The sequence below is a fragment of the Zeus faber genome (assembly GCF_960531495.2).
Source record: "Zeus faber genome assembly, chromosome: 1".
NCBI lineage: Eukaryota > Metazoa > Chordata > Actinopteri > Zeiformes > Zeidae > Zeus > Zeus faber.
Genome location: NC_137193.1, coordinates 33276988 through 33416987, shown reverse-complemented (window position 1 = coordinate 33416987; position 140000 = coordinate 33276988). Strand labels below are relative to the sequence as shown.

The 140000-nt window shown below is 44.4% G+C and overlaps 6 protein-coding genes and 1 pseudogene across 8 annotated transcripts in view; 3 read left to right on the top strand and 4 right to left on the bottom strand.

Moving 5' to 3' along the window:
• Positions 1-29269: 29269 nt before the first annotated feature.
• arid1ab (AT-rich interactive domain 1Ab) lies at positions 29270-94483 on the top strand (the record flags this gene model as incomplete). Its single annotated transcript, XM_079998595.1, has 20 exons — positions 29270-30163; positions 54224-54514; positions 56399-57079; positions 57201-57317; positions 76652-76892; positions 76983-77072; positions 79502-79672; positions 80962-81262; positions 82025-82170; positions 82289-82386; positions 83283-83492; positions 84093-84297; positions 86883-87015; positions 87220-87395; positions 87787-87928; positions 90455-90571; positions 90687-90783; positions 90933-91755; positions 91845-91975; positions 92078-94483. The coding sequence occupies 20 exons, from the start codon at positions 29270-29272 to the stop codon at positions 93980-93982; spliced, it is 6969 nt and encodes a 2322-aa protein (XP_079854721.1). The 3' UTR covers positions 93983-94483.
• Positions 94484-99283: 4800 nt separating this feature from the next.
• Positions 99284-106479, top strand: LOC307235164 (palmitoyltransferase ZDHHC18-B-like). Its single transcript, XM_080007163.1, has 9 exons — positions 99284-99798; positions 100943-101103; positions 101379-101528; positions 101791-101928; positions 102235-102306; positions 102514-102611; positions 102731-102843; positions 103256-103349; positions 105385-106479. The coding sequence occupies exons 1-9, from the start codon at positions 99542-99544 to the stop codon at positions 105616-105618; spliced, it is 1317 nt and encodes a 438-aa protein (XP_079863289.1). The 5' UTR covers positions 99284-99541; the 3' UTR covers positions 105619-106479.
• Positions 106480-107139: 660 nt separating this feature from the next.
• Positions 107140-108804, bottom strand: LOC307247741 (fat storage-inducing transmembrane protein 1-like; annotated as a pseudogene). The gene is made up of 3 exons: positions 108794-108804; positions 108052-108262; positions 107140-107656 (listed from the first exon to the last, which is right to left on the bottom strand). The product of its transcript is annotated as a fat storage-inducing transmembrane protein 1-like (transcript).
• Positions 108805-110981: 2177 nt separating this feature from the next.
• rpl15 (ribosomal protein L15) lies at positions 110982-114802 on the bottom strand. The gene is made up of 4 exons (XM_080007118.1): positions 114740-114802; positions 113631-113812; positions 113402-113538; positions 110982-111330 (listed from the first exon to the last, which is right to left on the bottom strand). The coding sequence occupies exons 2-4, from the start codon at positions 113800-113802 to the stop codon at positions 111025-111027; spliced, it is 615 nt and encodes a 204-aa protein (XP_079863244.1). The 5' UTR covers positions 113803-113812; positions 114740-114802; the 3' UTR covers positions 110982-111024.
• A 296-nt stretch (positions 114803-115098) lies between these two features.
• Positions 115099-116962, top strand: nkiras1 (NFKB inhibitor interacting Ras-like 1). Its single transcript, XM_080007150.1, has 3 exons — positions 115099-115718; positions 115837-116078; positions 116196-116962. Exons 1-3 carry the CDS (start codon positions 115625-115627, stop codon positions 116436-116438), a joined length of 579 nt encoding a protein of 192 aa, XP_079863276.1. The 5' UTR covers positions 115099-115624; the 3' UTR covers positions 116439-116962.
• A 240-nt stretch (positions 116963-117202) lies between these two features.
• LOC307235140 (ubiquitin-conjugating enzyme E2 E1-like) lies at positions 117203-134621 on the bottom strand. 2 transcript variants are annotated; one of them, XM_080007130.1, is made up of 6 exons: positions 134349-134621; positions 133037-133201; positions 131857-131907; positions 120527-120659; positions 119418-119565; positions 117203-117718 (listed from the first exon to the last, which is right to left on the bottom strand). In XM_080007130.1, the coding sequence occupies exons 2-6, from the start codon at positions 133192-133194 to the stop codon at positions 117621-117623; spliced, it is 588 nt and encodes a 195-aa protein (XP_079863256.1). In that variant the 5' UTR covers positions 133195-133201; positions 134349-134621; the 3' UTR covers positions 117203-117620. The 2 variants fall into 2 exon arrangements, with proteins under 2 accessions (XP_079863256.1, XP_079863257.1); XM_080007131.1 differs by lacking the exon at positions 134349-134621 and adding an exon at positions 133705-133830.
• A 3291-nt stretch (positions 134622-137912) lies between these two features.
• The window catches only part of LOC307235119 (ubiquitin-conjugating enzyme E2 E2-like), a 57851-nt gene continuing 55763 nt past the window's right edge, over positions 137913-140000 (bottom strand). Inside the window, exon 6 of the mRNA XM_080007106.1 lies at positions 137913-139091. Within this exon, the coding sequence (XP_079863232.1) occupies positions 138994-139091 (98 nt within the window). The 3' untranslated portion in view covers positions 137913-138993. The remainder of the gene's footprint in view (positions 139092-140000) is intronic.

Sequence of the window (140000 nt, the reverse complement as noted above, 5' to 3'; positions counted from 1 at the left end):
CGTCCTCTCTCACCTTCTCTCTCTCTCTCTTCGTTCCCTCTATTTTCTTTTTCTGCCTCTCGGGGGTCTCTCCCCCTCTATCGCTTACTGGCTACTGTTCCGTCACGGGGGATTTTGCCATGATACCATGAATGTTTACCGTTCATGCTCAAGTGTGCGAGGCTCTGCCTGGGTTTGATGAGATTCACACCGATTAAAACGAGCTAATCGGGATTTAAACAGCTCAAACTGGGCCTAGAATGATTATGAAACTCTTTTTTTTTTGCAAGAGGATGCACTATCTTACAATATTTCCATTGTCCGATCAGTTCAGAGTACATTATGACTTTGATAATACAGTGTACCAAAGACAGTACCATCAATATACACTGATTAGCCGCAACATTAAAACCACAACTAATAACCACAAATATTGTGTAGCTCCCCCTTGTGCCGCCAAAACAGCTCTGAACCATCAAGGCATGGACTGCACAAGACCTCTGAAGGTGTCTATGGTATCTGGCACCAAGACGTTATCATAGCCAGCATTAACTTTTTCAGCGATCGGTGCTACAGTAGCTCTTCTGTGGGATTGCACCAGACGGGCTAGACTGGCCCGAGGGCCAAGAGAGCCCAAGGGCCTCCACGACCCTGTCGCCGGTTCACTGGTTGTCCTTCCTTGGACCACCTCTGATAGGTAACCACTGAATACTGGGAATACCCCACAAGACCTGCCGTTTTGGAGATGCTCTGATCCACTTGTCTAGCCATCACAATTTGGTCCTTGTCAAAGCGGCTCAGATCTTTACACTTGCCCATTTTTCCTGCAGAATCAGAATCAGAATTAGAATCAGAATCAGAATCAGAATCAGAATCAGAATCAGAATCAGAATCAGAATCAGAATCAGAATAGTCTTTATTGCCAAGTAAGTTTACACGAACAAGGAATTTGTCTTGGTGTTCCGTGCATACATGAAACATGAATGTAAAACAATAAGTAAAATATTGGTGAAATATATAAGCATATGTAAACTAAGGCTGTTTTTTTTTTTTTAATAAGCTGTACAGAATGTGCACTTTCTCAACTCCTTGGACAGCGGTGATGGTCACAAAAAAAGCAACTTTTTCAGCAACTTGAAGGGCCAAAACAAATCTTGACTCGACTTGAATTGAATGCAATTGCTTACAAAGGTGGCCTTGAGATACTTGAGTTCTTTTCACTTGTCAGATATATGACAATACTTGTCACGCAGAAATCCCACAAAATTAGGGGACGACTGAAAATACGAGGCACTGTTTTTAGGTGAATGTTTATCAGTGATGTAATTGACCCCCCCCCAATCCGCTACCCTTCCCTCGACCCGCTTTGAACTTTGGAGGTGACAAGAGAGGGACGCAGGGGAAACACATTTAATCTATGAGGAGCGAACGTGGGCAATCCCATCAAGGACATGCAGCGATACAAGCAAACACCCTGAGCTCAAACGTGTCCTTTCACCCCCTCTTGGATGGCTGGGGGTGTCCCGCTGTTTGGGTAAATAAGGTATGGTGCCCACCACTTAACTCAAACCACACCTTATCCATAGGATGTGAAATGTATTTAGTTATCTGGCATTGAGAGATCAGCGTTGGGCGACACCGACGCTATTCCCCCTCGTGACTCCTCTGTTTCCTGAGCCGCTGCTGGGACATCCTGGAGGTTGGGTCTCGGGTCTCGGGCAGAGAAGGAGGTTTCGGGTAGCCCCCCCTCCCACCGGTGAGCTGATCTGTTTTGGCCGTGGCCCCATGTGGACCGGGACAAAGGAGCCAGGTTGGAATCACTGTCTGCCCCATTGTCGCAGGGGGAGCCACGGAGGCTGGCCACAGGCTTTGGCTCAAGAAGGTACCGTCTCCTGGTCCCATCACCACAGTAGGCCCCCCGTTTATTTGCTTTGGAGATTGCCTCATCCCAGGTGACAGCAAAGGTACCAGCTCTCAGGGTTGATATATTACACTGTAATCATTTCGACCTCCATCAATAAACTACAGACATACATGGGGGGAGGGGGGTGTACTGTGGTCATCCAATCGGAGCCAGTGTTGGCTTTGTGTTGGAAATAACTGCAAAACAACCAAACAAATAAAAAACTCAGGAGAGAAAATGGCCTTGATGATGTTCACTAATGGGTTTTAGAATATTTTTCCCCTCACAAAATAATAGAGAATATTGCCACAATGGGAAATGCAAAGATTGCCGAAACTTGGGAAAACAGACATGGCCATTTCAATAAACAGAGGATTTTCATCTCCCCTCATTTTGTCTTTTGATTATGTCTCACTACTGTCCTGCCTTAATGACTCAACCACATAGTCGTACATACGCACACTACGCTCGGTGCTATACAATTCTGATATTCTGATACGTAACCTAATCGATCAATAGCTCTGTGGCAACAGATTGCATTGAAGGACAACTGCACTCCAGGACCGAGCTTTCAGGTTTCCCTAAACTAATGAAGAGTGGCGGCTGTTAGGATTTTGGAGGAATTTGGCCTGCAGGGGGGCTGAATTAAATGGTGCACGGTCGCCATCTGAAGGCCAATGTATGCACTGCAAATGATTCAAAGATTCAAAAGATGTATTTGTCACATACATATTGCACGGTGTACAGTGTGTATTGAAAAGTTTTTAGGCAAACTCCAGAGGCCGTCCAGGGCAGAGTATCAAAAACAGAAAAAATTGAAAAAGAAACAGGAACAAAAAAAATAAAAAGTAGCATTTAAATTATACTACTTCTAACAATCAACCACATAAACAATGTATATGTGTGTGTTTATGTACATAGGGCAATGTTTGCTGTGCAATGTAAACTGAGAAAATGCATTCCAAGGAATACCAGGGAATACTGTAATGATGTGCGAGATACACCAACAACCTACCAACAAGAGAAACTACGTACATTGTGCAAAGTTTTCTGTGCAATGTTTGGAACTGAGAATAATGTATCAAATAATTAAACTCGAGGGATATAAAATAAAATGTGGACAGGTGTTACAGCAATGAGGTGAGTCCTAGTTTGTGACAGGGTTCAGTGTCCTTACGGCTGGGGGGAGGAAACTCTTTCTCTCTGTCTCTCTGTTCTGTCTGGTGGCTGCGGAAGCGTCTGCCTGACCGCAGCCACTGGAACAGTCCACCGCTGGGATGGTGGGGATCCTTAATAATCCAGTTGGGCCTGGTGTATAATGTATGTATAATGTATAAGTGTGTAGGTGGGTGTGTCGTCCTGGTGGTACGCTCGGCCGAGCCTACCACTCTCTGCCGGGCTTTGGTGATGCACCCTGACAGGATTCTCTCGGTGGAACCAGAGTAGGAGGTTTTCCGGATCTTTGGAGAGACTTCTTCAGCTGTCTGAGGTGATCAAGGCGCTGCCTCGCCTTTTTCACCAGAGGGACTGTCTGTAATGTCCACGTCAGGTCCTCGGTGATGCTTGCACCGAGGACCTGTAGCTGCTCACCCTCTCAACTGGGGCCCCGTTGATGGTGAGGGGGTGTGTAGATCCTCTGCGGCGTCCTTCTGAAGACCACGGCCAGCTCTTTGGTTTTGCTGACGTTCAGGTAGAGGCCGCTGGCTTGGCACCACCGTGCCAGGTCCTCCACCTCTCCCAGGTAGGCCTTTCTCATCGCTGTCATAGATCAGGCCCACCGCAACTGTGTCGTCAGCAAACTTTATGATGGTGGTGGAGCTGCTCTTGGCCATGTAGTTTCTTTCCAAGACACCTCAGCCACACAATCATGTGAGTACAGAGCGTACATTAGAGAACTCAGTCTTGGAGGGCTCCTGTGCTGAGGATGAAGGGGTTTGAGGTGTGGCAGCCTGGCATGCATGTATTGAATTGGGGCATTTGTGAATTGGCTTTCTTATCTCCCTTCATTTCAGGTGTCGGGTCTGCACATTATTGTATTATTTATTATGTGGGATACAATAATGTAATATGTTCTGAATTTAAGGCCCAAACAACACAATGTTTTTAAAATGTACTACAATGATTTTTTTTTCTTCTTTTTTTTTTTTTTGAACCAATATGAACACAAGATTAATGACATAAACCACAAATCACATTGAGGGTGTATGGAAAATGCTGATGCCTCCATGGTTTTACTGTCCTGAGCTGCTTTATTGTTGTGAATATTATGCTGAAAATCAAATCAGGGGCGCAGGAGCTGTGAATGATGGATATAACACAGCGGCACGCCAGCAAAAATGACTGTGGAATGTTTTATTCACGAGTGTTAGACAAACAATAAACTCAGCAGAAAATGCTGCAAGTGTAATGTAGGCACTGACTCGGTACGCATTGTATGCTTTTTTGTTTGACCTATGACCTATAATGACCGATGTTGATTGGGATTTGCCCTGACATTTACTTTGGTATTTAAAGAACAGTTCAACACACGACACCTTCATATTGCAGCATTGTTTTTCTATTTTTTTAAGAGTGCGATAATGGCTCGGCCTCTTTCTCTTCTATCCTTCAGACGGCCGCCTCCCCCCCGGCTCACTCTGTACACACCGTGACAAACAGAAGCATTAGCGAACCTAATTGCCGAGATTACCAACGAGATGCCTTATGAGTTACCAGGGTTGCCTTCTCGAAAATGGAAGCTCGGCCAATTTGCATTGGGAAATAATTGAATGGCCTGCAGTGAGGGAGACAAGGGGTGTGCCACGCATGAAGGCCTATTGGATTTTTCTGAGAGTGTTCTTGAAGAACAGGAGCTGAATGTTTCAGGAGCTGAATGTGAATGGGTGCGCGCCCTCATTCACACAGGGTTATTTTCCACCCATTCAAGTATGGCCCCTCGTCAGCTGTGGGTCTCCCGATCGATGTCAGTTTTTCCGTACAGGGCTGTGGTAAAGTGGTGCAGTCTCGCTCCACAGAAAGGTACAGCGGAGATGGAGTTGTGAAATCGTCATTACGGTGACACCAATAGGGCGGTGTCAGAGAGAGCACCACGTTGAAGGCTGTATGAAATAATAGAAGTGAATCAGACTCCCTGTAATGCGGAGGATTGCTGAATACTGCCGATCCACCTGAGATCGGCAGAGCATCGTGGCTAACCGCTTTCTTCCTGAAGGTCCGTCACAGCTAACTAGCTGAGCTACCTAACAGAACTGACTGACTCTTCTCTCCCTACGGCTACTCATACAGCTCAAAATGGAGGAAAGTGAATTAATGAGTAAACGGGGGCCGCCCATTATTCCAACGGCCCAACAGTCTCAAACCCAAATAGTCTGAAAAATGTCCGTTTAGAAATTGTTTAGGTTTAGTTAAGGTGTAAGGTTTGAGAAGGTTAGGGTTAGGGTGTCGTCCATGTCCAATGGGACATTTTTCGGACCATTGAGTAATAATTTGGAATAATAGGGCAGTCGGAACAATGGCATGGCGCCAAGTAAACTAGTGGCTGGTTTAGACGGTCTAAAGCCAGCTTTACACTGCATCCGAAAACTCGGCTTTCCTGAAAGATCTGCCACAAAACTGTATCTCTTCTTGCAACATCCCTTCTTACTGTGTTGTTCTAAAACATGCCGTTGCTATTTTCACTGAATGAAATGAAAGGGCACTGAAAACACCCTTTATACAGTGTTTGAAATGAGCGCTAAAATTGTATTATTTTTATAGGCAAACTTTATTCATAAAATATCTGTTTATAGATGGTGAATATTGCAACATCCAACACTGATTTTATATATATATATTTCATATTTATATATAAATATATATATATATATATATATATAGCAACGTGTAGCAGTTGCTTAGCAACAGTGGCTTCCAATTGTACTATCAGACCAAAACTTGCTGCAACTTGTTTATAATTCTCATCGATCCTGTGTCTGTTCTTTACCTACAATCTTGATCACTATAGAACGTGGTTGTACGTATTGCAGCTCGGCGCAGGGTCATCTGCTGAAGCTATTCTGCAGTATTGTTACACTAATCTCTGTCGCAATGTAGCTGAATGTTATTCTCCCTTGTAAGTCGCTTTGGATAAAAGCGTCTGCCAAATGACTAAATGTAAATGTAAATTCTCTTAATAATGGATCCATTTAAAAGATTCTGATGTCACTCGGGTTGAGTGGCAATGAAATAAGAGTTTTGAGAGTTTTCCTTTAATACATTCATGTAGAGTTATTCTCCTCATTTACTAACTTTGTCATTATCGGCCTAGATGCTGTACCTTCTGTATATTTCTGGCTGCCGGTTCTGTATACTGGCAATTTGTGGTTCTGAATTTCAATAATTTCAATTTTTCCTTGGGCCCCTGTGGTGTTTACCCTGTAATGGACCCCGCACCTTAAACCCTTGATTCAGGCCTGTACGTGCTTTTGTGCTTTACAATCTGTTCATCTTATCTGGCATTTTAATAAACTCGAGGTGTAATAAAGAGAAATTTATTGCGAAGAGAGAGAGAGAGAGAGAGAGAGAGAGAGAGAGAGAGAGAGAAATAGAACGAGAAAGACTGGTTGCTATTGTTGAGGTTGATTTTCACATGATTGTGTTGTGGGCAGGTTTAAGCTCACAAAAGAGGCATTTAAAAGCAAGTGTTTAAAAACATCTAAATGGCCAGTGTAAAGGCTCTTTAACGATGAGGACAGACAGTACCTGTGTGATACTGCTTCAGGCGAGCAGGTTATGTGTTTTGCTCTGTGTTGTTTTTTTTGGGGGGGGCGGGAGGGGTTATGAGTTTATGGAAGCCCATTTCCGCCAGGTACAAAAATAATATCCAGAAAATTTAAAAACAAAAATCTTAACAGTAAGTAGAAATTCCGACTTAGTATCTCATAATAGATCTTATAATCTTATATCTATCTATCTATCTATCTATCTATCTATCTATCTATCTATCTATCTATCTATCTATCTATCTATCTATCTATCTATCTATCCATCTATCCATCTATCTATCTATCTATCTATCTATCTATCTATCTATCTATCCATCTATCCATCTATCTATCTATCTATCTATCTATCTATCTATCTATCTATCATAAAATCTATTTACAAAATAAAGCTAGTCTACTAACAGAGTGCTGCCATTAGGAGCTGGTTATTCAATGGATTTGGAAAATGGATCACAATGAACACTATTTCAAATGTGGCTTTACAAACGACTTAGTGAGACTTAATTATGAGTATCTCATAAATTTGACTTAGTATTTCATAATTATGAGAGACTCGCAAGATTATTTATTTAATTTTTTAATTTTTCCGGATTTCCCTTTGTCCCTGGGCAAATGGGTTTCCCTAAATCTCCAGATTGTTTCCCAGCAGTTGCGTGACCAAAAGTGGGCTGATGGAATGGAGGAGGACGGAATGGAGCAGTAACTTTGCATGGCGTGGGATGTTTAATGCTATTTTACATGAAAGGTATCTTTGCAGCATTAATCGGTTTAGGCCTCGAACACCACAAACCATGCAAAGAAACTTCTGTGCACCGTCTCCACATGCAATTAAAACGGTAAAACAGTAAAACAAAGCAACGTCTTTATACAGATGTTTTGTGTTTTCAATCTCGACACATTGTTTGTCATCTTTTTTTTTTTTTTTTTGGTAAAGATTACAAACACCTCAGTTTACCCCAACAGCATCTCAACCGCCATTTTTACCCAACACAACACAACATCCCACCCCAAAAGTAATATCACAATAATTTTTATTCACCGGTTACATTTGCATATATTGTACTCAGAATACAATAGTTGCACCAAACCTCACAGTTGTTCTGGTGAGGTTTGGTGCGTTGCATTACATAAGCATTTAAAAATAATTTAAAAAAAATTGCTTAACTGTCTGATAAAAAAATATTATATTTATTTTTAATAGATTAAAAAAGTAAAATTAAGAAATTAATTCATATATTGAATTACAATTGTCAAATATACACAAATAGCAAAAAAAATCAAAAAAAATACAAAACAGAAATAGCCAGATATATAATGATATACAAATATACAAAATACAATACAGTGCACAGGATGAATTATTGTTGGTATATAGGGTATCAAATATAAATATGAATTATTACTAACTAGCTTATTATGTGCTAACTAGCTTATTACAATACATACAGTGTAATACCAGTGTTGTGTATACCAGTGCACGTATTTTATTGAACAAGTTGTGTGATTGTGTGTGAGTTTCGTGTGTGACTGAAAGGAGTTGTGTACGAGAGCGGGGAGTCAGTGGGGTGACAGCTAACTAAACAATTCATGGAATCTGTGCAGATGGGGATCATATATAGTTTGCATCATTGGGAAAAAAAAGTTTGAAAACAACACACTCACCAAAACCTGAGTAAATAAGAAGGGTTCCTCGCCACCCTTCAAGGGTTTAAAACAGAAATGCCTTAACAGTGTGTTTCTTTATTCTTCCATCGGACAGAAGCTTTAAAAGGAATTCTGAGTCCTAACCCTGAGTAAGAATGAGGCCGATTACACTCCCAAAATTGACAATTTTATGCTGCCAAATTAAAAGAGCCCCTTGAATTAGCGGGATAATTGTATGCAATCTCCCTTTAATGGGCCTGTCAGTGATTACCGCCTCACCTCGACATCCCTATCACAAGCCCAGGGTGCCGAAATGAAATGTCAATCATATCAACATAAATGAGTGAATTAGTATGAGCAGCTCATTGTCGGAGAGAATCAGCCTTGACGTGTCACCCTCAACCGACCTGTGGTATCAAGAATGACACCGTGACAATGGATGGAGCGCGACAAATAGGCTAGATTGATGGAGAGACGGAGGGTGTGGATTTCGGAGGGATATAGAGGCACAGAAACGGGGAGGGACACAAAGAAAGACAAAGACAATTGACATGACTGAAACACACACGCAGGAGGCATATGTTCCAATGACGACGACCAGGGAAGCTTCTCCATCGGTCCTCAGAAGAAATCCCCTTCTGTTTTCTGGGAGGGATAGTCAATGCATGGCTGCGGGGCCAATCAACTAGCCTAGCTCGTGTGAATGTAGGCAAATACACCCTCCAGCGCCTCCTACAGTTACTTAAGTAAAAAATAAGAAACACATTCCTAGCACTGGACACACAGGGGTGAAGTTGCTTCATTGACCCTCTCATCTGACTCTGCATAAGACAGACAAAAAGCGAAAAACAAAATAAAAAATAAAAAAAAACTTGAGTACCTCTAAACACCCACTCCTCCATTTTGGAGAAAGAAGTGACCTCTTGCAAACACAACGGGCGTGCACACAGCCCCTGTCAGTACAGTCACCGACTCTAAATCAAGCCCCCCCCCCCAAAAAAAAAAGTCCTACAGCTCGACAATCCATTTGTCCACAGGCTTGCAAGCAGGAAGAGTGAGGCGAGGGAATGGGTGTCAATAAATCATCCGACGCCCTCGCTATATTTATGCCCTCGGCAATGAGTTTAACAAGGGGGAGCAGTTTCTTGAAGCAATATCCTAAGTGCCACTTCATTTCTGCCTCCTTCCACACCCCCACACCCACCCGCCCCACCCACCCCTCCGGAGGCCTCTGATTGTCAAGTGGGGAGAAAAGAAAGATGCTTCAGCAGGCGCACGGAGACACACACAAAATGATCCAGAGAGATGTCGATTTTGGATAACTTATCATTTCCTTTGTTCATAATTAAAACTCTTCAACACTAATATGACCCAAGTGCTTCTTGTGGAGCCTGCAGCGCTTATTGAGTCCCGCTGCTTATTATGGATCAGAACCCATCCTCCACTTCAACTGTGCCAACTGTGGGTCAGCATGTTTAATTATGTTTTGCCATTCATGATATTCTAGATATGGATCCTGAAGATCATGCTGGTCTACTTTTTTTTTTTTTTTTTTTTCAATGAAAGTGTTCCAACTGAGATCTTTCAATAAGGGGTCAATTGATATAGACAGAATCCTGAGGAGTGTCAATAGTAACAGTGGTTTCTTTCACTCTCTATACTTACAATACATGACCAACAGTCCCAAGATAATAACATAAAGAAAATAATTATTATAAAAAAAGATTACGTGTTTTTTTCTTTACATGCCAAACAACAGCTCCAAAGATAATGGCATAAGTATGAAAACAATAACATAAATATAATAATAATAACAATAATAATAAGAAGAATAAGAAGAAGAAGAAGAAGAAGAAGAAGAAGAAGAAGAAGAAGAAGAAATAGTGATTAAAATTATTATATTATTAAACTAATTATTAGAATAGATTATCATCAGATTATCAACTTGTGTGTCAATCCATAGGTCATCTGCGTTGGGTGGATTATACTACGCCCTGTTCTATACTATATTATACTATTATTATACTATTATTATACTATATACTATACTATACTATATTTCTTTACTATATAATATACAATACGATATTATTATACTATACAGTATTATACTATTATTATACAGAAGTTATTGGAGGCAGATGATCTGCTGTGGCGACCCCTAACAGCAGCAGCCGAAAGAAGACTAAGATTATACTATATACTATACTATACTATATTAATATACTGTATGTCATTGTTATTATACTATAAACTATACAATACTATATTATTATACTATATACTATATACTATACAATACTCCAGTATTATACTATATTATGCTATATACTATACTATATTATACTATATACTATACAATACAATATTATTATACCATATTATACTATATACTGTACTATATTATACTATATACTATACTATATTATTATACTATATTATACAATTATTATACTATATACTATACTGTATTATATTATTGTACTATATTATACTATTATTATACTAGATACTATACTGTACTATATTATTGTACTATATTATACTATTATTATACTAGATACTATACTGTACTATGTTATTGTACTATATTATACTATTATTATACTATATACTATACTGTATTATTATACTATATTATACAGTAAACTCTACTATACTCTATTATTTTGCTAGATTATATAGTAGTCCCAGAATTCCCTTCCTAGTTCTAGGATGTGTTCACTTTCTTTTCTCGAAAGTCTGATTCTGATCGGATGGTTCGTTTGCTCACGGCGATAAAAAGCCAACAAGCGCCTCTCGTTGGGATTTGCCTGCCCGTGCTTCCCCCGTCGCTCCACTAGATGGCAGTCGTCAGCCGGCGCGCCACTGCGGTTGGAGTCACTGCTGATCCGATCCCCGCACGCGCCTCCATCCCTTCCCAGTTCCAGACGCACCTTCCCTTCCCTGTCGACTGACCTTACCCAAACGACGTGTGAATAACCACAAGAAAGACACACACAAATAAAAAAATATTGTAATCAAACAAACGATAAGGCCCGCTCGTCCCTTTCTCCTGTAGCCTTTGATTGCGACAGATCTCTATTTAAACTGAAAACTGCAGTTGGGGTCTCTCTGCTGGTTCTTCGCACTTTAGAGAAAAGACAAAACATTGAATCATCCCACAACTACTGTGCCCCGCTTCCCAAGGCCGGGCAGTGCCATTTCTCCCCCTATTAATGCTGGTCTAGTCCAACAGGCCTGAGCCGTCCGCCATAAATCATGACCGTCATCGGCGTGACACTTGGATGGCCGCTCTTACACTTTACGACCTGTATGTACAGTGCAAGACAACACCAGCGAATGGGGATAAAATATAGGTTATCGAGCAGTCTCACCCCGCCGTGACAGGAAGATGGCCCTAGATGTGTGTCCGACACCATCGGTGCATTAGCGGATTTGTCACTCTCAAACCCCGCTCCCCACGACCATGGTTCACACTGCTAATATCACGTTGAGCGAGAAGGAACAAAAAAAAAAAAAAAAAGAAAAAGCACAAGGGGGAACGAGCGTCCAGAAAGAATGAGCCGTGTTTCCATTGTTGAACCTCTTTCTTTCGCTGATTTACTTGCACGAGGCATGACGAGGCACGACGAGGCATGACCACACGGTCTTTAGTGAGGATGGAGAATGGGGACGTGCGCCACCCCTGCCTCAGGTTCCAGGGCCCAGGGTTTAGGGTCAAGGGTCTAGTGTCTAGGGTCCATTGTCCAGGGTCCAGGGTCCAGGATCCAGGGTCTAGATTCTAGCGTCTAGGGTCTAGAATCTAGGGTCCAGGGTCCAGTGTCCAGGGTCCAGGATCCAGGGTCCAGGGTTGGCGGCGTCCAGCTTCTGAACTCTGACCCTCTGGGCATTGTCTGCTGTCTCCAGGCCTGTGGGTTTAACAGGCATGAAGGAGTCGAGCCAAAGACGCACGGCAGGAAACGCGGGGGTCCCGGTCAAAGGCCTCACCCCTGCTCCCAACCAACACCCAGCCCCCATTTTCCCCAGCCCAACGGAGGTCAGGGAAATGGGTTGGGCTCTATGATCTCTCCGAGCGCAAAGGTCAACCCTTCGCCACCGGATTTACAATACAGCAAACGGGTTTGTGAGCGGGTGAGTCTGTTTCGGCGTCTTGTTTTCTTCCGCCTCTGAATAAAGTATTCCTTTCACAGCCCCTCCATGTTGGAAACAGCTTCTGTGAACGGCAAGGGATGGCCGGTGTTCAGCGTGTGATGGCCCAGGCGGAGGGATTAACATGCTATGACCCGCTTTACAGTCAACACAAAACAAAATCGCTTTTTTTTTTTTTTTTCCCGCCTCCCTAAAAGGTTCGCCATCTCTTAAGTTTCGATCGATTCAGTTCCGTCGGGCGAGAGCGGCGCCTTTCTTTGTGTCAAAACTGAATTTTCAGAAAACAAAAGGGTTGCATGCTTTTTAATATAACCGCCTTAATTCTTACGGAACCATCTCCGGCCGAATTCTAGGATTAGGCCCTGTGTCAAATACATTTTTACCAGGGTACGGGGACAGATGGCTCATTCAGGACTCTGGGAAGTTCTGTTGCTCGGCGGTCACTGCCCAAACCAAATCAGAGACCAAAAAACTCTCTGGTGGTGGGAATGGAATCTCCTTTTGCACACAATATCTGACGATGAAATAATTCATAAGAACATACGGCCCAACCTGATCAACTATGCTCAAGCACATCCTGCCCAATGTGTGTCAATACACCTGACGCTGTTTAATCCAGGTTGGATAATCCAGGTAGAATAAGGTTTCATGAAAAGCTGCTCTGTGTTCTATTCTACTCCATTCCTTCCTGATCTGTCGCTGTAATAATTGACGGCAATCTAAAATTGACTTAGTTCTGCAGACTTTGAGCATTTATTAATTAAACGTGTATTTTCAACATTCAATGAGATAGTGATCAGCAGGGTTAAACCCCATTTAATATCCCAGAAACCTATTTGATCAAAATGGGTCAGACTGTTATCAGTTACCTCTTTGGCCCTTAAAGAAAAAAACCAAACAATATCTCATAAAGTTAGACCCTTCTCGTGGATAGAGAAAAAAAAACTAAAATAATTAATACGTGACACAACATCATATTCTGTGATTAAAGTCATGTTGGTAATCCATAAATGACTGATAACAGATCAGCGTTGCGGGGTCGCTACTGGCGCGGAAAAGGCTCTCTGGTAATATGGGTTTATTAGTTTAGGAGGGCTTTTCGGTGCAGAGGAGCCCGCTAGTTTTAAAAAAGGGCTTTTCGGTGCAGAGGAGCCCGCTAGTTTTAAAAAAGGGCTTTTCGGTGCAGAGGAGCCCGCTAGTTTTAAAAAAGGGCTTTTCGGTGCAGAGGAGCCCGCTAGTTTTAAAAAAGGGCTTTTCGGTGCAGAGGAGCCTGCTAGTTTTAAAAGGGCTTTTCGGTGCAGAGGAGCCTGCTAGTTTTAAAAAAGGGCTTTTCGGTGCAGAGGAGCCCGCTAGTTTTAAAAGGGCTTTTCGGTGCAGAGGAGCCCGCTAGTTTTAAAAGGGCTTTTCGGTGCAGAGGAGCCCGCTAGTTTTAAAAAGGGCTTTTCGGTGCAGAGGAGCCCGCTAGTTTTAAAAAGGGCTTTTCGGTGCAGAGGAGCCCGCTAGTTTTAAAAGGGCTTTTCGGTGCAGAGGAGCCTGCTAGTTTTAAAAGGGCTTTTCGGTGCAGAGGAGCCTGCTAGTTTTAAAAGGGCTTTTCGGTGCAGAGGAGCCTGCTAGTTTTAAAAGGGCTTTTCCTCTCTTCTCTCTCAGGCGGGAGTTTACAGGAACAGCAGGCAGGCAGGCCCTATCACACGCGGAGCGACACAGGAATGTATTGTATGTGTTAGGGAGACGAGACAGCAGGGCAAATAGTGCCCAAGTTGATCAAACCCCTCCCGCGGGTGTTTTTACACGCAGCGTCCGGACGCCGGCGAAAGAGCCAGCGGACCGGCGAATTTGTGATCCGCTTTCTCTCGCCAACCGCCCGAATATCGTGCCGTTTTCATGCGGTGGAGCAGAGTCACATACACGCACACAAGTGAGGCGCGGAGGAATCCTTAAGGTTGTCAGTGAGTGCTGCGGCACTGAAAGCACACACACACACAGTAAATTGAAGGCTAGGATCCGCCGCAAAACCCGGAGTGGACTCTGATTATAATCTTAAATAAAACACAACAATAAACATTATAAAGTGCAAAGCGGGGGGGGCAAAGGGGAGCGGTCCTGTGATTTATCAAATGGGGCGACGTTGCAGCGTGTGACTATTAAGAATTCGGTATTTTTACGCTCCCTTAGCTGTGTATTCCGTGCTGTAATCACAGTGCACAGGAAGGGAGCGTTCGCTGTACTCTGACCTCTAGACTGGAAGAAAATCTCTGAGTGAACCGTGTGAAAGCCAGGCACAGGCTCGGCGGCGGGGGGAACGGTATTTGAGGCGGTGGACTCAACGGCGGCAACGCGGCTGTAGTAATATCTCTGATCCCGTGTGTTAAGGATCTGCGTCAAGGAGGGGCTCCACAACAACGCACCAAATACAATTATATAAATAGGGTTATTCAATTTAAATGACTCTTGACTACGAGAGAATGGAGGAAAAAAAAACAAAAAACTAGGACAGATGATTCGCTTAAGTATTTCTGGTGGCCTCATTTGTGTCTGTTGTATTATTGGTTGTATTTATATTTATTTAGGATATGGACAAATGACTTTGTTTGGGGGATCGGGGGCAGAAGTCTTTCTCTGTTTGGTTTTTTTCCCCCCTCCTGATAAAAATACAAAGCTGGTATGACGGTGAAGCGACCTTGAAGGCCGGGTCTATCTGACCACATGCGTGTTTGTTATCATCTATTTAGAGAGCGACCCTCATCTGCTGCAACCTCGACACAATCCCTCTGTCTGCCCTGGAATGCTGGCGCTGCCAGGGATTCCACCCTCAACCAACAGGGAATTATTTGGAAAGGGTGGCAAAATCAACAAGCCTCCTCCGGATCGTCACCGGCCCTCACGGGGGCGTTCGGAGCGTCAAAGGCCCAGCGGAGACGTCCACCCAAAGGGAGGGAATGCACTGTTGAATCAGACAATCAGGGTGCCGCTGTGCTCCCTGTCATCTGCCACCATTTGAAAGGAATGACATATTTAGGAGGGCAACGTCGAAAAAAAATCAGGGGTCTCACCTTAGTCTCACCGAAAACGATTCCCCCGCTCCGCATTTGGTCAATAAGTACTCGGCGTGCATGATCACAGTTTGGTTGAAATGAATCAGAGAAGGTTTTTTTTGTTTTTGTTTTTGGTCGGCCCTCAAAGAATGCCGCCATCACACGTAAGCACCGTCACATCTTGTTCTACAACATAAGCGATCGTGTTTTGGTTATCCTCCAAAAGTGTATTCACACGGGAGCACGGATGAGTGAGTAGAATAGATTTTTTTTTTGTTTTTTTGCCGTCGTTGTCGTTAGATTACCGTTATACCTCTGACGGCGAAGACCTTGATGTACTGTATCCCAAAGATATCCAACCGAGGGATCTAGAGGAAAGGTGAACAGTGCCTGTGCCAGTTGTTGTGATTTGGGACTCTCGCTGACATCACTCGGTGTATTCGATATTGGGACTGTACGCCTGCGCCTGGCTTGATAATAGCCTTTCTCTGCCCAGGCCTCTTTCTCGACTGTCACGTCTGGTTGCCACAAAGTGCTGCCACAGAAGCGGGGTTCACCACCCCCGCCCCCCTTTAGAAAGCCCAGCTGTCAGTGGTTACATAATAGCGGAGCCTTGTTGGTTTGCTCGACCGGACGGCTTTGTGCGCCTGTCACTGAATGGGATTGTGGCTCAGATTAAGCGGCTAGTGAGAAGCCGCAGTTTAAGAGGTTCATACCTGGCCTCCAGCAGAGAATACCGACCGAACGGGATCAGAGATTTGGGGTGTGCTTTAAAGTCGCTCCGGCAGAGCCATGCCCCCTTTTCACACTCTGCATTGTGTTGGCAAACACTGTTTTCTTGCTTACACGTGTGATGTTTTATGCATTGGCTGTGTGGAAGACCACCAGGGGAGCCTCTATCAGCCACGCTGGCTGCCTCAGAATCACACATCCCGAGTGTTATATACGATCAAGACCAAATGGGACACCATTACCCAAGTCAGGTTTTTTTGTTTTCATCAAAAAGGGAGACCATTCTGAGTGTGTATGACAGAAATGCTGCTGTATTGAATGTGTTGAAAGCGTCTTTTTTTTTAAATTAATAACACGTAAAAAATGGACAAGGCACAGGCTGCAGTTTTTTGTGGTTATTTCAGATAACAAATATGAAATATCATGAAACTTGTGAGCCCCCTCCACACCGCACACACACACACACATGCACACACACTCAGACAAGCACACGCGCTTGCGCACACACACACACACACAAACACACACCAAATTCATGGGGAAACAAGGACACCCGCCTGATTATAAACATGCTTTCTTATACTGATATTACCAATGATATTGATCTTGGAACCATAAAAAAAATATCTAGGGTAGAGGGTAAAGGGTGGGGATTCGGGGGGGGGGTGCCATTTTATTGCAGGTGGGACGTGATTTCCCCAGGGTCCGTGTTACTAATTCAATGCATTATAACCCTGTTTACCACCAGAGTTGTGTGTGTGCTTGAGAGAAGGAGAGGGGGAGAGAGAGAGAGAACAGGGGCTTCAATGGAGGGAACGTCCTCTCAGAGAAAGTCGCTACATAGAGGATGATCCAGCGGGGCCCCAGGCCAGCAATTTCTCAGATTGGACACAATCCCTTCCCAAAGCCCCACTGAGCAGTCCATCTGTGGGCTAACAGCCGTCCCCTGGGCGGCTGGATGAGACAGCCTCTCTTGTGACGCTTCCCTCTTGGTGTGTTCCCCCTCCTCACTTCCTGCCAGATCCAGACCAGCTTTTTCTACCCCCCCCCCCCAATCCCCTGCTTAAAACAGAAACCATGCCTTACATTAAAATCTGTGTTTCTGCACAACCGGCCTCATATGTGTGTACTGTATGTGTATACTTTTTTTTGTGCCTCTCCTTGTCTGCCGGGTCCCCTCTCTCTCTCTCTCTCTCTCTCTCTCTCTCTCTCTCTCTCTCTCTCTCTCTCTCTCGCTCTCCCTTCGCTCCTCTCTCGCCCCTATCGCCTTCTCTTCTTGCTCGCCCTCTCCCTCTCCCTCTCTCTTGCAGTGGAAACACAGCAGCACCAGTGTTGCCGCCCCGTCAGTGTTGCTCACATTCATGCTGAATTCATCCCCTACGAAACAGAGTGTGTACACTGTTTACAAGGGGACCGAATGTTAATTAAGAAAATCCGAGCATCCCCGGCTTTAGGTGTGTTGACGTATCTTCCCGTGACCGGTCGTCAATTTTAATCCGCCCGCTTTCTCCTCCCCTCTAATAATAAACTATTTTTAAAAAGTGACGTTTCTCCAACTCCTTTAACCGGTGTCTCGATTTTGGAGAGGCCCAGGCCAGACGCTGCTCTCCTTGGTGCCTGCGATTGAAACATTGCGCGTGTCCCTGAAACTCATTTTATTGTCACTGTGTTGGCGAGGACCGCGTATCCGGCACCTGCTGTTATCAAAAGTGGGATATCAAGACCTTTTTTGCGAAGCACTCAGCCAAAACCTCTGGCAAGTAGGTTTCAGAGAAATGCTCAGTTTTGTTATTGTTTTTTTGTATAAGTGGGTTAATACTACGTTTAGTATAATTTAGTGCTGTTGCTATTTAGACACATTGGCCCACCCCTCCCTACTGTTTGTGTGTAACCTATCAACATTGGTATTTGAAAATCAGGGAAATTTCCCGTCCCACCACCCCTACCACTGGGGGTTCAGAGTGATTGAGAATGTGTCCCCATTACGCACGGTTACGCATAGGGCTTTATTTGTTTCATACATCTACTTTAAAAACACACTGTTATTTTTGTTTGGAGAAACGGGAAATGGAGACACACAGCGGATCACACAGCAGAGTGGAGATCAGGGAGGTCGGTGGCGCCGTCACGGCCAACTTTTTTATTTTTATTTTATTTATTTTAGAAATGTTTAAAACACAGGATATTTATGGGGGAAATAAAACGGGATGACAGCGGGAGACAAGGGTAAAATACGGGATAATCCCGGGAAATAACGGGAGGGTTGACAGCTATGGTCTAATTATGTGTTGATTGATTGATCCCCGCTCACCAACCTCTTGACTCTTGCTCAGGCTAAACACGTTCCAATCGGGTTTAATGGCAGATACCGCTGCGACCTGCTACTAAAATGTGTTTAGGGCGGCCGTCTGGGGAAGGCAAACCCCCCAAACCCACCATTCCCCACCTCGGTTGGCTCTATGACGCGGGCATCATGCCTTTGCCAGCCTTCACGCTGTAAAAAGGGACTGTGCCAACCTTTTATAAATGCCCTATTTGGCAAGAGCTGTGCCCAGCAGTGTCTTTCAAGGTTCTGGTTCAAACGTGCGCTCTCCTCAAACATGAACCTGTTCCAAGTCCAAAATGATCCAATCATGCGTTCCAAATTGTAAGCCCTGGTATCATATTCAGAGGAAACCATGGATTATGTTTTATCAACTCGATTGGCAACAGATGGTGTGTGTGTCTGTGCATATGTGTGTGTGTGTCTGTGTGTGTGTGTGTGTGTGTGTGTGTGTGTTGTGTGTGTGTGTGGGTTGTGTGTGTGTGTGTGTGGGGGGGGGCCTAGGGGTAAAAATTCAAAAGTCATCTTTATTGCCTTGTTTTTACTGCACTGTCACCCAACTAAAGGAATTTTGTTCATTAATCCCATCTACCCAGCCCTTGGAAAAAGATGGCAGCTGCATCGTTACTGTTACAATACTTACTTACTTGTTACAATTCAAATAAAGCACAAATAGTGGTTTTTTTCATACATCATATCATACAAATATTTAAAAAATAATTTGTTTATGGGAAGAAGAAAAAAAAACCTTCAGAAAAATGATGAGTTCGATCTGAACGTCCAGTCTCAGAGACAGAGTATTTGTATGCCATTGCATCTAGTTAGTCTGAAAGTGGAGATCAACTTCTCAACCTGCAATGCAACTCTCTACTCATTCTTATAGTTAAAGTTTTTTGTTATACAGAGCTGCCACCTCTTTGGAGAACTATTTTTCCATGTTTGGGTCTATAAACAACTAATCACTACTCCAAGAGGTGGAGAATCACCAGGGGTGAGACAATTAGACAAAACATAGAACCGAACAACATGTACAGGGAAAATCATAAACATTGGACGACAACATGTATTGAAAAACAGACTTAATCAGGTCCAGGAAAATGGAACAGCAATTGTCATAGTTATGGTAGTAGATGAGGGAGTAAAGGAGAGGAATGCAACCAGGAGGGTGCTGGGTTGTGTGCAAAGCAGGTGTTGGTGGTGTGTAAGTGTGTGTGCGATGAGACCGCCTGTATGTGTGTGTGTGTGTGTGTGTGTGTGTGTGTGTGTGTGTGTGTGTGTGTGTGTGTGTGTGTGTGTGTGTGAGGTGTCCACCGTTTAGTGTACAGGACTTATCCCATTGGTTCTGGTGTATACGGTCTGTATTATGTCAAGGTGCCTCTAAGCAATGGAAAGAGCCCCGAGGCCACCCCCACTACCAAAGCATGAGGAGCATGAGGAGACCCCGCACCCCAGAGCGCACACATACAACCCACCCCCAAGTGCAGACACAAGACGCAGCTGTAGGCGCAGAACCTGGGCCGCGGGTACCAGGCATTAACCGCAGGCCCAGATCCAGGCCCTGCGACGACAGACTGACACCCGGCCCAAACAGCCGCCCGCAGGCGGGCTGGGGGCACCCCCATGCCCACTCGTGCCCCGCGCAAGGGCGAGGCCCGGCCCACCGCAGCCGACCAGGCGCCGCACCTGGCTGCGAGCCCCGACCTACCATCCACATAGCCGAGTGTGCACAGTGCAGGGCACCTGGACGTTAGCCTCCTGCCGATGCCAGCGGACCGCCAGATATATGGGCCCTCCACCACCCCAACCCACACCCACAACAGCAAGCGGCCCCCCAGGGCCCCCGGAAGACACCCGACGGCACTCTCCACAGCCTCGCCAGGTCGCAGAACACCATAAACCATCAGGCGCAAGCCGCCAGGACTCCAGACAAGCCAGCAGGGGGGCCCACCCGGCTGCCCCCCGGCCAACCACACCCCCACACCGACCCACCAGCGACCCGCAACACTGGAGAACCCCAGTGCTCAATTGCAGTTAAAATTGCGGGATGTGGGGGTACGAGTCCTCCAAGCAAGTCGAACCTGATTCAATCGCACCCCTCCTGTAGACGATGATATTAGACAGATATTAGATGTGATATTAGACACCTCTCACGCAAGCATGACATAATGTATCCGTGACAGTCATCCATGTGGGAACAGACTCCATGCAGAACGTTTCCGTAAAAGAGGCCAATGTGGGAATGACTACCTACTGCCTTTGCCAGATATTGTTTTATCCAGCAATGTTACAGATTCCGTGTGGGAAAGGGCTTTAATAGACCAGATTTTCCTCGAGGCCTTTCTTTGCTCATCGATCCCACAGATGACTGAATGAGCACAATACTTTATGATCGGCTAATTGATTCGGGCCTGACATAAAATGGTTAATGGGTATGTTGTTTAATTGTTATCTATATATTTCTATTAATATTGTAGGGGGTTTGTTTAGCAAAACCCCCCAGTACCTACCTGTACTGTTCTCTCCCCTCCTTGCCTTTTGCTCCTATCCTCCATCTCACTGCTGAGAACTGCTGACAAGATGCTCTTCGAGATTTTCGGGAATGGAAACATGCAGACACACACACACACACACACACACACAACACGCACACACACACACACTGTGGGCTCCGTGACCCACGATGAAGGAGCCTCCCTCCATGCTGGCCGCCGATGAGTTCCCTGACTACAGAGATGATTTTCTCTGCAAGGTTTCCCCTTCATCGGCGTTGAAAAGGAGCACACTTTTCCATGCTTGCCGGATGGACACCATCACTTTGAGTGCTCTCAACCTTGCCTGCCTTTGTTGAGATCGGTGGAGGTGCGCATCTATCTCCACACGGCTGCATGTGTCCATGGGGTGGCGTGAGGAAGTGGAGTGGGTGTGTGTTTATATTGTTTAAACGCACTGCGAGAAACACGAGCGTGTTTTGAAGTCCGTGGTGGCCGGTAGTTTACCAATTTGGGGGTTGTCGAGGTCACCCGGGAAAATGCCCTCTCGACAATTATCATACACATATAACACACATCACATATCATATCACAGACACACACATATACGCACACACAAATCACATCGCCCTCCTCAGATTAAAAAAAAGTGGTCCCCTGCAACCTGAATATGTCCTATTGGCTTTGGTTTGAAAGCCTGTCATGGGGCGTTGAGGTCTCCGCATCTATTTTCACCTGAGGAGGACCAAGGGGGTTTCATTCCTGGTTAGAGGGCGGTGGCGTAAGTACTGATGGTGCAAACGGTTTTGAATAGAATAGAATACAACACAATAAAATACAATACAATACAATATCTCTTTATTGTCATTGTACAGGTAGGATACAAGGAAATCCGTCCTCTGCATTTGACCCATCCTATAAGTAGGAGCAGTGGGCAGCCGCTGTATAGCGCCCGGGGACCAACTCCAGCTCTTTTGCCAGTGCTTTAGTCAGGGGCACCGGCAGGACTATAAACCCTAACATACATGTATTTTGATTTTAGATGTAGGCTATTTTATTGTACTCTGTTTCCTTATAGAATGGGACAAAAAAAGCACCGTGCCTGGCAAAATGGCTAGAGCCAGACCTGACAGTGTGGGTGTGTGTGTCCGGGGAGGAAGGGGGGTTCCAAAAGATTATTTGCACGGGGGCCTATCACCATCATGTTACGCTACTGGTAGAGAGTACTGCAAGAGGAAAGCATTATTGGATGCTTGATAGTAAAGCTACTGCTCTGGTTTCAAAAATAACTCCCAATGTATCCAATTTGATGTAATCAGGAATGACATCCCAAAGATTAGACAATCCTGTGACCTCAAACCAAGGAGATATAATATTGCAAGGAAGCCAAATTATCCTATTCATTGTATTTTAACCACCCGTTCGTTAGGGGACAGTTCTCTCACTCAACTCCCTAACAGTGAAGAAATTACCATACGGTGACTCACTTTAGGGTCCATATTTAAAACCTGTATGGATACATAATTCACAATAACACAGTGAATGTGTTATTGTCAGGTGTACAATTGGACAGCAGTTCCCTAAAGCGCACAGTGTCTGGGAGCAAGCCGGATGCTTATTGGACTTCTCAAAGTGGCACTTCCTTCCTTAGCACACTCCAGACTATGCGTTGAACGGCTGCCTGGCAACCGGCTGGACGCGACCCAAATGTTCTTATTGTAATGCATGGTGTTTAAGTGCGTGTGTGCCTGTGTGTGTGTGAGGCAGGGAGCCTGACATTCTCAGTATGCGCCTGTCACTGATATTTTGCGAGGGCACACGAGTTAAAGACACAGTCACATGACCGCAGATGACTATAAAGCGTCTGTGCCACATTATTGCGAGGTGGGCGCCACATTTTGCCACCCTGTGTGTGTAGCTGTGCGCTTGCATGGTTCTGTGGGTGTCTTCGAATGTGACTCTCACTCTCGTTAGGAAATTCCACCCCACGTTATTGGGTTGTCTTGGCGATTGCGTGGCTCCATTCCCAGACTGGATCCCAAGGGATTAAAAAGAAGGCCTTCTGAATGATCTGTCATCAATTAACTTGCTCAACAAGAGTGACACTTTTACTGTCTATGGGTGAGATGAATTGAATAAGTATGTGGAGAAAGCAAATCAAGCTAACAGGTTACAGGTTTACATAAACTTACATAACTATGGCATTTATGTTTTATTGTGTTACTTCACGATTCACACCTCCGGACAGTGAACGTAGGGTATTTTTTTCTTTATTTTGCTTGGATGCTGTTACTCGATGGCACTGATTGGTTTCACAATTCATACAGTTCATCGAATTGATTTCAACTTAAAGTGTTTTAACCCTATCAAAATGTTGGTTCCCGTCATATAGAACTGTTAAGAAACTTGCCGTTCTGCTGCAACTTCTCACTGTGTAGGTCAACGGGCAAATCCTTAAAATAAATCAAATTTTCAAAAACCAGAAATTCACACTCTTGTCACACTTGTTTTTTAAAATTTTTTAAACAAGAGTAATATGACATTTGATCTGACACTACTTTTTACCATTTCCGCAGTACTACCTTCAAAGCCGAACGTAGGCCACACTAGGTTGCCGACTGGAAGCAACTTCCCGCTTCTCGTACCTTACGTTAGCCAAAAAATATATATAAGAAATAAACTGTGAAACCGTCAACTAACTCCCGAATGGCGTATATTTTCCACGTGAAATATTCTTCACGTCAGGTGTGGATGATTCCTATTGTTTTCTTCCTTGCTCCCCCTCCTAATTCCTGGCTTTGCTCCCCTGGCCTGGTTCCAGGCTGCTGCCGTGGCGAGCGCGGGGAAGTCGCAAGGGGTGATGCATCATGGTCATCCTCGCTGGGAGGCGATGGTGGCACACAAGTAAACAATCATCGTTGTGAGACAGATGAGAGGTGGGGTGTGGGTTTTGGGGAGCCCCCCCCCCCCCCCCTCCTCACCCTCCTCCCCCACATTAATGCACACACACTATCATCTCTGCCGCCTCCACTTCCTCAAACACACAGTCACACACACACACACACACACACACACACACACGCACACGCACACGCACACACACACACACACACACACAACAGGTCAAACCACCCTGATTGACTGCAGGACTGTAGTTTTTCTGTTTTGTTTTACAGTTATTTTGTCCATTTCAAATTAAGTGGGATACATTGTATGAGTGTGTGGGAAGTGTGAATCTTACCCTACAGAGCAAAACAGGACTAGAACCGAGAAGTACAGCTAAGGTTTTCTTGCTTTCTGTCGACTCCCTCTTCTGTGTGTTGATATTTATAGTTGCTTCAATATAAAGGTTTGTCCTATTACCAGCACCAGGCTCTCTCACATTTAAACTAGGGTGTAAGACACACATATACTGTATAGAGAATTTGCCTGGAATTAGTCAATAGCTGACAGAACAATCACAGGTGTTTAGGTGTTTATGGCAGTTCCGACTGCCACACGCCACCTGCGTGGCATTTTCAGGGCCCTCCAACACAGAGACACAGGCAGACTTTGTTGATTGCTCTGATGAACAACAATCAATCAATGAATACAATCACACTGATCCAGGGCCCTATTACCTAGACCTAAGACGGGTGTAGCTGCTGAAATCACACCAATGGACAATGGGGACATTCTGGGTGCTGCTGTTGCCAGTCGGGAGAGGGCTGGTGCTGTGGCCGCCCTTTGACGTGTTGGTGGCTCCAATGCGTCTTTGGACGGCCCTTCTGTGTCCCTTCCATGTGCCAGACAGTCCCTGTGCAAGGGGCCACTGTTGGCAGTTTAGCCTGCCACACGCCATCAGAGTGGCGTTTTCAGGGCCCTACAACACACCCGTTTATTGGAGAGAGAGGCAAGATGTAACAAGCTGGCAGCAGATGGGCACATGTCATGACAGAGGCTCTCCCTGTGTGTGTGTGTGGGGGGGGGGGGGTGGATGGGTGATTTACCTGTTGCTCGTTGACTGCTCTGATGAGTAACAGGCGTACAGCCACCTCTGATCCCGGGCCCACTTCCCTAGACCCAAGACAGGTGTGGCTGCTTAAACCACATCCCAACACCACAGTGTTCATACACCATAAAGCCGGCCTTCTGACTTGCCACTTTAGGGTGTTCAGGCTATTTGATTGGATTTTTAGAGACTGCATCCCAGTAAATAGATGTATAACATTATTTGTTGCACATCTTCCGTCGAACTTGACATCCAGTATGATATGCGTCACGAGATGTTTCCATTTTAAGTCGCCTGGAGCAAATATCTCACAGCTTTTTTGGCAAACACTGGAAATGAACGCGTTAAGTGCAACAACCATCTGGTGCATTGCAAGGGCTAGGGCGAGTCTTGGAGGAGCGTAGACCGCTGCACGTCCACGATCGAGCAGTCTCTAGTGCCTGTTCAAGAAGAGGAGAAGGTAAAAAAAAAACAAAAAAAAAAACAAGGGGCCAAACCCCTGGATGATAAACACTAAGTTTATGCTAAAATTAAACAGATCCCCACCCCCTCCACTGACTGCCCGTCTGCGCTCTTTCCCTGAGTACACTCGGTCTCTCTCTCTCTCTCTCTCTCTTTCTGTCTGACACACACACACACACACACACACACACACACACATACACACACACACACACACACACACACACACCTCCCTCAGCCTATATAAGCAGGAAGAAACCGTTCCCCACCCCCATAGTCCTCTATTTCAACATACACAAGCTGTTCCCCTGGCTTTCTAATACATTTGGATTTTTGCTCTTTCAACTTCAAATGTGGGAATCCCTTTTTCACCTACGCCGAGTGAGAAATGTCAGCCTGGGATGCCGTATAGCTCGCTGCCAGAATGCCCTGCATTGTAGAGGAGGGGAGGGGGGGGGGCTGAGAGGCTGTGCTGTGCTGTGCTGTGCTGTGCTGTGCTGTGCTGTGCTGGGCTGGGCTGCCCATCCCCCACATTCAGATAGCAAAGTTCTGCTGCTTTTGCAAGCAGTGAGGCTGCTGCTGCTAGGAGAGCAGGCAGGCAGAGAGAATGAGAGGGGGTGGGTACACACAGAAAAAAAGGGAGGGAGAGAGAGAGAGAGAGAGAGAGAGAGAGAGAGCAGTAGAGTGGGGGAGAGTGTGTCTGTTCCCATTAATTGTATTGGCCACTTTATGCATTGGTGAGGAAGGAAATAAAACCTTCTTCTTCTTCTGCTTCTTCGTCTTCTATTGAGCCGCAAATACAGTATGTTTTAGCTTGAAATGACTTGATATCTTTTTCAAGATTCTCTGCCTAACACCGTCTCTCTTTATATCTTCACTTCCTGCTCCGACTGGCTCAGTCCATCCCCCATCCTTCTTCCTATCTTCCCTCCGCTCTTCTCTCTCTCTCTGTCTGTTGTACACATACACACAGTGCAGTGCAGGCGTACACAGGTTGTAATTATACACACACACACACACACACACACACACACACACTTTCTTTCCTTGCACTTACTATTTTTGTTTTGCTCATATCCACGTATTAGCTTATTTCAACAAGTTTAAGTGCGAAAATGGACATAAAATGGGAAACACAGCTACAATATACAGTGTATATATATATATATATATTTTTTTTTTTTCCTTTTTAGCATTAAAGACACACTGGTCTTCAACATATGTTTTACATTGCAGTACTAACATATCTTGGCCTTTGTTATGAAAAAATATTTGTTAATAAACAAGTTGAAATTCACATATTTGGACATTTTCCAGCTTGATCCATTTATCTTAGCTTGCCCTTTCAGAAACAGTCCCATCTGGTACACAAATTACAATCTGCGTATCAGCTTGGTTTTTCGACAAGGTTTGAACAATAAGGAAGGATTCATTCTGATGATTGTGAGAGTGGAACAAGATATCCCCTTATATATATATATATATATATATATATATATATATATTCAATATCCTGTATGCTGTGGTTCTTCACATGAAACTACTGTATATGTCAAAATAAAAGCGAATGCAAATGAAACTCGAATGAAAATTAAATGTTGTTTTTTTTATATCTCCATTCAATATCTCAAAAAAGTGACAAGGAATTTTTGATACCACTGAAATACAATCGAAAATACAATCAAATTATTGGCCAAACCTATATTTTCCACTCATTGCACTGTGTTCACCTTATATAGAAGCACTTTCCCAGTGGGAAATAACATTCATGTCAACCTCCGAGTGGGAAATGTGACCAGGAATTACAGTAACTTTCTGAAAGATCTGACATATCCAGCCAGGTGGTACAAATATGAACGTACCATATCTTAGCATACTTGTTCAGAGTAGCGAAATTCAAATTTAAGGTTGTATTCACTCTGCATGCTAATGTGTTTCCACACAACCAACACTCCCTATCATACATAAATGAAAGCAAATCATTTGTTGTTCAAGTTAATTTGCTAACGATACGTTTTGTGATTGAAGCACATGTAAAACAGATCGATTATTGCAATTAGATTGCCCAACAGGACCTGAATGGTTTCAAATCGAAGGAATGTGCGTCTTTCCCATTGCTCTGCTCCATCAGACATTATGGAAATGTGGCAAAGAACACAGAATTAATGCAGTAAGGATAATTTTGGAATGTTGGTGGGCCCTCAGGTTGTGAAATACGACTGTTAACTATTTGTTTAAGTGCAGCTGAAGTACTGCATCATTTGAGTTGGGGTTTGCCAGGTACAAACTGTAAAGCCCCATGCCAGAACATTATCGTCAAGAAAACCCAGCTGACTGAACTGGCAACCCCAGTTGATAATCACCGTGTCTAGTGGATGCATTGATGGTTATGCATCAAAAATGGTTCTGAATGAGGCTGCCTTTAGAATAAATTGGATCTAATGTTTATGTTAACTCACAAAGACGCTGGAAGGTGTATTTCCCTAAATTCACAGGAGCTGGGCTAGTTGTCTCCCTCTGTCTGCGTTGAGCTAACACAGGTGAAATTGGTATAGGGAATGTGAAGCCTACGTCACATTGCTGGAGCAAGCCGACAAGTTTGGGGGATCACTGGCATTGACTGTGACTGTCGGTCGGCATCTTTAAAAGATGTTTGGAGGTCTTGTTCGGTGAGAAAATGCCACAGAAACTCTGGCAACCGTCTTGTGTGAAACACCGACCCATCTGTTTCTCCCTTCCTCTCTCCATTTTCGTACATTTCATCGATTTTCTTTGCGATTTCTCTATGCACTTGAACGAAAGCAATCCAAAATGGCGACCGGAGTCCATAGCAACCCATAGCAACCGTCAAACTTCTTGGGGTTCATTTAGCCTAACTACTTCCCAATGATTGAATCATGCGTTGGCAAGCCACTGAATATATCCATCTTCAGCAGACCTTATATGCAATTCCTGGGATGAATAAAGTCTGTCCATCCATCCATCCATCCATCCATCCATCCATCCATCGCCTTTTCAACTGTAGCTGCAAAAGCAATAGAGTATCACATTACCTGTTACAACTCATTTACGGATAATTGCAAGTATGCCTCACTTTCTATGCCAGAACACTATACACGCACGCACACGCACACGCACGCACACGCACACACACACACACACACACACACACACACACACACGCACGCCCCCAAAGCGGTCGCGCTGCCCGCCTTGTGCCACTTTAACGCGTCTTTGCGCGTCCTGTGTAAACCTGCTACCGATGCTCGCGGCGATTCCAACTTCGATATTTCACACCAAAAAAAAAAAAAACAACAACAACAACAACAACAACAAAAAAAAAAACCCAAAACGAAGCGATCGCGCGCCGCTTTAACTGTGCGTCTCGGGGGCACGGCGATCCGGCTCCGTTCAGCCGCCCGATCCGCTCCGGGTTTCACTCCCCGCCCGGCGGCTCAGTAAAATGGCTGTGTCTGGTGGAGCCTCGTGCTGGTTCGGTTGCTTTCTCGCTCACTCTCTCGCGCTGTAACAGAAGCCCCCCCCCCCGCCCGCCCGCCCGCCGCCGCCGCCCCCCCCTCCTCAACATTTTGTGTCGGCGAATTTAATTCCCTGGCTCTCTTATTTATATTCTCTCCCACAAACTTTACGGTTTGAGCGGAGCCGCGGTGGGACGCCGGAGTCGGCCCGGAGGTACATGGGGGGGATGAACCGGGGAGCGGGTACGTGGTTCTAAGAGAATTGTATTTCCTTTCAATGCCAGTCGGAGTTTGATTGTGAGAGAGGGAGAGAGGGAGATATCATGGCCGCTCAGGTCGCCACTCTCAACACTAGCCCGCCGTCCGAACTCAAAAAGCCGGATCGGGACCCGCAGGAGGAGTCGGTACCGGGGGAGAAGCAGCATGAAAATAAGGAACCGGGATCCGAGAGCGGATCTCCCGGTCAGAAGGAGCTGCAGGACGGGACCGATGCGGGAGGAGGAGGGGATCCCGACATGAAGAACGGGAACGGGAATCTACCAAGGGTGAATAATAATAATAACAGCAACAACCAGAATGATACGGGGGGGCCCGACGGAAATGACCATCCCGGGATGGGACACCACCACCCGGGCCCCTTCCCTCCACCTCCCTACGGTTACAACCAGCACTACAGCCGGGCCCCTTTTCATCAACATGGCGGACAACAAAGCCCTAGCATGGCAGCTGCGGTGCAAGCGAGCGGCATGATGGACTCATACCCCGCTAATTCACAGGAACACGGCTACCCCAACCATTACAACAACTACAGCCCGTTCCCCAACAGGACTTCTTACCAGGGCCAAGGGTACGGGGCCATGAATTCCCCGCGTAACAACCAGCCTCCGGCGGCTGGGGGCCAGCCAGGCAAGCAGCAGCCAGCAGGAGGAACCACTGCTGCCATGGCTGCCTCTTACACAAACCAGAGGTATAACATGGGAAACCAACAACCCACATCCACGCCAACTTTAAACCAGCTCCTGACCTCTCCGAGTTCCACCAGGAGCTATCAGAATTACCCCCAAGGAGACTATAATAACCAGGAAGGGGCCGGCAAGGGCCCAGCAGAGATGGGGAGCAGCCAGTATGGTGGGGGCCATCCCAGTTGGCAACAAAGAAGCCACCATCAGCCTCCCATGAGCCCGGGAAACACCGGACAACCACTGAACAGAAACCAGGTAAACTTTACTTTACTGCCCTGACCCACTTTGACTAAGTTGGAGTAACTCAGCAGCTCTGAAAGGGGGACTGTAGACTTTCACATTGCAAAAGAACAGCCATTGTCTATGTAGCAAGATCTCTAAAATGGCTGCCTCTCTCTTTCTCCCAGCACCCACCCCTTGCAATCATGTTTAGGCGAGAAAGAAGCCCGTTCTAATCTGTCAGAAACAACTTTCTGGCCGCTGGGTCTCGCCTGTGAGTTTTAGCTTTGTCCAGGGGATGAAGCAGGGTTAGAGTTTGTCTGAAGAAATCGAGAGGCTGGGGTGTTATTTTCCTCTTGCCATGCTGTGCCTCTGCAGCCTAGATATGGTGGAGGTGGGGAAAAGCGCCGTGCTTCTCGTTTTCTGTCGGAATCGCTGCTAGGGATCGGTCTTGTGGAGGGTGCTCTCCGCGATCCGAAGTTTGGCCAAATCCGTGGCTCGCAAAGGCAATAAACAAGATGCAAACGATAACTGTGAACTAATATTTGCATATTCATTAGACACCGTCACGCCTTTAGGGGAAAAGACAGTTGTCCTTTAAAAGACACCGTGCTGTAATTTATGTCGCAGAGCCATCAGGTCGCAGTGACACTTGCTGCTGAGCTCTTTTACATGATATCAAAGTGTGATTGCGACGAGGATTGATCCCGGGAAGGAAGGGAGGTGACTCGGTGCGACCATTTCTCTCGCGCTTCTTTTCCCATGTGCCGCTCGGTAAACACGACCGCGGATTTGAGTTGGCAAAGTGCAGATTGCTTGGCTTTGGGATTTGAATTATGGAGGTAAAATCCTGCTGTCAGAGCCAGGAGACAGTTGGTCTTAGGTTGACATGCGAGCCGAGATCTGATTGGCTCCCCATCCTCCGCTCCTGGCCATTTATAATTGCATCTAATGTAGCGCTGCACACACACACACACACACACACACACACACACGCACACACCCACCCTCTGCCCACCTCGCGTTCTTTCACCGCGTCAAGATTATGTTGATCGAGCCTTTTATAATTGTTTTTAATGCGTGCGTTGTTAAGACCGTTGGATACATGCGTCTTGTCTGTATTTGCTTCATGAAATATTGGTTTTATGTTCAGTGATCTATCTTCTAATTAATCTAAAAACAAAACGGCATTGAATCGGAAGGATTTGTGTAGATATCATATCCTGGTTGCCCATAAGTTGTATTGACACAAATAAAAACAAAACATATTTTGTTTTCTTCTGTCCACTGCAGCAATTTGCATGATGGCAGTATTTATGAAGGCACTTATATTATTATTATTATTATTGTTGTTGTTGTTGTTGTTGTTGTCTAATATTATTGTTATTATATCCCCCTCCCCTAATTGTGTTTGTGTGTGCTGAAACACAATTTTCAGTGATGGATTCAAGCTTGTGCATTCGGTTCCACGAGTGACAACTGTGGGTGACTTGTTCAGTTTGCAGACCACAAAAAGAGCGCGCCGTTATGTGTGTTCCTTTCTAGAACTACATTTAGACTTCTGTGTCCTGATCAGGTTGGTCAAGTTGGCCACCGCTGACCTTCATGGAGCACATTGGTGCGTCCAGACTGGCAAAGGTTGTGATTATAAGCACAGTGCCAGACAAGTGTTACAGGTCATTCATTTCTTCCCCCCAAACCTCCTTGTGTTACAATGGCCTGATGCAGAGTGTGTAACCATGTCAACACTACTAACCTACATCTGTGACTGATATCCACTGATAACAGCAACATGCAGAGAGATTGTGTCTGCTGGTCCTCCTCTACAGTGACCACATGCACCACAGGTAGCATGGGTGTGGATTGCTTCATCAACCTCAGCATAAGTACAAGGCCCGAGTTTGGATACTTTTTGAAATGTGACGTTTTGAGATGCTTGAATTGACAGAAAAACAACAGGTGAGGGGGTAGAGCGTGCATGGAAGTGTGAAGCATGATTCATGATTTGTTGAAGATAAAAGCTTCAGTCATTGTGTGTATGTCACTGTCACTATCGGCGATGTATTGAGGTATTGCCCCATATCACCCCAGTTTGGTTTGGGAAATAATTATTTTTAAGCAGCGTTTTCAAGATCATTTAGGTCACGTGTCCATAGTAAACATTCAACTGCATCACCCACTATGGGAGGGATGAGAACGTAATATCTTGACCCCAGCCTCACTACATGTGACAACATGTAAATGGAATCCTAGAGCATAACATTGACACTCAGACTGTAATTTATTTTCAGGAAAATGGTGGACTTCCAAATCAAAGTTGGCCTGAAGTGCTATTACAATTACAATTACTACAATTCAAGGGGAGAACAATGCATGCATCATTTCTATCACTGGTCTTTTAACACTGTGGCATGAGTTATCTGGTAAAGGTAAAAATCACAATGCGTAAAATCGAATATCATAGAGTAGCGTGGCTCTACTGAATTCTGAAAAAGCAGTGAATAACTGTATGTAAGTATGTATGTATGACTGCAAATAAACAGGTCTTTAAAATCGGTGATTGCACTTTCATCGTAATTGAAAATGTCAGCAATTCTATCGTGCTCAGTATTGGGAAGTACGCAAGAGTTAGTAATCTGTACTCTTACTTGGTCTGAAGAAATGGTACCATTTCATCCCTATTCAATGATTGACAAACCTTTGAACATGTTTTTGTTTACAGTGTGGTTTGCTTATTTGACCCCTTAAGTAGTCTGCTATCATTCCTGATACCACTTATGTTTTCAGATCTGTTTAGCTAATACTTGTATAGAATTCGAGCATATATATGCCTTTGCTGAAGTATAAAGTATTGTCCTCAAGTATTTTTAATTTTTAATTTTTGGTAATTCTCTTCTGAGAAACTGCCCTGTCTGTGACCCATATTAAGTGTCACCCCATGGAAAAAGTTGTTTTGTAGTAACTTTTTTTTTTCCACTGCTTGTGGATGTGAATGTCCATTATGTTGAATAAGTGCCTCTTGTCAACTTCATACTGCTCTCCTGTTTGGTTTTGTATCTTCCATTGTCTTGAGGACAAATCAAAGCCTGAAATCTTTTGCCTTTTGTGGAACACACGTTTCTTTTTGATTAGTGGTTACATCGCTGATTTTGACTACCCTCTGCCTTGTATTATTTTCACTATTTTGATTTATTTGATGCTTTAGCTTCAACAAAATTTGATACTTCATGAAACTGTCAACCAGTTTCCAAAGTAGGTGGTGCTTTCAGTGTCCACTACGTCACATAAGTTTAAGTATCTCAGTTTATTTTTCGAGTACATGATTACTTGCTGTATTATGGCTGATAACGTCATCCGTCCATTAAATTGCTGTTGCTAAATTATAAAACAACCGTAAACGGACTATCCATAATTTTACCATTTGATTAATTTCACGCATACTTTGTTTTGATACTTTACAGCAAACTGTTTAATTTCTAGGTTGCCAACTGCTCATGTCATGTAGGTAAAGTTTGTGGGCCATTCCAAAAAGCTGTAATAGGGTGTTCTTGGCGAAGCATTTTCCATTGTGGGGAAAATTTCAAAATGGAATTAGTACCATTAGTTTCTTTGCACCAGCATTGTTTTTTACCTACTTATTTATTTATTTTACATTTTTTTTGTTTTTAAGACATACACATTGTATTGGACAACACGGGTGTGTGTCAGTTATTTGCATGAGCACCCAGTAGCACAACAATATGCATGGATAACAGGAAGCTAACTTTCAGGCTGAGTCAGTACCTCTTGTTGAATTCACCACTCACCACCCCCATCAAAAAGAACCACAAAGGTGGCATGTAGCGCCAGCACTATGGCAACAAATTATTCAATGAGAAACATGAATGTATAGTGTAGGGCTGTGTAATATGACTATGTATTGTAATGTCATAAGCGAAATTGTGTGTGTGTGTGTGTGTGTGTGTGTGTGTGTGTGTGTGTGTGTGTGTGTGTGTGTGTGTGTGTGTGTGTGTGTGTGTGTGTGTGTGTGCGTGCGTGCGTGCGTGCGTGCGTGCGTGCGTGCGTGCGTGCGTGCGTGCGTGCGTGCGTGCGTGCGTGCGTGCGTGCGTGCGTGCGTGCGTGCGTGCGCGCGCGCGTGTATTTTTATATACCATTTGCTCATCAATTTGAGAGCCCCAACAAGCGCCTTCCCATGCCACTTTACCATGGAGGCTTTACCATGTGTTTTTCTTTTTTAATAGAAACTATTTTTTTATTGAATATAGAGAAAATGTGCTATATTGCGATATATATTGTTATTGAGAAATAAAATTACCTTTATTGTGATAGAAGGTGTGTGTGTGTGTGTGTGTGTGTGTGTGTGTGTGTGTGTGTGTGTGTGTGTGTGTGTGTGAGACGGCTACTCAAGATTGACTCGCTGGTCTGATGTGGCAGCCAGTTGATCAAAGTTCAAACCTCAGTTTCACATGCTGTGGCTTGTTTTTCATTGCTTGGAAAACCGTCTGCTGTGGGTGCAGTTGTCTACGAGGCCGGTACTGCGCTGGTCGGTGGATGTTGTCGAAGGATCTATACTGTAGGTTAAACATTTGTAGTAGTGCTATCTTGAATTCGGCTACCTGCCAACTGGAGATATGTGGCAGCCCTTTGAGTGTGCTAATTGAGTGGCTGACAAATGCTTGTATTGTGGGGAATTGTCATGCTTCATGCACAAACGAGTGCTTTGATTGGTTGTTTCAGTTGTTAAAATTGCAGGTGTATTTTCAACGGTGAAACAAAGGCAGAGTGAGCCTTTGCGAATGCCCCGAGGCCTTTAATGTGGACTAATCCAAATGTACTTTGAATAAAGTTGTAATCAAAAAGCGATGATTTTAAAAAGAAACGACCCTGCAGTTATAAAGCACCAGCCCAAAAGCTGGAGAAATAAGTGGGAGAAATATAAGGTTAATTGGATAAACCTCGATGTACAGCATAGAGGAAAATGTTATTTTGATAATTCGATTTTATCCCACTTTACAATTTAGGTTTTACTGTGCACTTGGATATTATGAACACAATGCACTCATTATATGACTGTCCAAAACATTTTGTTTTTGCCATCAGTGCTTCCTCCACATTGTTCCATCATGTATGATGCTACTACTAGGGCTGCACCGGACTCTAACCGCTGTACCAGAGTCTAATTGGATTTGGCTGTTCAATGCGAATATTCGGTGGGGTGGGCCTCAGCGAGATAGGTGGCTGCCTTGGGCGCAATCCCGAGGGAGGACGCAGAGAGGGGACGCATTTTGCGCACCTGTCTCCCCCTCCAGTCTCCTTTATCCAGGAAAAACTGTAGCTCCCCCATTTACTTGTATTTGTTTACAGGTCAGTCTTGCAGCAACAGGCTGAGGCAGTGAATGCGGCATCTATGATTATGTCTATAATTGCACAACCAAAATAAATAAAATTGAACAAAAAGTGTGACATTTCTTCTGTTATTTCGTAAGTGGTGTTGATCATTTCCAGGGAGAGAGCCAGGGAAAATGTAAAGTTATCTGGTTGTCTTTGCGACAGCGGCGCAAACAATAATACTACTTGGAAACGCTAGGGGGGGAAAGTTGAAAAGTTGTCTATTTCCCCTTTTAAGGTACGCCATTGTATGGTAATGTTAAAGTTCAGGATTTGTAATTGGCTGGTACCGCAAGTCGGCTTAAAAAGAATCTGCGAGCGGCCACGTTTTGGTTTGTTCATTTTTGTTATCTACTGTTTTTGAGGCCAGCTTCTGGCTTAGTGCTGCGGCTGCTGAGAGGGAGTCCAGTGCACTCCCAAGTTCACTCTGCTCTTCAGTGCTGAGTAATGATTCCCCCGCACGGAGGACAGCCTGCTGCTGCGCGTGTGTGCGCGTGTGTGTGTGTGTGTGTGTGTGTGTGTGTGTGTGTGTGTGTGTGTGTGTGTGTGTGTGTGTGTGTGTGTGTGTGTGTGTGTGTGTGTGTGTGTGTGTGTGTGTGTGTGCATACCCTCTGACTGAATGGTGTGGTTGTGTGTGAGTGAGTACGTGTGAGAGGCAGAAAACGGTGTCAGTGATACCCAAGGGAGATGGGGGGTGGGTGCGTGGGAGAGTTGTTTTGTGAATGATCTTTGCATGCCCCCTCCCAACCACACACACAACCAGCTTCTCTGATAACTAGGTGTATTTGTGGATGCAGTGCGCTGCTTGTGTGTGTTTACATGTTAGTTGGCTGCCTCTGACCTGCCCATGCTCTTCATGCCACTCAGCTATCAATCTCTTTCTCTTTCTCTCTCCCTCTGTCTTTCTCTGTCATTGTTAATGTCTCAGGTGGATGCATTAGTGTTATTGCTAATCGTCCTATTGGAGTGGAATTTTGATGTCACCACAACTTGACACACACTTAGTGATAAGAAAAGACTTTAAATCACTCTATCGGGTCCAAAATCCCAAAAAGTCTTGATGTCACAATTTACAGAAGTTGGATTCCTCAGAATGAGATTCGCTATTTATGAGCGTATCCATATCGTTACAAATACCCAATGCTTATTTGTTTATTTGTCTTCCATATTGGCCCCCTCCACCTGATAACTTACACACTCACCAAACATATTTGAACCTTTTATAAACTGTCTTCTCCTGCACTATGTTTTGTAAAATACGTACTTAGTTATAGCTTTGGCTGTGGATTGTCAGTTGGTGTATTCTGTCAAGAGATCGAATGTGCTTCAGTGAACCAAAGACTCATAAAATCAAGTCACCATTCTTTCATAATTGACAGTTTGCAAAATGATTGAAAATCCTGCCCACGTCAATTATTGTAGAAGCCTACCAAATGACATTGCCTTCCTGAGGCTCGGGATAGTGTGTGTTGGTTATTACAAAACCATCAGCACCTTTAAGCCATCTAAGAATTTGGTATTTTATTAACCCCATGGGATTCCAGAAGATTTTCCTTGTATAGTTTATGATCAAATGCTGTTCTTTTCAGCTTGCTGTCGGAGAAGTTTGTTGGAGGAAATGGTGCAAAGCAACAATTTAAGCACTCATCGTTACTCGTCAATGGGGAAAATTAGCATTGAAGATGTTTTCAGAGACTGATTTAACCTAGTGTCCGGCCATATATCCAGTATGGAGTATCGGTTACCGAGTTTCTGCCATGAACCAACAATGGTGGCTGGTGAACTACATTTATTCCCCAGCCCTTCCGACGCAAGTCTGACATTATTGTAAAAAATCGAACACAAGGCCGGGTTTTGCACAAAAAAAATGAATGAGGAAATGCAAAATGCATTGGAGGAAACCAGTTCCGCAGACAAATGTCACACTCAGGCTCTTGCATTGGGGACGTGTTTGAACGTAAAGGTAATTCATTTCTTGTGACATTTACCTTTTTTAAAAATGCTCTAGATTAGCATAGTAGTATCCCTCTCCGAACGCTTTTCCAGACTACAGAGGCCATTTACATGTTGTTTGGCCTGTGTCTGTATATTTATATGTGCGGTGCATTTTTGTGAGCGTGAGAAAAAAGTGGTTAACCTTTAAATGGGTTCAAGTTGTTGATACTGGAAGGTAGCGGACGGTGCAGCCCCCCCCCCCCCCCCCCCCCCCCGCAGGTCTCAAACCAACCAAGGCCATACAAGCCGGTGAGAAAGACGGCATGTTGGCATGCAAAGTAGCTGGCTTTGTATGTATTTCTCCATTTACTCTTGTTTAAAAGCCATTTAGTGTATTCGAGGAGACTGTGTGGCTTTGACGAGCAGGTCGTCACAACGAAAGTAAAAGATTTTATAGCGATGCCCGACCCAATATATCCTTCTTGATGGTAGACGTTTTTTAAAGCACAACTAAAATGAGTAAAAGTCACAGACCCATGTCACAGAAGTATATTTTTTTACCTGTACATCTCTCAGAGCTTGATAATATTATGCAGTCATGGAATTGCTGTTTTTGCTGCTTTTATTGCTTGAACGACACTGTCAGAGTGTCATTAGAAATAGGCAGGACCAATGGGGCTGATGGGTAACTGTTGTCCTTTGTCGGTTATTGCCTTTGACCTGGACATTTGCATTGCTCAGGGTTAATTTATTAATTCATTAATTTTTAAATGGAGGTTGTGCAAATTAACATCACAAACTGTTTCACCAGTGGCATCGCTCAATAGATTTAAACCACCGATCTGCAAACGCTTGGAATACGACAGCAACTGAAGTGAAAAAGCACTATTTTCCATGTGTTTTAACACTTGATATCTGTGAGATTCTTCCAGTCTAAGTTAAAATTGGAAGTGAGTGATGCCACACCCCTGACGCAGTGGGGGAAAGGGGTGAGACAAGTCCAATTTCTGTTTGCATTTCATTCCTTGAAGATGGAAATGTTTGCTACGTGCTGAAAGGAAGTGGCATGGCTATATGACATATAGCCATGACAAGCCAGACAACTTTTTTACTTTTCCCCCCTCGTGTTTCCAAGTGGTATTCTTGTTTGTGCCGCTCGCAGAGACGACCAGATCGCTTTACGTTTTCTTCAGAGTGCTCTGTGGAAATGATCAACAGCTCTTTGGAAATAAGAGAAGAAAAAAGCAAGTTCACAATTGCGAATTTACAATTTTAGTAAAATTGTATTTCTTTTGGTTGCGCAGTCATAGACATGTATACATAGACGCCACATTGACTGCTTGGGCTCGTTGCTCAATCCGTCAACGTCACTGCCATATTGGAACGGGTAAGGCTGGCCTGTAAACGGGAGAGCTGCATTTTTTTTCTGGATGAAAAGCACTAACATTTACATTTCTCAACCCAATTCAATGAGTCTTTTTTTGTTTTTTTTTACTCCACCATCCGCCATTTCTGCAAATCGTTATTCATTGGTTGATGCACTTCCTGTGACGCCGTGCCGTAAATCTATCATTTTCCCGTGGACACGTACCCAGTGGCAGTCTGAATGCATAGTGATATGGAGGCTTATAGGAAACCTTGTGCTTGTGGTCAGGGCACGGATGCAATCACATGACACCCAACAAGCTAAATTGATTAGTCAATTAAAGTTGCTTACATTTTTTTATTAATGCAGGGAACTACTACATCTACTGACTTCAGTAGTGGGGGAACCCTCCCCCCCCCCCCACCCACACACACACACACACACACACACACACAAAAATGCACATGAGCCATATTCACTTTCTATGCCAGACAATTGTGGGTGAAGTTAAAGGAAAAGTTCCCACTGGCAGCACCAGCTAACATTAGCTCTTATATCTGGCTTGTAATTTGCCTTTGTTTGTTTTTGTTTTAACCTCAATGCTTCTTTGCAAGCCTTGATTCAGTAAAAAAAAATTCTCACTTTTTAAAAAACATCCTTTCTCCTTTTTTTTTTTTTTTTAATTTATTTTATTTTTTTCTCAGAGAGCCAACACAAAATTGACACTCCAAACTGACCGAATGGAAGCAATAAAGCAAGTTTCTCAGCTGTGTGTGCGAATTGGCTTGTGCCACCGCTTCCCCCTGTTAAATTTTTAGCATTCCTCCGAACAGCTGGGCGAACATCTGTGTGAGTAGTGCATGCGTGTGTGTGCGCTTGCCTCTACCTCACTCAGTCTAGAGAAGCACTGGAAGGGCTGCCTCCCCTCCCCACCCACCCAATTTCTGTTATTTTTTTTTTCCCTGAGTCATTCAGCGGTCAGCTTAAATTTAGAACCTGCTATGGCAGATATAGAAGAGAGGCCCTAATTGCCCTTATTGCAAACATGATTTGTGCCGCCTCTCTCTGTGCCAGATTATTTTTTTACATCATTATTTACTAGGGGTGTCACGATTTCAGATTCAAAATCGAACAAAATGAGCGACCGATCAACTTAGAAGTCACAAGCGAGTTTGTGATTCTCCCCGTATTTCTGTGGGTAATATTGTCCGACATGGTCGCCATATTGGGACGGTCAAGATCCGCTGGTAATAAATATAAAAATAAAAATAAAAATAAATGCAGGGTGCGCTGGGGGGGTGTCGACTGCTGCTCGCCCGGCTCCGAACCGACTTTCATGAAATTTTGTTCGGAGTTGGGCGAGATGGGGTCGTCTATGCAGAGGGGTCCGCTGCACCCCATCCCGCACAGACACTGCACCCCCGACCAGCGCATCTCGACCGCTCCAATATGGCGGACGCGCAGACGCATAAGTTGAGAGTTGACGACATGTTTTAGAACATGTCGAAGAAAAGACAACGGTAGTAGTTTGCATTTTACCACCAGTGTTCCCCTCTGGGAAAAAATAGCATCCGCTTTTCTGTACTTATTATGGTAAGTAACTTAAAAGTAGTGTCATAAGTAACTTACTGTTTATTATTCTAAAGTGTAGTTTTGATAAAGCTCTTTACTACTTAGGTGTGTTGTTTAAATATTCTCCTGTTTTTGTTCTTATTTATCATTTTTAATATTCAAATAAAAGTTACTTATTGAGAAACGAGTGTTTTTCTTCACAAATCAAGTCTCGATAATCTCACAATGGTGTAGCCGTGAGTGCCTAAAACAATATCTTTGTTTAAGGCGAATCGTGACCTTAAAATCAAACGTTAAATCAATTTGGCATGACCTGAAAATGCTCGACCCCTTGGCCACTTTAGGGAACAAACCTGTTTTTGTTTTTTGTTTAACCACGCTCTGTCCAATGTCGTTCTGTATTTAGAGTGCAATAAGGTCTACAATGAATATTACTGAGTTTGGATAAATGACTGTAAGCAATATGCCTTTATGTTTTGGGTTTTTTTTGTTTACAAAATTGGCAAAACGAAAGCCAAAACATCCCAAACTACTCAAAAGCAGAAAATTGCTGAGAATACCGTATTGGTAGAAATTGTTGTCTGTTTTCGAATCTCAAGCAATTTCAATATTTATTTAATTATTTGCCAGGTTTGAATCTTCAGTTGTGATATAGAAAACTTGCCATGCCAAGCTCCCATCCCCTTTGTGAGGCCTGCCATGGCCCAGATCGGCTAGAATGCGCCAACCCCTTGACATGGGATATACAAGACACGCTATCTGAGGGTGGCCTTTACCGTTGTGCGTGTGTGCGTAAGAGGAGTTTACGGCAGCAACAATGGCGTGTGTGCAGTGGCAAGGCCATGTGGCGGATTAAGTTAGCAGCAGTTGTTTATGGTCTGCCCTCCCCCGCCCCCAACGTCCATCTGCTTGACTCGGCCCAGTCGGCGCGATCTCTACTATCAGGCAGGGCTCCAAACCCTTGCGTCACTTCTTTATCTCTCTCACACACACACACACACACACACACACACACACACACACACACACACACACACACACACACAGTTTGAATACTTACGCATACAACGCACAAACCTGGATCAAAATCCGAACCCCCGTCCCTTTAAACCAACACATCCCAGTCGCGAGACAATGCACCCAGGGAAAGGGCTCTTGCCAAGAGCTCTCTGGCTTTTTCTCTATGCAGATTAGCCATGTGCTAATTGCATTTCTTTATTTATATATTTATTTAAGGGAACATGACTGTAGGAGGGTGGGAGGTAGGGGAGGAGTTTCCTCTGGCAATAGATCAGATGACTGGGCAGGAAGACAGAGCGAGGGGGGTGAGCAAGGGGAAAAACAAAAAAAGATTGAACGTTTGTGTACTCTGATACATGTGCAGGGGGTTTAACTTTTAGAAAACCTGAAACTCATCATTTTATCACATCAGCCTGCTTCCAAGGAACATTTTTTTTTTCTTGAAACCCATGTAACTGCAGAGGTCAATCATAGTTTTGAACAGCATTTAGTTTAAAGCATTTTATCATGGTGTCCAGCTTGATGTTCATCTTGTGGGCGTCGCATATTGATTGTTCCCTGCTTTGTTTTGTTTCTTTTTGTTTTTTATTCATTTATTGAATAAATCTTTTGGTCTGTGTGAGAACCGCAATTGCTCCACTGGTTTTGATGTCATATAAGGGAATCTCGCCAAATCTAATGGACTGAAGGACTCTCTGTAGATATTTGTATTTTTCTAGACAGACAGGTATTTCTGTCTCAATCGATGACATCAAGAGAGCATATCAGTGTTTTCCCTATAATTGTACAGGCCTGGTGGGCCACCGGGCAAAATATGATTTTTTTTTTTTACGCTAAAAATAATGGCACTATCCCCCCCCAAAAAAAACAAAAAACAAATTACAGTCTTTATTGGAATTTACACTCCATTTATGCTATTTTAACACATGTACAAACCAGGGACGTTTAAATGTGCTGACTAAACGACCGACTGTCACCTGGCACTGCCACCGCAGTCTGCGCTGCAGGTGTTTCGCTTTCTCACTTTGCATGATTGAAAATGGCAACTTCGCATAAGATTTGGAGGATCTCATGAAACCTAGCAGCTCAAGGAAAGTGATGAAATGATCCACCGCCCCCGCCCAGTCTGTCAGGCGTGTATTTACTCATATATTTAGATTTAGATTTATTTATATATTCATTGCCTTGTTTATTTATTTTCGGATTTATTTCATAGGCATATTCATTTTTATTTGCGGTGATGTTAATGAGCTCAGTACTGCGGTGACATCACGTGACCTCAGTACAGTGGTACCTCGACTTACGACTAATTCGTTCTATAAGAACGGTCGTATGTTAAAACAGTCGTATGTCGAAGCAGTTTTTTCCCATATAAATTATGAAATCATGAAGGATGAAAATAAACAAAATACACAGCACAAAGTAAATATGATAAAAAAAATATCGATAAGCCACGAACAACGTGCAAACATGATGTAGGTCGCCCGCTGACTGCCTGCTGACTGGCTGCCGACACGCCAACTGCAAATTTCCACGGTCGTATCTTGGAGCAGTCGGTTGCAAGTCGATACTAATTTTCCCGACTATCGCTACTCGTATCTTGGATTAGCCGTATGTAGATGCAGTTGTAAGTCGAGGTACCACTGTATCCCTAATCAGAGTAATTTCAAATGACTGCGCCCACTGTTCCTGTGGCCAGTGTAAACTGTGAACGTCATTTCTCCACCATGAAAAAGATACCTGGCAACAACTCACACAACTCATGGTTGTTTTGATAGAGATCTATCCTTTAAATTTAAGAATTTACCAAATAAAGACATCTTAACTTGTGGTAGGTGAAAACAGACGTTGAGAACCGGCTGCAGGGAGAGCACTTGGGGGCCTGCATGAAGATTACAATAAATAGGCCTCCTGTGGCAAAATCTATATCATGATGCCATGGTGAAACTTTTCTCCAAGCCAAGGGAGATATAGTGCAGCAATGATTCAAGCATACCGAGTTCATGATGTGCTAATGTTTTATAAAGGTCATTGTTATGCAGCTTATTTTTATGCAATAAACGCAGCTTGTTAAGTCATCCTCTGTTTGTGATCACCATGTTTTAAGTCATCTGGCTGAAACCATCCACGCCAATATGCGATCCCGCGCAAGGGCCTTGTCTGTTTAGGGCTTTTTCGGTGCGTACCACCGGGTCTGAAAAGAACTTTGAGGGGAAACACTGCATATGAGCATGAAAAAATGCTAAAAGCTTCGACAAGTTGATTCATCTTAAAGCCTACTTAGCCCCTTTCACACATAGTTCCAAGTAAATGAATGGGATAGCCTTTCTGGCACCGCTAGTGATTTTTACTATTCACACATGCAGCTACCTTACGCAACATTTCTGTCTTACGCCTTTTCCCTCATGCCATGATAAGGCTGAAATAGACGGGGCCAGCCAAGCGGCAGGCAGTTCATGTGTAGATGCGATCATTTGGACAATCTGAGTCGGCAATGGATGTACAATCTGAATCTTTTTCTTTTTTTCCTTTTTTTTTGTCTGGCTATTTGATTACAATAAATAAATCTACAATTTAAAAAAAATAAATAAATAAATGAAAATAATTATAATAATAATAAATAAATAAAACACAAACACACTTATTGGTTTTGTTCGGAGAAGCGGGGATGCACACTGGATCGAGCATTGGTCAGTGGAGTGGAGCTTGCCGTGACACCGCCAAGCATTATTATTATTATTATTATTATTATTATTATTATATTTTTTTGGAAGAGTTAAAAATACAGCATATTTACTGGGGGGGGGGGGGGGAGAACAAAAAACGCAGCCCTAACTCTAAAGGTCACGTGTCTGAGTGGCAATTTTAAGAAGAAAAATAATAAAATTGAAGAATATAGAGACCTTTCTCTGTAGAAACTGAATGTGTTCCATTTCTCATCTTTGCAGCTGAGCCCTGCGGTTTGGATTTGGCTTACCATTTTTCTGAATGATTTTTTTTTTTTTTTTTTTTCCCCCTTCCTGAAAATAAGTATTTTTTTTATATTTGGACAAAATAAATATGTAAAAGCCCTCTATTTGTGCTTTGCCAATACCGTGTCCAGATTCAGTTCCACCCCTTCACGTGCTTGTTCCTGCAATTTTCCCGGAAATGTTAATAGGTCTGGAGGTGGGAAATTGCTGGAACAGATTTCCCGGAATATCGATCCCTCCTCCTATTAGGGAACAGTACAGTGGGCTCACAGTTCGGTATGTATCACGGTTTTGGGTCCACGGTAACGGTACGGTTTTGGTATCTTCATAATTAAGAAAACAAAAAAAAAAGTAAATTAAAAAAAAAGTTAAGGTGTAAAAAAAAAAAAAAAAAATGTATTTAAAATTGTCTGTCACAAATAACCAGTGTAACACTCCGTGTGTATTATTGAGGGGGGAACAGGGTTCTTGTTCATTGGTGGGCTGTTGTAAGTTGCATAAGTTAATCTGATTGGAGGGGAGGTGTCCAGGATAGTGGATAACTCAATGCATATTTTTATATATAAACTTTCACAATAAATAAAACAGGTACTATATTTTATTTTTGTATAGAACAGGTATAAATAGTATATTTCACATAAATAATAATAGTAAAATAACATATTGAAATAAAACCTCACAGTCAGACCAGTGCATGTGTGCAGTGACTTTGTGAAGCTGACGAGACAGTGGGTGCGCAGAGAGACTTGGTTTCCTCCGTTCTTACAAAAGAGTCGCTCAAAATAATCGGATCGTTCGTGAACAACTTGACACTACCTGGTGCGAGTTGAGAACTTCGTAATAAAGAGGTGCACAATCCTTCACAGGGGGTTTATTTTCCAATTCCAATTCATTATGTAGTTTTATCTTGTTTCTATGGAAAAGGCTTGTGTAGCTGTGAGCAGTTGGGGAAAAATAAAGTGTGTGTGTGTGTGTGTGTGTGTGTGTGTGTGTGTGTGTGTGTGTGTGTGTGTGTGTGTGTGTGTGTGTGTGTGTGTGTGTGTGTGTGCACACACACAAACCCACACACACATATGTGTGTGTGTTTGTATGTATATATATATGTGTGTGTGTGTGTGTGTGTGTGTGGACCTCTTGCGCAAAAATAGAGAAATGCTACGCAGCTCCGTGCTGACCCTGTGCGGCTGATGTGGCCAGTGGAGCTGCAACAGTGGATTTAATAGGAAGGCACACAGGCCGCGCTGCGTCCGTTTGCTGCGCCAATGCGTCTGGTGGACTTGTTACCATGAAAGTACGGTTCATGTGTGCGTACCGAACGGATCGATAACATACCGTGTACCGCTGCATCCCTAATTCACACATGACCCCATGCAGGGACGGTTCTGGAACATTGCTGGGAAAGACTTGCTTGTGTGAAAGGGACTCTTGACTACTACTTGATATTTTAAAGCATTCCTAATGTGATGTATAGATAAACGTATGTAACATTTCAGAGATGGTCATATGTATTTAATTGTATTTTAACCAATTCAAGTTATTTCCCTCATTAACTAATTAACTATTTACAAGAAACTTCTTTTAACTTTGACAATTTATCAGTGTGTTTTTCTTCTTTGGTGTGCGCAGTGACCTTTGTCTACTTTTGAGAGGAAAATAATTGGTGCATAATACCAACTATTCAAAAATAAACTAGTTGGACAGAACCTTATTATTGTTTGAGGGAGCAATGCCTACAACAACAGGGAACTATTTTTACTAGGCATCAGAATCAGTTGTTTTGAATTCAGTGGGCATTTTTTTGTGATTTATTCTGTTCACTGCTATCCTTTTCAGATGTATACAAAAGTGCCGGTCGGCTGCCTGTTGAATAGCCTCCACTAGGAGTTAGTTTGTGCTTTTAAATATGTCTACCCCCTCCTCTCTCTTGTTCTCTCCATCTTTCTACCACACATGCTTATTTGCACGTGCTTATTTGTAAAACACTGCACGTCAGAGATTCGGACAACTCAGGAAATTTGAAATGGTAAGATAAATATTTTAAATGGCAAGTGAAATTTGAATTAGGAAGTGGAGGTCTACTTCAAACAAAGAAGGAACTGCTGCCAAACATGTTTCCAAACTCTTTTGTCTGTTTACCCGTTGCAAAGTGTTTTGGTGGGGAATTGCACACAACACAAACCAACACCTTGCTTTTTTTGTTCGTTTCTTGTTCTCCATGCATCTTAATGCTTAAAGTTGTGTTTAGCTGTAAGTTTACTGATGCAGTATTCCTTTTGGCAGCTATTTTAGTCAACTATTATTTAGTCTTTAGACGAAAATTCTTATCAGTTTTAGTCACATTTTAGTCATTTTTATCCTTCATAATTTCAGTCTAGTTTTAGTTGACGACAACTCAAAATGTTTAAGTCCAGTTTTAGTCGATGTTTATAGACGAATGTTTTAGTTAACTTTAAGTCTTTACTTTTTGTCAATGTTTTCTCTCTTTAGACTAATTAAATTAGGTTAATACACTGTCTGTCTGGCTTGGATTCTGGTAATCTGCTCCCAGAATGCAAATGGCCTGGAGGACCCTGTCATTTAGGGGAATTGTTTCTGGGAGGACCCCACTGCGCCGCCTCACGTTGCCAGCGCAGTTCTGTGATATAATTGAGAGCTTCTGCCACCCTCTTCTCGTAATCCATAACAACATGGAGGTGATATGTTTTCACAGAGAAGTGAAATTTCTTGCTTCTGGTGTTTATTTGTGGTCATTTCTTTGGCCATGTTTACGGAAGTGACGTCACCTCTTGCTGGTGTAGTCGTTTGAGTCGACACACTTTCTAACCCTATTTTGTCAAAATGGTTTCACATTCTGACTTTGCATCACACAGAATATGGAAGGATTATCTTGATCTGCATGTGTGCATCAAAGGAACCGTAAGATTGCGGTTGGAGCTGTTGTTCTGAGTTCAACAATGGGGGGGTAACTCAAAAACTCAATTTTGAAAATAGGTTGAGAGAGAAATTTGAGGTGCATACGCACAATTGGGGGGAAATATCATGAATGTCTGATAACCCACCATTAACATTTTAGTCCCGCCTCGTCAATGAAAACAAGACGTACATTTCGTCATAGTTTTATTATCAAAGATATATTTTTAGCTTGTCAGCATCTCCTCTTAGTCGTGGACAAAAGGTAGTTGACAAACATCTTTCGCCATAGTTTCCGTTAACGGAATTAACCCTGGACTGATGTCCAGCCGTGATTTCTGAGGCCCAGATTGTGGCCTCATGAGGGGATCAACTTCTTGGTATAAAATTAGAATTCAACAAACACAGGGGCAGACTCAGGTTAAAAGAGCATTAGAGGTCACAGCAGACCGTCTCCTGCAGCCCCCCCAACCCCCGTGTGGATGGTAATGACCCTGGGGAGTATAGTGACACCTCTCTCGCCACTGCCCCGTGGGGGTGCGCAGCTGGAGGGAAAACACGGAGTGGAATGAAAAGTCGGTCTCAGACAATGCGTCCCCAACTGCATCCCCGCCCCCTACAACTCCGTATCCCATCCCAATTACTGGCACACACATACACCGGCAGACAAAGGCTCGGTGCTGAGTAAGTATGTGTTCCCATTATATCATAGGGATATGTTTGTATTTATATGGGGTGTTACCATTCTCCAAACCCACGATTTGATTTGGCTTTTGATTTAAAGGCCACGATTCTATTCGCTATTTTAAAAAAAATATAGAAATAATAAATAAATTAAAAAAAAAAAAAAAAAAAAAAAAAAAATTCTGCACTATACCATTGTTACACTATAGAGTCTTGATTTGTAAAGAAAAACACTTGTTTCTCAATAAGTAACTGTTATTTGAATAATAAAAATTATAATTAATGACGAAACATTTACCACGCTATTAACAACTTATACATTGGTTTCATGTCCTGACAACTGTCATTTACATTTTCAAATTCTTCTCCAAGAAGATGAGTATGTTCATTGTCCGGACTACTTTTAAATTCCTCACCAAAATAAGCGTCAGGGAAACGGATGTTATTTTTGGCAGAGGGGAATGCTGGTAGTAAAAGGCAAATGGAGTTGTGTTCACGCTACCTGTGTCTTCTACATGTACTAAAACATGATCGGCTTGGTCGTCAACTCTCACCTTATGTTGTCGCCGCGCGGAAGCAGACCTGCAAAGTTGTAATAATCCATGATCCATCCAATGAGTTATTTCCAAAGTGCCACGTCCCTCCCTCCATCCATCCATCCGTTTGTTTACACTCAATCCTACGGCAATACGTTATCTGCCAGACAATGTAAAATATTGCCGTAAAGCAGTTCTGAGTTCTGATTTGCAACGTAGCTTAGGGTAGCCACTATGCGTCTACGCATCCGCCATATTGGAGCGGTCAAGATCCGCTGGTGGGCGGGTGCAGTGTGTGTTGAGGGATGCGGTCTTCTCTGCGGAGCTGACTGTAACTCGCTTAATTCTGAACAAATTTTCATTCCATTTTTATTTATTTGTTTTTTTTTTTTTAAACGTGAGGAATTTATCATAATAGTAGTTACTTATTGGAATTAAATTCAGTTCCTGGGGGTTGATCTAAATCATATTTGTTCTTTCACTGCCATGTTTACAGGAAGAAAATATCATGCGGGTGTCATATTGCACTTTAATTTAACAATTGAGTATTTCATATTTTATATATTTTAAGATTTTATTTAAAAATGGGACATCTTGAATGTTGTTAAGACTATGGGCAAAAGTTCCTTGCTTTGGGTTGGGGTTACAGAATAAATGAAAAGCAAAGTTATATTTCTCTCTCTTAAAAAAAAGACCTTTTTATTATTATTTTTTTTGCTGATCTGAAAATTGGCGATCCGTGACTCAAAACTGTGATAGGATCCGAAATGTGAGTTTTGTGATCCGTTGCATCCGTAGACCATATGTGAATCTGTCCTATCATGTGAGCGTGATCAGATCACACAATGTATTTGTCATGACGTACCAATGAGACCATCATTTCTACGATCCGGGATGTAACCCCAAAATGTCAGACTATATTACCCACAAAAATACTGGGAGAATCACGAAACCTGCTTGTGATTTCGGAATTCAGAATCGAACACTTAGTTTGATCGATTTATATGACAATCAATTTATGATCCCAATCTGATTGATTGCTATGTTGAAGTATCCAGCTGAATCCAAGTCATTACTTTATGCTCTGCAGTCATTTAAACTACATCAAAATAAAGCTAAAAATAAACTCTCCCTAAAACATTTTCCCAAAATTTTAGGCAATATGTCCTTCATCGTCAATTTATCTTATATCATGGTGTATGTTGTCATTTCAAAAACAAATGATATTGTAGTCTAGGGGCACACAAATACGACACCCTTATGTAGCATGTCCCTGTGTTCATGTACTCACAATGATAGTGACGTAGGGTCCTTTTTTGTTTTACTTTTGGAAGTCTGACTATATCATATTCTTTATTCAAATGTAATTGCTAAATAGCATAACCTTAAAGCATCTTCCAACTTGCGTGTAGTAAATGGTGTTTACATGTGCAAACACATAATGCGATTGCTGAAAAAACTGAGTTTACATGGTTAGTGGCATAGTCTGGTTAATGACAGGAAGTACTTGGTCTACCGTCCGGGAAAAACCTCCATCTACAATCCGTTTGGGCACTTTCTTGAATATGTCACCATTTCAGTTCTTGTGCCCATCCAAATATCTCACTATGTTTAGCTCCCCCATCAAACTCAACATAAAAACGGTCTCCCTTTCCGACCAAAAGTGCGTATTTGTTTACTGGCTGTTGGCATGGTTTATCTGCCAAAACAGTTCTTTCCTGGTCAATTATATGCAGCGGAATCACTGAGTGTTGTGGCACATACGTAGTTTTGATACAGTGATCATATCTGGGTTAAAGCGTTTCCATGCCACAATAAACCGAATAATAAGATAATCCGGGTAAGGTGTTGCAATATTCGGAATATTTATACTTAACCCGATTGTGATCGGCTTATTCAAGCGCATGTTAACACACTGATCGTCATCATTGCAGTTTATTACCTGCACTCCGTGGCGTGTCATCCGTACCTACCGTAGACACATGCCTGCACACCCTTAAGTCCCCCCCGCCCCCCATGAGTTGTCATTCAGAGAGTGCCAGAGCCCGCCCCCCCCACGCTTTCTAGAAGCCTAGGAGAGCAGGGCCCTGGCCCAGGTTCAAGCAGCCGCGCAGCTGGGACCTGTTACATTTTCGGCAGACTGCCCTCTCTCCGTCTCGACAGCTATAAATAGCCCCGCCGGTCGTCTCCCTTAACCAGGGGAAGACATTTTTTTTTTTTTTTTCAGTCTTTTTTTTTTTTTTTTGTTGTTTTTTTTTTTTTTTTTTTTTCTGAGGGTAAGAAAAGGAGGGGGGTGAAAAAAGCACACACACAGATTAATAACCGTGGGAAGCAATGAAAGCTCTGTGACTGTTCTTGCCTGAGGTCAGCTGGCTTGGAGGTGCTTCAAAGCTCTCACTGTGCCACCCCCACGACCACCAACCCAGTCAACCCCCACCTCCCTTCTGTTACTGATGATGGACCTGATGTGCAGGAAGATGAAGCTCCTGTTATCCACCCATTTGGCAAAACATTTAATTGTAATTATTTTTTATTCCTTTCCAGGGTTTTTCCTGGCTCAATATAAGGCTTAGGTGGTAACTTTGCATGACAACGACTGCAGTTAGTCCGGCTTTACTGCCACCGTCAACTCAATGTGTCGTCTCCGTACATTTATATTTGGAATGTAAGTTCAGGGCACAAAAGACCACTACAATGCATTAAGAGGCATACAAAAATGAGTGACAAACATACAAAAATTGGAACACTTAAATATTTATTGAAGGATTTGTGAACAACTGAAACAGCCTTAAAGTGCCACTAAAATAACAAAGTACCATAATTAAAAAGCGCCTTTAAAACAGAAAATAAATATTTGTGCTTGTGACCTTGTTACATTTACTTTTCTACTCACAGCAGATTTCACATCCAGTGACTAAGCATTTGACCCTCCTAATTTTGTTTGCCCTGTAAAACATCTTAACAAGGCCCCTGAAGTCTATCTCCTCCGGATGTGGCCCGTTGGATGCCACCCTGCAGCAGACAGAAATTCGCTGGTTTTGTGTTTATCAGCAGCACCTTTACTAGTAAAGCGAAAGTTAATTTGGATTTAATATTTATGATCAATTTGGATATCCTTGATCCATAAATCCAGGCCTCATTACTCACCCCTTGCCATCTTCTGGATGAGGTTCAGTTACCTCTATCTGGACTCCATCTCCTGCCTCTACCTGGTCCTGCACCACCTCATCCATTGCCTCATTTATCTACTCTTGCACTTCATCCTGCTGCTCAGACCTAACTGGCTTATTTATCACACATGAAAAATCACTTATAATACATAGTAGGGATACAATGGTACAGTGGGTCCACGGTTCAGTATGTGTCACGGTTTGTTGACCCCAGTAACAGTACGGTTTCGGTATCTTTATATTTAAGGAATTATATATATCTCTTTTTATTAAAAAGGTGTACCTTTTTTTTTTTTTTTTTTTTTTTTTATGTTTTTAGTAGTCTGCCATAAATAACTAGTGTAATGCTGTGTGTGTATGACTTGGGGGGGGGGGGTCAAGCATTGGTAAGTTGTCATTTGTATAAATTAATCTGATTGGGGAGGAGGTGTCCAGGGTAGTGGGTAATCTAGGGGGAGGGTTCCCGGCGGAGAGTCAGAGTATGGAAGGAGAGAAAGGGAAGTGAGGTGAGTGTCTGAAGAGAGGTTTGTAATAAAGAGGGACATGGCCATCACAGTGGGTTACTTTTCGAGTGGACACCTTGATTGATTGCACTCTTTACAAAACATTTATTTGAAGTTTTGTGTTGTTTCTATTGAAAAGGCTTGCGTAGCCTTAGACAGACCTCAAGCAAAAATAGAGAAGTGCGGCGCAGCTGAGGTTGCCAATGGAGCTCCAGCAGTGGATTCACTAGGAGCAGCAGTTACTGCACGCCGTGCCGCGCCTGTACGCTGCGCCAACACGTCCAGCGTGTACTATGGTGATATCATAATACCGCGGTTCACGTAGGGGTACGAAGGGTACACCCCCTACGGTAGCTATTAGAATGAATTAGAAAGACAGAAATGTGTTATACATAAACAAACTACAGAATAGTAAATATTTTTTAAATATTTTAAATTCATTTTTATTTAAAAAGCGATTATTTGGTTTGTGTTCACCTTGCTACGTTCTCATATTGGGCTCTTTTATTAAAAAGACATTTTAGACCTTTTATTATCAAGGGTGAGGGACGTCCTCATGAGAGGGGCCACTTAGGAAAACACCGGTGGCAGCCGCTTGATGATTGCACAGAAGTATTAAAAAGTCCACTGAAAGTTCTGCATTGTTTCCATTTATGTGCCCAAATGAATGAATGAACGAACAAATGAATTATCTTTATTTGCTGCAGTTTCTACAGCAGAGCCATATCTAACACGCATTGCAAATAGAGCTACTGGCTGAATCATATTTTCATCGTCACAATGTTATCACACATATGACATTTGTCACATTATGTAGGACTAATTGCAAACACACACTAAAACAGGCAACATTGTCAAAGTAACAAGCCTGTCATATGATGAAAATGTAGGCTATGTCTCAGCCTCACATTGCAATTTTACAATTTAAAATGTCCTAGAACGCTTTTGTATTTTTTGCCACTGACCAATAATGCAAAATAATGTCAGATGCCCCAAATCATGTTTTAAAAATAAAATGATGTAATGGAATGTACACACCATACATCTTAAATAAACCTGCTCTATACCATACCTGCTATATCAGTATATCAATAGTGAAGAAAAGAAAGGGGAAAGACGCCACCCAAAAGGAAGCTTGAGCGTAGTGGAAAGCAATAGACTCTGACAGGCTTCCTAAATGTGGGGGGGGGGGCTTAGTTGGCTTCTTTTTCCTTCTGGCTGGCTACTCCATATCCTTGCGGAAAGTCCTGAGCTATACTAGTTGACTGCATAAAGTTTATGAATTGGTATAGGCACATTCACACTCACTGATTTCGCTACTTTGATTTCCATATGTTCATACGCAGGGCTTCTGTATTGTGAACCTGTACCCCCCACACCCTCCCAACCCTTACTGGGTGGCACCCTTGCCAGAACATGGCTTTGTGGTGTAGTGGTGTTAAATGCCCTGCCTGCCACTTCCAAGCTCGGCCCTGCCAAGGTCACCGCCGCCACCACCTCCCCCAAGGGCCTATGACGCGGCTCCAGCTGTAGGGGCGGGCTAGGCTCCAGCTACCACAGACACATGCACTTCCTTATTGTTTATTTTTGTAGAACACCCCCCCACTCCCGCCACCCCCACCTCTCCAATAACTCCAGTGAAACACTATCCACCCACTGGCGCAAAGATCTCCTGAGCTGGGAAAACACTCCTGGCGGATGGAGTGGGCTTACTCAGTAATTCATTCATGGCCAACTTTTTCCTCTTTCCTTCCTTTTTTTTATTATTTGAGTTTTTTCAAAATATTGTCTTTACTATTTTTTAACCCTTTCTTTAACCCTGTTTTTCCTTTTTAATAATATCCCAGTCCCAATATCCCTTCAAATATAGTACTTGTACAAGAGGCATTGAAAGTTTTGACATTTCTACATAGCTCTTTGGACAAACTGTTACTAAGTGAGAAGGTGTCGGATCAGGACTGAATACATAATGCACCAGAAGAGAATTACCAATGCATGTGTCCCTTAAAGTTTTGCTAATGCCTCCTTGTCCTCCTCCAGCCCTCGAGCCCCATGGACCAGGTGGGGAAGATGCGCAGCCAGCCGTACGGCAGTGCCAACCCCTACTCGCAGCAGCAGCAGCAGCAGCAGCAGCAGCAGCAGCAGCAGCAGCAGCAGCAGCAGCAGCAGCAGCAGCAGCAGCAGCAACAAGGACCACCAACAGGCCCTGGGCCCCAGCAGGGAAGCTCTTACCCAGGTCAGGCCTATGGCCCACCTGGTCCCCAAAGGTACCCCATGGGGATGCAGGGCCGCACTCCGGGTGGTATGGGCGCCATGCAGTATGGACAGCAGGTCAGTAAGCTTCTTCTTTCAAAACAACTAACCGCCCCTCCTCCTCTCAGATGAGCTTTGTTTGTATCAGTGTGTCAGAGTATCAGATTTGGAAATGTAAGGGTAAACATTTGCGTTTAAGTATTTTCTGGGTAAGTGTGAGCCACAGAGGGCAGGTTGACAAGCATGCCTCATAAAAATGATAGAGCACATCAAAACGCAACAACAGTCTTGCATGTCAACGAACCTCCAATAAACCAAGACAAAAAAGCTCTCTCAGTTGATGCAGTTGGAGGAGAGACATGTTGAAGATGTTCAAAGGCTGGAATGCTCTTTTTCTATAACATTCTCAGTCCGTTTTCACACACTTTTAGTGCATCTCCACGTGACCCTTCTCAGAAATAAAGTACGTAAATCAGGGTTTACATGGGGCTACGAATGCTGCATGACTCTTTGGAGTTCTAACTTGAGCCCACCAACTAGTCTCCGACTAGTGGCACGCAAATCTTAACATTTTGGCCTGCCTGGCTTCGTCGTTTGATGTCCTATCTAACTAAATTAAATTATAATTTAAAAAAGGGCCCCCATTTGTTAGACGGATACAATAAGGTCGCTTAACTGTGCTCCAACCATCTTCCTTTCCTCAAGTTCTCTGGTGGCAGAGTGCTACCCAGCAAACATTGCATCCCTGTTTTTTCCCTTTCGTTTTTTCTTCCACCTTGCTTTCCTTTGCTATTTTTTCCCTCATTGTACTTCCTCACAAGGTTGGCTCTAGAGATGCACTGATCCGATACTGACTCAAATGACAGGCTTGGGTATCAGTGACTATTGGGCCAATCTATTCAAATTTTTATTTTTTTACGCTGTATCGATATATTTTCCAACGGGATATAGGATGAGAGAATACCGTTTATATCAATATAGTTTGATGTTGCGTTAAAATACATAACACGTTTCTTCCGTAAAGCTGTGCCAGTGTTTGCGTCTCTCCTCTCTCTCTCTTTGAGAGTAGCTTGAAAAAAATCACATGGAGCGGCTTGCGTATTTTTGGGCTTGTTTTAAAGAATATGATCGCTTGTTGCGAAAATCTAACAAGCGACTTTGGTTTTTTACATTTATGTTTGATATCGTCTCCAATGCAGAGGTTTCCAACCATCAGGGCTTGGATTGATGCCGGGCCGCAGGGCATTTGCCACTGGGCCCTGAGAAGGCGGGCAGAATCTTTTTCAGAAGCAAGCAGCACAATCAGATCGGTCTCACATAGCTGCTATATTATTTGACATTTATTGGCATTTAATTCCTATTTGCACATCATTTAAAAAGAATTTTGATTTCTGTTTATTTTGAATGGTTTTTTTTTTTTTAGCAAGTTTCTTGTTTATACTACTTGTGTGAACTGTGATTTCATTTATCACGTTTTAGAACTAGTTTGTGACTCAATGTAATTTTAATGGTTAAATTTTGTTCTCATTTGATGCAGTTGTATTGAGAAGTGTCTTATCGGGGCTTTGAATCTAGGTCACACATGCATACATGCCAATGGAAAAACAATGGGTAATGATGTAAAAAGGGTATTACTTCGTATTTGGCTTGATTGTCAGTCTGACTCTTGGTTTCATCAAACCCCAAATGGTTGTTCAACTCCCAAGTAATTTTTACTGCTTCAGCCTTCACTCTTTTAGATGTGCAAACAATTACTTGTAAATCTGTACCAAAGCAACCTCAGGGATGTGTACAAGCTACTCAAAAGTCTGAGCTCTTGAGATATGGCCCACAGAAAAAAATAGAATCATTGAACATGTCCTATGTTATAAGAATTTGTATTGCCGGTTATCATTTTCAAACAGTGTTCCTAAATTCGAAGGTTCTTGGTTCTAACTGTCAGCTCCTGTGTTCTCTATCCAGATGACAGCCTACAGCCAACAGGGGCCTGCGGGTTATGGTCAGCAGAGCCAGGGTTACTACGCCCAGCATGGCCCCCCACCTCACGCGGCCCAGCAGCAAGGTCCCTACCCCAGCCAGACCCAGGGCTCCAGCTCAGGGGCGCCCTACCCACAGCAGGGCCACCCACAGCCTCCCAGCCAGCATGGTCAGCCTCCATACCCACAGTCCCAAGGCACCCATGGTCCACCTCAGGGTCAGCCCCCCTATAGCCAACCCCCACAGTCTCAGCCGGGCCAGACGCCCTACGCTCCCACTCCCCAGCAGCAGCAGCAGCCCCCCCAACAGCAGCAGGGTCCAGGTCCCCAAAGCCAGCAGGGCCCCCAGTCCCAGCCAGGCTACCCCCAGTCCCAAGGTCCAGGGCAGCCACCCCAGCAACCCCAGCAACAGCAGCAAGAGTCCTCACAGCAACGGCAACAACAACAGCAGCAGCAGCAGCAACAACAACAGCAGCAACAACAGCAACAACAACAACAACAACAACAACAACAGCAGCAGCAGCCTGGCGGATCCCCAGCTCAAGCCCAGCCACCAACAGGTCACTCTCAACAGGGCCAGCCGTCCCCCTACTCTCAGACCCCTCCCCTGCCGCAACAGTCACAACAGCAGCAGTCTCCCTACCAGAGGTTCCCACCTCCCCCACAGGTAAAGTAATCTCAAATTAGTCACAATCACAGCTCCCCATAAAGCTTGTGTAAAAAACGTATTGCTTAGAGCATCATAGAGGATTTACCCCAGACCTCTCCCTCTCTCAATCACTGAGCAGGAGCTCTCCCAGGATTCCTTCAGCTCACAGTCAAGTGCCCCTCCCTCCAACCAGCCCATGGCCTCCAGCAAGAGCAGCCAGGAGGACAGCATGCAGGGGCGGCCTTCAAGTCTACCGGTAAGCCCTCTCATTCAGAGTTTCAATTAATTTAATTTAATGTTTCACCTATGCCACACTAAAAAAGTAGGACATTGACTCCTGTTGTCCGCTGACTTCATTAACTACCATCCCAATAAAATAAAATCCTTACGTCTGTTTGACCAACCAGTTCTATTTTGAGAGCGGAATGATAACTAATAGACAAAATGACCAGCACTAGACACCAGATATTCTTTCCCGTTTGGTTGACGGTTAGCATTCATCTTCCAAATAAGTCAGAGAGAGCAGTGGGGGAAGTGTTGGGTTGTTTGGTTGTCAGTTAAACGGCGCAGGTTATGGCCCAAACAGTAGCCTGGAAGGTAACAATAAACCTCAGTGTGTAATAACAACAGTGTGGCTTCTTCCGCTGTCTAGAACGTTACAATATCATAATCAGTTGAAGGTCTGAACAGCACATGGGAGACGGAGTGCAGGGTTCAGGGTGAAGAGGGATTTAGATTTATTTTGTTTCCTTAGTTTCTTAATTCTATGGAAAATGAAAAATGTAAACCTAACTCTGAATCGGAGGGGAGTTTATCCTTTCTCCTCCAGACAGCGCTGCGCAGTATGCGCCTCCGGGGCAAAGTTTTCCTGGGTTTTTATTTTAGATCTATTTATTTTCGTTAGTTTCTACTTCTATGAAACAAATATTTTAAGCCCAACTAATACCCCATTCCCACTGCACCAAAAACCCGGTAACTCCCACTAACATCTGGCATTTGTCATTGTGGTAAAAGTCACACCCGGGTTTCAGTCCCGGGATAAATGACCCTGCAATAGTCATGGGTTTTTATAGGCTCACAGCTCCGGACACGCAAATTTTGGCCTCTTTACTGGCATGATGCGACACACGTTGAGGTTCTGGACGTTGGTGCATAAATAGGGACAGGATTATCCCTGTAACATTCGATCATTTCAGATCCGATTTAGAATCCAAATTCAGAGGTTATTGACTTTTTTCCCACATGCGTGGGACCATAAAATGTTTTGGGTGTGGGGATTGCTCTGTGGGGACTGCTTCGATTCGGAGATGGCATGGGGCGATGCTGAAGTCCCTCTGAGCCCCGCGGGGAGTGGTCCCCGCAGTCAAAGGACCAGTGCACAACGCCAGAGTTTCCGTGAGAACAAATTGGTGCCGGTCCACGTGTCCTGGAAGATTTCAATGTCCCTGACAAATGGGAGAGATTCCGGTAAAATATGATCTGTGTTTATTGAGTTTAAAAACAATTGATAGGCAGCCTGCCTATATAAAGGATGAAAGCATGTCGATTTATAATATTTTTTATTGAATATTCAAAATAAAAAATGTCCCATCGGTTAAGTAAAAAATCAATAAATATTACGAATATCACTACTTGAAATCAAATTATTTCCGTTCGTGAACAATTAACAAGTGCAGCTGATTTAATTAACAATTCACTTAAATAAAATGTTGATATTTTGAAAATTATAAACAATCTAAACATGACAACTAGGTCTAAATATTTAAGTGTGGTGTGTTGTCGTCAATATATTTTACAACACAATGAATATGTACCATCTGCTTTGGGTCGGAACTTAAATAAATAAAAATAAATAAATAAATAAATTAAAAAAGCCAAGCTAGGGATATATGTGTCCCAGTTGTCAACGATACATCAACTTTCTGCTTTCTCTGCTCCTCTGAGTTTGACACTGCGCCTGATCTGTCTCTGCTCCGTGTGTGTTTACAAGCGCAACCTGCAGGCGGGGCTTATTTCTATATCGACAACGTGATTGGTTAGAGATGAAAGGTCAGCTTTCGATCGTCCAAGCCGATTGGCTTTCCGTTGCAACATGCAGAACGCGGAAATGAACAGATGTGCGGATTCATTTTTTTATTAAAATGATAGTCTGTTATTTCGAACATAGAGGAAAAAAATATGGCGATAATTATCGTTATTGTTGTATCGCCCAGCACTAATTACATTTCTGCTTTGAGGGAATTATTTTCACCGGACATTATGACTGGAGAGATTTCAATACTTCCGACCTGAGCAGATTTTCCTGGTCAAAATCCGCCAATTATGGGATATCGGAAACTTTGCACAACATGCCCCTTTTCTGCCGCGTTCGTGACACACCAGACCAGGAAAAAAAAGAAAGGCATACTCCTCTCCTGGCAATGGGAAGGATGTCAATTATTTTTAGCGGGTTTACTTGTGTTTTAAAACCTGTGTATACCTACTCATTTTGGTATAAAAACTGAATAAGGATCTGTCCCGCTCCGCCTTGGATCGGGACAGTAGATTGCGTAATTGGGAGGGTGCGATCACTGTGTGTCCCGTTCCTTGTGTCTCCAAACAAAACAAATAATTATTATTTTGAAAGTAACATGACTTGTAATTTTAGATCAGTGAGTCTTCCGCAGCAGCTTAGTTTATTCTAAAATAGAATTGGCAGCAAAGCTTCAGTCAACCAATTCGCCATCGACCTGTTCATGGTACATCTAGATTGATCCAGGGGTCCGCGTATCGTTGTAATCACATCTTTAACGTTAAAACTGGTTTTCGAATTGTATCAATGAATCGTCACACCCTTGATCACCTAAGATGGTGGTTGGTTAACTAACTTCATCAGGGGATGATCCAGAGCTTTCCATAAGCGCCGGCTGCCAGCCAAACAGCCGACTACCAGCCAAACGGCCGACTAACAGCCAAACGGCCGACTAACAGCCAAACAGCCGACTACCAGCCAAACAGCCGACTACTCATTTAAATCCAGCCGGCTACTTTATGATAGAACATTTTTATTCTAACAAAATAGTTTTGATTAACAAGTTGTGATTCACTATGCATGTACATTTACTACCACTAGCTGTGTGTGTGTGTGTGTGTGTGTGTGTGTGTGTGTGTGTGTGTGTGTGTGTGTGTGTGTGTGTGTGTGTGTGTGTGTGTGTGTGTGTGTGTGTGTGTGTGTGTGTGTTTGCGCTGCAGACAGGGCACATCCTCATTAGATGGGCTACTTAGGAAAACATCGGTGGCAGCAACTTGACAATTGCGTAGAAGTGTTAAAATGTCCACTGAAAGCTCTGCATTGTTTCGATATACTCTGCACAGACATTTGTGGGCTTTATGAATGAACGATCTAATGAATTATCTTTATTTTGCGGTTTTTACAGCAGAGCCATCTCTAACACGCATTGCAAATAGTGCTGCTCGATAAATCATATTTTCATCGTCACAATGTTATCACACATATGACATTTGTCACATTATGTAGGACTAATTGCAAACACACACTAAAACAGGCAACATTGTCAAAGTAACAAGCCTATGTCATATGATGAAAATGTAGGCTATGCCTCAGCCTCACACAGTAATTTTACAATTTTAAATGTCCTAGAACGCTTTTGTATTTTTTGCCATTGACCAATTATGAAAACTAATGTCAGATGCCCCAAATCATATTTTAAAAATAAAATAACAGAACGTAATGGAACGTCCTGCAGTATATGACCAAGTATATATTTTTTTCCACATCACACATTTTATCCATGGTTAACATTTTTGGTTATCCTGTCATCGAGTCTGCTTTGTGTGTAACAAAGTGAATGTGAATTCTTAAATCATGGTAGTGGCATGTCTTGATAAACCTTACAGTAAAGGTGTCAATAAATAAATAAAACATAATAAAAAAAAAAAAAGGTATGATTCTTAGTTACAAAGGTTTTGGTCTGTCAGGAATAGGTGTAGTTTTAAATATTTATAGCTATTTAAAGACTGTGGAAAAATGCACAAGAAGCATAATTCTCCTTTACAATAATTCCCTACACAATCGTGTAGGAAAACCCATAAACATATGCAATAATAAACGTCGGTGTATATGATTGAATAGTGGCGTAAGGATGTGCCAGAGGCCACCAAACTTGGGCTTTCATGACCAAAATCTCTCTCCAGGGGGGCATGCCCTCTGCCCCCCCCTAGCTGGCTACTTTCTCCTACTGGCTGGCTAATCCATATCGTTGTGGAAAGCCTTGGATGATCTATTCCGATTGCTCAGCGCGGGGGGGGATGGTGGCTCAGGCGGTAGAGCTGGTGGTCTAGTGATCTAAAGGTCGCTGGTTCGATCCCAGGCTCCTCCTGCTAGCATGCTGTAGTGTCCTTGAGCAAGACAATTAACCCCTCATTGCTCCTGATGGCTGCGTCCGTCGGTGTTTGAACAATTGTAAGTCGCTTTGGATAAAAGCGTCTGCTAAATGACTAAATGTAAATGTAATGTAAAACGTTAATGTTCTGGTACAAATAATAATAAAAAAAAACGTCTTTGAATTAAAAATCTTTACCCAGAACACATAACACTTCATTTTCCAATGCCATTAAATATGTGGAAAACAGAGTTAACTTAGTCCATCTGTGGGGTTTTTCCAAACACAGAATACATTGAATGGCCACCTAAAGCCATTTTTCCATCTCACTTAAACCGTAATTCAACTGCTTTAAATGGATTTTGCATAACTTGTATGCGTATGAAGGATTTTGGATCCAGAAGTCTCATTCATATTTTGATAAATTAATAATGGCATGATGCCAACTGATAGTAAAATATTTTTTTCCTCAGATGATAGGTTCACTTATCTTCCTGATGTATTGTGCACTAAAGAAAAGATGAGGTGGCTATTAAAAACCTACGGTTGGCCAGATTGTTCGCATTTGTGTTTCTTTCAAAGTAGTCAACACGATGAGTGTGGAAGTGGAAGGTTTTCTCTCGAGTGCCGTATGATCGCACAGCGAACACAGACACCCACCAGACTAGAATTGGTCACTTTGATTGTGATGGCTTTGTTTCTAGAAACCCCACTGTAGAGAATGCAGTGGCTTGAAACATACCTTCTGCGCACACTGTGCCTTTTGCACAGGAAGTTGTCAATGTACATTACTTCTTGACTTGCTGGTGTGTCTACCATGTTCCTTTTGACGGAATATCAGCCATTTTACCCCCACAGAGGTTAGCTGTTGGCTTATGTGATACATTTAGGGCCAGAGATGGTGTTTGACATCGAAACATATACTGTATTTTGACCCATGGTGTTTGCAAAAGTAGTTGGTGTTTGGGTCATAGAGTCATTGAGTTTCTCTCGACTGTACCTGATATTCTAGAAAAAATGTGATCAAGTATCGGCAACAATGGGAAAACAATTCCAATCAAAATTGCCTCAATGACGTCAACAATTTCTCAACTCCTTCCATTGAGTCCAGAGTAGCACAGATGACTATCAGCTTAATCTCTGTGTCTACTACTATAGTGTCTTGAATAAAGAATTCCTCATATAAGAGCCGCATTGCTATCCATGCACCGGTGTACTATCCAGTAAACACACTCAGACGCTTGAAATGTACATGTCCACACGGTTGTGTTAACTGTTTAAATTAGGCTCTTGCTAAGACCAACTGAATTAATAATGGCAGTATACATGTACTCCTCACTTAACAACCTACCTGTGAAATGACCGTTCAGACTTACGACCAGCTCTCTGACCAGTCTGTATTGTATGCTGCGTACAATACCACGGCATGTGCGCGACGTGTCAGCGTCAAGCATCTCATCACTCATCACCCTTTATCTGTATACTATATACACTATATATACTATATACACTGTATATAATTTACACTATATATACTATATGCACTGTATACATCTCATCACCGTTCTCAGTCTTCAGTGTCATTCCCACAGTCTGTCAGTATTTACTACACTAGCGTTTGCAATCACCACGCCCCCTTACCGTGAAATAACACGGGTCCTCGCTTATCGACCAATTAGCTTAACAACCTGGTCCTAGGAACGGAACTCGGTTGTTAAGTGAGGAGTACATGTACATGTGTAAATACTATGAGTATTTCACCACAATGTCATCATCACTATGTCATCACATGTGACTTTGAAGCTCCAACGAAGCTGTAAGTGGCCTCTCTAGCCCCACTCGGGATAGAGGTGGGATAGGCCGGGATAGAGGTGTTTATATATTTAAAAAAAAAACAAAAAACAATAATAATGATACAAAACGTTGCGTTTGTGTCTAACAAGGTTGCCGTTGCCATGCCTGTGTTTATGGGTCGGCTGCTGACCAGGCTAACCTCGTTTCTTTGGGCCGTGGGGAAGCAGGGTGATAAATGAGATCATTAATGACAAGAGAGGGTACCAAGGTGTGTGTGTGTGTGTGTGTGTGTGTGTGTGTGTGTGTGTGTGTGTGTGTGTGTGTGTGTGTGTGTGTGTGTGTGTGTGTGTGTGTGTGTGTGTGTGTGTGTGTGTGTGTGTGTGTGTGTGTGTGTGTGTGAGATCCATCCGGTGGGAGTTTGTTACAGAGGTGTGGGAGGGACGGAGAGCTGTCTATTTCACTCTGGACGGGAGCGCTCAGGACGTGTTCCCCTCCTCTTTTATTTATACATCTCAGCTGTTTTTCGAGGTGATGGTTTGCCTGTTTGTCTTTCCCGCTCGCTCCTTTTTTTTCCCTCTCCCTTCTTCTGGGGGATTCCCCCGTCGGCACGGTTGCGATTGGCCATGTGAGACATTAATCTGGCTGAGGTCTGGACAGTCAGATCTCTCTCTCTCGTTCTCTCTTTCCCTCCCTCTCTCGCACATGATGTTGTGTGCACAGTAAGCTCTGCCAAGTGTAACCATGCTTTCTCACTCGCTGTCACTAGTGTACATCACGCACACATTGCGTGGCACCTTGGCTAGTAAGGAGCAGAGTGAAAGACTCACTACGGCCAGAGAGACAAACCTGGTTTCTCTGCTTCTGCCAATCCATTCAAAAGAACAAAATCACATGTTTGACGTGTTCTTATCATATGTGTTGGACATTGCTTGTGGTATTCCATTTCTGAATGGATGTTTTTATTTTATACATTTTTTCCACCTTGGCCAATATCCACAAACCAACATCAAAGTATCTGTTCTTCCCTGATTATACAGGTAGCAGTTTGTGCGATCATGTGGTACCAATGGTGGTTTTGTGGCGACTGGAAGGTTTATCTTTTTGTGTGTTTGTTATTTTTAATTTTGGTTGTTATACATACTCGTGTTTTGAATCTACCCCAGAGTTAAAGGGTTTGAGCCCCCGCCCAACTGCTGAACATTCACTCAGCTTTTCTCCAGTCACATCGGCGGTGCAGATGGCCTCCATGTTGCAGCCAGGTGCCGGGCGTCTGTCAGCCTGCCAGTCGCATGGGAATACGTGAGGCTCTGCGACTTTAGCAGGTAGATTCAGTGGGAGAGGCGACAGTCGGGGGCGGGGGGAGTGCTGGGCTGTGCTGTGCTGTGCTGTGCTGTGCTGCGGATGGTGTGACAGAGAGGGAGTGCAAATAACAGCCAACGGGGCTGGAGTTGAGCTGAGCAGGTCGAGCTGGTTCCTCTGTTTTATCTTTGTTTTGTTTTGTTTTTTGCCGCCACAACGAGGTTCCAGGATACGCACACACACGCACCCTCGTATATCTGCTCTGCAACTCTTGTGAACTGCCTGTTCCTGGCGGCAGTTGCAATGTACTAGAAGTCATTTTGTTTTTCTTTTTATTCTATTTAACCCTTTTTTTCTGTCTGAAACAAGTCACACCGTTACTCCAGCTGCACATTTCTTCACTACCCATTTGCCCTGGATGGCAATAAAGTGTGTGTGTGTGTGTGTGTGTGTGTGTGTGTGTGTGTGTGTGTGTGTGTGTGTGTGTGTGTGTGTGTGTGTGTGTGCGTGCGCGTGTGCGTGTGTGTCTCAGTCATTGTTTAAAGTCTCCACCCCCCAAAATAAATTATTTATATGGCATTCCCCTTCCTGGCAGGGGGTCCGGTCGGCGTGCTCTGCTTCACCGTGTGGGCGGCTGGGACGGGGGTCGCCAAAAACAGTCATTTAAAGGGCTCTGTGTTGTCACTGACGGGCTCTGCTCGTGTCTATGCTCCCTGGAAGTGACACTTCCTCTCCGTGCGTCAGCCCCGTGGGAATGGGAAGGACTACTACCACCCCCCCCTTTCCATTCTTTCCCTTTCCTTTAATCTCCTCCTTGCTCTCTTCCCAGGTCCTTTGTAGCCCCCTTTCTCTGGCATGAGGTCTAATCCTGCTCAAATCAACCCAGCCCCCTCCCCCAAGTCTCGTCCTGTGCACAAGGCAAAGTTTCTGGGGGTCTGTCACTTTGTCCCTCCCTTTAGTGTGTGTGGAGTATCACGATGTGTTTGAGAGGAAGGTCACATGATGGTCACATACTTTCAAACTGTTTTTCTTTCTTCCCTTCCTCTTTTCCTCTCTCGCTTACCACCACCCTCTGTCCTTCCCCTAGGGTTATTATTATTATTATTTCCTTCCAGAGCTGTTATTTTAAAATTTACATTTAGTCGTTTAACAGCATTCGTCAGTACTACTCCACCATGGTCACATTATCAACTAAGTGACATTAGCCAAGTCATGGAGTTTGATGAGCAATTCTTTCAAGCAAACTTTTATGCATTTTTATTTTTATTATTGATTATCTTTTTCTTTTTTCAAATATAGAACACAAATGGAAGCCAGGGTTAGAAATCAGCTAGCAGTTGGCTCGGAGGAAGCAAACGGGGAAGGGCAGAAGGCGTTTGAAGACTCGAGGAGGTTAGCGATTTCACAGTGGAGGGAAGAGTGCACTGGTATGCTGGAGAGACGGCTGCTCTGTCTTCTGCCAAAGTTCATTCAGGATATTCCCAAAGCACCTTGGATTTATTTGCGGTGCGTGCTGGTCCATGTGTGTGTTGTGAGGTTTCAAAGTGAGAGCCTTGCTGAGTTTGTTCGCACTAGCGTAAGAGTGTGCAGGGCTCCGCCCTTGAAAGCATTCAGCCTCTTGTCTTTCCGCTGTATTTTTTTTGCCCTCCCTTGCACACTTGCAAAAAAAAAAAACATGGAGCCTCTCATCTTTCGTTGAGACATGACGGACAGGAGAAAATATTGAGTCGTTCAATTTGTTTCGATCACAATTTTAATTTTGATAATTATTTAAATTTTTAATTGCCGCACCCACAATTGGTATGTTTTCTATATGAATTGTGTATCATATATATTTTTTTTTTACCCGCCTTTTGTGTCAGACCTGAAATAAGGTTAAGAGAGAGTGGCCGACTTGTCTGATAACGTGCTTATTTATTTTTTATTCATTTGTTTTTTAACTAGTATCACTCAGAAAAGTAGACCAAAAAAAAAGATTATGGACATCTGATTGACATACCGAGCAATGTAGAACATAGGAATTCTGCTGCAGATCACACATGCGCGCGCGCAGACATACATCTCTAGTCCCTGTTCTATTCTGCTTCCTCTGCCTCTTCTCACTTCTGCTCTGGCTGCTGCAGCTAAGCTTGTTTTTGCGACACAGCTCTGGAGCAATCGGCCTCGCTAGTTCCCCCCCCCCCCTCCGAGAGACACACACACACACAACTTCCCTCCCCAACGCCTTTGCAATAAATTCACTTGTATTTTTTCCTCTCCATGGTTTTTCATCCGTCGTACCTTTTTTTTGGTGAAACATTTGACTATGTGACTATCTTGCCCCACTCCCGTATCTATTTTCTCGTTCTCGTTTCGTTCATTTTCGCTCGCTCTCTTTTGCCTGAGCCTTCTGCCCTCCCTCCCTCTCGCTCTCTCCCTCCCTCTCGCTCTCTCCCTCCCTCTCGCTCTCTCTCCCTCTCTGTAAATCAGCTTTCGTAACGCAGCGCGGCTCAGCCTTGTTTTGCGAGGGCTCTGCAGGGCGGTTGTCGCTATTCAGAGTCCGGGGCCAGGTTTCCTGTTGCTATTCTGGGGCGTCCTTTTGCTTCCTGTATGTGTGTGTGTGTGTGTGTGTGTGTGTGTGTGTGTGTGTGTGCGCTGCGCTCATGGCTCATTCAGATTCCCGGGTTCCTCTCTCTTGCTCTCACTCCTCCTCCTGCGCTCTGGCTGTTTCTCTCGTCGTCGTCGCCCCCCCCCCCCCCCCCCTCCGCCTCCACCCCCGTCGTGTGATTTTTAATTAATGTACTTGAGAAAATTCAATCTGCTGACGGTGTATTGTTTTGCCTTCGCCTGGTTCAATTGGGGTTTTGTTTTTTCCTTCTTCTTCTTCTTCTCCTCTCCCCCATTTTTTCAGCCGCAAAAGCTGAGCACTGTTTTGCTCTAGTCTCCGCTCTATCTTTCGCTTGCGCATGCATGCTCTGTTCTCTCACTCTCTCCCTCTCTCTGACACTCCAGCTCTTTCCCTCGTTCGGGCGCGCACACACACACACACACACACACACACACACACACACACACACACACACACACACACACACACACACACACACACACACACACACTCTCTCTCTCTCGCTCTCACTCCAGTGCCCCTCCCCTCTGTCTCTGTTTCTGCTGGGCTGAGCTGGTTTTGCAGCAGCACAAAGACTGTGGCTGACTGCAGCACTGTCTGGATCTCCCCGCTCGCTCGCTCGCTCTCTCGCTCGACCACCAGAACTAGATACGCCCGAACGAGTGAAACGGGCCCGAGTGAAATTGCCCCGCTCTCCATTCGTCCATATTAACTTTTGTCCTTGCGTTTCCGAGCCTCGAAGAACCTTCCAGTTAATTGGGTGGCAGTAGCAGGCTCCTTCAGCAGCGCCCCCTAGCTCCCCTGTATGCGCATATATTACAGAGCGTTGTGTACGTTTGTTTTGCGTCCGGGTTTTGGTCTGAAAAACATTTGACACTGTCAAAAAAAACAGTATTAAGTTGTTTTTCCTTAAAAAAAATAAAAATAAAAAAGATTTCCTATAGAGCCCCAATAAGCTTATGTAAAATGTTGGTATTTGTTTACAGATGTATAGAGCATGTGGGTCTTGGAGACTATTATTGTTATTATTATTATTGTGTAACTACTAAAGAAATACATTTGTGCATCCCTACTTTATGTGTGGATAGGAGAGGGTCTGGTCCCCCCTCTCCTCTCCCTAACCTCAGGCCCAGGCAGCTGCCTGCCTGCCTCACTTCGGCATCTGTCTATGTGTGTGCATGTGTGTGTGTGTATATGTGCTGCCCTGGGACCCCCCTCCCCCAACCCACCCCTCCGACTATTGTGATCAGTACAAAAGCCCCCCCCCCCCCTAAAAAAAACAAAAAAAAAAAAAACAACACACATTCAGACTGACACGCAAGCACACACACCAATACCCTATTATTCACAGCAATCAGACCGCCAAACCCACCCCTTCCCTCCTCCTCTGACGTGTGTGTGTGTGTGTGTGTGTGTGTGTGTGTGTGTGTGTGTGTGTGTGTGTGTGTGTGTGTGTGTGTGTGTGTGTGTGTGTGTGTGTGTGTGTGTGTGTGTGTGTGTGTGTTCATTTACACTCCCTTTCACCCAACAGAGGAGCTCAATTATAACAGAAGGCGAGTTTCAGGAAAGGGATCTCATACTTGATCATGGTTCACAGTTCACCCTTTTTTATGAATCTTTGCTCTTGTAACAACAAGCCGAATGGTTAGGATTCCTCTATGTTCTGGTATTTATCGAGCAATTGACTTACTATATATATATAGATATAGATATAGATAGATAGATAGAAAGAAATATCTCAGCCACAACATTAAAACCACTGACAGGTGAAGTGAATAACATTGATCATCTCATTTAAATGGCACCTGTCAAGGGGTGGGATATGTTAGGCAGCAAGTGAACAGCCAGTTCTTGAAGTTGATGTGTTGGAAGCAGGAAAAATGGGCAAATGTAAGGATCTGAGCCACTTCGACAAGGACCAAATTGTGATGGCTAGATGTCAGAGCATCTCCAAAAAATATCCAGGTCTTGTCCACCGCCGAAAGTGCCTACAATGGGCACGTGAGTGTCAGAACAGGACCATGGCACGTTTTCTTCTACATCATGTGGATGGCCGGGGTTAGCCGCCACCCCCCTTCATCCAAATTGCCAGCCTTCCTAGATAGGAACTGGGAAATGGGCGTCTTGGCCATTTATTATTGCCTTGTGCTTATGTGCTCTGCCAGTCAGGGGGCCACTCCAGTTGTTCAAGTCATCAACAGATGCAGCCTCGATGTTCACACTACAAGCGTGTTCACCAGACAGGACCAAACCTAATACGGATATTTACAAATGACCCTCGTCTGGCCTCATGTCATCTGTACCGGCAGATCACTGGATCCTATATTGTGAAAGCGTTATTGGTGGCTCTTAATGTGCTGTAAAGAGGAGTTCCTTGTCCGCCTGCTTTGCAGCTGTGTGTGCGTGTGTGTGCTTGAGAGACCCTGTAATGGCTGCTGCAGTTATTGCTGTTGCTGTATGAGGCAGGGGCCTGCCGTTACTCTCTCCTCTCTTCTCCTTCTCTCTCTGATGGCTCTTCCTTCACAGTGGAATGGTAGTGCCCCCTTATGGTGGAGCTCAGCCCTGCAAACCCGAAGCTGAGGGTGAGTGGGTGGCTGCAGGGGTGGTGGGGGTGACTGGAGCTGTCAGGGGAGTGATCAGGGCCTTCAGTTGGATCTCCAATACCCTTGGTCCTCACACTCAGCACACACACTCACACTCCTGTGCAAATTTCCCCCATGAATAGTTCAGGCAGGTTCTGATTGTAGGGGGTGTCGGACACCCACCCCTACCTTCAGCCCGGGACAGCCACAGCAGCAGCCCTTTGGCCTCTGGGGATTCACAGTCCCAGTCCCATGTCTCCCTGAAAAGAGCTGCACGCTTGGGCCTGTAGCTCACATTCCTGCTGGTAATCCCATGGTGTTGGAGTACTGGATCAAGGAGCATTGGACTCCAGACTGCCAAGTCACCGGTGGAGTTGTTTTTTTTTCGTGTGTGTGTGTGTGTGTGTGTGTGTATATATATATATATATATATATATATATATATATATATATATATATATATATAATTTTATTTAATTTTTTTACTCAACAGCACTGACAACTCTTTTTTTGCTTGCTTATTTACATATTCTTAAAGGAAGAGACAGTGTTGCATTTGGGGAAGTACAGCAAGAAATGCTCCAGAATGTCAAGATGGTGTCGAAGATAAAACATTTTTTTTATAAACCCTCTTCATCTGAAGCATAAAAGGCAAAAAATACAAAATACGAAAAACAGACTAGGGTTCCCATGACCCTCCGGTTAGAAATATCCAAGCGTCTCCACGTCCGGCGGATGCCAGGGTTAAACACGCTGTTTGGCTGCGCTCTCTCTCACCTGCTGCGGTCACATACATAAACACAGGGGACGGAGGCCAGGCTGCTGAGCAGGTCAAGGTTTTACCTCTCTGGTGCGTGTGTGTGCGTGTGGCTCCCAGGCTGGAGGTTAAGTGTGTAGTTCGTAAATACAAAGCACAAATGACTTGTACTGAGCAGTATGGACTTGGAGAATTGGTTAGTTTGGGGTTAGAAGGTAATAATTGATATGTATCATTAGTAACATCCAACATGCTCCTATGTATGTCTCCCATGACCGACATGCCTTTCTGTGCCAGGTTTTAGCATTGGGGCTTTTGTCTTATTTTAACCAGACATTGTGGCTGATATCCAAAGGCTGAATCTCACTGTGGCTTTTTTTTTTTTTTTTTTTTTTTTTTTTTTTAAGTTGGAAGGAGAACAGGGGGGGGGGGGGGGGGGGGGGGGTGCTGCTGCTGCTGCTAACCCGTCTGCACTTCCCGCAACAATGACAGGCTCATCTTTTGTTCTTTTGTTTTTGTAATAGTAGCTCTGACTGTGCCACGACCCTGCCAGACACACAGGGCAGTCGGGCAAGAGAGAAAGAATGAGGGAGAGAGGCACACATACAGTATACTGTATATACATACATACACACACAAGGATAGCGGCGGGGGGGTTACGCAGGGTGTCTGTCTAATGTGTCTATGCACGTGGAGCTTGGTAACCATGGCAGCCCTGGAGACACAGCAACGCCCCTTTTCTGCCCCCCTCCCCTGCGGTGGCCACCTTTCCACAGATGAGAGAGTGAGAGAGAGCTGTATACTGTGTGGTTAGTGTGTGGAGGCCTGAGAACAGGAAGCTTGGCAGCCTGAGAAGGAGACACAGTGGGTCAGGGAGAGTGTGTGACTGGAAGCTGAACTCATGCGCGCTCACACACACACACACACACACACACACACACACACACACACACAGACACACACTCCCTCTCTCCTTATTCCCACCACCATCAGTGGCGGCCAAATACAGATCAAGTTACACTCGCTGGCTCTTCCTGACTCACACATTCCACATAGTTTTTAGATATTATCTGAACTCAGCACGGCGTGTGTGGGGGGGTAGAGGGGTCACGACACGCTCACCGGGTGCCGCTCAGTGTTCGCACTTAACGTCTGTCAGCGGCAACGTGTTGTCAGGGAATGAAGATAACCACAATTTTGTTGACTTGACTAACAACAATTCAATGTATATCGTGGCGGTTTTATTTCTTGATACAACTTCTTCAGTTTTTATTTAGAGAAATAAGGGACTTTGTATTCATGAGAAAATATATTTTATGTAAAAACTAGAGTTCCACAAGTGCCCCCCCCCCCCCACATCACTTTTGTTTTTTCACTCCTTGTGGAAAAAAAAAAAAAATAACAGAGATGGAGGGACTTTGGCTTGCTTTGCAGACTAATGGCCCCAGTTGGGCTTGATTGATTCAGTGAAGTAATCTGGAGAGAGAGAAGGAGAGAGATACCTTTTTTTTGGTATTTATTTTTGTTATTTTTCACATTTGCAAACGACTGTTGTATTGTGCGTCTTTTGTTTATTTCCTCTAGGAGAAGAAAATACAGACTCAATGTTACAAAATGTAATTCCTGTCCTGGATCCCATTTTTATATCAATTTTTTATTTATTTTTTTGCATTTGCTATATTTTGCAATAAATATTCAATGAAATATATTGTTTTGATTTAATATTCGTTGAGTATTTAAGCAACTTTGGCCCCAAACTTTGGTATAGTTTTATTTGAGGGTAATGTACGCTTTCAGTGCAGGGCTCTGAAGTTCCATGTTAGGCAGTGCTGGGAAAGCACAAAATGGCTGCCGTGAAGGGAGCCATGGTAGCTCCACTGAGAAAGAGCTACAACACATTGCACTAGCTAGCTCTCTATCCTTGTCTATCTCCCTCTCTTTCTTTCCACCGTTTTTGCCTTCTCAACCATCTCTCCACAGCCCTACCCCCAGCGTGCGTGTGCGTGCGTGTGCGTGTGCGTGTGTGTGTGTGTGTTTCCCTGTCAACTCTGATGTCCTGTGTAGTAGAAGCTCCTCCACTCCACCAAATGAGGAGCACACACACTCTCACAATACACCCCTCGTGTAAGTCGGCCAGCCCATGTGCTCTTGTTAACCCAACCCCCCGGTCTCTCTCTCTCTCTCTCTATCGCACCGTCATCCTCTATTGTTGGCCCGCTGTGTTAATAAGTGGCTGATGTGCTGAGTTGCAACAGCAGGGCCAGTATTAAAGTGTCCGTAGTCCCCAGCTCTTCTCTCTCTCCGTCTCTCTCTCTGTTTGCAAGCTCTGCTTGTACAGTCAGCAGAACCTATGCGGGGTGGAGGTGGGATCACAGACTGCAGAGCTGGAACAGGGAACAGTGTTAATTCTTCTTGTGCGCGTGTGTGCTTGCCGTGCATGCAGGGCAGGAGTCCATGCGGTCCAGTGGCGACTGAATTTATCGAAAAATATTCTCTGAAAATAATCTGTTTTAGGTGAATGCTTGTCCGACCGTAATGCAGTCCACTGTTTCCACTGTTGGTTTTTGACTGCAATGTTGACTGTTAGAAATGTAAGAATACTAGTACATGCAGTTCAAAATGTAAGAGTTTCTAAGACATCAGAATGGCATAGTTTAACAAAATTGTCAATGATTCAGACCTGTGTTCCACAACGGAAGATGAAACTGCCAGTCAAAGTCATGCACTGCGAGAAAGACAGTTTTTGTGACTCAGTCGCAGAGCCCTGAAGCCCCGCCCCCCCACTGGCTCACTGTTCACTGATTATTGAGAGGTTATAAATATAACACATGATATATAATATAACACCCGCCAAGTGTGAAGTAGATCGGATGAACTGTTGTGGAGATAATCGAAGGACATGCATACATAAAACAGAAAGATTCCTTCCAGTGCATGCATGTTCAAAATGGCCCAGTTTAACAAAATGTAAGGACAACTTTGCAATGAAAAAATAAGCACCAAATGTGAAAATTTAGGCAAATTAATGCTTCAGGAGAATCAGTCCAGTCCAGGTTTCCTCATTCAATGATTCAGTCGCCTTTATGTGGACTGCCAGGCGCTCAGCTCGCTTGTGCACGGGTGTCCTCCTCGCATGTCCGCTTCCTCTGCCCTCATGTTAGCTAGCAATGCACACAGTGTCGCTAAGTGGGCTTGGATCTCGTGCTTCACACAGCGCCCTGCTCAGTGGAATTGGATGATGTCACATAGCACCTCAGCTGCACAGAGCGGCTCACAATTCGCATGTTTATTGAAAGTGTATTAAGGTAACACATGTTGCGTGTCCAAATTGCACCAAATTCGACACTGCACGCCCTTGGAACCCCAGCAATACACCTACCAAGTGTGAAATAGATTGGATGAATGGTGTTCGAGGTAATCGAAGGCCAGACAGACAGATTTCTAGTAATAGTTTGATTAAGAATATTTTAAGAATATTCTTAGTTTATCATCAGCCTTAGTGTTGTTTAAAAAAAAAATCTTTGTCTTCTTTTAACAACTTGAGTCATGACCCTCCCTCTCCTCCTCCTTTGTGGTCACGCCACTTGCCTTGTGACTGGGAGCATGTGCTCCTGTGCACCCCTGCTATCCCATCCCCTCCTCCCCAGGGTGACCCTCTGACGAGCCCAGACTGCCCCCCCAAAAGAAGGAGCTTAACTCCAGGGACTGGACTTTTAACCTTCTGTGGCCCTGCGTGATGATTTTTTTTTGTTTTGTTTTGTTTTGGTCTGTGACTGAAAGTGACGTGACCTCTGGAACCTCAGAGCCCCCCAAACACACACACACACACTTTGTCGGCCCCAACACCACCTCTCTGTTTTCCACAGACTGACCCTCCCCAACTCCTGTCAGATGACTGGGGTCTTGTGATTTCTGGGAGTGGGTGGGTGGTCAGCTGACGTCTCAGGGGCAGGCAGGAGGAGAAAGAGCTTTACTGCGGTGTTCCACCTTGCATTTTTATTTTTATTTTTTTGCATAGTTTAATTTCATACCCTTTTTTTAAGCTGTATCTAATCTGACTACGAAGGCAGGAATCTCTTGTCTGTATGCATGTACTTCGAATGTATGACCTTCGATTATCTCGACAACCATTCATTCTATTTACTTCACACTTGGCAGGTGTATTAATGGGATCCCACGGACGTGCAGTGTCGAAATTTGGTGCAATTTAGACACGCAACACATGTAATAATAATAGCCTTTCAATAAACAGTGAGCCACCTGACTTTAACTGACAGTTTTATATTTCATGGTAAAACACAGGACTGAATCGTTGACATTTTGTTAAACTGTACCATGCAAATGTCTTAAGTCTTACATTTCGAACGGGCATGTACTAGTTAAGTGAAATGAAAGGAAATGACGATTGAAGTGAACAAGCTTTTCGACTTTATTTTGAATGATCTTGACTACGGCGTCCGAGACGTAAGCACATGGTCGCTGAGAATGAGTTGATATGGAAGCAGCTCCACAAGTGAAAACAGGCGTAATCACCTGTCATGTTTACATTTAGTCATTTAGCAGACGCTTTTATCCAAAGCGACTTACAAGGGAGAATAACATTCAAGCTACATTGCAACAGAGACATTAGTGTAATAATAAATACTGCTAGGTAGTGCTAAGTAATTGTAAGTTAGGAGAGGAGGTACTCTCTGAAGAGCTGGGTCTTCAAGTGCTTCTTAAAGACAGAGAGGGAGGTCCCTGCTCTGGTCATTTTTGGCAGCTCGTTCCACCAACGTGGAACTACAAATGAGAATAACCTGGATTGCCGTGGTCATACGGCCGGCAGTTGGTAACACTACAAATATTTCTATGGTGTATATAAGATGTTGAATTCTTCACCAATCCAACTCTCTGAGCTAAACTTGTCGCTGTACCATGGAGTTCTGAGCGGTTGGCCACTGTCTTCTAGCAGTGGGAGAATAGCCTGTTGGTACTGATGGGCTAAAAAGCCCATGTAGTGGTAGGTTGTGGAGGTGATTCTCAATCTGCAGTATTTGGCAATCGTTCACATTACATAGAAACTTGTCATTCATTGTCATGAGCAGAAATATCGCTTTTTTTCCACCTGCCACTCCATGTTTCTTCACACCCCCATTTCACATTTCCTGTGACCTGGCAGGTTTGGGGCGTGGGGGGGAGGGGGGGGGGGGGCTAGTGTTGTGCTGGCGGCAGGGCATGCAGACAAGGAGCAGGGCGCTTGCCTGAATCAGCGTTCTCCTCCTGTCGCTCCCTCTGGGATTCCTCCATCAGGTCACCTTCTAAAAATAGCAGAACAGGCACGGGCTCCGTTTCAAGATAAAAATAAAAAAATAAAAAAACCCGGCTTTGGGGCTGAAGCCAGCCTGTTTAGAGTGGGAATGCTTCTATGGGAATGGCTGGCCCCTTTCCAGAGCAGTGTTTTTTTTTCTCCCCCTGCTCCCCTTCCCCCACCTCCCCTTCCCGATGTGACTGGCAGAAGAGCTTGCATTTCTGAGCAGCACATGGGCTCCACGTGACGGGGCTAGAGTGTAAACACTCACCTTCCCCTGTGAGCGTAACGGCTCTCCCCGGCTTTCTGCACTGCACAGCTGACTGAAATAACTGCCCGCTGTCTTTTGTGTTACGGCCAAATAAAAAAAAGAAAAAAGGGAGTATGAGACAAACCCCAGCTCTTTCTGCTCTCCGAGGCAGCGCCACATGGCACAGATTACTGTTACAAATCACTTATTTTCCCGCCATTTCTTCCCTACAATGTGCAGAGCCTTTGTCACCTGCTGAGGTGGATCACAAGGCATTGGGAGAGTGACACAGTGTCGCTCTTAATTCTGTGCGCCGCCCCCCATCCCCTAATCCTTGCCTCTCCCCCCTCCTGACTAAGGACTGATAACCTGAAAGTCCTCCTCCACCTCACTAAACGTAATGGTTTTATTGCATTTATAACGGGGCTTGGCGATGAGGGCAGAATTTATTAAACATGATGACCAACCAGGAATGTTTACATCTGCATTTGTATTCAACAGCCCACTGAATTAAAGTACAGAAGTATCAAAACGACTACAATATTGGATTGAAACTTCCCAATTGAACTCTTTCAAATATTCTGCATATTTTTCTGTAAATTTCCATTTCCTTCTCTTGTTGTTCCAGGACTTGTCAGGCTCCATCGATGACCTGCCCACGGGCACGGAGGGGGCCCTGAGCCCCGGGGTGAGCACCTCTGGGGTGTCCAGCAGCCAGGGCGAACAGAGCAACCCAGCCCAGTCACCTTTCTCCCCCCACACCTCGCCCCACCTGCCAGGGATCCGGGGGCCCTCGCCCTCCCCAGTTGGCTCCCCCGCCAGCGTCACCCCCTCCCGCACGGGCCCTCTCTCACCGGCTGCCGTGCCAGGTAACGTCAAGGCCGTAGGGGGGTGCAGAGATGTGTGTGTAGGGGACTGTTTCTTACCTTCGCAGTGTTTCTACCATCCCCTCCACCCAGGTAATCAGATGCCTCCTCGGCCGCCTAGCGTGCAGTCGGACGGTATCATGCATTCTTCTATGAACCAGTCGGCCATGGGCCAGGACAGGGGTAAGCAATGGAACGTGCTTCAGCTATGACGCACCCCCAATTGTTTTGATGGATTGTAGTCCTTGTCTTGCTGTCGAAACTCGTATTTCAACTTCGACAATTACTTCCTCATTTTGATTTGGAAAAGGACTTAATTTCCACTTTCTGTATTACTGTCTTGCTGAGCAACTTGTTAAATTGGGCTCCCTAAGGCATCCGTTTTGCTCATGTCATTATTTTATTTTTTATTTTCTCCCTCTCTGCGGTATTGTCAGAATGTTTTAAACGGGCCAGTCCCCGCCCTGATGCGCTCTCTAGCTCAGTTTCTCTCATTCGTTCGTGGTCGGCTAGATAAACACATTCACATGGAAAACCTAATAGCTTTTACATTTTTACAAAGAACAGATCATACCTCAACTTACACATCCAGAAGAGAGATCATAAATGAGAGGGAAAAACCTCCTGCCTTGCCTTTGTAATCACTGACATGCATCGATCAGCCACAACATTAAAACCACCTGCCTAATATTGTGAAGGTCAGTGACATTAACCACATTACTGTGGTTACATGACGTCAGGGCAGTATTGAGCTCAGTTATATATTTAAAAATATATATAATTTTTTGCTGTTGAAAGTTACAGGGGGATATGAAATATAATCATTGCTAAGTTATTATCTTTGACTGTATTCCATTCTATGTTCAAGGGCTTCAGGAGAAACTTCAGGACAGTTTCTCCACTCCCGCTCGTCAATTCAGCTTTGAGCACCGTGCGCTAGGGGGAGGGGCAGTCCGTTAAACATATGAGGGATTTATTTTGTGTGTGTCCGATTATTATTTATTAATTCTAGGGCTGTACCCGATTCGGAATTTTGTAAATTCAAATGGGATTCGGCTGTTCAATGCAATTGGGCTGGATGGAGGACCGTGTCCGTATCCTGACATGGATGATTCACAAATATAAAAATAGGTTTATGATTCCCCCTATTTATAATTCCTCATTGAAATGTTATCCCTGTGCATTTTTGTAAGCTTCTTTCTGTTTTATCCTTTTATTGTAATGCACACTGACTGACAACCTCTGAAGGTGTCCTGTAGTATCTGGCACCAAGACGTTAGCAGCAGATCCTTTTAGTCCTGTAGGTTGCAAGGTTGGGCCCCCATGGATCAGGCTTGTTGTTCCAGCACATCCCACAGATGCTAGTTCTGGGGAATTTGGAGGCCAAGTCAACACCTTGAACGCTTTGTCATGTTCCTCAAACCATTCCTGAACAATCTTTGCAGTGTAGCAGGGCGCATTATCCTGCTAAAAGAGGCCACTGCCATCAGGGAATGTCGTTGCCATGAAGGGTGAACTCGGTCTGTAACAATGTTAAGGAAGGTGATACGTGTCAAAGTATAATCCACATGAATGTCAGGACCCAAGGTTTTTCCCAGCACAACATTGCCCAGAGCATCACACTTCCTCTGCACAGCTTGCCTTCTTCCCATAGTTTATCTTGGTGCCATCTCTTCCCCAGGTAAACGACACATGCACCCAGCCATCCACATGATAAAATGTGATTCATCAGACCAGGCCACTTTCTCCCAATGCTCTATGGTCCAGTTCTGATGCTCCGATCTGCAACTACGCAGCAATCTGTGAAGCACTGTGTGTTCTGACACCTTTATGTCATAGCCAGCATGAACTTTTTCATCAATTTGTGTAGCTCTTCTACAGTAGCTCTACTGCGGGATCGGACCAGAGGGGCTAGTCTTTGCTCCCCATGTTCATTAATGAGCCTTGGGTACCCATGACCCTGTCGCCGGTTCACTGGTTGTCCCTCCTTGGCCCACTTTTGATAGATGCTAACCACTGCATACTGGGAACGCCCCACAAGACCTGCTGTTTTGGAGATGCTCTGGCCAAGTTGTCTAGCCATCACAATTTGGTCCTTGTCAAAGTCACTTACCTTACACCTTACATTTTAAACACATATTTAACACATAAACTTTAATAAATGACTGTTTACTTGCTGCCTAATGCATCCCACCCCTTAACAGATGCCATTGAGATGAGATGTTATTCATTTCATCTGTCAGTGGTTTAAATATTGTATACAGTATGTTCACATGATGAAATGCTTGCGGTTGAATTCAGCCCATGGTTCCAATTCTTTCCAGGATGGTCCTTCGCACCTCTATTATAAGCCTAAATCCCTTTTAAAACACCGAACAACAACATTTTGGAATTGGGGAAATCAATATTTGTTTCTTTATACTCTGTATAGTGCACTTGCTTCTCCTAATATATAACCTGTTATAATTGTGCGCCTTAAAATAGCTGTGTTATGTATGTACTTCTTAAAATGTACTATTTAGGGTGTGCACTCTGGTAATGCTTGACAGAAGTCAGAGAAAAAGTAAAAACACAAACAAACTGTTCACCAGCTAAACCTATTCCCCCACCAGTATACATGCGGAACCCTCAGATGCCCCCGTACGGGTCCCCCGGTCAACCTGGCTCCGCCTTATCGCCACGTCAGTCCTCAGGCGGCCAGATGCATGCTGCGATGGGGCCCTATCCTCAGAACAATTCCATGGGCAACTATGGTCCACAAGGGGGCCAGTACGGTCCACAAGGTGAGTGAGTGAGTGTGTGCATTTCAGGGTGAGGCTATTTGGCGCTCCAATTTGTAACCGCTTATTCTAGTTTGTAAAACATTTAGACTGTAGAGGAGAGCCAATCTACTCCGGCATGGCAAGTCTGTTTTGAGATGGTAAAAATACCCCCCCACCACCACCACACACTTATTTTTTTTTTTTCTCTGAACGAGATTACGATTGTTATGCTGCAACTGTCAGGAGCTTGGTAGAAAGCCCAGAATCCAGGAGTCTTTGAAAGCTTCTCTGCTCTACAGCTAGATTCCCAGAGCGGTATTATCCACTGTCTCAGATGGTTTCTGTGGGTTTTTGAAGAAGTTGTGCTATTAGTCATATCGGGCGACAGCAATGGGCCAGATAGCAGCCGTCACATCAGGGTGCTTGTCAGAATGGGCTGTGCAGAGGTAAATTTAGAGCCTGTCCACAGAAAATATCTGATCCAGTCAGGTGTAGAAGATGCATTGCACTGCAGGTTTCCTCATTTTTTGGGGGGACCAAAGCGGTTTCATAATGACTGGTATAGACTCCTAACAAGAAACTTCAGATTATCGTATTAAGCGCAAATAACTGGAAGCTCTCTCTCTATTGACTGGGTGTCTGCAAGTCATAAAGCAAAAATGAAGACCTTAAAATCAAATGAACAGTTTCTCATTCTATTTTTATTTTAATTAAATTTTTGAGGTATTGGCCTTTTAAATGGTTGCCTACTTATATAGAAAACTGCATGTTTAATGCAGAAAATGGACATTGATGATGTTGCCATCTCCCTTAGGGGGGAAAAAAGGGCAAACAATATAGACCGTTTGAATTTACGAACACAACAAACAAAAAATCAATACTTACATTACAAATACATAACGTTTGGCTTTGTGTTATGACTATGTACTCACCAGCAAGTTAATGTTACATATTGTCTTGTTAATGAAGTAATGTTGTCTGTGAATGGAAACAGCCAATTGAAACGTCACCTGTATCTGGCACGGCCATAGTTTCTCTGTTTACTTTGGAACCACGATTTTTTTTCAAACTTTGTTTATTTTTGCCTATTTTCCCTATTGGGGCACGTCTGCAACATTCTTTTCTTGGAACTTAAATATAAGATTCATATTTATGAGGTTCTTTGGACCAGTAAATTAGAATTTAAATGGTTAAAAATGTTATTAGAAGTGTTATTTGATGTAGTAGGTTTTAATCCAGACTTTGTGTTTCTAATTGTATTCAAGACAACTGAGGAATAAGAGAATGTGTCTTCACCCCTCCCTGCTCAGGTTACCCCCGACAGCCCGGCTACAGTGGCATGCCCAACGCCAACTACCCAGGAGGTCCCGGCATGGCCGGCTCCATGAACCCCATGCAGGCACAGGCCGGTGGGGCCCCATACCCCGGGATGCCCCCCAGCCGAATGGCTCCCGGGCAGATGGGCACGCGGCCTTACGGCCCCGGCATGGGCCCGAACATGGCCGGCATGCCCCCTCAGGTGGCCTCAGGGATGTGCCCGCCCCCGGGCATGAACAGGAAGGAGGGCGGCCCGCCCATGCATCACGCAGCCGCCAACGCCATACACAACAGGTGGGTAGCAGAGCAGGCGGGTGGGTGGCAACGCAGAGTGTTTTCTGCCTGCGTCAGAGTCTATACAACGGTGGAGGAAGCAGTTAAAGTGTCAAAGGCCATTCACCAGTGATTGCTAGACTCACTCCACTTGAGGACTGCTGTCCTCTCTGAGCTGAATAACAAGCTTGCGTATGTGTGTCAGTGTGTCGGTGAGCGTCTTACCCTGAGGGTGCAGTAAAATAAATAAATTAGTTTCCTTCCATGGGCCAGCCTGCTTGCTGTGGTGAGCTAGAGAGAGAATAGACACCCAAACCACACATACAGAGAATTAGAGTTGCAGATTGTTGATTATGTGGTTAGATATCCATGTCCATGGGTGCGATTGTGTGTGGTTGTGCTCTTGATGTGACTACAGATTATTTGGCCCTCTGCAGTCCCCGGAGTTACTGCCACTTTTATCAATGTTGCAAATGTTATTATTGTCATTTGGATCATTACTCATTGGTGCAACTTAACTGTAGTAGTCTCATAGAGCCTGGCTTGAAAGGGAGGTAGATTGTGGGGATAGCCTCTGAGGTGCGTCTCCCTGGATAGTGAGGGCTGAGAACCACAAAGAAAAGTACAGTAGGTTTTTTTAAATATTGATGCGATCTAATGTGTGCAAGTATATGTGCTCTGCAAAGTTGAAATTGCTGTTATCTCCTGGGGTTTGATATGAATATCATCACATAATAAGAAGCTTTTTCTTTTTAAATCGTATTTCTTCCGTTTTGTCTTCAGGCCACCAGGTTACCCAAACATGGCGCAGGGCATGATGGGAGCAGGCTCTCCATATGGCCCGGGCATGAACAACATGCCCGGCATGATAAACCAAGGCGGGCCAGGGCCGTACCCCATGGCGGCTAACATAGTCAATAACACCCCTGGTGAGTGACCCCAACATTACCAAGAGTTTTGGTTATTTGTTGATGTCACTGAAAAGTTTGAATTGGTGTCAAGATAGTTCTATCTGATCTGCTTATTTTCTCCCTTCATCACTATCAGGGATGGCTCCCAGTCCAGAGTTTGGCATGGAGAAAATGAATTCTGCTCCGAAGATGAACAACAAAGTAGATGCCCCTCCCAAACAGGAAACGAAAAAGGTATGACATTAAAAGCATTTCAATTCTTAAAAGAAAACCCGTAAAAAAAAAGATATATAAAGCAACAAATTAGGTCACCTGTGACAGCAGATGGTTTTTCGAGCAATATATATAATAATGGTTATCAGTGATTTAAAAAATAATAAAATAAAAAAAAAAAGAGAGGGATTAGCATCAGTGATGGGAGTGTGAATGTGCTATTTAAAGAAAAAATTTGAGGTGGAGTGTTTTTCTTTGTAGGTATGTGTCGCTCACAAAGACCCAGAACAAGTTTGAAGGTTTATTTCACGATGAGTGGGCGTGCCAGCTTGGGTTATCACAAGTTATGTTTTTTTGGGGTTAGGGTTAGCATTGTATTTAAGCAGAGAGTGCCATAGAACAACATTCAATACCTAAAGAAATGTTAAAAACACTAACTGAGGTTACAGAACATTGTAAAATGCTCTAAGACCAAGATCACCCACCCACAGATGTGGAGTCCTACGGCGGAAAAATAACGCACTATTTAGTAATATTTCTACTGGGAAACGCAACCAAACAGAATTTGACTAGTTAGAATTGTTAGCACTGATTTAAACAGAATGATTTTGAATACTATATATATATATTGTAGCTTGAATGTTATTCTCCCTTGTAAGTCGCTTTGGATAAAAGCGTCTGCTAAATGACTAAATGTGTGTGTGTGTGTATATATATATATATATATATATATATATATTGTGTATTTTGCCGTATACACATGTCCCCCAGGGGAATATTTTAAATATATCAATATATTAGATCCAAACATGGCACCCAGAGAAATGTATTTACTAACTTGCTACCAAACAGAGAAAACGTTCAACACTGTCAGTTAGGATGAGGCACCAACTTGTGTCCCTTCACCCCCCTCACAGAAGTCAAGCTCGTCCACCATCACCAATGAGAAGATCACCCGTCTGTATGAACTGGGCCCGGAGCCCGAGAGGAAGATGTGGGTGGACCGCTATTTGGCCTTCACCGAAGAGAAAGCCATGGGCATGAACAACCTGCCGGCCGTGGGCCGCAAGCCCCTTGACCTCTTCCGGCTATACGTGTCCGTCAAGGAAATTGGAGGCCTCACCCAGGTAGATGCTGTGTCTCACTTTTTTTCATGAAAACCAACCCAAACCCAATCAAATGGTTTCCTTACTAAGGGTTTCAGGAAGTAATTTGATTTTGTTACGATTTGACTTTGAAAAATCATAAATATTTCCAGGCATTATACAATCATATGCCTATTTTGTTGTCAGTTTCTTGTTAGCAATAGCAAAAATTAGTTTATTTTGTTAATCAAAGAATATAAAATATATATATTGTTGATGTGCACAACTAGAACTTGTGAAAGTCACTCAACTTTCCTTGACGCACCCAGTCACGAGCATAAATGTACTTACATGCTTTGAAATTAGCTGGAGGGAAACATGTGGGGGCAAATTCTCATCTCCGGCACCTGAAAATACAGCTGTTATTTGGCTTTTCAACAGAACTTAATTAAAAACGGTGTACGGTGTTAGATATGGAGAGCTAGGTGAATGTTTGGTCCCTCTCAAGCGCCTATTCACTGTCATTTCAACTGCGCTCTCTCCCTAACTGTTTTCCTAACTGATTGGGAACAAGCAGTCAGATTTATAGATCAAAACTCAACTGCATCCTGTCTCTCTGAACGCCCTCTCCTCTCCTTCCAGGTGAACAAGAACAAGAAGTGGCGGGAGCTGGCCACCAACCTGAATGTGGGCACGTCCAGCAGCGCTGCCAGCTCGCTGAAGAAGCAGTACATCCAGTGCCTGTATGCCTTCGAGTGCAAGGTGGAGCGTGGCGAGGACCCCCCTGCGGACTTCTTCAACACAGACACCAAGAAGAACCAGGCCAAGATCCAGCCTCCCAGCCCAGGTTAGCTCCAGCCAGCCGGACGTTGCTTAATAATTATTCACAATAATTCAAGCTCTCAAAACGGGCAGTCCATATAAAATGAACCTTACGCCCACACAAGGCTATCTTCGCACAATACCCGACCCTGAGCTGTGCCGCTTATATCCCCAACCTAGTTTTTATTTTGGTTTGCGTAAGCTTGGACAAACATTCAGCTACCAAACAACTACCGTTGCAAGATCTCTCTGCTACGAAGACCAAGAAGCTTCCTGGAGACAACGTTGGTGTCGTTTCTGTGGCTTCCTTTATCGGTCACTATTTGTCACATATTTTCCGGTGCTACTGATTGAACCTTGACGTGCCCACAAGGGAGGGGGTCCAATCAAAGATCTTGGTCCAAAAATCGAACTCAGGCCACCTGCAATTACCTACCTATGTTAGAGCCGAAGTGTCTTTTCAAGTGTCTTTTATAGTATCTTATTAATTGCGGTGTTAACAGGCAAGCTCACACAATCGTTGGACATGCCCTGCATTGGCCACCTCCACCGCTCGCCTGGAAGTCCCATAGTCCCCGTGTTCGAGGGAACTGTTCATTTTTTGAGGATGTGGAGCCGGTGGTGGTTGGATACTCCCTGGCATGTGCACAAGACAATGGTGCTTTCCACCCCCGGCCTCATAGGGTGTCCACGCTGCTTTGCATGCTGGCACTGAGGCACAAACTGTTGAATGTTGGTTGCTGGTTGAAGCTCTGGGAAATTGTATCCAGTCAGTGTTTAAATGGGAAGTGTGTCACAGCAGAAGTGCCATTTCTATGACTACCCTCTAACCCATCTTGGAAGGTAGTGGTTGTTGACATGTTAATGTCACATGGAGGTGAAGTTTCACATTACATTAGGACTGGGTCAGAAGGGGGAGGGGCGACGGAGGACTTTGGGGGAGAGACTATAACAAGAGTGAGAAGAGTTGGATGCTTTAGTTCTGGACTGAACTCTCAAGAATCCTTTAAATCTGTGAGTTGAAGGCACACTCGACAGAGTCATTCAAAAGATTCCTTTGCTACGACCAATCATTCGCTCAAGTCTTGCACCACACAAAATATGAATATTGCACATCCCTAAAATCGATATATATTCAGTAAAAACTGTACTCTTCAGCAACACTTTTTCCAACTTCCTATCAACATTGATTCACGGTCCAATATTGCATATCACGATACAAACGCTAACCCCCCCCAAAAAAGCAAAATACATGCCAGGTGCTATTTGTTTTGGAACGGCTCCTAACAATTCCCGCCAGCACCCTTTTTAATGTGCTTAAGGATTGGCTGAGGAGGGCTCTCTGTGTTTGGGTGTGTGGGTGTGTGGGTGTGTGCGGGTGTGTGTGGGTGTGGGGACGGGGGGTGCAGTGCCTGGCCCTGGGCTACAGAGTCAAGGCAGCACGCCCCTGGAGATTAGTGCTGAGCCAGAAAATGATGAATGGCAAGAGGGGGGGTGTGTGTGACACACGGTGTTTCTGTGTGCAAAAGTCAAACGTCTCTCTCTCTCTCTCGTGTTATCTTCCCCCCTCCTGCACTTCCCCCGTCATTCTGTCTGTAGTAGAGGGGAAATCCCTGCCGGGGGGAGTGGGGTGAGGAGGAGGAGGAGGGTGTCAAGCTGGTGTGTGAGGGAGAGGGCGTGTGAGCGAGGAATGATGTGAGTAAAAGGCGACCTGCTGGTGACCTCGGCCCGTGTGCCAGTTTAATGAATGAAGCTGTGAGTCATCAGAGCGGCATGCTTAATGGCCACCAGTCCTGAGCCGAGGTTAAAGATGCTCACGCACAACACACACAAACACGTGCACGCACAAACAAGCCATCACTCATTCTCTCCACTAGAGACTAATAATACAAGTATCACCATACCGCAATTAAGACTCGCTTGCAGATATAACTGTTTTAGCTGATTTGTTTTTTTAATACTAGACTGTGGAAAACAAATACAACAATATCAATGCATGAATCTATGTAGCGGGTAAAAAGGAGTGAAAACCAAAATGGCTATAATACTGGACGCTATATGGTAATCTTGGGAGTTGTATGGGGGTGAGCATGCTGTGTTGAGCTGAAAGCTTAAGCTTCAACAAAAAAAAATAAATGGGAAAAATCTGGAATTTTCTCAACCACCGAATGAAGCGGCATGATGCGTGCTTCCACACATGGAACAGACCCACTCCAGACAGCATTTCACCATGTCACATTCCCTTTTACAGGCAGAGCTGTGCGAAATAGACAAATTTATTATCATGGCAATCACTGGGGAATTCTGAGATGGTATCAATATGTCACAATATCTGCTATGTGTTAAAAAGCCCCCTTTACATTTATTTAGTTAGTTAGTTTTTAATAATAGTGCTTTTAGTGTTTAGGAGCGCATATCAGGGAAGATGAGGGTCATATCGAATCATTATTATTATTATTCTTGTTAATAATCTAGACCACAATATGTCATAATTGCATTGCTATACTTATATACTAAATTGCCCAGCCCTAGTTACAGGAGACTTCAGAAATGTTGGCATTCTCAGATTTTGGTGCTTACTTTGTTTTATGCCGTATTTTCCCCTCACAGCCGGCTCTGGATCCCTCCAAGGCCCCCAGACACCCCAGTCGACCAGTAGCTCGATGGCAGAGGGGGGAGACCTGAAGCCCCCTACCCCAGCCTCCACCCCGCACACCCAGATGCCCCCAATGCCTGGCGTTAGGTATGATGCTGAGCAAACTTTGGAAATGTCTTGTGCAACTTAACTATACAGGACCCTCATGGCTATTGGCAACAAATTTGATTTCAGTTTCTGTTAACAAAATAGCTTGCATTTTGACCAATGCATGATCACACCCCTCTCCTTGTAGTTACATTGTTATGCCAGTCTTGCTTCACTAATGCGCCACTTCCTACAAACATTCAGGAGCAGCGTCAACTTGCAGGACCCCTTTGCCGATGGCGGAGACCCGGCGTTCGCCCGGCGGAACGCCATGACTCCCAACTCTCAAGGCTACCAGCCCGGCATGGCTGGACCAGAGATGATGGGCCGCATGGGGCCCTACGAGCCCAACAAGGACCCCTTCGGTGGCATGAGGAAAGGTACTTAAATAAGGAGAAGAATTAGATTTTGGTGTCTGATTTCAGTGGTATAGCATTGGGATAAAATGAACACTGCCTTATCGTCAATCTTTAATTACCCATTTGGTGTTGTCATTAAGTTAAATAAAATGAGGATACAATAATTTTGCGGTACACACATTTCTTTAGTTAATTAATGAGAAGTGAGGGCCTACAATTTTTTTTATATGGGGTCTGATATATTTAGAGTTTGATTTGAATACTAGACTTATGGTCTCTACAAAGGCATATAGTTCAATATGATGAACCCCAGTTGGATTCTGCAACATGGGAATTTCCATCTTCAATACCTATTGATAATCTATAAAAAAATATATACAATAACAATTTCCTTGTTCCTCTTCCGACTTAGCTGGAGAGCAATTCATGACGCCGGGCCCAGGCCCCAACAGTGGCATGGGGGAACAGTACAATCGAGGGCCCCCGGGCCCCATGGGGAACTTGCCTATGGGCCAGAGGCAACCGTACCCCTACGGATCGGGATACGAGCGAAGGTAAAGCCAAAACGTAGCACTTGTTTTGTGTAGAGCCTGACCGATGTATCCGTCTGGCCGACATATCGGCCATTATTTGACTTTTTTGACGACATCAGGATCACATCAGCAGTTATGCAGCCGATGTGTCCCGATGTTTAAATAAGTATAATAATCCAAAAAAAAGTATTATTTATCCTATGCTTGTCTGTTTGAACGTTGTAATTGCTTAACAGAATTTAATTTACTAGAATTATCCACAGCAGCTGACGCGCTACATGTAATAAGGTTTTGTTAGTGTCACTCTTGCCTCATCCAATATTCTCTACAGCAAGACTTGTCTGCACAGATTCTGTATAAGGTAATAAGTTACTTATCACACTACTTTCAAGTTACTCATCAAAATAAGCATAGAAATCAGACTAGGCGTTATAAATCCACATTTGCTTGCTCCACATGAAGATAACGTAAAATATTGCTGTAAAGCAGTTCTGCCAAAACTCTCGTTTAATTTTGAATCAAACTTCTCTCTGCGTGCTGTGCTCCTCAAAACAAATGCATCTAAAATAAAAACACTGTTTTTATTTTAAGAGATTTCTTTGTCATTTCACACCACTCCATTACGCAATCCACTGTCCTGATCCATAGCGGAACGTTCCTTGGTTGGGTTTAAAATATTTGTTTCATACAAGTAAAAACGAAAAAAAATTGATCTAAAATAAAAACACAGGAAAACCGACATGGGAACCGGCACGGGAGCGCGCGCGGTGCACCGCTGGAGGAGAAAAAATAATTCCACTCCAATTCTCTGAGTTACCGCTGAGCCCACACCAGAAGCGACACGTCAGCATCGCAAAAGCGCTTCAGATACCCTGCCATTTTAATCAATTTGGAAGGTCACGCCAAGCAGAAGCGTCAGCGTCGTGAAAGGGGCATGCCACGAGGCTCCTAAACCCCTTGTGTTTTTTAATGCCTCGGCTCTTTTTTTCGAGGCGCAAAGCGGAACGCTTTACTGGTATGCGTCAACTACATTTATAAAATCACTGAAGTGCGGTCCTAATGTGGATTACTGAGTTAAATTAACAAACTAATACATTTTCCCTCACAACAAATTAAACCTCATTCATGTAAAGATTATCATTCCAGCAGGAAAACAAATATCACGCCCAGGAATAGACTTTATATTTTACTTCATACTTGAGAAGCAGTTTTATAAACTTTATTGTCGGGCAACACAGAAGCAGGACGGTCTCTTTGCTGCTTGGAGTCACTACGTTTGGGCTCCAGTCAAACTGACTTAGAGTAGCAATAGAGTAGTAGTAGAGAAAGTAGAGACATTTATTTACAAGGTATTATTAAGCTATTAATGTTTTTTTTGATCAAATGTACAAGAATATCCATTGCATGTTTTCTTCATTTAATAATCAAACCACAAATAACAGAAAACACCTTATTACAGAAACAGCTCAATAAATACACAAACAGTGTATATAGATGGTGAAACTCTCCTTGCATCCTCCTTCTCTGGTTAATGGGATGAACCCACCGCTGCCGCCTTCCTCCTGTCAATAACCGCAGTGTATTTATAGATTATTACTCATTCCGTGTTAAACGTAACGTGTTAATAAACAGACTCCAAATCCGAATAAAAATGTAAAGGTTGAGAACTAAAGCAAAGAGTCACTTACCTATTGAAAATTTAGAAATGTCACAATTTGAAGTTTAAAGTCTTAAAGACAGAATGTAGTCGGACCCGGAATGAATTGACGAATCGTCAAATGACGTGACGCTTTCACATTGATGACGTGTCGTTTCTGGTGTGGGCGAGGGGTTAGGTTTACGTTTAACACAATGAGCAATCCAGAACAACAAAGTGTTCAAAATAGCATAATTATATTGTTGAATTTATCAATTTAAAGTGGTGGAAATGTACATTATGCTTAACTGGCATGGACATTATATAACAAGCACTGGGAGTTTATCCATCGTTGTTTTTTTTGAGGCGGGCCTTTATTTGTTTGTGTCGACCACACCCCCGTCATTTATTAGAGGCCTGGTTTTTATTTGAGTAAATACAGTAGCTTAGGGGAGGGGACCATCGTGGATTTTATATTTACTTGTTTGCTTGTTCATTTTATGATTAAAGTTAAATGTTCTTTTCATATCTTGAAGCTTCATGTATATATTTAATTTCATCTTTTACATTTTTGTCTATCAAAACATTATTTGTGTGTTTATTTTTAATTTATTTGTTTACATATAAGTTAAATGTTCTTAAATATGGAAACTTTGATCAAATAATATTTTCAGATTTATTTGAAAATTGAAACAAAATTGAATACAAAATATTGGTCAAAACATGTGTGATGCGTGGGCTAGGGCTCTCCAAAATCAGAATCGGCCTCGGACCCAAAAATCTGGCATCGGTTTGATGCCAGATTCTAGTTTCATGGGCTGAGCACTTTGTGGGACAATTTCTCCTCAACGATTCCAAACTTTATGGTGAATTTCCTGTTAACGTCACCATCACCTGTTGTGCTCCCGCAGACAGGAGCCAGGCATGGGCCCGGACAGCCTGGGGCCTGGAGCGTCCCAGCCAAACCTCATGCCCTCGGGGGCTGACACAGGGATGTATTCACCTAGCCGCGCTCCACAACAGCAGCGGTAAGTAGCCTCGACCTTTCTTTAGGACCTTGAAAACAATAGTTTATGAGCATTATATGAACTCCAGCGAGAATTATTATTATTTTTTTTTAACATAACAATTATGTTTTCCTAGGCATGAGTCTTATGCTAATCAGTACCCTGGCCAAGGAGCTCCCCCTGGTGGTCCATATCCTAATCAGCAGCCAGGAATATATCCACAGCAACAACCGGTAAGATGTTGATTTGCTATGTTCCCACAGCTCCATATACCTCTGAACCAGTCGTAAAACGACCTGCTTTGTCCCTGGCCTTGTTATTCACTAGAATTTATTTTGGTTAACACTTTTATTGATGTAATGTTACTGTTTTCTGCATACAGAACTACAAGCGACCTGTAGATGGAGCCTATGGTCCTCCTGCCAAACGTCATGAAGGGGAGATGTACAATGTCCCCTACAGTGGTCAGCAGCAGCCGGGATCTCAGTCCTCGGTGCCCCCAGGCCAACAGGAGATGTTCAACCAGTACAACGCTTACCCTGGAGGAGAACGCAGACCACCGGGGCCACAGAGCCAGTTCCCTTTTCCCTTCAACCGAGATCGGGGTCCAGCCTCTGGAGGACCCACTTCCCAGTCCCCCATGCCTCCTCAAATGATGGGAAGCCCCATGCCTTCAGGTGCAGATGGCCCCCAGGGCCCCATGTGGCAGGGCCGCAATGAGATGGGCGGCTACCCCAACTTCCCCAACCGTCAGGGGCCCCAAGTACCAGGCCAGGGCCCCGGTTACCATGGAATGAACCGTTCCGAGGAGATGATGGTGTCAGAGCAGCGCATGAACCACGAGGGTCAGTGGCCCGGGCACATCAACCAGCGGCAGCCCCCCTACGGTCCAGGTGGCTCGGGCCCACCCATGTCTAGGCCCCTGCCGTCAAACTACCAAAACTCCCAGAACCACATTCCGCAGGTGTCCAGTCCGGCGCCCATGCCCCGGCCCATGGAGAGTAGGACATCGCCCAGCAAGTCCCCTTACATGCACCCGGGCACCAAGATGCAGAAAGCTGGGCCCCCCGTGCCCGCCTCCCACATCGGGCAGGCCCCCGTGCAACCTCCCCTAATCAGGCGGGACGTGGCCTTCCCGCCTGGTTCCATTGAGGCCTCCCAGCCCCATCTAAAGCCCCGTAGGCGGCTCACCATGAAAGAGATAGGTACAGAGCTTTGTCCCTTGTTAGCTGTCATTTAAGTCGCTTTGTCACTACCTGCACTTGCCATCCTCAATTCTCTTGTCTCTCGCTAGGTACACCCGAGGCTTGGAGAGTGATGATGTCCCTGAAATCGGGCTTACTAGCTGAGAGCACTTGGGCCTTAGATACCATCAACATTCTACTGTATGATGACAACAGCATTTCCACTTTCAACCTATGCCAGGTGCGTTGCATTAAAATCAGCATCCATGGGTACTTGTTTTAGTCGCATCGGATGACTAATGAAGTGTATTTGACTTGTAACTCTCTGCATTTAAATCTCAAGCTACCTGGATTCCTGGAGCTGGTGGTGGAGTACTTCAGACGCTGCCTCATTGAAATCTTCGGTATTCTAAAGGAGTACGAGGTGGGAGACCCCGGCCAGCGCACGCTCATTGACCCCAACGCTGAAGCAAACGACAGCAGCGACGAGGAGATCCCAGCGCCTGAGGCGGAGAACATGGACACAGAGGATGACGCCGATGAAGATGATGAGGAAGATGAGAGCACTGCGGCACAGCCCTACTCACTGGTCCAGGTGAAACAGGAGGAGGAGAGCTCGCAGAAAGAGGAAGGAGGGGAGGAGGAGAAGAGAGAAGGGGCTTCCTCCAAGGAAGCCCAGGACCCAATCGGCGCCCCCTCCTCAGAGAAGCCCAAGCAGGCCAGCAAGTTCGACAAGCTCCCCATCAAGGTGGTGCGGAAGAAGAACCCCCTCCTGGGGGACCGTTCTGCCAGGTCTGGCCAGCGACAGAGCTTTAACAGCGGCCTGATACACTGGAGTATTGGCGGGGGCGACACCACAGAACACATCCAGACCCACTTCGAGAGCCGAGCTGACCTACTCAACAAGCAGCGGAAACTAACGCCGACAACTCCAGAGAGCAGGAAGAAGGTCCGGGCGCCAGACAAGACAACGACCATGACGACGGCAATGATGATGAACGATAACCCTTGCAAGGCCAAGCATCCGCCCCAGTCCTCGGAAGCACAGACGCCTTCGGTGGAAGAGAAGAGTGAAAAGACTCCTCCGCTTATCGCCGGCTTTCCGGTCACGGCCATGATCGACGACGTGCTGTCGGCGCGCCCAGGCTCAGTTACAGAGGAGGTGGTGCGCAGCTATGCAGAGGAGCAGAACGGCAAGTTCCTGTTCAGTATCAACCCCGAGCTGCAGAGCCACCGCAGAATGAAGATCCTGGAGGATGAGCCACACAGCAAGGACGAGACGCCCCTCAGCACCCTGTCGGACTGGCAGGACTCGTTGGCCCGCCGCTGCATCTGCGTCTCCAACATCGTGCGGAGCCTCTCCTTCATCCCTGGCAACGACCTGGAGATGTCCAAGCACCCGGGGCTCCTGCTGCTACTGGGCCGCCTGGTGCTGCTCCACCATCGGCACCCGGAGCGCAAGCAGGCACCCGTCACCTACGAGAAGGAGGACGAGGAAGACGAGGGTGTGAGCTGCGAGCGTGACGAGTGGTGGTGGGACTGCCTTGAGGTTCTGCGGGAGAACTGCCTGGTGACCCTGGCCAACATCTCGGGCCAGCTGGACCTGTCTGTCTACCCGGAGAGCATCTGCCTGCCCCTGCTAGACGGGCTGCTGCACTGGGCTGTCTGCCCCTCGGCGGAGGCCCTAGACCCCTTCCCCACTCTGGGCCCCCACGGGTCGCTCTCGCCACAAAGACTAGTCCTCGAGACCCTCAGCAAACTCAGCATCCAGGACAACAACGTGGACCTCATTCTGGCGACGCCGCCGTTCAGCCGCCTGGAGAAGCTATACGGCTCCCTGGTGCGCATGGTGGGCGAGCGCAAGGTAGCCGTGTGCCGGGAGATGGCTGTGGTGCTGCTGGCCAACCTGGCACAGGGCGACAGCCTGGCCGCACGGGCCATTGCCGTGCAGAAGGGCAGTGTGGGCAACCTGCTGGGCTTCCTGGAGGACAGCCTGGCGGCCACGCAGTACCAACAAAGCCAGAGCGCCCTGCTCCACATGCAGGGCGCCCCCCACTTTGAGCCCACCAGTGTAGACATGATGCGGCGCGCAGCCCGGGCCCTGCATGCCATGGCCAAGGTGGAGGAGAACCACTCGGAGTTCACCTTGTACGAGTCGCGGCTACTGGACATCTCTGTGTCCCCCCTCATGAACTCTCTGGTGTCCCACATGATCTGTGACGTACTGTTTCTGATCGGCCAATCATGACAGCCATGGGGGGTTTGGCTCCGCCCCCTCTCTGTGCCCCCCTCCGCCTCCCCTTTCCTTTTTTTTCCGTGTCTGTTTGCGTGTGCGTGATGAGATATGAGAGCGAAAAAAACTGACTGTCCCTTTCCCTTGTTTTTTTTTTTTGTTTTTTTTTTAATTTATGCAAAATCACCTCGGATTTCACTGTCTCTCCTCCCCCACTTCTCACGAAAGGAAGGAATATCAAGTCGCAGTGAATTTTTAACATTTGGGGTGAAAAAGAAAGATGCGAGAAAGAAACGTGCAGAATAGGAACCCTGGCCTAGGCGAAGAACGCAGTGCCACCCCCCACCCACACCCCCCTACCCCCCTACCCCCTGCCCAAAAAGAAATAACTTTTTTTTTTTTTTTTATGAAAAACATACAAAAATATAATTCAAAAAAAAAAGAAAAAAAGAAATTCGATCCATGAACTGTAACCAAAGTTGCTGTCTCGTTTACAGTGAGTTTGGAGGGTCACATGCGCCCAGTTCCTCTCTCTCTGAGCGGGGCGTTTGCTGGGGGGACGGGGGAGGGGAAACGGAGATAAGAGTGGATGAAAGGATATTTTGGTTTGTGTCTGAAGGCTGAAATGGACTCACGGGGACTCCCGGCGTGGTTGTATTTGCTGTAAAACTTGGATACTATATACACTCGGCCACACAGGAACCACGCCATTGGCCGTGAACGGACGTCCGTCGATGGGGAGGCCTGCGCAGTAGATTGTAGGATGTTTTTTTTTTTTTTTTTTTTTGTTTCTTTTTGTTTGTTTGTTTGTTTTTCCGTACTGTACACCTTTTTGAGAAATATCAAGCAAAACAAACTGTAAACATACTGTAATAATACTGTTTCACACTGAGATACGCTGGCTTGGCAGCAAACTGTAGTTTTTAAAGACAAATTTTAGCTAACGTTGAGAGAAAGCGAGAGAGCGAGAAAGAGAGAGCCCCCCCCCCACCCCAAAAGTATCGTGAACCGACAACACCCCGACCTCTTCCTCTTCGTCCCCCTTTGATTGTATGACTTTGACACCCCCCCCCCCCCCCCTTTGTAAAAGAAGTCACCTCTGTAGGACTGGTCCTCGACTCTAGATGCAGTCCGAGCTGCAGTGCGTGTGTGTATATATATATTAAGATGTTGTACATTACACCCCCCCCCCCTTCCTTTTCACCTTCCGTTTCTCTTAACCATTTTGCCCCCCCCCCCCCCCCTTTTTTTATTTTATTATTATTTTTTTTATATATATAAATTTACGACAATGGAAAAAGGTTTCACACGAGAGAAAAACTGTCAAAACCGGATTCGTTGAGGATATGCTCGACAAGCCCCACCCCGGTTCCTTAACCACGGGGGGTCGGGTTGTTCAGCTGCTGGTCCCACCCCCCCACCTCTCCATCCATGCACAGATCAAGTTTCCGGTTGGCCTCTGGTCCAAGGTGTAGAGAATATAACCGACAAACAACAACAACAACAACAACAACAACAACAACAACAAAATCATGTCTGCGGTTCCATTTTAAGCTCCTCGGGAAAAAAAAAACAAAGCTTAGACCTTGATGAAGAAACTGTTTGAATTTTTTTTTTTTTTTCCAGTGATGCGGATTCTGCATATTTGTATTTCAGACAATGTAGCTAAAACTTGATGTAAATTCCTCTTTTCTTTTTTCCCCTTTTTTGGCTTAATGAATATCATTTATTCAGTATGAAATCTTTATACTATATGTTCCACGTGTTAAGAATAAATGTACATTAAATCTTCGTAAGACGTCTGCTGTGGCTTCATTCATGACGTGTATACACACTCACACACCTGCAAGGTGTTTTTACGTGATGCTAAAGTAAATAAAGAAAAAATACTTCTCACAACACCCACCCCAAGTTATTTCTCACTCATTGATATTTACATGTGTGCAAAATTCCTCAGCTCTGGTTAAGAAAGGCCCATGTTTCTGCGCAGCCACGGTGATATTCATAAGCCTGCATAGCTCTCTGCGGTCAGTGGATGATGATGACTATGACTTGAGCAGGGACGAAAAAAAACCTCTTTATCAACTGAATCGGGACTGGGAACTTCTTGTCGTCTTAATTGCAATTAACACTGCTTTAAAACTGAAAATCTATTTCTGTCTCTCATAGCGCCTCCTAGTGGTCAACCAACGGCCGTACACTTGAATACACTTCAGAAAAGCAAAGCGTCTTCAGTTTTTATGCAGGGTACGGTTTGAACGGTGAAATTATTAAGTTTTTAAAAAATAACAATTTTGGAAGGTCAAGTTGGAGTCTTTCTGTATGGGTTATACAGAAAGTTACAAAAAAAAGAAACCAAAGGATACAGATGTCTTTTACTAAGACAAGTGAGACTGATGTAAAGTTATTACATTTGTGCTCTTGTTAGATTGAAATACCCCCCCAAAAAAATATATATATATTGGCTACAGCTCTGCTTGGTACAGTATCATTACTTCACTTCTTAAGAACCACAGAATGGCGACGATATGATATGCACCAGAGTAGGTTTTACAAAACAAAAATCCCATAACATCACTGTCAGAAGTTATGGACATTCCACAGATATCAATGGATACAATCTTCCTGAATTATAATTACTGGTAAGAATAACTGTGAGCATCGTCTGATTATCCACACACGCTGTCTGATTATCCACGTGTGGCAAATAAATAATCTGTGCATCCGTGCGCCTGTGGGAGGCCGCAGGCTCCATGAAGCGCGCACACACACGTAAGTGTGTGTTTTTGTTTTGTTCAATCACGAAAAAAGTAAATACATCTAAAATAATAAAAACACAGTGTTTTATTTGTTTATTTGGTCGGATGTAATTTATATATAGCCTTAAAAAGACTGAATTCATGTGAAGAAACCCCTATTTTGATTCAAAGATTTGTACATTTGAGTTCATTTATTCATTGGTTTATAAAATACACTATTATTGCAGTTTTCTGTTGATTTACAAAGTGCGGTAAAAAAAAAAAAAGATGTTTCCCCAAAATTTGCGAAAAATTGTGATAAATAATGGTGATAATGGTGATAATAACCGTGATAATAAGCATGCAGCCCTACTTCAGAATGATATCCACTGTCAGTTGTGGCGCAGGGAACCCACCCACAGCCACCAACGCCGCCTGATCATGGAGCACGACGGCACACTCCACTGAACTTTAACGGAGGGCCGACTCCCCTGGACCCTGCGTGTTGTTGCCCGCAGCTATATTTTGTTGTTATTATTATTATGATTATGCAGTGCTGAACAAATATGCCATCACGATGTACAGCCGTTCTTTCGTGGCTGATAAGTTGAGTACACCGCTGCTTCAACAGACACGTGTGCTCCGCAGCTGCCTCCAGGGAGCGAGTTCAGCGACGTCCACAAGAAAAGCGACGAGAGCACCCGCAGGCTGGCACCCGGCGCTGCGTTCAAGGCGTACGGGATATATATATATTTTTTTTTTTGTTGTTTGGTTTCGTTTACGTCGTTATATAACCCTAAATCTTTACAATTATTTAAGTAATTACTCAATCATAACGTGATAATATATGAACACATATAATATATTACACTGTATATCATATCGGTTATTATATCATGTCTATGCAAATAAACGATAGGACGTTCCTCTAGATTGATATTACAGCTGATATGTTGTATTTATAGCTTAATTAAATATAAATGTGTTTTTGTATTTATCCAGGCCGATTTACTTTTTCCCCTGTACGCTGTTGTAGGCTGTTCTCTGCGACGCTGCGTGCGGGTAACCAGGCAAAACTCCCAAGTTCAAGCGGGATGTACGATTTGAGAGATCGCCGCTGCCCGTAGATGTTTCTAAATACGACGGTTCATATTTACCTACTCTCCCGTGTGACCCGAACGCAGCATCTGGCGCTTCTCGCCCTGCTAGCTTAGCTTCTCCACCGGCGCCACCCGCACCCGGCTCGGGGCGTCCCGGCGGGGCGGCTCGCTCTGGGTGCTCACCCAGCCAACCTGCGACGACGACAACAACAACAACAACAACAACAACAACAAAAAAAGACAAACAACAACAACAACAACAACAACAACATATCGAAAACGCCTTCGCTGCGAAATGCTTTCGCCTTGGGAAGCCCCCGGAGCTACGTCGTGATTAGACCGCCGGTGCAAAAATGTCACGGCGTGTGGATTCATAAAAGCCGTCGTTGAAGCTGACGTGCTGCTGACATTACTTGGGGGGTTGTGTTTGGTGCAGTTGGTGGGCACCGCCATTACCCCAGTAGCTCTAAATAGTATCATGTTATATATATATATGTTAACGTTGACCGTTCACTCAAATGTCGATGTATTTGCTCTCATAGAAATGACGGAGGACGAGCGGAATCAGCGGGGTCTCTGCAACCTGTTCCCCAGCTCACTCGCTTAAAGTCGGTTGTTTCACAGCACGCAAAACAAAAACAAACATCCCTTTAAATAGGCCACGGCGCGGTACGTTTCCCCGGGGGGGGGGGGGGGGGGGGCTTGCGACCGGACAGGTGATTGGCTCACAGCGGCGTCAAGGGAAGTAAATGGACGTTTCATTGGTTGAAAGCGCGCGCGGGGGTCCACGGCCGCGCGGCGTGCGTGGCGGTCTTCGCGGGCGCGAGAGCGCGAGCCCCTCTGCCCGGCGACGAAAAGTTCGGCCCCGTTTTTACCGACTCGGTCCGCGGCGCCAACTGGTAAAAAAAAAAAAAAAAAAAAGGATTCGTTCGACCGTCCGACGCCCCGCTCCCATTCGGGTTTGGTGTCGTGCGCCGGTGAGCGAGGGGGGGGGGGGAGACCTCCGGCGAACGGGAGTTAGTTACTCGGGGGGGGGGGGGGGGTCGCCTCTCGAGAACCCTTTTAATACTTGTTCTAAATGATTTCTTTGTGCGGGAGAATGCAACCGTGGCCCCCGGGAAATCCTTTACCCTGATTAAAAAAAAAACAAAAAACCAAAACAAACCAAAAAAGACGACGTTTGTTTTGGCAGAGAAATGCAAGTGTCAATGTCCAAAATCATTCACTCAAGTCAAAAGGGCTTATTCTGCTGGGGTTTCAGTCACATTCACTATGAGTTACGTCAAACGCCTTCATTTATCTCGGAGTGATTCTTTTTCAGTCATCCCGCGGACGTCGCCCCACTCGCTCCGTCGCTCTTGCCGGGAGGGGGGGGGGGGGGGGGCTGACTCCCGACTCCCGAGCCGTTTAAAACCACCGTTCGCTCCGAACGACTCGCTCGCGATTCTCGCACCGCCGCCTCTGCCGCAGAAATGCCGAGACGCGAGACTCGCTCCAAGCCGGCGCGGTCTCCAGAGCGTGGATTCGTCGCCGACATTTTTAGGTGTGCGGGTTATTTTCGGTTTTTATTCCGACGCCACTAAACCCCGCGAAGCATCCCCTCCTTTCGGGGTGATGGAAGCCGCCCTACCGGTCGACGGGATGCCCCGTTGCCGCTGTGTCGGTAACGCCGGGAGCCGCCGTCCTAAAGCCGCCGCCGTCCAGAGCGGGAGACCCGCGACTCCACGACGCAAACTATGAAAAATTGCGAATACCAGCAAATCGACCTCCACACGCTGTCCACACCGACGGCCACCCCCCCGCCACGGCTCGTCGAGGACAATGGGGACCGCGAAGAAAAGAAGGTTAAAAAGCCCAAAAGAAAGTGGGAAGTTTTCCCGGGCAAGAATCGCTTCTGTTGTGACGGGAGGATCGTCGTGGCCCGGCGGAGTGGCGTCCTGCCTCTCACCCTGGGTCTGATTCTGGTCACAAGTGGATTGTTCTTTATTTTCGAGTGAGTGTGTTTCATTTTGTCTTCTTCAAACCTGAAAAACAAACAGCACACATCGATATGTACGTTATACTCTGTACTGTATAATATACAGTATATTATAATGTATATTGTTCAGTATAATCTACAGTAGAATAAACGGCATATTATACTGTGTATTATACCGTATATTACTTGCATATTACACTGTTTATTATACTGTATATCACTTGCATATTTTACTGTATTATTCCGTATATTACCTGCATATTACACTGTATATTACCCATATATTACCTGTATATTACACTGTATATAACACTGTTTATTACATGTACAATGTCTACCTTTGATGTTCCAGTGATGAGCCTAATACTGTATTCCTTACCAGCGTCATTGGTTACATGTGAGCTGTTTTGGGTGTACTGTAGCAGTGATTCTCAATCTTTTTCATATCAAGGACCCTCAGTTTGATAGCATTTAGTCTCCGTGACCCTAATTTTTAGACAATATTAACTGTTAGATGTGATTTTGTCCAAAATTTCATACCTGTATGTCCTCTAGTTGGGGAGATAACCGTGAAACTCTGAAAAATGGTCCTTATTGTACAATTCTCTAATGGCGGTAACGTATTATTAAAAAAAAACAATAACGGTGAAGTTTAATTTATAATACATTTACTGGGGGCTCCCTGGAGCATCATAAACGACCCCCGGGGGGTCCCTGGGACCCTCATTGAGAACCACTGTAAAACGACATACTAGTTCTGCGTATATAGACACACACATTACACTTCCGATGTGTACGCCGTCTACAGGGATTAAAGTGGTGATTAAATCCGTTGAACTTTGATTAAAACTAGATCCATGGGCAAGTTAAAAAAAGAACGAAAGAAAGAAAAGCCCTCTGTCTGTTTGTGAGACAGCTTTTGTAAGGGGGACGGGACATTAAACGCTGTTCCCTGTGCCGTCTGATTTTCTCTCCAGGGATTATCAAAGTGTGGCCTCATCTTATTTTATCTTATCTCTCCCAATCTTTTCCTCCCAAACCGAGGCTGTCGCCCCGGAAGCCGGAAACCATCGCACGTGTTCTTACAATGGAATATCCTCCCGCATGTGGTCGTCCCCATTTATCCCGTTTGTACCTCCGCTCCTTCTTGTAATCGCAGCTGCCCCTTTCTGGTCCGACACCTGACCGGCTCCATTCCTGTGATCGGCGGGGTGCTCTTTGTATTCGTGGTCATCACCCTGCTCCAGACGAGCCTCACCGACCCGGGGATCCTGCCCAGAGCTACGGCCGACGAGGCTGCGGACATTGAGAAGCAGATCGGTATGGTGGTAAACAAATAGCCCTTTTTAAAATCCTATTTCATTACAAGACCTGAAGGATGGGACTTGAAAGGATGAGTCTCATGTGATGCCTTCTGTGCTGTAAACAGCTTCCCAGGAGCTGACTTTTATCCTCGTTCACATCATTTTCCCTTTCCCTGGAATCGACCTTTTGCTTCAAGCTTTTCTCGAACTACAGCTTCACCAGCGTGGAGCGTCATTCCAAGTTCCACGGTGTTCACACCGCTCCGCTCCCCCCTGCCCCTACCTCTGCAGATAATGCCGGCAACACCACCTACCGCCCCCCACCCCGCACCAGGGAGGTCCTCATCAACCAGCAGGTGGTGAAGCTCAAGTACTGCTTCACCTGCAAGATGTTCCGGCCCCCGCGCACCTCCCACTGCAGCCTGTGCGACAACTGTGTGGGTAAGCTGCAGGCGCGGCCATGACATTTACCCACAGTGGATCAATGGCGCACCAGGCGCACCCTTTTGGCGACTCCTAAAACTCCACGTGATCTACTGGTTTTCGCAATTATTCTCACTGGGCTTGAATGCAAACCGATGGGGCAAACGTTTTTAAGCCTTAATAAACATAAAATCTTCTTTTTTGTTTTGATAAAGCCTGGGTTGAAAAACAGCAAACCTATCCTTAAATGGTCTGATATCTTATATACTTTAACCTGCAGAGCGCTTCGACCACCACTGCCCGTGGGTGGGGAATTGCGTGGGCAAGCGCAACTACCGCTTCTTCTACACCTTCATCGTGTCGCTCTCCTTCCTGACGGCCTTCATCTTTGGCTGCGTGACCACTCACCTGGCGCTAAGTACGTAGCACCCGCTCCCTCCCCCCGTTCTATATTCAGCGCCATTTTCTTTACCACGGGGAAGAAAAAGAGGATGGGTCATGGTGATATTAGCCACCAGCACACCTGGTTGGGAAGAATTCCTCACGTTGTGTTTAAACTTGTCTGTATTGAAAAGACGGTGGGGATCAGCACATTGGTGAGTATTGGAAGAGTAGTCAATAGTTAAAGGGTTAGCGGCAAGTCTTTCCTGACCCAAACTTTGACTGCTAGTAGGAACCGTACTTCACTGTGTGCCACATCTTGACCTTTTTTGTTATTCCACAGGGGCCCAAGGTGGCAAAGGCCTGGTATTTGCCCTCCAGGAGAGTCCCGGGAGATATCCTTTTACCCATAACTGTGTATTTCTCAAATTTGCACTAATCCGCAGATTATTTTATTCATTTTTCACCATTCTTTTCTTTGGCCTTTTATCCCCTCTGCCTTAAGATTTCGGTCCTCATTGGCTTTCATGGTTAAATCAGGGTTACATTTAAAAAAAATAACAGGGATGCACAATTTCAATGTGTCTCGCTGCTGCTATCCTTGACCCCTCTGGTACTGCAGTGGAGCTGGTGATCTGCTTCTTCTCCGTCTGGTCCATCCTGGGCCTCTCCGGCTTCCACACGTACCTGGTTGCCTCCAACCTGACCACCAACGAAGACGTGAGTATTTTGTTGGTTTTCAATTTTCGTAGGGTTTTTCAACATTTTTCTCATCCTGCTCTTGTGCTTGTCGCCCCCCCGCCTCCCTTTGAGAACCACTCCTTATTGACTGTTCACAGATTAAAGGCTCCTGGTCGGGGAAGAGCGGGGCAGAAGCTGCCACCAACCCCTACAGTCACAAAAACATCTTCATCAACTGCTGCTCTGTGCTCTGTGGGCCCATGCCACCCAGGTTAGCATCGTGGGGCTGAAAATTAGATCGTGATATAGGCCCAATGTTTTCATTCTTCATTTACCTACTTTGAATACCACAGGGCAGAATCACCAATCGAAAGGATAGTGGCGACCACAGAGCTTTTATGACAGCAGCAGGAAAATGGACAGCAGTGATATTGAAATAGATGAAAAGCTCCATTCGCCCACGCCGGCTGTTGAATTAGCCAATTTAAAAATAGAAATAAATAGAAGAAGGTATATGACGTGGTAATACTTGAATAAGTTGTTTTTGCACATTTAATGCAGAAGGAATAAAGGAAGAATCTCCCACAGCTATGAGTTGTTTCCATTCAAACTTTGTTAAAATATATTGTGACTGTGAACCATCATAACTCTAGAGACTTCACTGAACTGCATTTCTCTCCCAGTTTGATCGACAGACGAGGCTATCTGCCCACGGAGCAGTCCACCCAGACCAGGGCCGCGGACATTGAGTTGCCCTCTAAGGACCAGATAAACGTGGTAGGAGGGACATCGATCTTCGCTGGCTCTGGGTTTGCAGGGATCCATCCCTAGCACTCTGCCTGTGTTTCCTGACCCCCCCCCCCCTTAACCCTTCCTTTACCTTGAGAGAGAGAGAGAGGGAGCTTTGCTGTCTGCCACAACCCCCCTAACGTGACTCCTCCTGACCTTTGGATCACTGACCAACCGTTGTGTTTTGTCTCAACCTCATACTCTCAATTATTCATTTATTTGCTTTACAGCAAAAAAGTTGCGAAAAAATCAGATGTATTTTCATGAGAACCTTTTTATAACAATGGTAATGCATTGGGTGCTATCTTGATATACAGCCAAACATTTCTTGCATCCGTTTTTGGCTTTCTAAAAGTGTACAGTGTACAGTGTGGGTTGGTTTCAGTCGACTCTTTAGAGTAGAATGTTTCTTTTGTGTCGTACTGTGTAGAGTGACATAACAGCTGCTGCCTTTGGTTGCTAAACGCCTCAATAATGGTGGTACAGTTACATGGTAATATTCTGTTAAGTGCCGTTTTCCATGTGACCGATATTTACATTATAATTCTAGAATGATAATATTTGGTGTTTGGTGTTGACCGTGACAGAAAATTGAATTTTAAAGGCCAATTTCACAACATGGGGAAAATCGGGTGCAGTTAATAATTGAATGTTGCCATGGCAGCCAGCTATAAACAAAGCAGATTATCACTCATGCTTAATTGACTAGAAGCTAGCGTCAATAATGGAGAGTGAAACGGAACGTAGCTACTCCTCAAAATAGACTTGGAAACACTGTCACTCAGTCACAGGTGAAGAGAGGTGAACAGAGCCTGTGAAGACATGATTTTCAATCGTGGTGAGTGGGCGTGCCAGCTTGAATAATCATCTTTTTTTGCCAAGTACTCATTTTATTACCTGTCGGTTATTAGTCAATATATGGCAGCATTATCTATCCATCACATCTGCCTGTGTGGTTGTGGTGTTTAACTGCCTCCAAGACGTGAGTTTTGTGTACCAAATATCCTCATCCTCACCACCGTGATTTATTTCTTCACGCCTGAGTTTCATTTTGTTTTGTCTCATTTGTTTCACCATATTATATTTGTAAAAAACAAATAATCATTTTAACGTCGATCTCTGTCATGTCAACATAGTGCAATTGAATGAACCCAATTTTTATTTGTTTTTCGTCATCGTGTTGACAAATGTATTTAGATGAACAATCCGGAAACAATCTATCCTGACATCACCATGTTCAACCTGGGCTCACCCCTCCCACTGTGTGTGTGTGTGTGTGTGTGTGTGTGTGTGTGTGTGTGTGTGTGTGTGTGTGTGTGTGTGTGTGTGTGTGTGTGTGTGTGTGTGTGTGTGTGTGTGTGTGTGTGTGTGTGTGTCCTGCCACCATCACTACCAGGAGGAGAATTGTTTGGACTTTGCTGTGTCCCACACTGGCTGAAGTTTGCCTGTTTTAGTGCAGCCAGTACTTGGGCACAAGGTTGGTGTAATTTAGTCGGCCAAGAGGCTGGTGTGTCTGTCTCTGCCTTGTGACCTTGACACCCTGTTCGCAGATCGCCTGATAGGCCTTGTTCCTTTGCCTTTGGCTGGTGAAGTTCACTCTGGCTGCCTTAAATCATGTTGTGTTTTTTATCACACGGAAATTACTGAAAACTCCGGTTGAGTTTTTTTGTAGGAACACTGACAGTCTGGCCTGTTCTTTTAAAGATATATATATAAAGATATATATTATAAATACTAGGTCATTTGTCGACCAAACTATGGTGTTGGAACTCAGATCCGGTAATTCACACATTCAAGTGAGTGCTCAATTGGGGTCATCCTAAAAGTTTATGAAGCTATTTCAAATAGTAGAACACTTTCAGTGGAACAATTAAAACACTTTGCATTGAGTGAAAATGGCATTCTGACTTCATGTTAACTTTTGTCTTTTACTCTATCTGTCTATCTATCTATCTATCTGTCTATCTATCTATCTATCTATCTGTCTATCTATCTGTCTGTCTGTCTGTCATGTCTGTTGGAGTCGGCCGTGCACCTCCCATGTCCTCAGGTGAAGCCTCAGGCGGACCCAGCCAACGACCCCGCGACGGGCACCTGCTCCGCCGTCACCCCGGACAACCCCCTCCCTCCACGCCGCGCCAAGCCCCAACACTCCAAGCGTGGGAAACGAGCGGCCACACGACGCGGTCCCGACTGTGCGTCCGGTGCCCACAGCCCTTCCCCAACCTCTCCGGACGCAGGCCACATCGTCGGGTGAACGGGAAGGATATTTGCGGGCATGCTGTGAAGCTTGCAATGCCTGTGATACAGTCTTCGAATTATATACTCAAAGGTCAACGCGTGGTACAGTGAGTCACAAATCAAATTTACTGCACAAGCGGAGACACCAAAAATATTGTGAAACTGTACACCTTTGTTGCAAACATCCTTCGAGGATCCTGTCAACTGTTGTTCAATGCAGTTACACCTGGCCTGCAAAACTGAATCTGCGCAGGAATCGAGACTGATGGGGATAAAAAAAGGCCTCAAGAACACTGGGAGAAGAGCAAAAACTGCATGATCAGGAAGAGCCTGACATTTATTTTTGTCCACCATGACACATTTCTGTTAAGCACAAGTCCAAGCCCCCCCCCGTAAAATAATGCAATGCTGTCGTCTTCACACAACAACCCCCCCCCCCCCTTTATTTGTGCGATTTGACAAATCTAAGAAGACGTCTTGTGCGATGTGTGGACTGTAAAGGCTTGTTATGGCTCTCAGGTGGTGGTGGTGATGTGTCAGTGTACAATATGCAAGTTCTACATGGAATATACTATACTGTTGATGTTTTGCTCACATTGTTACCCGATTGCGATAGTTGCACACACAAAAATTGCCAAGACCCGACGATCAGCGTCTGCACTAACACTAGAGTACTCTCCTGTAGTTGACCTAGATTGTGTTCCTCCATAACAAGTGTTGACACTGAGTAGAAATGTCCTCTAAAAATCCCTCAGCCCAGAGGGCAAAACACCAGGTGTATTTCAATGGATGAATATAGTGCATTTTGTCTGAAGTGCAATTTTGCAATGTCAAGCCCCTGTCAAAATGAATCAGGATGAAAATAAAGTCATGTGATGATGTGGACTTTTCTGCGCTACACCTACATGGGGGATGTTTGTTCATGTTATTCTCAGGAAAGAAAACACATTGATATTAATATATTATGAAACAGAGTACAGACTGCTCCAATTGTTTTCATCGATGCTATTATCATTAAGAACTATTGGGATGTTGGTAATTGACCAAGTATCGATTTTTACCACTAAGTGGCCAATAACAATCTTTATTTGTCCTGTAGACCTTAATATCTACTTACGTTTGGGGGAAATCGTCAGTAGAATTTTTGACAGGCTAATTGAATCCGGCAGTAGTGTTACCATAGCGGGTTATTAAGTTTCATAAAAACAAAGAATAAACCCAAAGTGTATGAGATGTGGCGCCCCCTGGGCATATAGCAGGCAAAGTAGTACGTAGCCGCAGATCTGTCTTGCAGATCGGAGTATAGATTCACAGATGACGGTAATGATGTCAAGTTACACATTTTCAGTAAGAAAGTTTCAGTTACTTCCATGTTGATCCCATAGTACACTGTTATTGGATTGAAATCTGGCTTTATGATTATTTTTCAATTTGTTAATCAAGTTTATTAATCTCCCTGAAGTCCATCTCCTGGTTAACCCGGACAGGCCCGGTTGGTTTTGTGTCGACACAATCCCTGGTGGAGTCCCCTCCACCCTTAATAACCCAGAGCCCCCCCCCCCCCCCCCCCCCCAAGCTGCTGAGAGGGCAACTGTAGAAAGTGGCCGAGCAGACACAGCAGTAGAAACATCCAGAGCACCAACAGAAACGCACGGAGCAGGAAGAGGATTCTCAAGGGGGCTCCTGGTGACCGGACGGGGGCCAAAAACTGACATTTCCTCCGCAAGCAGGAGGCAGCCTGTAGCCATGCCAAACCATCCCAGCTTTGAGACAGGAGGCCTTGGTCTGGTCCTCCTGAACGAGAAGCAGCTGTCCCAAGGGGTTGGCCCTCTGGATTGGACTGCCGTCCCCTGCAGGGGTCACAGGTTCATAGCAGGTCCCCTCTGCCTCCTCCAGGAAGGTCACAAGACGCCGAAGGCCCCACCCACCAAAGGAGCCTGGCGATTGCAATTCGAGAGAGGTGGAGGACGGAGCATCGGGCTGAGAAGGACAAGAGGAAGACAAAGGAGCCGGTGAAGACGCAGGTCCACCCCCAAGCCAAAAGGAGGAACATCCTGGGGCAGTTATAGTCGCTAGTCTGTATGGCAAACAGTACAAAACCATGACCTTTTCATTGAAATTTTTGTCCGAGGCATTGGGCATGTGTGGGATGAGATGGAGCCGGCGTAGCAAATCCTACTGGTTCTGCATTTGCACTGAACCCCATTTTGATTTGGGGTAATGACGTATATGGTTCATGCATGACACAAACATTAAGACATTTTAAATGAGGCCATAGCAGCAGTTGGATCTACTGTTTATAGTAAAATAATACAATCGGAAATCTTCAGTGGATCATTTGATATACATATTAATGTTAGATGTTGAATATTTAGATGTTGGTGGAGAAAATCAGAGGGTTTTCGGCAAACTACTTTCTTTTGCGTTTTATACTTCTCACAATCCTCACCTGTAGGATGTAGTGGTTCCTGTTGGCGAAGATGCTGTAGCCGGACACCCAGAAGCTCAGTGTAGGTCCAAACATAACCAAAGCCGAGAGCAGCAGGTGGAAATGAAGCCTGGCCAGGCCGCTCCCTAAAATACCGGCCAGCGGGTTGGTAGCAAACACCAGAGCAGTGCCAACTCCAATGCCATCTTGTGTAATTTCTCCAGACTGATCTCTGACATCAAGCCATTTTACGAAGATTCAGCCTTCGACTTCATTGTGTGGTTGGTGTTTTTCCCTGCAAATTCCACTTGGTTTTAATGACATGCCCTGCCGCTCAGTCAAGAGAGGTCTGTGAGGTGTTGAAAACACTGCAATCTACCCCCCTGTGACACCTCTTCACTTTAGGCCTGAACCACAGCACATGGTTTATAAAAATACAGCTTTTCGCTCCCCCAAACCCCTGCCCTCCACAACCCGCTTGGTGGAAGTACCACACAAATAGAAACGTGTGTCTGGGAGATGATTCAGAGAAGTATCATGAAGGTTGCACCAACATGGCTTCTTAAAGCATTGATGCTCCATATTGATTGGTGAGCTTTTTCAGTTTGGTTCTACTTTGGTGTGTGTTCTTAAGAGTCAGCTGTGGCTGCCAAATAGAAACAGTCACTCAATCTCCACTGCATTTGGCAACAGGAACAGCTGCCACTGTGCGTTTATTAAAGCACCAGCACTTAATGTGGGGCTTACTTTTAGCCACTCTCACAGGCTTTCCATATGGCATAGTCAGGCAATTGCCTGGAGCCTCACACACTAGGGGGCCTTGTGAATTTGTGTGGATTTTTTACGTATGTCGTCTGAATTCATTACATAAGATTAACCAAACCAGGTGAAATCTGAGACGCACTGACGCAAAGTGGAAAAGTGTGCTGTGGTCTGACGAGTCCCCAATTCAAATAGTTTTTGGAAATCATGGGCGTCGTGTCCTCCGGGCCAAAGAGGAAAAGGACCATCCAGATTGTTATCAGCGCAAAGTTCAAAAGCCAGCATCTGTGATGGTATGGGGGTGTGTTAGTGCCCATGGCATGGGTAACTTGCACATCTGTGAAGGCAGCACTAATGCTGAAAGGTACATACAGGTTTTGGAGAAACATACTGTATGCTGCCATCCAAGCAACCTCTTTTTCAGGGACGTCCCTGCTTATTTCAGCAAGACAATGCCAAGACACATTCTGCATGTGTTACAGCAGCGTGGCTTCGTAGTAAAAGAATGCGGGTACTGGACTGGCCTGCCTGCAGTCCAAACCTGTCTCCCACTGAAAATGCGTGGCGCATTATGAAGCGCAAAACACGGCAACGGAGACCCCGGACTGTTGAGCAACTGAAGTCGTTCATCAAGCAAGAATGGGAAAGAATTCCACCTACAAAGCTTCAACAATTAGTATCCTCAGTTCCCAAACGCTTATTGAGTGTTTTTAAAAGGAAAGGTGATAAACAGTGGTAAACATGCCCCTGTCCCAGCTTTTTTGGAATGTGTTGCAGGCATCAAATTCAAAATGAGTGAAAATTTGCAAAAAAACAAAGTTTATCAGTTTGAACATTAAATAGCTTGTCTTTGTAGTGTATTCAATTGAATATAGGTTGAAAAGGATTTGCAAACCATTGTATTGTTTTTATTTACATTTTACACAATGTCCCAACTTTATTGGAATTGGGGTTTGTAGTTGACATTGTATAAAAATCACCCACAATTGCTGTAATAAAATGTATTCCTCCATATCTAGTCCTAAAACAGACATATCGAACACAATACCCAAAATGGGTTTTAGACTAATCTAAAGCAGTCAGTTTAAAGTACTGATTTTTCCCTTCCAAGTCCTGTTCCTTGAATCAAATGATTGGAGGAGACATTCACAAGACGCATTGGTTCAAGGAAATAAGTTGTTGGATGAGAACTTCAGTGTTTGAGGACTTGAGGGTTTGATGCCAGGTGAGCTTTTGAAAGGTGGCAATACAAGACCAAGGCTGAACGTGGAGGCAATTCGGTGTTTGATTCCCTCCCCTTAAGGGAAGTGGACCTCACCACTACAACCACGTGGTTGTAGATAACTGTTGTGATCAGTGGGGAAGTGTCTTGAAGATGAAAGCAGTTCTTTCATGTCTAATTGCACACTATTTCTATGGCCATCCAACATGGAACCACTGCACCAAATTATGAGGTGTTTCACAACTTCAGCCACGCACGACTTTCTCTCAAACCCCCTGAGTAACATCGCTCCCAGGGGCTGTGGAATGAACGACTTAAGTCAGAATAACAACCTATCAAGCGATTCAACCATTTAAGGCAATTTTCTTTTCAAAAGCTAGGCCACATGTATAACATGCACCGCAGAGTAAATAAATTAATGTTAAGGAATCAGTCTTAATTTAAGTGTAATTAATTGTTATATTTCAATACTCCCTTACACCACTAGAGGGAGCGCGCATACCATTACTTAAGCTCTGACATTAGATCAGACCTTTAAGCCTCACTCAGATCGCCAACCTTTTACAAAAAACACGTTTCCGATTTTACTTTAATTTTGTAAATGACCACATTTTGAATTTTATTTAGCTACAACTACAAACAATATTCAGAATTCAAATTCTGGTCTGTTTTGGCTGGTTATTGAGCATTTAACTGGATGCCAAAATATTTGCAGTCAAGAGTGCAGTAAACAGAAAAATAGAACTGCCCAAAATTGACAGATCCTCTGATTCCTACAGTGGTCCAAGAATGAATATTGGTCTTTTCCTGCCTGCAATAGATATGAAGATGTCAACCGTTTTTTTTTTGTTTTTTTTACAGGATTCAGCGATGCTAAAGTGTCAGCGTTGGTGAGGGTTCGTTTTTAATATGGACCATGACATGGCCAATTTTGATGAGGTTTGCAGTAAAAAGACATCTCAAATGGTCACCATAAAAAGGCATGTTTATTTGTTTAAATGTACAGACGTCTAGCGATAGCGGCGCAGTTGCAGGGTGTTGCGTCTCTTCCAGGCAGCGCGGCGGGAGCCACCAATGGTCAGGTGGTACTTGTGGCCCTTGCCCAAGCCACGGCTCTTCTTTCCTGCAGACGTCAGGCCACGCATCTCTCTGTGCTTGTGCACTGCCTTTGTGATCCACTGGGTGTCTGGGTTGCGTCTGATGGCCTTGTGGAAGGTGTCGATGAGGATGATCTCAAAGAACTTGTAGGTGGAGTCCTCACCCACCCAGTAGCTGCTGAGAACCCTCAGTCCTCCACAGTGACGACCAGCACGCTCCTAGAAGACCATGAGAATTGCTCAGCATACAATACAGTGGCGCTTGAAAACATAACAGAGGACAACTACAGGCTGTGAAACCAAACTAGCTCCACCTACAAACAAAGCTTGATCCTACAAGATAAACAAAATGTACCCATGTCCTTTGTTTGTATGTCCACTTTGTAGATGTTCTGGTCTTCCCTGTACCTGCTACACCACCACACTGGCAATTGTGGCTTTAATACACACTCAAACATCACCTCTGTGATGGATAAACTGTTTCACCCCACTCTCTGTACATTTAAAACATGATTGATATTACATACATTCAAGAAAATTGGTAATTACATGTGCTTCCCCCCTCCCCAAAGCCATGTTCAGATGGCAGGTGGAAGACACCTTGGCATCAGGGCGGCACAATCGCAGCGTTGATATTGGCCTCCACAATTAATCAGGCCTTTTCTCTAATTTGTCGTCTCAGCGTCCAGTTCACCATAGGTGCTGCGATGATATTACAGTGCAAACGCGCCCATAAAGTTCTGCAGCTAAGTGCTATTTGTTTGTTTTACATCTGATCCCAAACTATCCATGTGTGGAAAAGTAAATCTGTGCACTAGTGGGAGCTGCTGCAACACACACACACACACTACAGACACAGGAAACTGTGCTTTTTTTTTTTGTTGCAAAGTTTTTCCAAGTTGTTTTTTGGTTTTTCTTGCAAAAAACCATCAAGTGTAATTGTTTTAGTGTAATCTTTGTTTGGGAATATTTTTTTATTTGGTGGCATTCATTTTTGTACAATTTAATGTATATATTGCCTTCATCCACATGAAGCAAGTCTTATTTTGATTCAAAGATTTGTACAATTGAGTATATTTAGAAAATACACTATGTGAAGGCAATTTTGATAACGATTTACAAAATGCTATAAAAGAGTATGGAGTAAGAATGGATGAATAGTGATAAATAATTGTGATCACCATATTGAGCAAATGAACCGTGATTATCATGTCAGCCATAGCCGTGCAGCCCTACTATGCATCCAACCAACTGGAAGTGTGTTGGCACACAGCGCTGTCTGCTACAGCATTTTGATCAGATGATTACTGGAGATTTTCTTGCAAGTGTAAATCCTGAACCAGTTTCATCACACGTATATCCAGCTTCGTGTACATGTGATGTCATTTGAGCAGATAGAATACTTGATGGTCGGGATTGAGAGGAAATCACAGAATATACATTCACTGCTGGCAACAGTGGCCCAAATCTGATATTTTTTGCTCATATGTGACTCAGATCTGTTTTTTTTACAGACAGACAAACAGTATTAAACAGCACAAAGCACATGGAAACTCATCTTCTCAATTTGGGCCATTTTCATATGTAGTCCTAAATCAGATACAGGTCTGATTTTTTGCAATGTGACCTGTCATGAGAATTCTGACTTTTATCTGACTCTACAGCGACACTCGTCAAAATCCTGTATTGGCAGGAGTCAATGAAAACAAACATGGAAGACAGCTGTGATGGAGGTAGTCAGTGGAGGGACAGTGAGGTGTACTCAAGTTAAGCAAAACTTGAGTAAACGCTGATTTCAGCGGCCTTAATGTTTACTTTCAACAGCGACAGTGTGACGTCTTTGTTATTGTTCTTCTAAGCATGCCAGTCAGTCCAGGACAGTGACCAATTCACACTGGAATCTGATATTGGCCACGTTTAAAAAATTATATAAACAGCCAAACAAAACAAAACTCAGATCTGAGCAATAAATCCGAATTGAGCACTAAGGCTTGCAGTGTGAGCCCAGCCTAAGTAACCATGCTATACCTCAATCAGCAGTCCTAGCCACCGGCATGACAACCACTCAATAAGACCAGTACCATGTTAAAAGAACTTTCTGGAAATGGGATGCAAATACTTTCAAGAAATTACAGGGAATAAATGGGAAGCAACATTTGTCAATTTCCCCCAGAGAATAGTTAATTAGTTAATTAATAGTTAAAGACATTTAACTAATTGCCCCCCCCCATAAACACTTACTAATTTGCCCGTTAAAGGCCCTGAAGCCGTGTTGAACATATGAACATACCTCAGCGACGGACTGGAGGCTGCGGGCAAACTTGAGCTGGTTGACGCCATGATGCACTGGCTTGCCATAGGTGGCACCCTTGGGGACGGGGCGCTTACGGCCACCACGGCGGATACGGACGCGGTAGATCACGTAGCCTTCATGAATCAAAGACAGAACATGGAGTGTCGTTTTAAGAAGAGTTGATGATGAGATTACTGGAAAAAAAAAAAGACAAATGGAAACTTACCCTGCTTGGCCTTGTAGCCCAGCCTACGAGCCTTGTCGGGTCTGGTGGGCCTTGGAGCACGGTGAAGGTTGGACAACTGGCGATACTGCCAGCAACGCACACGGAGCAGGAAGCGCATCACATCCGACTGCTTCTTTCGCCATAGCTCCTGCATATACTTATATGCTCCCATCTTGATTTATCTGTATATATATATAAAAAAAGAAGACATTCATTCAAAGCATTGACTTTTTTTTTTTTTACCATCGTGGCAACTATTTGTTGGACATGTGGATCTCTCTAGGATGTAACGTCCTTTGTCCACTGCACCAGACCTCAACTTATCTCGTTGAAGCCAGGGGACTTGAGTCTGGTTGGACCCCAAAAACAAATCCCAAGGCTTCAAGTGCAGCTGTAGTCATCCATGACTGGCACGCTACATAAACTGAGCTCATACCTTCGTCCAAAGCCAGACGTACAATAAGTACATTTGTCAAGGCGCCAAACCACTGCATGACACCGCTAAACATTCTCTGGAAAGCTCAGCATTAGCAGACGTGAAGTGTTTTTTTTGGGGGGGTAATGAAAGAATGTTAAAACAGTGAGTGGCAGAGAGATGCTCACGGGCCACACGGGCCAGTGGAAGTAGGGCAACTGCCAACGTGTTTACGATGGCCGGTCAACGTCGAAAAGCTGGGAACGCTGTGGGTACACACTCAACATTATCTTTTGAGGGACCTGCTGTAGCGTGTCAACGTTAGCTTGACCGGCTAACGCGAGTGCCTCACTCTACCGCCTCCTTCCCTTGGGCGGGTTCATCCGCGACTGCTGTTCCGCCAACGAAAGGTTCAATTCAACCGGGAACGTTGACGCGTTTGATGAAGGTGAAGGATCGTCCGCCTCAACCCGGTGCTCGCGGCAGCAACGCGAACGGCTCGCGAAACGACAGAAGCGGAGGGACCCAGGGCTTTAAAACCCCGTCTCACGCGGGCATCGGCAAAAAATGATCGTAGAATACGGACAACTAGCCGCGGACCAAACGGTGCCCCGAACCGCGCACAGAGATCGCCGCGCATTAAAGCCGATTTTTACAGATTGCGTTCAGCGAAAGGCATCAAGTGATGGCTTACATGATGGCGTACCAGCCGGAAAGAGGGAGAGAAATTACCCAGCATGCTTTATCAAACCCCCGGAAGCACCGTCCCTACGGTGGCTCATGGGAAATGTAGTCACTCACCCGTTGTTTGTTGTCGATAAAATTCAAATGCACGTTTGGAGTGTCGGGTTCGAATCGGTTTATTATTATTATTATTATTATTATTATTATGATTATGATAACTAAATCAATATTCATATAGATATTATTTTTGATATCATTAGACGACGTTTGGATCTCGTGAGGGGATCATGAGTTGCACATGCGCAGAGATGGCCATGCGACGTTCCACGCTAATCAGAACTCGGAGAAATCCGCCGCCCTGCTCGGAGGAGTAGGACGTGAGCGGCCGTTTGAGGCGGGACGTCGAGTTGACGGAGATGGCGGGCGGAGCTTAGGCGTAGCGTGACCGACAAACCGTCGATTGCGGACCGTAAACGGCGCCGCAGGTATCCATGTTTTCACAAACAGAGCCAATAGCGTCCAACACGTCGCGCTCGGGATCCCCGAATGACCGCGTTCCCGGTGCCAGTCGAACTTGTCCAACCTCCCGACCGGGAGAGAAGCCACGTCACGGTGGAGATGTCCGCGACGAGACCCGCTGAGACGACACTCGCATGACTGGAGCAGCCGGTGTTACGTGCGGACGCCGCGAACTAAAATACAACAACTTCGCGTGGAGAACGCGGGAATATCGCTGTGGCGCCAGCCGCTCTGGCTAACGCGCCTCGCACCGGGTGACTTGAGCTAGCTAGCGTCCCGGCGTCGCCTCTCCCGGTCTGTTCACGTGTGTCACGCTCAGCTTAACGCTCATCGCATGACAACACGTAGCGCTTCACGCCGACATCCAGGCTGAGAAATGGGGAAAGGCTGCAAGGTCGTGGTGTGTGGCCAGGCTGCCGTTGGGAAAACTGCGATCCTCGAGCAGTTGTTGTACGGCAATCACACTGTTGGTAAGGTCGAAGCTGTGTTGTGCTGTGCCAAGTAATGCACATTTATTACCGGGTGTATTGTTCGCAGCAGGGACTGGTTTTGCTGAAGCTGCCCGCTCCCGGGACCTGTGTGTCCTAGGTTCAGAGACCGGCGAAACCCAGGAGGACGTGTACGTGGCCTCGGTGGAAACCGACCGTGGCGTGAAGGAGCAGCTCAGGCTGTACGACACCAGGGGTCTCCACGATGGACTGGACCTGCCCAAGCACTACTACTCGGTGGCGGACGGCTTCGTGCTGGTGTACAGCGTGGACAGTCTGGAGTCCTTCAAGAAGGTGGACGTGCTGAAGAAGGAAATCGACAAGTCCAGAGACAAGAAGGAGGTGCGCTCTGCTCTAACAAGCTACAGTAACAGACCCTTCCACCCGCTGCTCGAACCCCACCGCACACACACCTAGAATGACGGGGGTCGAAATGAGTTGTGCTTTGCTCTGCGGCAGGTTATGGTGATCGTGCTGGGGAACAAGACGGACCTGCGGGAGCGGCGGCAGGTGGAGCAGGTGGTGGCGCAGCAGTGGGCGCGGGCGGAGAAGGTGAAGCTCTGGGAGGTGAGCGTGGCAGAGCGCAACTCGCTCATCGAGCCCTTCACCATGCTCACCAGCCGCCTCACGCAGCCCCAGAGCAAGTCCGCCTTCCCCCTGCCCGGTCGCAAGAGCAAGGGCACGCCGGCCAATGACATCTGAGCCAAAAACGCTTCCCACCATTCGGTTCTCATCGAGGTCCTTTGTCCCCGAGGAAGGTGGTGGGTGGGCTGAGAGATTTAGGGTTCATGTTATGTCCAGGCCATCTCCAGCGCCGTTAAAGTGGGAGACGTACAGTAGCACCATCTTCAACATGGCCTGGGAGCAATATCTTACGGTTTACTGCCTTGATTTATGATGTAAAATTTTATACTCCCATGTCTGGCGTTAGTTGCACTCATGCCTATTTAAAAAAGCAACGTGTTCAAATTTGTAGCTATAAGCTGATCTAATATTAGAACCTTTCGCTAGGGAAGATATTTATTTTTTAACTAATTTATTATATTATAATTTATTTTCAGCACTTGAATAGATACATTCCTTTAGAAAATCGTATGGCGTGAGAAGCAAATGGTCTTATGTCCCTTGTGTTTCAAGAGCCTAAAATGAAACATTGTTGCGGTAAATGAGCTTGAATGGTATAAAGACTTGATTTAACCAAGAATGTTTTTTCCAGTCGTCTCGTGATGGTGATACTTTTAGGACTCTAGGTCTAAAATGCACTGAATAAAATGCTGCCTCTAGATCCTCCTCTACTGTTTCTGTGACTTTCTTTCAGACCTGAACCTTCTAGGGTAGAGGCCAGGAAAAAGGAGGAGAGGGTTCACAAATGTATGAAATTACTGAATGCAGGATGCTGCAGTTGATCACATTTAATTCTTAGGAGAGAAACACAAAAGAGATTTTCTTCTTAAATCAGTACATCATACAAACCAAAAGCCCTCCATATCATAAACATCTAGACGCGTTAAACACATTCACATTTTCAAAACGGCAGAACGCTGGAGAGCGTACGCCAACTCTGCCTCCAAAGCTAAAGTGAAATATTTACATTTTACATTCTTTACTAGGGAAAGACACTTGAAAAAAAATAAAAAGAAATTAAATATCATCAGTTTTACTTCAAGCACAAGCTAAATAAACCAACGCAAAATCTAAATTATTGCCAGATTTGATTATATTTGGGCCAAGATAACAAAAAAAAGAGAGAAGAAAACATGAAACAGCAAACATTTGAGGAGTTAAGACTTCAATTCCAAAGATAAAACTCCATAGTTTTTCCATCCTGTCCCCCGAACCCCCAGATCCACGCGGTGTCCGAGAAGCTTCTGCACCTCGGCTGGATTATGTGGCGTAGCGCTTGGTCCACTGTTTGGCTATTCTGTCGTGCTCCGGTCTGTTCGTTGTGTACTGAGTGGCGATGCTTCCAACAAGAGGGTCAGCTGTTTGAAAATAAAAAATATACTGTATATACATATGTATTGGAGAATATGCAACACCCTTGAATGTTATGCTCCTGCCTACAGGAAAATAAGAACATTGCAGCAGCAGAAAACGAAGCAAGTTTTTGCATTGACTCCGGTATTTTCTTTGCATTTTTGAGACATTGAATGTTTTTCTATGGCATTTGCTGCTGCAATACATCCATTCCACAGTCAGTCATGTGTTTTTTTCCCACTAATAACTATTTATAGCACTAAAGGTTGTTGTTCAAACGGTACTTGGCACAAAGTACCATCACCATGAACAAAAAATGATTTATTCTCACTCTGCTTCTTAGTGACTGAGCCAGGCTTTTTCCCGGTTTAGAAATGATCTTTGACCCTAAACTAAAATAGTTTTGGGGAGGCCTTGAGACTGTACTAGAAGTTTGAATCATAGACGCAATTACTTTTCACCTTTTGAATGTACCCTTAACAATAACAAAAACCTTTCACCTCCTCTTCCTCAGCTTCTTGCAATGGCTATACATTTTAAGTTTCTGATTGTGTAACTCACTGGAGGTAAAATACTATAGTTCTTGGTAAGTAGACGGCCTAATATCTCTGGTTCAATACTACCCTCTTTAATAAAGAAGAAATATAACATGCCCCTATTAAAGGTATAATATGTAACTTTTCCACATTAAAATGGCAAAACAATTACGAGACCTATGTTTGGTTGAATTGTATACTTACTTACATTATCCCAAATGTATCCAACAATTTTCAAACCCAGAGAAATCTGTAATTTTAATATAGGGAGCGGTCCATTTCATGAGGTTGCCCGTCAATAGCGTCATATCCCCTCTACTGCTGTAAGTTCCGGAGCAACACAGGGACGACCAGAAGATACATCATAGAGTCAGGAGCGGACTCGACAAAGTAGATAATGTTGGCGAGCAACAGTATTGTACTATTGCATGTATTGCTCTACTAACTAACTATTGTTTGATGGAGCACGACTATTTATTGCTGTTTGCTGCAGGCTGAAGCTGTCCCTGTAAAGCACAAATGTGGGGGTGAAGACAACTCCCATGATCCCATGCTATCCCATGCTATAGACAACCCTTGAGGAAGAAATAACATATTGTAACTTTAAGGATCTATTGTGTACTGTAAACTACTCCCACTCTCTTTCTCCCCAAAGGAACTGTATGAGTGCCGTGTGGGGACATGCGGCAACTGTGCCCTCTGCTGGCTACATGCCGCATTGCACAAACATTTTAAATCAAGATTTGGAGAGGATTTCAACTGCCTTTCTCTCAAAGTTGCCCATTTTGGCGGCCACAAAATGTTCCATGCAGAAAAAACCGTGAGAGTGACTATAAGGCATCTAAACCCAGATAGGAAGACTTCATATAGGGTTAGTCACTCCAAATGACACAGCAGTAAGACAGGACTTGTATGCGTGCACTTCCCACTTCCTCCTCTACATGTGCTTCCGTTCAGGGGTGGGGGAGCATCATAAATCGCCATTGTTGCATGCTCACTGTCAAGAGGATTTTATCCTCTGCTCTTGCACCCGCTGAATGATTTGTGATGGACTTCATGATGGGCAGTATGTTTTCATGCCGTTTTTCACATCTGTATCCGCTTCCGAGAAATTATAAAACCAGAAAGGGAGATAAAACAACGGAAATAAAAAAAGCCAGGGTTTCACCTGGGTTGCAGTCGGTGAGCAGGGAGCAGATGGACAGCAGGACCTTGGATATGGTGAGCGCAGGACTCCAGTTGTCCTTCAGGATGTCCAGGCAGATCACTCCCTGGTTGTTGATGTTACAGTGGTAGATCCTCGTGCGGAACGTCACCTGGAAAACACATACACAAAATAATCTATTTAGATTTTATGTTTGAATTGGAAACGCTTAAAGAGCAACTATCACTGTAGCGCTCGCTCAGCCCTGTCCCACCCATGTGGCATCACGTTCAAGCTTGCGGGCAATGTCGTATCTGTCGGTGGGCGTAGCTAATTGCAATCATTTTTAAATCAAATTGGTACATCATTTCTCCATACATTCATTCACTGGTTATTCCAATCTGAAAGTTGCCATTTAAAGGCCATATCTTTTCAATAATATATGTGAGATATTTAAATATCTAACAACCATCTCCTGACTAACTTAAACAATCCGTTTTTACAAAAGGAGAAAACTGAATCTAACAACTAAATCTTTCCATACTTAATGCAATTTAGTGAATTCAATGAAACATTTTTATATCCAGCTTTAGACATCGATTTCTTGGGGTTTACTGTACAGAGATACACCAGATTATTTAATTAAATTGCCATTTTCAAAAGCTTACTATGCTGCAAAAGTGGAAATGAACCTAAACTACACTGCTCCTCTACTACAAACCACAGTTTAGGAACCTTTTTTGGGTTAGGGTTGGGCTAGTTATGTTTTCAATGTGCTCAAACTATGAGTGCGACTGTTTGTGTTTTATTTTACAAAGAGGGGATAAAGTGGGGCAGTTTAAGAAATAAAAGTACAGTGATGTACACTAAATGAAGCAGAAAGTGCATTGACTCTGTGTATTGAATTATGTGCCATTCAGAGTGCAGTACCAACCTCTAGTGGGAAAAACTGGAATGACATTCCGCTCCTCCCAAATAAACAAACAAATAAAACAAATAGAAAATAGAAAAATAACCAGGAAAGAAGATGATTACTTGCACCACTTGATTATTGCTGTCGATCGATTGCACTCAGTTTTTGTATAATACTACCAAACATATCTGATTTAGCTCTTTTTCGGGTGGAGCATCACCTTGGGTGGTTTGAAGGGGTAGTCTGGTGTGAAGGCGATGTCCAGGAAGAAGACCCCTCCTTCATACACGGAGCCTGGTGGGCCTAAGATGGTGGACCGCCACTCATAGATGTTGTCTCCTTTGGGGCCGGCGCTGCAGGGACAACCAAAAAAGGAATTCCGTTTTTAATAATCTTATTTATATAATAAGTAGTTACCTATCTTAACATTAATGCATAACAAAGAATTCTCAAAAAAAGAATTGGCAGCTCTTTCTTATTGCAAAAATAATGATTTTGTCTGACATTCAATATTGTTTAGGGGTGCAACAGATCACAAAACGGATCGTATCACGGTTTTGAGTCACGGATCGGATCGGATCTGTAAAACACTTAAAGCAAGGACCTTTTGCCCATGGTCTTAAATGAAAACGACATTTAAGAAGTACAATTTTTCAACTAAAATAATCTTAAAATACATAAAATATTCAGTACACTATTGTTAAATTAAAGTGCAATATGATGCACACATGCTACCTTATTCCTTTAAACATGGTAGTGAATGTAAAAATATGATTATTTTGAAGTTAATTCCAGTAACAGCAACCACTATCATGTTCAATTTCTCACGTTGATAACAAACAAAATTTGGTTCAGAATTAAGATAGTTACAGTTATTGTAGATAAGTCTGCATCTCTCAATACACAATTCGATTCCATTTAAACATAAATTTTTATTTTTTTTTATTTTTTTTTCCTAACCTTTTTTTTTTTTTTTGATTAGATTAGATTCAATTAATTGTCATTGCACAGAGTACAAGTACTGAGGCAACGAAATGCATATCTCTGCATTTTACCCATCCTAGCATCCTAGTAACGGACGTATCTAGGAGCAGTGGGCTGCCATATAGCAGCGCCCAGGGAGCAGTTAGGGGGTAAAGTGTCTTGCCCAAGGACACATCAGCACACTACCAGGAGGAGCCGGGGATCAAACTGGCAATCTTCCGATCACTAGGCAACCTGCTTTACCTCCTGAGCCGCTGCCTACTCTGAAAAAGTAACTTTGAGTCCAGTCACATTAAATCATTATAAATAATGTTATTTTTTTGTAGTGGAATAAATATCAACAAAATATTTTATACAATTCCATCGATAAAAGTAATGCTTGGGAGCCGTAACAGATGATCCGGTTCACTGAAAAGAGACTTTTCAACACTACTGCAGGTGCGTTTCCTCTCCTCTGTCCACTGCGTCCGTGTCCACTCTGTACGTTCTTCTCTTATCTGACTTTTAAGCATATTCTACTCATAACACAGCATCATGTTCTGTTTAACATTATTATCTTTACAGTCTCTGTTCTGCCCTCTCAAGTGGCCATATTGTAAAAGATCATAATTTATTCAATCAGAGCTCAGTTCTTCTTTAAATTAGTAGAACACACAAGCTGTGCTCCAGCTGAGCTCCGGCGGCTCTGGCTTCGTTTCGCCTCCCCCCTCCCCAAAGCTCCGCTTCAGTGATGCAGTACACAGTTCATTTTCAGATGACGTTACATTAGAGCTCACATCAATGGCGCTTCGCCTATCTCTCCCAGTCCAAAACTCATACTACCTCAAACTCACAGTACATACACCACACAAGAGGCCTAGGACTTGCGGGATGGGTGGAGTGCGAGTTATGTGGGTGGGGATGTGGCGGGCGGCTGCCATCTTGCCCGTCACGCACCTGCCCCGACATGCTTCTTGTCTGTCCCAAAACTTTGAATCCCACTCATACTAGCTTACAATACATACACTCGCACACCAATCCTACTCCGAACAACACTCTACCAGACCAGGGTCTGTGGGGCAGGAGGGATGCGAGTGATTGGGGTTCGGCTTGCTTAAAGGACTTGCACCCCCACACCCTGCAATTTTAACTGCAATTGCCAACAGCTCACACTGAGCGGGGGGTTGGTGGTGATTGTGTCTAACCAAAAACTGTGCTCTGGTCATCTAATAGGTTATCCACAGGACAGTTATTGTAGCAGTTCTTGATGATTTAAGAATTAATAAAGAGTTGCATTGCAGGTTGAGAACTTCAACCCTACTTGCTGACTAACTCTGTCCTAGATGCCATAGCATAAAAACACTGTGTTGTATGCCAGCATGCTGACAGCACAGGTAAAAAAAAAAAAAAGATCACATTAATGTCGGACAATGTTACCAACAAGATTACGGGGAGAATCACGAACCGGATTGTGATTTGGAGGTTGGAAATCGAACGGTCATTTTGATTTGATTGATTGACAGAATCGTGACACCCTGATGAACCAGTCATTGTGCTTCAGAGTAAAACACATCATGCATCTGTCTTGTCTCTTCTTTTCACTGCAACTCTGCATCCAGATTAATGGAATAACTTTAAAATGTAACAGCGGCAGTAAAACTATATTTCACTATGATGGTTACATTTGGCAATTGATCCGCGGTTCACATGCGAGCCGAACCGCAGGGGGCGATCCGTTCTAATCACGGATATGCTATGATCCGTTACACCACTTATATGGTTTATATCGTAATGCGGTCAAGAAACAAAGACATTAGGCGTTTTCGCACTGAAATAACTTTTTAATAGTTAATAGAACTTTTGGAGGAACATTCCTTTTTTTGTGTCTGCACTGCAGGAACTAGGAACGTTCGTAGTTCTTAGAACGCTGTTTTATAGAACTTTTTTATCTCCAACTCCAGGCAGGGACTAACCAGCACAAGAGAAACCTTCAGTGACAGAAGTCCACGGTGATTGGTTCAGACGTAAGTCCTGTGAATGATTGAGACGTAAGTCCACGGGGAATGGTTGAGACGTAAGTCGCAGGTCCTTGGGACCTAGGACAGTTCCTTTGGTCGAGTCGTATCGCTCTGGGTAGGGACCAGCCAACCTAAACTCAGCGCTAATAAGATATAACCAATAAAAATAAAAAACAATAAGAATACAATTTCTATTGTCGATAGATTTATATCATTTATTTGATTTTCTGACATTAATTGAATGGTACAAAGAAAACTGCGTGCGCTGTGCTGATGCAAGCCCTTGCCCTTAAATGACGTGTTGTAGACATGAGTGAAGATCCAGCAACTGGATTGCCTATTTCTCGCCTAAAATTTGTTCAGAAACTTATTTTGGTGGATTGAAAAGATTAAATTAGTGAAAATTATGGGAAAAAACAACACGGAACTCATGCGGAAAGCCCATTAGTTGACGTCACTTCAATTTTATAGTCTATATTACTGTCTACATTAATATCAATAATAAAAGAAATACTGAAAAATTCTCACAAGTCCATTCTGATGAAATATTTAACATTACCACGTAGTTCAATGTCATTTATCCCAGTTGTATTCTTTAATATGGAGATAATTATACATGGAGGAATTACGTAAGCAGATATTGTCTGATAGATACATCAACAGTTTGGAGAATGTCATACAATTGTCATGATAATGAATTCTTTCATATTGCCTCTTTTGCAACGCTGTCCCCGTACTGGTTTCCAGCTCACAGCTCATTGTAATGAAACTCAAACTCAGGTGCTGGCTGCTACTTAATTAAGATAATAGTGTCACCTCAGGGTAATATCCCCATAATAATGTTTTATTGTTAAAAGCCATTCTTCTATATTATTCCATATTACAGTTTAAACACCTAAATGTAGTTTCCAGTGTTTGTCTCCATGCCGTCAAGGTGAAAGTGATGGAAAAGTGAATGATCAACACACCTAATCCATGGGAGATGAAGGAGCTGAGAACATAGCAGATCTGTACATTGCACTTCGTTCAGGAGTAATGACGGACAGGAGCAGACTGTGGCCCGGATTTTCTGCTTGATCCAGGACAAGCACTTTCTTTTTAAAGTGCCAACCATTAGCATTTAAAAAGCATGTGATGGTTTGCCAATAGTGAATGTGACTAATACAAGACAATACAAACAGCAACTACAGAACAATAAAACCCACTTGATTTTGATGTCTGTAAATGCATTTTTTTTTTACCCGAAATGACTGAAATTAATTTCCATTCAAAGGAGACCCTTTCCAGACATTCATCGGATCAAAAATCAAATGTATGCTGAGCTCAGGCTTCGTGATTCTGGCCCGATTTTCCACTCGCCAACAGGTTTTTAAAGATTGTCAAGCAAAGCCCCAGGTCGGAGGCAAATCGTGTGCGTGTGGTGTAAACTGCTCCCAATGGCTCACAGACGGCGGCGAGATATCAAGCAGGTTTAATATCTGGTCGTTACAGGGTCAACTCGGAGTGCCATGACATTTCACTGCAAACTGTATATGTATGCTCGGATGTATAAGTATGTGATAAATAAACATCTTGAATCTTGAAATCTTGAATCTTGAGTAACCACATAATTGTTTGGTTATTAGGACCATTTGGTTTAGGAACAGTAACGACATTTGCCTGGTAAATAAATTATTCCCAGACAATAGACCGAAAGCATAATCTGAGCCATTTGAAGCTTTGTGACATGCCAGGACTTCTACACTTTGTGGCATGCCGTACAGACTTCTACTCTGTGAGGTAAGTACTGGAGGTAAGTTAAGTTTCATTTAGGGGGGTTTAAATGTATATTTAATACAACACAGACCATTCATTCTATTATATAAATATAGAACCCAGAATCGCGATTGCGGCGCCGCCCCCTTGCGGCCGCCTGCGCGAGCCCCTCGTGACGATTACGCACATTTTAGTATTTCTAGTATTTTTAGAGCTTATTGTGCGTAATCACCGGGTGTCATGACATTTCACTGCATATATGTATAACCCTATGTATATGTTTGTAACAAATAATCTCTTGAACTTTAACTTCAGTTACAGACAAATGTACCCCCCAATACTGCTGTCAACCAAAACCAATAAAAAAAGTGTGTTTTTGTTGTAGATCTATTCATTTTCCTATGTTACCAAATTGAATGAAACAAAAAAAGCCCTGTCCCGGGAGATTCTGTCACTCTCTTACACCCCCTGACCCCCCTTTTTTAAAGATCATTCCTAAAACATTAACTTACAGAATTCTAACTAACAGGATCAGTTATTTCTTAAATAATTCACCCAGGCCAAACAGGCTTCATCGGGTCAGATTGTCATCCAGCAATATCCAGCTTCTCTCAAAGGAATAATTTATTATCACTATTGCTTCATTAGATGCCAAAAAAACATCCAACAGGGTAATTGGACATATATTTTTACCACTCTTAAGAAATTTGGTTTAGGAGATTCTCATTCAATGGATGAAAATTCTGTACAACTCCCCATCATCATCCATCATTATCATATCAGCATTACATTTCACTGCATATATGTATGGAAGTATGTATATGTATGTGACAAATAAAAAATCTTGAATCTTGAATCTTGAATCATCACCAATGGTTACACATCACAACGTTCCACACTACAACATCGTACAAGACAAGGATGTCCACTCTCCCCTTTGCCATTCCAGCTTTATTGAATCACTAGCTTCGGCCATTTGCCAAAACGATAATATAACTGGCATGCAAACTTCATAAAATCAGTTTATATGCAGACGGCACTCTGCTTTATCTACAGAAACCAATAACGTCCCACTGGAAGTATTCAGTCTTCTATCTAAATTGTCAAACATCATACTATTGAATAAACTGGACGACATCTATGAATGCTGTCACTCAGAAACACCCTCCAAGAATTACAACAGGCAATATTAGATGCCTCTCTGTCTGATCTCCACCAATCCATCAGAATTAACTTTAACTTGGAAACTGGTTCAATACTCTGGATTCTATAGTAAATAAATTCTACTGGAAAAACAAGAAACCGAAGATAAAATTGGCAACATTACAGAAAAACAACACAGATGCCGCATCCATTTTCTTTTACACGATTAAGGACTATTATTGTTCTGTGGACGACGGCGTTGCTATAGTCTGCCGCACAGCGTTTCGGCTCTGATGTCGATTTTCCCGTAGCTTTCCTATGTGAGGCAAGGTTCTGATAGCACCGTCATTCATCCTTGTTTTCATTTCTACAAGAAAGAGGTCTTCGTATTCCTCAAGGCCTGTTTGAATGCCTTGAAATTCTTTCATCATATTCTCAATAGTATCATCACATTCCTTAAATGCTTTCCCCAGTGTGTCTCATTTCAGCTAAAATTTGATTGTATCTGCAGGCCTCTGCCAACATTTTTAAGCGGTTATTTTTATTTGAATAAATTGCAGTCGCTGAATCCACATTAAAATGAAAACTGTTTTATTTTAACGGGCCTTAATTGGAGGCCTCTAGAGGTAAAACGGACGGAACTGCCCCCAGAGGGGCGTGAATAAAGTACAGTTTACTCTAAGAGCAAACAGCATTTCAAAAAGGGAGTGTAGACTTTCGAAATGTGCTACAGTACATCATATGATAGTGACAATACTGATGAGAACATGCTGCATAAGACAAATACCAGGTGAAATGAAATATTCTCTAACTCTGTGACTCAAGTAATCTGTTCTTATTGAAACTTTGCTGGCGATGACTAACGCAGAGTCACATTAACTACAACTGACATACCGTATGTGTTTAGGGTAAGTTGCTACAGTTTTGCAAGCGTCACATAACTTCACGTGAATCTTCTTTTCCTTACACAGGAATTCCTTTACATATTATAATTGTCAACGTACTTTCATTTCCTTTAATATCCCTGCCGTTGCTTGTACTCTTTCTCCATGTCTACATCAAGTTTGGGTTAAAGTATCATGTAACCCAGTACCTATAATTGGAACTGGCTAACACACGGGGGTGTGTGCAGGGGGGGGGTCCTGTATCGCTTACCACCAACAATTAAGCAAGGCTGGGGAGAGGGTCTTTTGTCTGACAACAAAGTTTCTCTGATCCAGGACACACACAGAGAGCGAGAGCGAGAGAGAGAGAGAGAGAGAGAGAGGGTTCATCCACCCACCCCCAGCCCCCACCCGTCAGACAAAGACCACCCAGTGCTTTCTACGTAGCTACGATATGCCATGCGATCACTGCTGTCACTCATGGTGGTATCAATGGAGCGATGGTAGCCAGTGAAGAAGCCAGTGACTGGCATCCCATCTCTGCTCCAGCAAATTTTAGACACTGGTACCCGTGGTACATTGAACTGCCCACCGTTATCCACAATTGTAAGCCAGATTCCAAACTCTGGCTTGCTCGCGCTGCTGCATCGCTAACAAGGTCTCATAAATCGCTCTTTCGACTCTATTCATCCACAGCTAAAATGTATCAGCTTCACTACATGCTTAAAAGAGACAAGACTAGTGTGTGTGTGTGTTCGCTCCTCCGATTAAATGACCACTTCACTGGAGAGTCTGCCAGAATCCTGAGACAAGTCAATACGATCGCGGTGAGCTTGTAAATTTCACATCAAGAATAAACATCAAGAATATTTAAATATTTTAATAATATATAATGGATCAAAAAAAATATTGAAATAAAGGAAAATAATTAGGTTCAAATTAATTTTGCAGGTGTCCTTTAGAGGACACCTGCGACCCCGCAGAATCCCATGGAAGTGTCCAGATGCAGAACAACTGTCTTAGTCCTCGTTGTCCGAAAACATCAATAAACCAAAAATGTTTTATTTTTTTTTATAGACTTCCTAAGAGTCAGATGTGCAGCAGCCTAAGAGGCAGTGTCACTTTCACACGAAGTAGCAATGGTGCACGCAGGCCAGCCACTTCCTCCCTCGGCGGCGGGGGGGAGGGGGACGGGGGGGACGGGGTTGGGAGCTTTTTATAGATATGAAAAGCTTTTCAGAAACCTCAGCACTCTCTCCCTCGCTCTCACACACATCTCATCACAGTCAAACTCTGCAATAAGACCAAATGGATGGGTGTGTCAGGGTAGGGTGCTGGGCTGGCAAGTGATCCTCACATACCCATACCATCATTTCAGCATCGTACAAATAAACTAGGGATGCCAATTTTCTATTTTTTTCCTGACGGATAGCCAACCCCTGTTAACCGATCATTAACTGTTATCAGACTTGATTAAAATATTAGGGCACTGTCCCCTGAAAAAAAAAAAAGACCAAAAACTTTTTTAATTGGACTTAACAAATTATAATTATGAATAAGGGGAATGATAAATACATTTATATGTGAAAACAGCTGCCCTGCACTGTTTTGCTTGGCAATCTCCACTCCACTCTCCACCACTGTAGTCTGATCTTGGCAACAGGGGAACAATAAATATATTTTTATACACGGACACCGCTTTCTGTGCACCCCAATCGCAGAGAGCCGTGCAGCTTAAAACAAAACGGGGATGGGGGGAGGAACAGGGCACGAGTTCCTCCATGCGTCCGTGCCCCCGCCGAATATTGACATTGAACAGCAGAATCCGATTCAACTGACAAAATGCTTAGTCGGGTACAGCCCTAAAAATAATTAATAATAATCTGACACACCCAAAATGAATCCCCCATATGTTTAATGTCCATTCCCTTCATGTGTGGCACGCAAAGTGCCAAACGGAGCAACTGAAAAGTTGTGTTTCTGCAGAAGCCCTTGAACATAGGATGGAATACAGTCAATGATAATAACTAACCACTAAAGATTGTGTTGCTTATACAGAATGCAGCGGCGCGACTGGTGTTCAACCAGCCAAAGAGGGCACATGTCACTCCGCTGCTCATGGAGCTCCACTGGTGACCTGTAGCCGCCCGCATCAAGTTCAAGTCTCTTATGCTGGCCTACAGAGTGATTGTGTGGAATGTTCCCACCTACTTAAATGCTCTTGTAAAAGCACATGTCTCGTCAAAGCACTCGTCAAATGAGCGTCGCCTGGCTCTGCCGGCCGTACAGCCACGGCAATCCAGGTTATTCTCATTTGTAGTTCCACGTTGGTGGAACGAGCTGCCAAAAATGACCAGAGCGGGGACCTCCCTCTCTGTCTTTAAGAGGCACTTGAAGACCCAGCTCCTCAGTGAGTACCTCCTGTCCTAACCTACAATTACTTAGCACCACCTTGCAGTGTATATTGTTACACGAGTGTTGTTGTTACACTAATCTCTGTCGCAATGTAGCTTGAATGTTATTCTCCCTTGTAAGTCGCTTTGGATAAAAGCGTCTGCTAAATGACTAAATGTAAATGTAAATGTAAATGTGTTTATATTTCAGATCACCCCTGTAACTTTCACCAGCAAATATAATGAAATACAAAAAAACAAGTGTGTGTGTGTGTGTGTGTGTGTGTGTGTGTGTGTGTGTGTGTGTGTGTGTGTATATATATATAAAACGTTCTTATTATACATGTATTATATTTTATTGTATATGTGACGTCGCGTGACCACAGTATTGAGGTAATGCAGTTATCAAAAAGAGCCCTAGTTACACGTGTCGCCCCCAATCAGCCACAACATTAAAACCACTGACATGTGAAGTGAATAACATTGATCATCTCGGTACAATGGCACCTGTCAAGGGGTGGGATATATTAAGCAGCAAGTGAACAGTCAGTTCTTGAAGTTGATGTGTTGGAAGCAGGAAAAATGAGCAAGTGTAAGGATCTGAGCCACTTCGACAAGGACCAAATTGTGATGGCTTGACAACTGGATCAGAGCATCTCCAAGGAAGCACAACCAGTGAATCGGCAGTGAATAGGGTCATGGGTGCCCAAGGCTCACATCTGTGGGATGTGCTGGAACAACTCCATGGGAGCCCCACCGCGCAACCTACAGGACTTAAAGGATCTGCTGCTAACGTCTTGGTGCCAGATACCACAAGCACCTTCAGAGCTCTTGTGGAATCCATGCCTCAACAGGTCAGAGCTGTTTTAGTGGTACGAGGGAGAGCTACATAATATTAGCCAGTTGGTTTTAATATTGTGGCTGTTCGGTATACCTTGTATAGCCTATTTGCTTTAACCATGCAACACACTTTTAAAAAAAAATTACTTTCCCTTTTTTTATGTTATAATATTTGTTTAACTTTTAACTGATAGTACTAATTGGTCAACATCAGTTAATGGTTAAATCGTTAATTATTAACATCACTAATAATAAACAAAAAGACATCACTATAGTGCAGAGCTAATACACTGGGATAAAACAAATACAATAATCAACACTTAACATACTGTATATTCAACTACTAATATTTGATTGTTGTGTTGAATGGCAGGTAGATCCGCCGAAAACAAATCAACCCCCTCTCATTCTCCACTACCAGTCAAATAAGATACAGACTAATTCTCATGCTGAGGGTCACGGAAACAACTACCAACACCCCAGCCCCACCTACAAGAAACAAAACAAGAAGCCAGAGTGCTGACTGGTCCGGGCTGCCGCCTAGCTAAGTGGTTGTTTTGGGGCGCACTGGCCTTATAACTCGCGGTTTTGGAGACCTGTACCATGCAATCAGCGCGCCTCTGAGGTCTAGACAATAATATGAACTGCTGTTCCCATTGGCACGCACAGACGCACACACACACACACACACACACACACACACACACACACACACACACACACACACACACACACACACACACACACACACACACACACACACACACACACACACACACACACACACACACACACACACACACACACACACACAGGAAATCGGATCTTTCTTAATCCACTTTAAGATGAACTAATAACTATGGTTCTCTCCCATCAATCACCAATTTCCTGATAGATTGCAGTTTATTTTTTGTGCCACTATGAAATAGCCATATTGTTGTTTTAGATCAATATATAAATGGAAGGGGTCACATGTTTAGCCAGCCAATGAAGCCAAGTGCAGCTCTGTCTCAAAAAGACCAAATGTGCAATTAGTTGAATCCTTAGGATTCATAGAGACGCAGCGACAGCGACGCGGCAGGTCGATGATAAATATTCAGCGCAGACAACCAACTCGTGGTGTCATTATCCCATTTCAGCTTGAGAAAGTTCAAACCCCTCCCACTTTGAGAACAGCGTGAAGAACACAGACGTAGAAACCCATTCGTCACGTAACTGAGTGTCTTTGATGCATTTTCCATGAATAGGTCACGTGTTGCAAACAATGTAGTGTGTGTACTTATCCTACAGTGGAGCAGACCAAGTCATTACCCATCTTTGCTTTATTCAATGTTCACAACTGAGCACAGTACAAAGCAGCGCTGAAGTAACTTCTCAATGCACAGTATGACAGCAAATAATAACCAAAGCAAGACCATAAAGGATCTGCAAAGAGACCGAGAAGTTCCCCCCGAAGCACTAAGTGATCGTGTGGGAGGTATCTCATGCGTCAAACTTGAGATACGCTATGAAAAAAATAAAATAAAAAAGACACAAAAAAGTAATTACACTTACCTGCAGTTTGGCGGTGGATCCAAGGTAATGTCCGCCAACTCCTTCTGAATTCTGTGATGACAAGTCAAACAAAAAGGCCATAAACCAAAGCTCTCTCATCACAAGCATTCCACCCCAAGCACAGCAGTGTTGTTGATCACAAGGAAGCCATATTTTGATCATGAATGCCTCCAGGTGTTTATTCATTGTTCAACCGCAAGCTCTGAGAATAGGGGGAGACACCACAGAATCAAACTCTGTAAAACTACTAAGTATTGGTCAACTGCAAATTCAGATCTGATCAATTAATCTTTAGCAGACTCCTACTGTGATAATGTCGTCTGATATGCCTTTGTTTTAGAGCCAATGGTGTCCTGGTAGCTCACCCCATGACCCCCTCAACCCTTAGTTCCACACCATATATATACTGTATATACACACTGATCAGCCACAACATTAAAACCACCTGCCTAATATCATGTAGCTTCCTCTCGTGCCGCCAAAACACCTCTGACCAGTCGAGGCATGGACTCCACAAGCCCTCTGAAGGTGTCCTGTGGTATCTGGCGCCATGTGATTCATCAGACCAGGCCACCTTCTTCCATTGCTCCATGGTCCAGTTCTGACGTTCATGTGCCCATTGTAGGCGCTTTTAGCGGTGGACAGGGGTCAGCATGGGCACCCTGACCGGTCTGTGGCTACGCAGCCCCATACGCAGCAAGCTGTGATGCACTGTGTGGCTTTGACACCTTTCTGTCATAGCCAGCATGAACTTCTTCAGCAATTTGTGTTACAGTAGCTCTTCTGTGGGATCAGACAAGACGGGCTAGCCTTTGCTCCCCACTTGCATCAATGAGGCCATGGCCACCCATGACCCTTGTCCTTCCTTGAACCACTTTTGGTAGGTACTAACCACTGCATACCGGGAACACCCCACAAGTCCTGCTGTTTGGGAGATGCTCTGACACAGTCGTTTAGCCATCACAATTTGGCCCTTGTCGGTTGCTCACAGGTGAAGTGAATAACATTGCTCATCTGGTTACAATGGCACTTGTCAAGGAGTGGGATATACAGTATTACGACTGGGTCCGAGCATCTCCAAAAAGGCAGGTACGGTGGGGTGTTCCCAGTATGCAGTGGTTAGTACACACATATATACACACACACACACACACACACACACACACACACACACACACACCTTTTGACGCTGGTGGAGAGGAGTTTGGAAGTCTTGCTCATGCTGGCGGCTCTGCTTTCTCGTTTCTTGGGAGTGCTTATGTCGTGCTGCTGTGGCTGCTGAGTCGATGATGATGAGGAAGTGGAGCTTGTGCTGGCCCGCGAATCTTCATCCGACATTCCGATCCTGGATTGAGAGGAGAAGACAAACACGTCATTGGATTTAGAAAAAAAAACAAACCCCAAAAAAAACCACAGTATGAATCACATCATAATGAACATTCTGAACTGGCAATCCACAAGATCATCTGTGTTGGGGGGAGGATTACAAGCCCTAGAATTCCATCCAGCTTTACTGTATGTTCGCTCTAAGCCGGTCACTTTCTAACTCCCAAACTTATGCCTTACGTTTATTGACGGGATGATTTTATTTCTATCGCTTGAGGTGTGTGTGTGTGCGGAGGGGTATTTTTGTCATCTGAGGGTGCTGTTCTTATATGTGAATGCTCACGCATATTGCAACTAACTAGGCTGCCTTTCACGTCTTCAACATGCCCGAACAGTGCATTATAAGGCAGACGGCGCCACAAACGCATTGAATGGCCAGCTAAATTCAGTATCAAACGTGGGATTTCATTTCTTTCTTTTTTGAGATAACCAAATAATTAAATGGATGACCAATTTCATTACCTGGCCTGCGTCAGACAAATGGACCATGGCTATAACTGAATATTAGCACAGAGTGAATAGCTTAAACCCACAACGGGAGCGGACTGACGTTTGCACCCCGACGTTACATTATTTGGACTAATAATATCATTTGTAAAGAAAAACACTTGTGGGAAACGAGGCTATTTTCGAAGCACTGGCCGCATCTAAACTAAGCGCATGATTTTCTTGACCGGTTGGTACAACCGACGCAAAACCCAGCACAAATAATCGATAGGGCGACGACAACGACAACGACCCCCCCCCCCCCCCCATCTCAACAATTTTAGCAGTCGAATAAAACTTTAACCGGGAGCTCGGTGATGCGGTACATCGACCCATCGAAGCCAAAAGTAGAACCCCGTTGGCTGTCGTCCACTTATTATCGTTATTTCCCCCTCGTCGCATTCCGTCCGTCGACACAAAAAAAAAAAAAAAGAAGGAAAAAAAAAAGAAAGAGAAACAAGCTGAGCTCTGTGCAGCCCGTCACAGGATGGAGCGGAGTCCTAGGTTCCCCCCGTCGGACGGACAACGCTCCGAGCGCGGTACCGAAAACCCGGCGGAACCGGCCGGTGACGCGCCACGCGGTCCGTTTGCCGGGACGGCGGCGGCGGCTTTCCCGGTACCTGGGCGTCTTTGTGTCCGCGGGAGCCTCCGTCGCCTGCCTGGCCGCGCGTGCCTCTCGCGGAGCGGAAGTGCTGCTGGTGCAACAGCAGACCCGAGCACGAGCAGACGCAGCCCCGGGCCAATGGAGGCTGCCGGGCGCACATGGCGAGCTCAGGGGGCTGCTGGGAGCACGCTCCACCTCGCCGGGCGCAGCCAGTCACTCGCTATTTCGGGCTTATTTGGTTCGTTAGTCGCCTGCGTCGCATTTAGCCGGGGTTGTCACCGAAGGCAAATATGTGAGTCGTGAAAAGCCACCCGGTCACGGTCGTGTTATTGTTTTCGTCCGTCGCCCTGCCCACTGGCACGGAGAGGTTTGTCGTGATTCGCCTGGACTACCTAAACGCAACCTCTGTGGGAAGCCGACCGTGCCGTCAGTGAGTGAGCGACTTCTCTCCTTGCGTTCTTCAGCTACATACACACGGTGAAGACGTTTCCAAAGCTCCCAACAACAATGGAGAGAGGAGTGCGATGTAGGTGCCCCGGACCTCCCCTTTCAGCTGTAATCAACTCCATATTCTGTTAATTGCTCGCTTGGCTGGTTTTCACACCACACAGAGTTAAGGGCCCGCGGCATAGAAACACACCCCTCCCACGTGTCGAAAAACTCATTGTAATTTAACCGTCTGTGGCGGCGCAGACCGTTGGAACCAGTATTTCACTTAGGTATTGGAAAGTGGTCAAGAAACGCGGTTGTGCGTTTCCTTTCGCGATTCTCGCAGGCACTGTTACTCTTGGCGGGATTAATAACAAACAGTCATTTCCATTGACATACGGCACCGGAGCTCGGCGGAACTCGAGAGCGGCGCTTCCTCTCGGCTCTTTGTTCACAACACTTGGGGAGCTCCATGCCTTGGAGCCAGGGATCCAGTTGGCCATATTTCACATACGGGATCCTTTCATGAAAACCTGCTATTCATTAAGGTTCTAAGTGTCGGGTCCAGACACAGACCATTGAAACAAAGTCTATGTCGCTCTGCGGGGGGAGCAACATTTGCAGTTCTGGAATGCCGCACGCCGTGGCGTTTGACCTTCCTGGCGGTGGAATAGTGGTGGTATTCAGAGTTGAGGTTATAAATTGAGGATATAAACTTTTATTCCCTCGTCATGTGTTTTCACTTTTTTCTTTTATATGATGCTGCAAAACTTTGCTCCTGCCAAAGACGAGATGCTCTATGACATTGATTCTCAACCCTTTTCATGTCATGGACCCTCAATTAAATTCACTTTAGGCCCCCATTTGATCACATTTAGTCACCGGGACCCCAAACTAAGAAGACTGTTATCATTAGACAAGATAGTAGGGAGAAAATAGTCATTATTGTACATTCTCTAAAGGTGCTAACAAAACTGAAAAATGGTTTGATGTTTAACTCGAAATAATTTTCCCATGGACCTGGAACAACTTGAAGGATCCCCGGGGGTCCCCATGTTAGGCATGCGGCTCTGCTGAAAATCTCAGTGAAAGTGAAAAACATTTCTTTTTAAAACCAAAGATTTAAACGCAGTATAGAATTGAAGGAAAACTCACGCAAAATGCCAGAATGGTGTCATTCAGAAACAACACAAATAAGGTGTTATTCTGTCAAGCAGGTGGGAAATTGTTTTAGGGCCATCGGTTAAAAAAATAAACAAACAAATAAATAAATAAAAAAGGTCCCTTTATCAACAACATATCCGTCAGGTTCAGAGTGAATGACCTCTGTAGTACTCTACCGCTACTGTTAATACTATACCATGTTAATAAACAAGTGAAAGTAAAAATCCCCACGTCAACAACTCTCTGCAAATAGGAGTATCAAAGTGTAGGCCTTCGTACCTGAATGGTTCCTCAATTAAGGTAGTGTGAATTCACACAATTAACCGTTCCTTTCTGAACTGCCAGTGCGCAAAGTGCTTGCGCTGTATTGAAGTGAATGCCAGGCTAGTGAATAAAAATCTCAAGCTTTTACACCAACGGGAGAGAACCAGGAGAAGAGTACGCCTTTCTTTTCTGGTGTCACAAACACGAGCGTCACAAAAAGGAGCGTGCCATGGTTCCAAGTGTGATTGGGGGGGGGGGGGGGGGGACAGCAGAAGCAAAATGGAGTATCCATGCCTGCACCCACGCACCGGCGGTGGCCGATCCTTCAGGGACCGTCCTCCAGTTTGGGGACCGGCTTGGGGCAGTGCTGAAATCCCTCGGAGGCAGGCGGGGAAAGTGGGGGTTCCCCGCCGTGATCCCCACACCCATGTCCCATGGGGAAAAAGTCAATCGCTTCTGATTTTTGGATTCTAAATCAGAAATCAAATGACAGAATGACAGAATGACAGACCGATTTTCCTGTCTATTAATGCGGCGATAACGCGCGTCGCATCGTGCCAAAAGGGCGAAAATTGGCCTGTCTACCCGAGTGTCAAGTTTCACGCGCGTCGCATCGTGCCAAAAGGGCGAAAATTGGCCTGTCTACCCGAGTGTCAAGTTTCCATTGGAGCTGAAAAACATGTGACGATTGCAGGGTCATTTATCCCGGGACTGAAGCCCCGGATGAGCCTTTCCAGGTGTTACAGCGTGTTTGGTGCCGTGGGAAAGGGGTATTAAGAATCTAGTCTGTGTTGGGTGGATTACACAGGATTCCTTTTGAAACTGTTTTTTTTTTTTTTTTTTTCATTTTTTTCTTTTCTCCTTCAAATCGTCCAATTCTTTTGTCAAACCGAGAACGTCTTGATTTCTTTTTTCTTGGTCAATTGAGGCGCTGGGGATATTTTTCAACTAGCTACACTGGGGTTTGTGGACTTTTGGCTGCCTTTCAACCTATAGAGGGAGCACACGAACGACACAAATACATGGAATGGCAGTTTCTTAAGAAATGACAGCAAAACAAACAAAAAAAAAGTATAAAATCTGGGATCTTTTTTTTTTTTTTTTTAACCAAACACTCAAAGATGACCACTTGAATCTCCGTCACCAATACACCACAGCCTGCAACTGGCCCTCACTGCTACATTAATTGTTATGTTTTATCCGGACACCAGTCTCCCGTTTATCGTGGTTCTTCTAACAAGAGGAACGCAGAAATGCTAATTCTAATTCAAGTCCCTCTGCTGTTGCCAGCTGATATTCCATCGCGGCAGCAGCTCTTGCAGACATATTTCCTCCTGACATTCAACTTCGCCGCAGGGTCACAACACTTCAGTCCGTCTGTGGCCTCACCTGGCGTCAAGTCTAGACAAAGCACCAGACGGGTTGAATCAAGTTAACTGGACAGGCAACAGACAAGTGCAGGCATTTGCTGCTTGGGTTTTTTTTTTTTTTGTATCAGTCTTCATTGTATTGAGCGTCTCGCGTGCACGACACACACACACACACAACACACACACACACACACACACACACACACACACACACACACACACACACACACACACACACACACACACACACACACACACACACACACACACACACACACACACACACACACACACACACACCTCAGCAATAGATCAAATCAAGTGACAAATTAAAATTAAGACAGTCACCTCTGTCACATTACAAGCCAGTGTTTAATTGAGTATTCAATGAGTAATATATTCACACAAGGCAAATGTACAGCAAGCCACCGCTATCATCACACGCCATGATGGGCCGCCATCCTGGTCGTGCTGCGGAGAATCACATCGTAGCTTTAAAAAAAAAAAAAATACAAAAATAAACAAATGACAAACAGACAAACAAACCAACAAACAGAAATAGCTCTCACCCGTACGGTCACTCCACATCAGTTAAAAATAATAGTAAGTCTAATTCCCTGATCAGAGTGATCAAAACCTCCGCTGCATGAGCCGATATTGAAGATGAGCTTGAAAAACAACCAAATACAAGATTTCCAAATAAAGCAAAAAATAAAATAAAAAATAAAAAAATGAACGCACTCACTCTGTCCATCTGTCTGCGGGTATTTTTTTTTTGTTTTTTTTCGGCAAGTGGGATCACAGGAATTGGAGGGGGGGCGGGGTAGTAAAAACGCGTGGGCTCGGATAAAGATAACAAGGGCGATAGCTACCTCATAAACAATCGATAACAGTGAAAGAAACAACAACAACAACAACAACAAATACAGCAACGACAACAGTAACAATGGCAATCGCACCATCATCATCGTCGTCGTCGTCATAATCATCAGCAAAAACACGGTCAACAACAACTACTGGAACAGTATTAAAGCTTTTCATGACCATATCAACATTCAGTGTATTGGAAAAGTACAATCCCAATAGACTCTTTGTATAAAAACAAAAGAAAGAAAGAAGCTTTCAAGTCAGCATGGAACAAATAACAGTTCGCCTCGCCCCCCCGCCCCCCCGCCCCTCCCCACCCCACCCCGGAGGAGGAATGGAAGGTCTTGCGGGGGTTGGGGTGGGGTGGGGATGGGGGTGGCAGGGTCCAGGTGTGCTTCCGTGCAGATTTTGGAGAAGGGGTGGGTGGCATGTGTGTGTGTGTGTGTGTGTTTGTATGGTGGGGAGAGTGGGCAGAGGGCATTGGGGTCCGAATCCAGGAGAGTGTGTGTGTGTGTGTGTGTGTGTGTGTGTGGGGGGGGGGGATCTTGAGTAACGGCGGTTGCCTGTCTATGTGGCATAGCGCTTGGTCCACTGTTTGGCTATCCTGTCGTGCTCGGCTCTGTTGGTCAGGTACTGTGTGGCGATGCTTCCCACCAGGGGGTCCGCTGCAACGGATGGGGAGGGGGGCAGAAAAGATAGAAAAACAATTAACAACAGTGAAACATTACGACGCAACAAAGGGAAAACCCAGTTATCGTCATACGTGTAAGGAATACCCAAGTAGTGTTGGCCTTCACTGGCAACAATCATGTTAAAAAACAACCTATTCTTTTCCACACACACACACACACACACACACACACACACACACACACACACACACACACACACACACACACACACACACACACACACACACACACACACACACACAGTATACACACACACACACACACACACACACACACACATTCCTTTTTACGTTTCATTTTCCTACTAATATCTACCGCTTCAGCCACAAGTATGCAAACATAAACAAGTAAACACTCCAACTGACACCTCTGATCGAAACCAGAGGTTCAATGTGAATACATTAGTAGTCACCAATGGCCGAACCGGCTCAAACCAGTGGGGGTCGATCGCTCTGTTGGCTTTCAAAAGCCCTGTGTTGCCCTCCGCCATACAGCAGGGCAGACCTTTTGTTTTTTCTTCTATTATTGACACACCATTGAAATGCGTTGAGTGGCACGGTAAATCAGCCAATGCACGTCTGGTGAGTCAACACCAATGATTATAAATTCCCGCAGCTCCCTTTATTGATTTTGTGTGTGTCCAACGTGTCTCCAATGGCATATCATCACATACTTTGCCCCACAGCTGGATGAACTGCGTCTGAGTTTGGCGTCACAAAATAAGTCAGGGAAAAAGGGAGAGCTCATTTTTGTAAGTGGTTTGCTCAGCTGTCAATTCATTCATTGACTACGAGTTTAAAACTCCCTTATAATACAGTGTTTGCAAAGGGTTAACACACACACACAGTTCACTAAAATAAAAAGAGACTTATTGATAGTTGG

What these genes read in the sequence shown, in the direction of transcription:
- LOC307235164 (XM_080007163.1), top strand. Translation starts at nt 99,542, where the DNA reads ATGAAAAATTGCGAATACCAGCAAATCGACCTCCACACGCTGTCCACA. An exon ending in GGATTGTTCTTTATTTTCGA is followed by an intron (nt 99,799 to 100,942) that starts GTGAGTGTGTTT and finishes TTGTAATCGCAG; the next exon opens with CTGCCCCTTTCTGGTCCGAC. An exon ending in ACCTGACCACCAACGAAGAC is followed by an intron (nt 102,612 to 102,730) that starts GTGAGTATTTTG and finishes GACTGTTCACAG; the next exon opens with ATTAAAGGCTCCTGGTCGGG.
- rpl15 (XM_080007118.1), bottom strand. Translation starts at nt 113,802, where the DNA reads ATGGGAGCATATAAGTATATGCAGGAGCTATGGCGAAAGAAGCAGTCG. An exon ending in GGGCTACAAGGCCAAGCAGG is followed by an intron (nt 113,539 to 113,630) that starts GTAAGTTTCCAT and finishes TGATTCATGAAG; the next exon opens with GCTACGTGATCTACCGCGTC. An exon ending in GCCTCCAGTCCGTCGCTGAG is followed by an intron (nt 111,331 to 113,401) that starts GTATGTTCATAT and finishes ATGGTCTTCTAG; the next exon opens with GAGCGTGCTGGTCGTCACTG.
- nkiras1 (XM_080007150.1), top strand. Translation starts at nt 115,625, where the DNA reads ATGGGGAAAGGCTGCAAGGTCGTGGTGTGTGGCCAGGCTGCCGTTGGG. An exon ending in GTACGGCAATCACACTGTTG is followed by an intron (nt 115,719 to 115,836) that starts GTAAGGTCGAAG and finishes TGTGTGTCCTAG; the next exon opens with GTTCAGAGACCGGCGAAACC. An exon ending in AGTCCAGAGACAAGAAGGAG is followed by an intron (nt 116,079 to 116,195) that starts GTGCGCTCTGCT and finishes GCTCTGCGGCAG; the next exon opens with GTTATGGTGATCGTGCTGGG.
- LOC307235140 (XM_080007130.1), bottom strand. Translation starts at nt 133,194, where the DNA reads ATGTCGGATGAAGATTCGCGGGCCAGCACAAGCTCCACTTCCTCATCA. An exon ending in CTCTCCACCAGCGTCAAAAG is followed by an intron (nt 131,908 to 133,036) that starts GTGTGTGTGTGT and finishes TTGTCATCACAG; the next exon opens with AATTCAGAAGGAGTTGGCGG. An exon ending in ACCCCTTCAAACCACCCAAG is followed by an intron (nt 119,566 to 120,526) that starts GTGATGCTCCAC and finishes TGTGTTTTCCAG; the next exon opens with GTGACGTTCCGCACGAGGAT.